At 34.2% G+C, this 128,199-nt stretch overlaps 13 protein-coding genes, 1 long non-coding RNA gene and 6 pseudogenes across 17 annotated transcripts; 10 read left to right on the plus strand and 10 right to left on the minus strand.

The window, feature by feature from the left end:
- Positions 1-335, minus strand: part of LOC120117664 — a 2,698-nt pseudogene extending 2,363 nt beyond the window's left edge.
- Positions 336-1,753: 1,418 nt separating this feature from the next.
- On the plus strand, positions 1,754-5,645 carry LOC120117663 (ATP-dependent zinc metalloprotease FTSH 4, mitochondrial-like). Its single transcript, XM_039137904.1, has 8 exons — positions 1,754-1,979; positions 2,492-2,555; positions 2,676-2,930; positions 3,144-3,380; positions 3,488-3,609; positions 3,690-4,166; positions 4,510-5,447; positions 5,480-5,645. Exons 1-7 carry the CDS (start codon positions 1,953-1,955, stop codon positions 5,437-5,439), a joined length of 2,112 nt encoding a protein of 703 aa, XP_038993835.1. The 5' UTR covers positions 1,754-1,952; the 3' UTR covers positions 5,440-5,447; positions 5,480-5,645.
- Positions 5,646-12,108: 6,463 nt separating this feature from the next.
- LOC120117665 lies at positions 12,109-13,837 on the plus strand. Of its 2 annotated transcripts, XR_005515688.1 has the most exons (5): positions 12,109-12,160; positions 12,605-12,743; positions 12,933-13,020; positions 13,422-13,615; positions 13,669-13,837. It is a non-coding gene; the product is annotated as an uncharacterized LOC120117665 (long non-coding RNA). The 2 variants fall into 2 exon arrangements; XR_005515687.1 differs by lacking the exon at positions 12,109-12,160 and having other exon boundaries at positions 12,535-12,743.
- Positions 13,838-24,366: 10,529 nt separating this feature from the next.
- LOC120117810 lies at positions 24,367-36,538 on the minus strand (annotated as a pseudogene).
- A 5,174-nt stretch (positions 36,539-41,712) lies between these two features.
- Positions 41,713-44,112, plus strand: LOC120117857 (annotated as a pseudogene).
- Positions 44,113-44,822: 710 nt separating this feature from the next.
- Positions 44,823-46,265, plus strand: LOC120117880 (protein JINGUBANG-like). Its single transcript, XM_039138058.1, has one exon. It carries the CDS (start codon positions 44,823-44,825, stop codon positions 46,185-46,187), a length of 1,365 nt encoding a protein of 454 aa, XP_038993989.1. The 3' UTR covers positions 46,188-46,265.
- A 924-nt stretch (positions 46,266-47,189) lies between these two features.
- Positions 47,190-52,684, plus strand: LOC120117863 (annotated as a pseudogene).
- Positions 52,685-52,706: 22 nt separating this feature from the next.
- LOC120117864 (helicase and polymerase-containing protein TEBICHI-like) lies at positions 52,707-53,696 on the minus strand. The gene is made up of 2 exons (XM_039138050.1): positions 53,059-53,696; positions 52,707-52,880 (listed from the first exon to the last, which is right to left on the minus strand). Exons 1-2 carry the CDS (start codon positions 53,307-53,309, stop codon positions 52,874-52,876), a joined length of 258 nt encoding a protein of 85 aa, XP_038993981.1. The 5' UTR covers positions 53,310-53,696; the 3' UTR covers positions 52,707-52,873.
- A 1,595-nt stretch (positions 53,697-55,291) lies between these two features.
- On the minus strand, positions 55,292-57,711 carry LOC120117666 (two-on-two hemoglobin-3-like). The gene is made up of 5 exons (XM_039137906.1): positions 57,297-57,711; positions 57,080-57,210; positions 55,902-56,046; positions 55,704-55,769; positions 55,292-55,497 (listed from the first exon to the last, which is right to left on the minus strand). The coding sequence occupies exons 1-5, from the start codon at positions 57,431-57,433 to the stop codon at positions 55,461-55,463; spliced, it is 516 nt and encodes a 171-aa protein (XP_038993837.1). The 5' UTR covers positions 57,434-57,711; the 3' UTR covers positions 55,292-55,460.
- A 3,194-nt stretch (positions 57,712-60,905) lies between these two features.
- Positions 60,906-70,469, plus strand: LOC120117667 (potassium channel KAT3). Its single transcript, XM_039137907.1, has 13 exons — positions 60,906-61,145; positions 64,792-65,007; positions 65,315-65,476; positions 65,637-65,694; positions 65,954-66,271; positions 66,815-67,054; positions 67,437-67,535; positions 67,615-67,647; positions 68,373-68,558; positions 68,840-68,917; positions 68,990-69,056; positions 69,499-69,639; positions 70,116-70,469. The coding sequence occupies exons 1-13, from the start codon at positions 60,961-60,963 to the stop codon at positions 70,217-70,219; spliced, it is 1,887 nt and encodes a 628-aa protein (XP_038993838.1). The 5' UTR covers positions 60,906-60,960; the 3' UTR covers positions 70,220-70,469.
- A 1,448-nt stretch (positions 70,470-71,917) lies between these two features.
- LOC120117668 lies at positions 71,918-76,440 on the plus strand (annotated as a pseudogene).
- Positions 76,441-77,468: 1,028 nt separating this feature from the next.
- On the minus strand, positions 77,469-82,114 carry LOC120117855 (ATPase 8, plasma membrane-type-like). The gene is made up of 12 exons (XM_039138046.1): positions 81,791-82,114; positions 81,001-81,357; positions 80,610-80,924; positions 80,190-80,516; positions 79,938-80,057; positions 79,720-79,842; positions 79,539-79,643; positions 79,138-79,447; positions 78,527-79,041; positions 78,110-78,283; positions 77,702-77,884; positions 77,469-77,605 (listed from the first exon to the last, which is right to left on the minus strand). Exons 1-12 carry the CDS (start codon positions 81,845-81,847, stop codon positions 77,489-77,491), a joined length of 2,703 nt encoding a protein of 900 aa, XP_038993977.1. The 5' UTR covers positions 81,848-82,114; the 3' UTR covers positions 77,469-77,488.
- A 4,637-nt stretch (positions 82,115-86,751) lies between these two features.
- On the minus strand, positions 86,752-87,480 carry LOC120117550 (60S ribosomal protein L39-like). The gene is made up of 3 exons (XM_039137812.1): positions 87,370-87,480; positions 87,067-87,170; positions 86,752-86,951 (listed from the first exon to the last, which is right to left on the minus strand). Exons 1-3 carry the CDS (start codon positions 87,430-87,432, stop codon positions 86,903-86,905), a joined length of 216 nt encoding a protein of 71 aa, XP_038993743.1. The 5' UTR covers positions 87,433-87,480; the 3' UTR covers positions 86,752-86,902.
- Positions 87,481-88,731: 1,251 nt separating this feature from the next.
- LOC120117811 lies at positions 88,732-90,210 on the plus strand (annotated as a pseudogene).
- A 784-nt stretch (positions 90,211-90,994) lies between these two features.
- Positions 90,995-91,843, minus strand: LOC120117672 (cysteine-rich receptor-like protein kinase 19). Its single transcript, XM_039137913.1, has 3 exons — positions 91,703-91,843; positions 91,452-91,602; positions 90,995-91,372 (listed from the first exon to the last, which is right to left on the minus strand). Exons 1-3 carry the CDS (start codon positions 91,789-91,791, stop codon positions 91,061-91,063), a joined length of 552 nt encoding a protein of 183 aa, XP_038993844.1. The 5' UTR covers positions 91,792-91,843; the 3' UTR covers positions 90,995-91,060.
- A 308-nt stretch (positions 91,844-92,151) lies between these two features.
- Positions 92,152-93,546, minus strand: LOC120117812 (class V chitinase-like). The gene is made up of 4 exons (XM_039138013.1): positions 92,910-93,546; positions 92,617-92,742; positions 92,355-92,497; positions 92,152-92,259 (listed from the first exon to the last, which is right to left on the minus strand). Exons 1-4 carry the CDS (start codon positions 93,544-93,546, stop codon positions 92,152-92,154), a joined length of 1,014 nt encoding a protein of 337 aa, XP_038993944.1.
- Positions 93,547-95,117: 1,571 nt separating this feature from the next.
- On the minus strand, positions 95,118-102,211 carry LOC120117669 (FIP1[V]-like protein). Of its 2 annotated transcripts, none has more exons than XM_039137908.1 (9): positions 101,318-102,211; positions 99,625-99,875; positions 99,243-99,369; positions 99,096-99,164; positions 98,833-98,970; positions 98,506-98,607; positions 98,074-98,405; positions 96,317-97,934; positions 95,118-95,895 (listed from the first exon to the last, which is right to left on the minus strand). In XM_039137908.1, the coding sequence occupies exons 1-9, from the start codon at positions 102,131-102,133 to the stop codon at positions 95,350-95,352; spliced, it is 3,999 nt and encodes a 1,332-aa protein (XP_038993839.1). In that variant the 5' UTR covers positions 102,134-102,211; the 3' UTR covers positions 95,118-95,349. The 2 variants fall into 2 exon arrangements, with proteins under 2 accessions (XP_038993839.1, XP_038993840.1); XM_039137909.1 differs by having other exon boundaries at positions 95,752-95,884.
- Positions 95,508-107,995, plus strand: LOC120117673 (40S ribosomal protein S12-2-like). 2 transcript variants are annotated; one of them, XM_039137915.1, is made up of 7 exons: positions 95,508-95,519; positions 97,663-97,671; positions 106,437-106,475; positions 107,054-107,345; positions 107,522-107,587; positions 107,771-107,839; positions 107,893-107,995. In XM_039137915.1, exons 3-6 carry the CDS (start codon positions 106,468-106,470, stop codon positions 107,822-107,824), a joined length of 420 nt encoding a protein of 139 aa, XP_038993846.1. In that variant the 5' UTR covers positions 95,508-95,519; positions 97,663-97,671; positions 106,437-106,467; the 3' UTR covers positions 107,825-107,839; positions 107,893-107,995. The 2 variants fall into 2 exon arrangements, with proteins under 2 accessions (XP_038993846.1, XP_038993845.1); XM_039137914.1 differs by lacking the exons at positions 95,508-95,519; positions 97,663-97,671 and adding an exon at positions 106,206-106,257 and having other exon boundaries at positions 106,434-106,475.
- Positions 103,366-104,745, plus strand: LOC120117671 (replication termination factor 2-like). The gene has a single exon (XM_039137912.1). It carries the CDS (start codon positions 103,476-103,478, stop codon positions 104,505-104,507), a length of 1,032 nt encoding a protein of 343 aa, XP_038993843.1. The 5' UTR covers positions 103,366-103,475; the 3' UTR covers positions 104,508-104,745.
- Positions 107,996-116,460: 8,465 nt separating the features above from the next.
- Positions 116,461-118,024, minus strand: LOC120117670 (CBL-interacting serine/threonine-protein kinase 6-like). The gene has a single exon (XM_039137910.1). The coding sequence runs from the start codon at positions 117,923-117,925 to the stop codon at positions 116,630-116,632; it is 1,296 nt and encodes a 431-aa protein (XP_038993841.1). The 5' UTR covers positions 117,926-118,024; the 3' UTR covers positions 116,461-116,629.
- Positions 118,025-128,199: the final 10,175 nt, after the last annotated feature.

Genomic DNA, 128,199 nt, shown 5'->3' on the forward strand with positions numbered 1-128,199 from the left:
TGAATCAATCGACACCAAAGAAACACAAAAACAAAATCATTACAGTCAAAGAATTGAATGTTTTGAATATGTAAGTTCCAAGAACAAGATCAGTACCGTTCAACCAGTTTTTAGGAGGCTGGAAGTGATAAGCTGTCCTGTAAGGCTGCTCTTCTGGTACTAAAGCCTGGAGCGATTGGAACCTCGTATTGTCTGTCTTTGTCAGATAATCACAGTCGTCCGCTTCAGCTCCATTGATTAGCAGAAAACAAGAAAACCCAACAAACAAAAGCAGAGATTTATCCATGTTTTGCCCCCCAAAGAAAGGCTGAGATGAACCCGATGACCTTGTCTGACGATCAAAATTTGTATAAAGAAAAGGCCATTTAAGGACAATAACAACCCGGGAATCTTCAAAGCGTATTCATATGATTGTTGAATTTGCAATTAGAAATAAAGAATAGTCAATTGGATCGAATGTTGAGGTGGACGAGGCATCTGATGGTTTTCCTTTTACATCATCAACTTCAGACAGGCTGAAATGAATTGCATGTGACAAATTCAACAACCATAAGTTTTGTCGATATATGATTTATTTATCATTTACCCAACAAGAGACACGCTGGCCAGCTCAGATGGAGAATTTAGTAAGCTTAAACCTGCCCAAAAGTCACGTTGTTTTTAACCGAAACATTTTTATAATCTTTACAAAGTCCAATCCAAAAGCCGAGTCTTTTTTTATCAATAAAAGCTGTGTCTTTGTTTTAAACAAATACTTTAAATCAATATATTTTATAATTAAATCTAAATTAATAGTTTTCAGTAACAGATGATAATTTGGGATGGTCTGAATTATCTTGATTGGAAGAAGGGTTCGGGTAGTTTATTATTAGATAAGTTTCCACAGACAGGCATTAAAACCCAAGTTATCATGTAATTTCTTTTAGTACACATGAAATACTTAAATTATTTATAAAGAAATATTTTTTATATTAAATCTGTATAAAATTTATATTTTGCAATCTGGATTATTTTAGTGTTATATTCTTATTTAGGGTTTATGATTTAAATGTTTAAATTTTAAAATTTTAAATTTAAGATTAAAATAGATAAAAGTATGGGAATTAAAATGTACAGAGAATATACGTATCAAATAATTTTCTATACCTATAACCCTTTAAAATACTTTTACAATAGGGTTATAGTCGAGTTGAGCCGGGTTTAAATATTGATCATTTCGAACTCAACATTCTAAAATTAATACTTAATTTGAACTCGATCAAACATTAAATTTAAAATTAGAATTCAGTTTTATATATAATTATTCTGATTGATTATCAATTTTCAAATTCAATTGCTCGAGTTTGATTGAACTCAAGCTCGATATTTAATATATAATTTTGTTTTTTGGCATATAATTTGTTTATATAACTAAATCCAGATAATTCTAAATATATAAAAATGAAAGGCTGCTCAAATAATTTGTTTGCAACTAGATTTTTTTTACATATAATTTGTTTACAACTCGAAAAAGAATTCGCAACACTGGATTTGCTATAGCTGCTTCTGTTGAAGCTGTTCTCTCCAGTTGCTTGCTTTCATTTGCCTTCTTTGAGTCCAATAAAACCAAAGAAAAACAACAAAAATGTAAAGAAAATGTTAAAGGGCCAAATCAAAACAACGAAAAACAGAAAGGGTAAATGTGACAATTCCCAGGGATGATCTTCTCCTATTGACCGACTGTCGTTGCAAGACACACATCGATCATCAAACCAAAAATCAAAGACAAAGGTTAAAAGCATTTTATCCTAAGTTATAAAATTAATCTTCAGATTTTTCTTCTTCCAATACTTTTTTCTGTCGAAACTTTTCCACCGTCCTTCATTTTCTCGCCAACCAGACAAACCAACGCACGGGAGAGAGATTGAAAGGATAGGAAGATCATAACTTTTCTTTGGTTTCTGTAAGAGGCGATGGCTTGGAGACGCATAATCTCCCAGGTTATTTTCCCTCTATTTTGAGTTTCGTTTTGCCTAGCTCTTCGTATCTTATTTTTTATTCTTTGATTGTTATTATGTATCGAGTTTCTATGATTATGAAGTTTCAAAAATCGGGGATTGAGGGAACCCTAATATTAAATAGAAAATAGGTGTTGCCTTTGACACTTGAATGCGAGCTAGGCATTAATAGAGTATGAAATTAAAGAGTAATGAGATTGAAATATGGAATCTCCGATTTTTAGTTGATTGGGACTTTTATTGGCTCAAAACTCGGTTTTCATTTTTTAAAATATTGCATTTTTCATTTCGTCAATATGCATATTTGTAAATGTCGTATTCCATAAGATATTGTTAAAAGTGGTATTTTTTTTGTGCATGATTAGGTTGGTGCGAAGCTTAGTTATCTTTTGTGGGTTATGTTTGCTTATTGTAGAGTAATTTGCATGTTCGATTTGTTTTTGAATGTTTATTGGTTTAGATAAATAACAAGCCTCATTTTCATCTTAAAGCAGGTATCAAGACAGCAATCAGAACTGGGACAAATTGGGAACTTGTTTTGTAAAACTCATCTTTCTGGTATTTCTGTTCGTTCATTATCATCATAGTTTTATTCTTTTTTGTCAACAAAATAGCTGGCTTTGCCTGTTCTCAACACAAAAACTTTGTTGCCTAAGCTGAAATCTTGTTGGAGTGCAGGGAATCGGCTTTTGACTGGCCAACAGAGGTTTAGATCAAGCTATGCATTCAATTTAGGTCGCAGAGTCCGAGATACTGATGAAGCTGCTAGTTTTAGGGAACTTTACCATAGAAATGATCCTGAGGCAGTGATACGATTATTTGAAAGTCAGCCATCATTACATTCTAATCCTTCTGCACTTTCGGAGTATGTTAAAGCATTAGTTAAAGTTGACAGGCTTGATGAAAGTGAGTTACTTAAGACATTACAAAAAGGTAAGTGGTCTTCCTATCTTGCATCTTTAATTCTTCTAAAATGTTAGTTTTGTGGTCTTCGGTTTCCCACTTTGCTGGAGAAGTCATTGAACCCAGTTTCTAATTTGATGATGCTATTCTCTGTTAAACTATTATTAAGCCATTTCTTCCTGAACAATTCCTGCTCTTTGCCTTTTTGTATCTCTGTTAACTAAGAGATTATGCAAATTACAGGTATCTCTAATTCAGCAGTTGAGGAAGTGAGTAAAAGTGGCATTTCAGTTTTTCAAAATGTGGGAAAATCAACAAAACATGGTCTCCTTGGAACTGCTAGTGCTCCTGTTCACATGGTGACGGCTGAAGCTGGGAATTTTAAAGATCAATTGTGGCGTACTGTTCGTAGTATTGCACTTGGCTTCTTGTTGATTTCCGGTGTTGGAGCACTTATTGAGGATAGAGGGATTAGTAAAGGTAGAACGTTTTGGTGACAAAACTTCGTCTAAATTGTCTATGCATATTTAAACTGATAGTCCCTTTTTTTCTTTCTGGATTCTGACTGACTGATAATCTTGTTTTAGGACTTGGTCTACAGGAAGAGGTACAGGTCGTGGAATCTAACACAAAATTTAATGATGTCAAAGGTGTTGATGAGGCGAAGGCAGAGTTAGAAGAAATTGTCCACTACCTTCGAGATCCTAAGGTGAATGCACTTTCTGATTTGGTAAATATCTCCCTCCCATTCTTCCTTTCTCTCTCTAATTACCTTTACCCTTGTTGTAGCGCTTCACACGTCTTGGTGGCAAGCTTCCAAAAGGAGTCTTGCTTGTTGGTCCACCTGGCAATGGGAAAACAATGTTAGCAAGAGCTATTGCTGGGGAGGCTGGGGTACCTTTCTTCTCCTGCAGTGGCAGTGAGTTCGAGGAGATGTTTGTTGGAGTTGGGGCTCGAAGAGTGAGAGATCTTTTTGCTGCTGCAAAGAAGCGATCACCATGTATTATATTCATCGATGAGATAGATGCCATAGGTGGAAGCCGTAATCCAAAGGACCAGCAGTACATGAGAATGACTTTGAATCAGTTGCTTGTTGAATTGGATGGATTTAAACAAAATGAGGGAATTATTCTAATTGCGGCTACTAATTTTCCAGAATCATTGGATAAGGCACTGGTTAGACCTGGACGATTTGACCGTCGCATTATTATTCCTTTTCCAGATGTTGAAGGTCGCAGACAGATTCTGGAATCCCACATGTCAAAGGTACTGTGTTGACTGTAAGTCCATGTGCTTTAGGAGTCTAAGCTTGAGTTGATTTTTGTCAGTGGCTGATTTATCAAGTTATAAGCTATACTTCATCTAGATGGTGCTTGGTGGGCTCCATTGGAGAATGTATCATAAAATTTGGCTTGATATTAGCTTTTCGAACATGCTTCTTAATGTCTTTGCTAATCTACCATTGGTTCAAGTACATCAACATTTGTTGTCTGACTCTCCATATTAGGCTTGTGTTGTTTAAATGTAATCATTGGTCTTCACAATATTTTCTGGTTGAATCATTGCATTCAGACATGCATGTCTAACTATTCGTTCTGATCTATTACAGGTGTTGAAGGGAGCTGATGTTGATTTAATGATCATTGCTAGAGGTACTCCTGGATTCTCCGGTGCTGATCTTGCAAATCTTGTCAACGTTGCTGCTGTGAATGCTGCAATGCATGGTGCTAAAGATGTGACAATGGCTGATCTGGAGTACGCAAAGGACAAGATCATATTGGGAAGTGAACGTAAGTCGGCTGTCATTTCTGAAGAGTCACGAAAATTGACAGCTTTCCACGAGGCTGGCCATGCCCTTGTTGCCATCCATACGGATGGGGCACTTCCTGTTCACAAAGCAACAATAGTCCCTCGAGGGATGGCTCTCGGCATGGTGTCCCAGTTGCCTGATGTGGATCAAACAAGCTTCTCCCGAAAACAGATGCTTGCGAGGCTTGATGTTGCCTTGGGTGGGTGGGTTGCAGAAGAGCTCATCTTTGGAGAAAATGAAGTTACTTCTGGTCCTCGCTCTGATCTTGAGAACGCAACAAAATTAGCCAGATCTATGGTTACAAAGTATGGTATGAGTAAAGAAGTGGGACTTGCTACGCATTCTTATAATGACGATGGTCGGAGCTTGAGCTCCGAGACTAGACATCTTATAGAGAAGGAAGTGAAGTACTTAATGGAAAGGGCTTATAGCAATGCAAAAACCATCCTCACTACCTACAGCAAAGAGCATCATGCACTTGCTAATGCATTGCTTGAGCATGAGACACTCACAGGAGCTCAGATTAAGGCTTTGCTTGCACAGGTCAACTCTCAGCAGCGGCATCAAGAACAAAGTGAAGAGATGATTGTATCACAGAATGAACCCCAGTCCAAACCAATGTCACCAAGTTCAAGTCCAGCAGCATCAGCCGCCGCTGCAGCTGCTGCCGCCGCCGCCGCCGCAACTGCTGCAGCTAAAGCCAAAGGCGTTGCTCCTGTTGGATCTTAGCATGCAAGGTCTGATAGGGCTCAATTGCTTGCTAGTTATTGATCGAATTGAATGTATACATACACATTCTCAAGCCTTATTGATTTACTAGCTTTGCACGATTTCTGCCACTGGGTTTATTTGTGTATAACCTTGTGTCTGATTTGACTGAAAGTTGTAGACAAGTAATTATCTGGCATCTGTATTGTTACGGTAAGTAGCATTAACTTGGATTGGTTCATAAAACCAGTAACCCAGTTGCCTTGGCTATCTTGAATGTCTCTTCCCGAAACCTTCAATGCGCCTCTCTTGATCCCAACTGCCATCAACATTCAGTTGCATAAATAAATAATTGATGATTTACAAAGAAGGGTTGTGATTCAAACTAAATATACACCCTCCAGCACACAGTCCCCGCCTCCGTACATTTCCCGCCAAAAAGAAAGAAACGGTTAGAAGGAGAAAATAACTTAGCTATCTGCTTTACTTTTTATATTGTTTATATATATATAACCAAAGAAACCTCTCGTTGTTCAAATCTATTTCAGAGAAAAAAAGATCATAACTGGTAATCAAGAAATCTCTCCTTTCCTCTTTGTTCCAACTGAATATGTACGTTATAAATGAAAATCTCTCCTTGCCTCTTTGTTCCAACTGAATCTCTCCTTGCCTCTTAGTTCCAACTGATATGTACATGATAAATGAAAATCTCTCCTTGCCTCTTTGTTCCAACTGAATATGTACGTTATAAATGAGAAATAACTTCACATGCCGTGTTTGCAGAAACCAACGTTAGATTTAGATTTCCCTCGACTTCTTCTTTCCATTTCCAATGGCGGCGCCTCCAAACACCGTTAGCTTTCCGTTGGATAAGGAAAGTCGTTTCTTCTTATGCGGTTCTTGCGTCAATCACATCCTCAATGCCGTAGGGAAAATCTTTTTTTTTTTCGAGTATCATCTATCTTTCTCTATATATATGTGTGAGTGTAAGTCTTCTTTGACTCAAATTTTCAGATCCAGTGTGCGGCGCCGGATGGAGTGGACGTGGATGGAATCCTCTGCAACGCCAACACACCGTAAGATATCTCCCGTAGAACAACTCGATCACGCTACATTTAATTACGTAATAAAGGACGCTAATTAGCTAAATTTTAATCTTCGTGCTTCATTGATATATAGTGTCAATCTGCGGTTTGGATCTATAGCGACTGTATTTACTTGCTATGATCGACCATTGGTGGATGCTTATTGCAATGACGATGATTTCTCCGCTGTCCTTGGCATGAAATTTGTAACTTCTTTGCCATTTTTTTTGCATGCAACTGCTTTGAGTTTATATATACTAAATAATTATAGTATATGATGTATCTTTCACTTACTGTTTCAGATTTCGGGTGGTCGAGTTCTGAATGAGCTTTCGGTTGAGGTTTACATAGGGGAAGGACAAGAAGCGGTTTTTCTTGACTTGTAAGTTTTATATTACTGAATCACATTCGAAATTAGAAAAGTGGGTTTTTAATGAAAATGACACCTGCTGCAGGAAAAAGGGCGATTTGCTGTATTGGAATGAGTCCAGGAAGTTTGCCCTGACGAGCAATTCGCTGACGATGACGACGAAATCTAGAGAGAAATTCAAGTCAAAGTTCACTATTAAATACAATTTCTACAAGGGAAACTACTGCTGTTGGTATTATTTTTCATTTGAGTTTTGTGCTTTGTAAGGATTTCCCGGCAAAGTCAACATTTTTGCAGATGGAATCTTTGATGTGCTTTAAACATGGTTTTACATTTTGTTTAGTATATAAATTCTTTTTCTACTGATATTTTTTTTGTGTTTTCTTATGCTATGCATGTAATTTGTTGCTCTATGTTGAGGGATCGTAACACTCAAAATATTTTATATTAAAATTGTGCTTCCAAAACACAAACTACGATAATAATATTATTCAACTCCGTATTATAATATAGAATTTATATCTTAAAACATCCTAAAATATATTTAAAAAGTTTAAAAGTTCATTAAATAATTCATAAAACAATGGGTACAATCAAACGTCGCACCATTAACGGTAAAAGATAAATATCATTAATATTAACATAAAATTACATATAAAAATGATGATGTTTTTGACAAATAACTACCGTAACTTAATCACAACCTATTTTTAAATGATTGCGAGTAATTATCAATAATATATAATAAATTTAACTGTCTAAAAATATAATAGATCAACACAATAATCAAATAAAGACAAAAAAATCAACAATAAATCTCACTATTAAATCAAATGTACTATAAAAATATATAAAAGCATTCAGAATCATCATTTATTTTCATATAATAAGAAAAAATGAACATATTAAATAAAACACTATAATTCATACTATAAAATATCTTACAAAATCCCTTAAATTATTTTGTAAGATCCATGACTGATGTACCCCTTTCAAAATCACATCCACTGATCACCAAGTTTAAAGAGCATCGATTTTAAACGAACTAAGTGGTTTTTAGGATGTTATTATTTACTAAATTATCTTTAAATAAATATTATTTTATATTTATCTCGAATTAATAAAAAAATTATCTCAATCTTGATCCCAGCTGTCATCAACATGTGGGCTACGCAAATAAATGAAGGGTTGTGATGGAAACAAAGTATAGACGCATCAGCACACAGTCCCCGCCAAAAAGAGAGAAACAGTTACAACGGGAAAAGAACTTAAGAAACCTCTCGTTGTTCAAATCCATTTCAGAAAAAGATCATAACTGGTAATCAAGAAATCTCTCCTTGCCTCTTCATTCCAACTGAATATGTATGTGAGAAATGAGAAATAACTTCTTTCCTATGCCCTGTTTGCAGAAACCGACGTTACAATTAGATTTCGCTCGACTTCTTCCTTCCATCCGAATGGCGGCGCCTACAAACACCGTTAGCTTTCCGGATGATGAGGATAATCGTTTCTTCTTATGCGGTTTTTGCGGCAACCACATCCTCAATGCAATTGGGAACAACTTTTTTTTCCGAGTATCAACTCTCTCTCTAATAGTCTATCTCTCTCTCTATATGTGTCTGTGTGATTCTTCTTTGAGGCAAATTTTCAGATCCAATGGACGGCTCCGGATGGAGTGGACGTAGATGGAATTCTCTGCAACGCCAACACACCGTAAGATATCTCCCGTGGAACAACTCGATCAACCGAACTACATTTCATTACGTAATAAAGGACATTAATTAATTAAACGTTAATCTTCGTGCTTCATTGATATATAGTGTCAATCTGCGGTTCGATACTATAGCGAATGTTCTTACTAACTATGCTCGACCAATGGTGTATGCCTATTGCAATGAAGATGATTGCTCCGAAATCCTTGGCGTGAAGTTTGTAAGTTATTTACTTTTTTTTTTTTGCTTTGTGTTTATATAAACTAAATAATTATATATGATATCTCTTTCACTTACTGTTTCAGATTTCGAGTGGTCGAGTTCTGGATAATCTTCCGGTGGAGATTTACATAGGGGAAGGACAAGAAGCGGTTTTTCTTGCCTTGTAAGTTTTATTCCCACACCAATTACTGAATCACATTCGAAAATCGAAATTAGAAAACTTTTTTTTGAATGAAAATGGCACTTGCAGCGGGGTGGAAAAGGACGATTTGCTGTATTGGAATGGAGTCCGGAGGTTTGCCCTGACGAGCAATTCGCTGACGATGACGACTGAATCCCCTGACAAACGAAATCTAGAGAGAGATTCAAGTCAAAGTCACAAGGGAAACTACTGCTGTGCTGTTGGTATTGTTTTTCATTTAGCTTTGAGTTTAGTGCTAAGGATTTTACAGGCAAAGCTTTTTTTTTTTTTGCAGAGAGAATCTTTGAACATTGTTTTACATTTTTTTAGTATCTAGATGCTCATTTCCACTGATTTTTTTGTTGTCTTTTCTTATGCCATGCATGAACTTTGCTTGCTGCATTTTAACCAAGAAATACAATTTCATACATGTAAATTCTCAAATCACATCAATATTTAGACCATTGAATGAATCTAAGTTAATCAAATTAATTTAAATTTCAAATATTAATTTATATACAACCACAAAGTGTAACTTAAAAAGCTAAAATATTAAGAATATTAATCAAAATGTAATGAAAAAAAGAGATTGAGATGGTCTATGCTCTCCTTTTTCTTCATAATATTAAAAGTTGGAAATAAGAATTTTTTTTATGAAGAAAAAGGAGAGCATAGACCATCTCAATCTCTTTTTTTCATTACATTTTGATTAATATTCTTAATATTTTAGCTTTTTAAGTTACACTTTGTGGTTGTATATAAATTAATATTTGAAATTTAAATTAATTTGATTAAACTAAATTAAACCAAATATCAAAATTTGGATTAATTATAAATATAAAAGAAAGAAAGAAATAAAACAACTTGTATAAAGTTCAAATCGATCTTATTTTAATATCAAAATTGGCTAGGAACCGTTCTTGGTAATCACATGTTCCAAGATTCTCCCCGGAGATTAACTGTATTTTCTATGTTGATTTTCGGGATAATTTAGACTAGCAACAGTGCTCATCCCCTAGCATGTTCTTTTCTCCTCATTCAGAAAAATAATATTATTTTGAAGTAAATTGTTATATTATCAACATTTATAATCTAAAGATTGATTGGTAAAGAAATAAAATAATTTAAAAACTAAACGATTAAATTTAAATTATTAAAATTAAAACGATGAAGATAAAAATAATGTCAGAGTGGAGCGATGAAAAAGAATAGTTTCCACTTATTAAATAAGTTTTTTACCAACGCGATGACTTTTCCCGTCCCTCTGCTCTCATACGATCTATTAGTTGAGAAATAAACGAGTAACAAATAATTTTTCTATAATCATATTAGTGAGAATGCGAAATAAAAGCGGAAAAATAATACCCGAAATTGATAACGGAGTTCAATCAATTGTGTTTACGTCTCCGGACTGATGTAGATTTTTTACTAAGAGAGAAAATTTACAGGTGTTTACAAAACATTTACTATTCACAAGAAATTCTCTAATATTGGGAGAAAGAAATGATTTGGGATGATTTTGAAGTTAAATGAGCTAGGATATTTATAGTTGAAGCTTAAGGACTTAATCTTGTAAATACCTTAAAGTCCAGTGATTAATTGTGAGATTTTACCCTTTCATTTTCCATAATCTCTGCATCGAAATTGACCATCCACCGAATTGCTCAATTTTACAGTTGTCAATTTGGACTTCAACAAGCTCCAATTTGGACTTTAACAAGCTGTCAATTTAGATTTCTTTTTAACAATCTCTCACTTGAGATTGATTTTAATCTGTCTTCACACCTTGATCAATGCAGTAACATTTCTGGTCTTGTTAGTCTAGCATGTCAACTGAAGCTGAAAACAACTTCAGTTTGTCCGTAGTCACCGTCTTTATTAACATGTCTGTCGGATTTTGAGCTCCGTCAATCTTTTCAAGTTTCAAAATCTCATCTTCCAGAAGAGACCGAATAAAATAATATCACAATTGTATGTGCTTCGTTCTGGAATGAAAAGACGGATTCTTTGCTAGATGGATAACACTTTGACTGTCGCAATACAATACATTGTTTTCTTGTTTCTTGCCTAACTCTTCCAAGAAACTTTGGAGCCAAATCATCTTTTTGCTGGCTTCCGTAACAGCGACATATTTTGTTTCAGTTGTGGAGAGAGCAATTATCTTCTGTAGTTGAGAAACCCAACTCACTGCAGTTCCTCCTAGAGTATAAACATATCCTGTAGTGCTTCTTCTGATGTCAACACTATTGTCTAAGCTTGGAATTGCAAAAACCACCGAATCGACTCGGAATCTCTGCAAGTCTACGCTATATTGGTTCCTCGCACTCGCCACTACCTTCACTGCGTATCGCAGGTATCAATCCTTTGCAATGTCTTGGTCTTGGTCTTCATCCTCGTCTTACCCTCCCAAAACCGATAAAGAATCTCTCCGCCGTCAACGAAATTATATTAATCAGAAGGTTGAAGTTGTGGTGAGCATCTGGCATCTTATTAATGACGTTAGCTCATTGCTGGCTATATCTTTACTTCGTTTAATGTCATATATGAACAGACTGGGACTACAACTGATGAGTACTTGAAGCAATTGGATAAAGCACTTGGGGAATAGATTTCTTTCAGCTGTCTTCAACGTGCTTCATTCTGCATTTTGCTTGATCTTTTTTTAATTATGATTTCCATATCTGCTTTATTTTATCCGATGACACTTATAGTTTGCCTGATGTGTTTACTTCACATCCATTTTATGTGTCATTTTACAAGTTCATTGATTTTAACTCTACATCATTACGTTTGTTTAATCATGATTTTTGAAATGCATTTAGTGCTTTTACTATGTCTCTGCCTCAGTTCTTTTATTTATTGTTGTTATAATGTGATATGCTTTCATATCTGATGCATTCTGGCATTATTTTATCAGCATGTTTTCCAACTTGCTTCATCTTTTGCTTTGCATTTTTTTCTCTATATTATTTCCCTCTTTCTTTTTATTTACTTGTTATCTTTTATTAATTTCATGTTATAAATACTGTTTTAAAATGTTCTTTTATGCTATTACCACATTGTAGTTATTAGTTGCAAATGCCAGGTAGCGAGGAGTAAATTTGCTCCCTAGTTGATTATATACAATGCTGGAACTGATATCCTTGATGGAGATCCACAGGGTGGATTAGAGGTATATATGTTCATAATTGGATCCATTTGCTTAATTTTGTTCTTATTCTTTTTGCCAGTACTTTTTCCTTTTCTATCAGAAGTAAAATTATATCTTCATTAGACTCGTGCTTTCCGTGAATCCATCATCTATGATTTATCAACTTAACTTTTGGTAGAGAATTGCCTTTCGGTGATAACCCTGGAGAGCAGACTAAATATCATAGAGAATTAACTGTTTTATCTCGTTTCATGTGCTAACATGGTCATGCTGCTTCATAAAGATTATGCGGTAATCTCCACTAAGCTGTGAAAGAAAGCCTTTGTTTGTAGTATATTTGGTTCAAAAACTAGTTTTGAATCAAAAAGGGCATTAGACAAGTAGCAATGAGGGTTGTTAGATTATCATATAAAACTTTATAGAGATATTTTTCTTAAATGTTGGTTTAACTCTAGAAACGTATAGGAAGCTTTTGGGGATCCTATTCTTGATGGGCTGATTGGAAGAATCCGGAGTATAAGTGCTTCCGGTGAATGGATAAAATGTCAAATAGGAGAAAGAAATAGAATGGTTAAGCAGTTTGAGACGACTACAACCAAGAAGGGTGCTTAAAAATTAAAATAGTTCACTTCCGTGCCTCTTTAATTTTTTTTTTTGGGGGGGGGGGGGTGTCCAGTAAAATACACCTAACATCTTTTGTTTTTAAAATGTATCTTTTTGTTGGATGGTGCGTCTCGGCATAATTAATATTTGCAAGTTCCCCTTATAGGTATTGGTCACTTCTAATTTTCAGGTCAGTCCCGATGGGGTGGTCCAAAGAGATGAGAAGGTCTTCAGGTTTGCTCCTGAGAGAAACATCCCTATTGTCATGGTTACGTCAGGTTTGGTATCTTCAAACCTTAATATTATGCTTGATGCAGACAACAATGACTTCTTTTCCCCCAAACGTGTATTAGGATTCCAACAAAGTTTGAACCCTCAACTCACTTTTCATTAATTAAGAAAATAATTTCCAGTTCACTTGCTGATTGATGTCGGTACTTCTATAGCACAGCCAAGATACAGTTCTAGCGTGGTCTTGTTTTAATGGAGAAGATGAATGGAATAGTTTTTTTTATTTGCTTTACATTATACATCAACAAAAATGTTGGAGCTAGACTTTAAATTAGCAGCATTGGATGAATCCTATACCTGAGATGAATATCTTATAAACATGGCCGATTCAGTTTTCACTAATCCTATTTCTAACAAATTTCCATTTCTCCCACTTTTGTTGTTTTAGGTGGCTATATGAAAACCAGTGCCAGAGTCAGAGCAAATTCCATAATAAACCTTTCAAAGGAAGGCTTGATAGATACAAATGTCCGCAGCTGAAGAAGATAAATGACACTATATGTCAATGAAGTACGAAGTTTAAATTCCATAATAAACCTCTCAAAGAAAGGCTTGATAGATAAAGGTCAGTTCCCCAGAGGAGTTTCAAGGCATGAATCCTGTCCAAGTTACTCGTGCGTTTGTATCCGGAAGAGATCCTTCCGATTGTAAGCAACCAAATAGGAGAAACGAGGAGATAGAAGTGTGAGTTTTATGTAGAAATAATACTCGTAGGAGCATGCGTGTGTTTCGAATTCTTCTTCTTCGAGTAGTTAACCTTGCAGTTTTGTATACCTAAATATAGTAAAAGGTTGCAATGTTGATAGTTTTGCGAAGAAGCAGCATCATAGGATTTAGCTTTGCCTGGTCTTCCTTGTTCACAAGGCATGGGCCGTGTGCCGTGTAGCTAGCTTGTCTCTTAGGTTATTGAATAACTGATAAATAATGAATCTTGTTAAATAAATAAATGTTTGTAAATGCTATTATGTAGTATGTTGCTCATTTCAACGTGGTGGTTCCGTTATATACAGGGAAGAACGGCTTCTGGAACTTTGGTCGTCTTTTACCAATTTTGTTATGAAAGTTGTTTTGGGTTAATAGAAACATAAATTAAAATGAATAATTTGCTATCGTTCAATTAAAAATTTAATTATTCCGTGAAATGGTGACCGACTTTAAATATATATAACTAATATTAGTCAATTTTTATTCCTTGGCTGGTCTTACTTGTCAAAAAGAAATGTTCGTTATTCTAATTAACCCTATAATTGTATTGATTTTTTTATTGAAAAATAGTTTGATATATGAATTATTGAGTAAAATATAAAAATTAAGGACTGGATAAGAAGAATAGAGATGAAAGTAATGGAAAAATTGAGGAATAAAGAAACATATGTAATCCGATTTTTACTCTCCAGGTGTTTATTCAATATGGTTGTGCAGTAATGAACTAAGACTTAAGCTTGATTTTGCATATTTAGCTGGTTCATTAGTTTGGTTTGTAGATATGCCGAGTCGAGGACATCACTGTTGACGGTCTTATCAAGGGATCTGTTGTTCTTTTCCATCGGGCAAGAACGATATCGGTGCAGTCTTCTGGAATAATCAATGCTTGGGGGATGGGTATGTTTCTATATTCTGGTTTAGGTTCTTATATTCTCCAACTTTCCCCTCTTCTATATATGCAACGGTTTATGTACATGCAACCATACATACCTACTCATACAAGCATATCCATGCACACAAATCACCTCCGTCTTTATGACGAGCTTGTGTGGCTTTTTAATCGTTTCTTATTTGCCTTGAAGAAAAGTAAAGAAAACCACAGGTGAGCTTGTTAAACATTTTATTCGGTTGATTTTCGAAATTCCAACACTTACGTAAATTTAAGAGTATTTGAATATATCAATGTTGAATATTGTTTTTCAATATTTTCTTCATGGGCGGCTAGCATTAATGGGCGGCTGGGGCTGCTAATTTTTTCCAAATTGGCAGCACACTTTGATTGAATTTGGTTAGGGATAATTACCAAAATTTTGTTCCTAGGCTTTAGGGTATTTATAAGATTAGTCCTTAAGCTTCAACTATAAATACCCTAGCTCATTTAGCTTCAAAATCATCCCAAAGTTTTCTAGCTTTCTTTCAATACTAGAGATAATTTAGAGAGTTTCTTGAGAATTATTTTCTCCTTTTTATCAAGAGAGAATTATCATTGTTTTCTCATTGGTCGATCGAGAGAAGTTGTAATTCCTATTTTCTCATAGTGAAATTCCTCTACCATTGCCCGTGGTTTTGACCCTATATTATTTAGGGGTTTTTCACGTAAATTTTGTGTCTTCTTTATCTTCAATTTTATTTTCTCAAATTATCAGATGCGATTTTTCTCTATTCGACAGCCGTCTTCCGCAACAATTGGTATCCGAGCCATATTTGAGTGTGTAATATCTGCTTATTGTCTTTGTGGTTGCCACCAAAAGGTGGATCCTTCAACATAAGAAAGTAAGAAGGTATTACCCATTCTTTGAAGGTTCCAGAGAACTATTCACGATAGTGAAATAGTGGGAGCTATCCGTAATAGAAGCTATGGCAACGAAATTTGATATTGAAAAATTCAATGGGAGAAATTTCGCATTGTGGAAATTGAAGATGAAGGTCATCCTGAGGAAAGACGAATGTCTAGCAGCTATCAGTGAAAGGCCGGTAGATTTCACAGATGACAACAAATAGATCGAAATGGACGGGAATGCTATGGTAAACTTTCATTTAGCATTAGCATATGAAGTATTGTCAAGCATCGAGGAGAAGAAGACAACTAAGGAGATATGGGATCATCTCACCAAATTGTACGAGGTCACATCGTTGCACAATAAAATTTTTCTTAAGAGGAAATTGTACACTCTCCGTATGTCATAATCTACTTCAGTGACGGAGCACTTAAACACACTGAACACGTTATTTTCTCAACTTACATCCTTAAGATGTACAATAGAAGAACAAGAACGTGCTGAACTTCTACTTCAAAGTCTACATGATTCGTATGATCAACTCATCATCAACTTGACAAACAGTAATGTCATCAATCTAGTCTTCGATGACGTTGCAGCTGCTGTTCTCCAAGAAGAAAATCGGCGTAAGAACAAGGAAGACATACAAGTAATCTGCAAAAAACAGAAGCGTTGACAACGATGAGAGGAAGATCAACAGAACGTGGCCAAAGCAGTAGTCACAAACATGATAGATCGAGGTCGAGAAACAAGAAGAATTTAAAGTGTTATAACTGTAGAAAGAAGGGTCACTTGAAGAAGGATTGTTGGAGTCTAAATAAAAACTCCAATCCACAAGGCAATACCGCAAACACTTCAGATGATGGAGATGCTCTATGCTGTGAAGCGTCAACCACCATGGAAGGTAGAAAGAGATATGCATATATATGGCTCATTGATTCGGGAGCAACATATCATATGACCTCAAGAAGAGAATGGTTCCATCATTATGAACATGTCTCAGGAGGATCTGTGTATAGTTGCAATGATCATGCCTTAGAGATCGTTGGTGTGTGAACCATCAAATTGAAGATGTATGATGGAACAATTAAAGTTGTTCGATATGTGCGGCACGTGAAAAGCCTGAAGAAAAATTTATTATCCTACGGATTGTTGGATAATAATGCAAGCAAGATTGAAACACAGAAAGGAATCATGAAGGAGTTACGTGGAGCGCTTGTGGTGCTGAAAGCCGAAAAGATAGCTGCAAACTTGTACATGCTGAAAGGATAGACTTTGCTAGAAGCAGAAGCCTCTTTTGCCTCATGTAGTTCAGATTCTGCAATGCTATGGCATCAGAAACTTGGACGCATGTCAGAACAAGAAATGAAATTCCTTGTGGAGCAAAAGCTACTTCCACGCTTAACAAATGTATCACTTACTTTGTGTGAGCATTGCATAACAAGTAAGCAACACTGGTTGAAATTCAATACATCAAATTCTAGAGGCAAAAGTGTGCTAGAATTGGTTCACTCTGACGTATGGCAAGCACCAATTACATCCCTAGGCGGAGCAAATTACTTTGTCTCATTTATTGATGACTACTCCAAGAGATGTTGGGTGTACTCTATTAAGAAGAAATCAGATGTGTTTTCCACTTTCAAAAAATTCAAAGCGCGGGTGGAACTTGATTCTGGAAATAAGATCAAGTGTTTCATAGCAGATAATGGAGGAGAATACACAAGTGAAGAATTTGATGACTTTTGTAGGAAAGAATGCATCAAAAGACAGTTCACAGTAGCGAACACTCCTCAACAAAATGAAGTGGCAGAGCGGATGAACAGAACCTTGTTAGAAAGAACAAGAGCAATGTTGAGGGATGCAGGCATAGAAAAATCATTCTGGGCAGAAGCAGTCAATACAACCTGTTATTTGGTGAATCGAGCTCCATCAACTGTAATAGAGCTGAAGACACCAATGGAGATGTGGACTGGTAAACCAGCCGATTATTCAAACCTCTAGTAAACCAGTTGATTATTCAAACCTCTATGTATTTGGAAGTATTGTGTATGTGATGTACAACTCCCAAGAAATTTCAAAACTGGATCCAAAATCCAGGAAATGCAAATTCTTGGGGTATGATGATGGTGTAAAGGGGTATCGCTTGTGGGATTCCACAGTCCGTAAAGTGATCATCAACAGGGATGTTATCTTTGTAGAATATAAACTACAAAGAAAATAAAACGATGATAGCGCTGAAAAGTCAGAGACTACTCAGATACATGTGGAAATTGAGTTTGAACAAGGAGATTCTTCTAAAGCAGAACCAGCACATGATGAATAAGAACCACAGAGTTTTGAAGCTGCTCTAACAACTCGTCAATCAGATCGTGTGAGAAGATGTCCCAATTGGCACTCAGATTATGTTATAGAAGGTAATATTACATACTGCCTTTTAACAGAGGACGATGAGCCATCAACATACAAGGAGGTAATAAACAGCTCAGATGTTTCACTGTGGATGATGACGATGCAAGAAGAAATTGAAGCCCTTCATAAAAATAATACATGGGACCTTGTACTACTACCACAAGGAAGGAAGCCAATTGGTAACAAACGGGTCTTCAAAATCAAGCGAAATGGTGACGATCAAGTTTAGAGGTATCGTGCAAGACTGGTGGTCAAGGGATATGCTCAAAAAGAATGTATTGATTTTAATGAAATATTTTCTCCTGTGGTTCGACTAGCTTTGGCAATGTGAGCTATATTGAACTTATATCTAGAACAGCTAGATGTTAAAACAGTTTTTCTTCATGGAAATTTTGAAGAAGAGATTTACATGCTCCAGCCTGAAGGTTTTGAAGAAAAAGAAAAGAAGAACTTGGTTTGTAGGTTGAACAAATCTCTATATGGTCTAAAGCAGGCGCCGAGGTGTTGGAATAAGAGATTTGATTCCTTCATTATGTGCCTTGGATACAACAGACTTAATGCAGACCATTGTGTTTATTTCAAGAGGTCTGGTGATAACGATTTTGTTATATTGCTGTTGTATGTAGATGACATGTTGGTTGCAGGACCCAACAAAGATCATATTGAAGAATTGAAGGCATAACTAGCTAGGGAATTTGAAATGAAGGACTTGAGATCAGCAAACAAGATTCTAGGGATGCAAATACACCGAGACAGAAGTAATAGGAAGATTTGGCTTTCACAAAAGAATTACTTGAAGAAGATCTTGTCACGATTCAACATGCAAGATTGTAAGCCAATTTCTACCCCTCTTTCTATTAACTTCAAATTATCCTCCAGTATGAGTCCTAACAGTGAAGATGAGAGGATAGAGATGTCTCGAGTGCCGTATGCATCAGCAGTGGGAAGTTTAATGTTTGTTATGATATGCACAAGACCAGACATTGCACAAGCAGTGGGAGTGGTTAGTCGATACATGACGAATCCAGGCAAAGAGCATTGAAATACAGTAAAGAGGATCCTGAGATACATCAAAGGGACCTCAAATATTGCATTATGTTACGGAGGATCAAACTTACTAATTAATGGGTATGTAGATTCTGACTATGCAGTTAAAAGCAAATCTACTACAGGATATGTGTTCAAAGTTGCTGGTGGAGCTGTAAGTTGGGTTTTAAAATTGCAGTCAGTTGTGGCTACGTCAACAAAAGAAGCAGAATATTTAGCAGCTACACAAGCCGGTAAATAAGCAATTTGGTTGAAGATGCTATTGGAGGAGCTTGGGCACAATCAAGAGTATGTCTCTCTGTTTTGTGACAGTCAAAGTGCCTTGTATCTAGCAAGGAATCCAGCATTTCATTCAAGGACAAAGCACATACGAGTTCAGTGCCACTTCATTCGTGAAAAGGTGGAAGAAGGGACGGTAGATATGCAAAAGATCCATACCAAAGACAACATAGCAGATTTCATGAAAAAGGCGATCAATGCTGATAAATTTACTTGGTGTCGATCCTCTTGTGGCCTGTCAGAGACATAAGCAACATGATGGTACAAGGTAGAAAGAATGGTGTGAAGATATGATTGTTCCAATCAAATCTTCAAGTGAGAGATTGTTGAATATTGTTTTTCAATGTTTTCTTCATGGGCAGCTAGCATTAATGGGCGGCTGGGGCTGCTAATTTTTTCCAAATTGGCAGCACACTTTGATTGAATTTGGTTAGGGATAATTACCAAATTTTTTCCCTAGACTTTAGGGTATTTATAAGATTTGTCCTTAAGCTTCAACTATAAATACCCTAGCTCATTTAGCTTCAAAACCATCCCAAATCATTCTAGTTTTCTTCCAATACTAGAGAGAATTTAGAGAGTTTCTTGAGAGTTGTTTTCTCATTTTTATCAAGAGAGAATTATCATTGTTTTTTCCTTGGTCAATCGAGAGAAGTTATAATTCACATTTTCTCATAGTGAAATTCTTCTACCGTGCCCGTGAATTTTACCCTATATTATTTAGGGGTTTTCCACGTAAATTTTGTGTCTTCTTTATCTTCAATTTTATTTTCTCAAATTATCAGATGCGATTTTTCTCTATCCGATAGCCTTCTTCCGCAACAATCAAATCATTTCAATAGTACAAGATAATATTATTTTTCTTTGAGATCTATGATTTAAATAATTATATCAGTATAATATATATGTTATCATTTAATCAAGAAAATTCTTAAAAGATATTATTTTGTAATTATCCTAAACTATTAAAATGAATAAATTTATTTATTTATTTACTCAATTTGAATAATCACTTAATTTATTTCCATTATATTTAAATAGTATATTATTATTTAATATATAAATGGTATTTATTTTTAATCCTGAACTTTATTTTTAAATAAAAAAATATAATTAAAATAGATAGAGTATAAAATAAAATTTACAATTTATGTACAATTTTTCCTTATATAAGTATTTAAATATTTACTGTACATTGTATTAATATTTATTATATATCTTAAATAATATGGAATATTTTTCTTAAACAATTTGTTAATTTTAAATGGTACATAAATATAGATTAATCTTAATTCCTATATGATTGATTTTATTGGCGTGATATTTGAATATATTAGAGAATTCTAATTTGAATATGCTTAACTTAAAAATTTATGTATCATATATTTTTGTTCTATATTTATGTATTATTAAATTCTTATTACAATAAAAAATTATGAAAATGATCATCCTAATTTAATTATTCCGTTCATAATGTTAAAACTTGAATATATATTTTCTTATGTCAGAAATAATATTATTAACTTTATTTTTCAAAAAATCTAACATATTATTTTATTAGAATAACTAATTGATTCGTTGTTATTTACTTTAACTTGTACCAATTACTTTTTTATTTTAAAAAAATGAAGTGAATTCTTGTTCAGAAAAAATGAAGTGGATTAAAGTCAACAATAATTTATAAATATCACACACGCTGTTTACACGGACTACGTAATGCATTTGAGTCTGTTTATTTTAACCAAATTGAGTCGGTGTTCATATACGCAAATAAATAAAGTATCATAAACTAGCAATGAACTTGGCTTTTTTTTTCTTCAAAAAAGAACATGGGACATGCATTGTCTTGTGCTGCTTCTTTTCTTCGTTGCCAACCAAACAACGATGACTATTTTTTATTAAATAATAATATAAAATAAAACTCAAATCATTCAACTGCGAACTCTACGACAAAGGTATTTTTAAAAAATATTATTAGTCTATCAATGATAAAACATATCTAACAGTTTAGACGAAATAGAAACTTAATACAATAATAATAATTTTAATTTTTTTATAAGTAAAAAACTTATTTTATTAAGATCAAAATAAGGGTACATCATTTTGAGAAGAACCTTATTAAAAAATCTCTCCGACCCTAAATTGAAAAATAAAAAAGAGTATTCTTGACAAGGCAAACCAAATCAAGAGACCAATATGGGATCTGCGCCAAACCAACGATGATATTCTAACTAAAACTTACCACTACAACTAGACAAACACACAACCCCAACTAAACAAACAAACAAACCCAACTAAACAAAATCACAAACCAGTTGAATAAAGAACATCCAGCCCCAATGCTAGACCTGTTGTAAAATCAAAGAGGGGAACTTGCCACACAACACAAAAAAATTAAGACGAGATTCAGAGCAAAGCTCGTTGTGTGCTATGAAAGCCAAACACTGAATCCTTACCATCAAACTTCTCCGCAAGCCTGCTGAAATAGCACAGAAACTAGCATCATCAGGCACTAGAACACTACCAAGCTGAACACACCCCAATCATATCAATCCCGCACACAGAAGCCAACCTCTTCAGTAGGGAGCAGTTAAGCTACACGCACAAAATCCACACTTCGATCAGTACCAGCTTTAGCCATAGCACACTTTTGGTATTTTCCTAACGAACCAATTTTTACTATGGATGACCTCAAACAGAGAAATGGCAAGCGAAACAAACGGCAACATCGATTTCACAGGATCTAATACCCAATCAACCACTTGACAACAATCAATTCAATAATAAGGCGAAAACAATTCACCCAGTTCGAGGAACCAAAGAGCTTAATAGCGTAATTAATTGCTAGCAATTCAGTAAGGGGAGCAGAACCATTACCTCCTGAAGTCGAGAATTCCAAAAGAATAGACCCATTACTATCTCTTAGGATGCCACCTAGACCACACTTCCCATTAAAACGATTACAGGCTCCATCAACACATAATGGCAGAAAACAAGACGGAGACGGCCTCCATTTGACCACTGCGATGTTCGAAGCTGGCGAGGCAATGGAATGAGTAAGGACATATCAGCCACAAGAATATCCAAAGGAACATGAAAGCTAGGGAATTTAGCTTTGAACCACCACACTAGCCGAGACTTAACGATAAAAAAGAGATGAACTAGATAAAAAACAACCGTTTTAAAAACAACTTCATTCCTCACAAGCCAAATCGACCAGATTACCACTGGGGAATAGGGTTCCAAACAGCTTCACAAGAAGGCGAAGGAGAAGATCCATTCCATCACAGTATGAACGATTGAAGAGAATTCGAGAAAACCAAAGAGAGTCCCCAAAAGGACGCAAGCTTTGACCATAACTACCAAGCACCAGAGCAAGTGAGGAAGAGGTGTTCAACTGACTTTTCAAATGCCTTACAAAAAGGGCAAAGCATGTCATTCTCAAGCAGCACACCCCTCTTTACCAATTCCTTTTTAACAGGAACTCGAACAAGGAGAACCAGCCACAAAAACGCCTCAACTTTAGGAGGCACAATACCAAACCAAACAGTGGATTTCTAGTTAATAATAAGACTATTCAAATTGCCAAGGAGCGGCTTAACAGATTGAACAGAAAATTGACCATCACTTGAGCCTTTCTACAGCACACAATCCTCATCCAAGTTAGAATCTCTAAAATTAGGGACCCCCCATGAATTCTTACCATTGAGCTTATTCCCAGTCGAATAGCCTGCGACGCAACTGAATGGACCACGACCATCCCTCGGGACCTCTTGAACCAAATTTAGAAATAGGCCCCGACTTCACTCTTGCCAACGAGAAAATTCTTGGAAACTTTGCGGACAACGGGATTTCACATATCCACAAGTCACCCCAAAAGGAGATATAGTCACCATTACCAACTTGAAGCACCAAATTATTTTGGAGGATAGCACCCAACTCATCAGATGCGGAGAAAGATTTTAGAGCGCTTTTCCAAAACCATGATGCCTTACTGTGTGGCTCAGCATGAGGGATGAGGGAATTTGCATCCATTTTATACTTGCAAGTAAGAGCTTTCCTCCAAAAACTGTCTTTTTCCGTCTTGAAAGTTGAAACTCCATATCCACTTCCCTAGAAGTGTCCGATTAGTTGACTCAAAATTGATGAGACCAAGGCCACCATCCTTAATCGGGAGGCAAAGAATGGACCATTTAACCCAATGTATCTTCTTCTTATATGGGGACCCACCCCAAATGAAAGTTGAGACAAGATTCACCATCCCAGAGAGAATGGAAGCTGAAATTCTAAAAATTGACATAAAGTATACAGGCAAACATGACAGCACGTGCCTAACCAAGGATAATCGACCTCCAAATGATAATAAATTGGACTTTCAGCCCTCAAGCCTTTGGGAAATTTTACTAATAAATGGATCCCAAAAAACAGTGGAGTTTCATTTTGCCCCAAGCGGAAGGCCAAGATAATCAGAGGGGAACGAACCTTGGGAACACCCAATAGAGTTAGCCCAACTCTCGACGATTTCATTCTCGATGTTAAACACAAAGAGTCGACTTTTCTTCAAGTTAATTTGTAGACTAGATGCGAGCTCGAACATTAATTTTAAAGTTAAATTTTATATATTTTATTAATTTAATTCTAATTTAAAATACTTTTATTAATATAATCCTAATTCGAAATAATTTTATTAATATAGTTCTGACTAAAAATAATTCAATAATTTGAATCTATGATTCTCTCCCGAAACTTTTAACTTGTCGGGATTTCATTTGATACAGTATCATAAAATTTTATTAATTTAATCTTAATTTGATACAGTATCATAAAAAATATTAAATTGATAAAATTTTAAATATAAATGATTAAATTAATTAAAGTCTCAAATTAAGATTAACTTAATACAAATATATAAATTTTAAGAACTAAAACTATTATTTATCGAGCCACATTAGGTGTCTGTTCTAATTTTTAGACGAGACATATTCGTAACATTTTTTAATCAAATAACTAAATTATATCTTTCAGGAGAAAATGACTTGTTTATTATCAAACAATTAATTGAATGACTTGAGCTGTATTTTACCCTAAACAATAGTGATGATATGAAAACAAATTCCTAACAAAATTCTTCAACAGATTCTATAGAGAAAAGAAAATCTCATCATCTTTTGCTATTCTACGTACACAATCTGAAGTTCATTTACCTGGATTTCATTTGGAAAACTCTATTGTACCAAACTGAGTGAAGAATCATATGAAATATGTCGTACTTCTCAGGCTTGGGATGCCAAAGAAAATGTTGCTGTATCTTTTTTATTGCATCTGCAGATACCGCTTTTCTGGGATCGATAACAGGATCTTCTTCAAGTTTGGAATATCCTTCTCTAAAACAAATACGGTGAATGATTCCCAGTTCAAAACCTCGAAAAACGGGGGCACAAAATTGTCGGATATGATCACTGGAACGCATTCATAGGAAATGGCCTCTACCACCCTTGGACTATTAACTTCGTATCCTCTCGGGCAAAGGCAGTACTTGCTGCTCTTCATGTGCCGGATGTAGTTCAGTTTCCCCTTAACATTAGGCATGTTAGGCATCTTGCCAAAGACTTTCATGTTGGGATCTTTGTTTCCCCAATGTTCTAACAGAATTGGCCTTAGATAACCATGCATGCTTCCTGCAAAGAAAGCCAGGATCTATCTCTTAGATGGAGGGCTGCCCCTGAGGTCTCTAAGAGGTTTCTTTGGATTCCGGACATAAGTCTCCGGAAGAGACACGTCCTTGCCGAAAACATAACCTTCTCTAACATCCGAATTGCAGAGGGCTTTTATGCAATTGGCTATGGGTTCCCTTGTTTCAGACGGTGCCTGAGAAAAGTAGTGTTTATTAGAAGATAGTTCCAATAAGAAGAAAAAACAGAGAATAATTGCATCATTGTATGAAAAATATCAAACTATTGGTCTCTAAAAGAAAAATGAAACAATGCAGCCATTGATTTGCAAGCATACAAAGGGTATACAGAGGTCGAGGTAAAAACAGGGAGACAAGAATTTATAGTGGAGAAAAATCAATCATTTGGCAATAACTTCTAATAAGTAAAATAGATGCCATGTACACTAAGGTATTTGAAATACTAGTGGTATGTAAAAATAGATGGACTATTTGAAATTTATGAACAATTCCGAACACCCAAATGTATTGAAAGCATGAAAAGCATTACCCAGTCATGGCAAGCAACCAGAAAATGATCAGCTCCTTCAGTTCTATTCCAGAAAGGATATTTTGCTGCAATCGTATCCACGTAGTTCTTTAAATACTGTATAAGGGGCTTATGACTGTGAGAATCAGCCACATCCAAGGTTTCCTCTAACATTCCGGAACTAAAACGCAAGTAAAACAAGTGGGCATATCTTGGGTTTTTAGTGACAAATTTTGTATTAGTTTCCAGCTGCTTCATGAACCATCCTTCAGAGGCATAAATACCCTTGAGAGGCCACGCATGTGCTATTGGTCTTTTTCCTTCCCTGTAGACATATACTTTGAGTATGTTTTCCATCAATTCATAGCTCCTGAAAATGATAATGTATACTGTTTATACCTTATGCACACCAGTAACTAGTTCTGTTTACCGCAAACTTACCATTCTCAATTCAACCAGCACTCTGCTTTTCCTTGTAATACATTTTGGTGGAGAGTTAAAATTGAAAGAGAAAAATGGAGTGGTAATCTACCTTTTGAACATAGAAACATTCCGATAAAGAGGTGCATAAAGTTGTGGATCGTTCTTTATAATGGGTGCATTCTCGATCAGCAATCTTGCTTCTGGTAGAACTTCGTCAGCTTCTGAAGGCCATCTTGGTGTCTACAAAAACAATGGATATAAAAAAGAAACATTGAAATATAGAACTAACATATCCCTTTGTAATAAGGGAAATCAAAATGTATGAGCATACCTTGGATTCATATGAAACACGGCTCTGATAAACCAAATTGTTCATGTCAGCTATTGTAGTTAGTGCAGGTAAGGTCTCAGGCTTTTCCTTCATCTTGGGAGCCTTGAGGGGAGCAGGATCATCAACTGATTTGGTGAAACTTTTTTGCATCTCTTTCGATTTTTCATTCTTTTCTAAACTTGGTGTTGCATGTTGCTGTACTGAAGATATACTGGAATTGGAAGAAACAATAGGAATGCTGACATTTGTCTCAACAACTTTTTCAAGGTAGGTACTGAGGCCCATATCTGAGGACAATGTGTTTATCAGTGATAAACCGATACTTTCATTCCCAATATTGTTGTTTGAAGTGCTGACATCAACGGTACCATTTTTTGAAGAAAAACTTTCATCGTTTTTGCCAACATCTTCGGCTGTACTTGAATTATTGGAACTTCCAGGGAAATTCACTGTGGAAGTTTTGTGTAGGTCCTCGGATTCTTCCCTGAAAGAAATGATATCCATATCTAATGTAGAAGACTTATTCAAGCCTACTTCTGCTAATGTGAAACCATCTTCTGAGGCCCCAACATCATTAGTTTTAGCTGTTTCATTAACAGCACCTGTTTTGTTCTGATGTAGAAGAAATGCTATCCCTTTGTCCACAGTTGCATTCGTATTTAACTCAACCAGTTCAGCAGTTGAAGTTTCCTTCCAATCTTTGGTACCCTCGTCAAAAGCAGAAGATTTATTCAAGCTCACATCTGCTTCTGATATAACATCATCATCCAAATATATGTCCTTCCCTTCAAAGATCTCAGCATCATGAGCTGTCTCATTAGCAGCATTTGTACCAATAAAGTTCAGACCAGATTCGGCAGATGGCAGACCGATATCCAAGAAGCGACTTTGTTCCTCAGCATCATGAGCTGTCTCGTTAGCAGCTTTTGTACCATTGAAGTTCAAACGAAACTTGGCAGATGACGGACCGGTATCTGAGAAGTTACTTTGTTCCTCAACTGAAACCTTACCGGAAGGAAATAATGACGAAAAAACATTCCCGTATGGAGGAAGTTCAAGATACTGGAAAGTTATAATCACAGCAAACGTTATCCCTATAAGCCATATCAATTTCCTGGTATCCACTTGAAGCAGAGATTTAAGTTCATGCCTCGTTGAGAAACCACTCGACCGATTGTCAACTGATTAAAACAGTAATATCATCCCCTGCATTGCGTTCCCCGGTCCCTGAATTAGTCAAAATGAAACTCCACTAATGCATGAATGAAAAACTCAGTAACTTGGAAAATTCCGAAACATAATCCAAGCAAAAGGAGCTTAGAGATGTACCAAACAAGCCAAATTGTTTCAAGAGATAAACTGTTGAATAATTGAAATTTCTATTGATTACTAAAGGGATATTAAGACCGATTCGTATTTTTCAATTATCGATCTAACGCTAGTTCTTTCGCTTGTTCATCTTTCCCTTAATTAGACATGCAAATCCAGAAAGATACAGAGGAAAGGCAAAACAACAAGAAACTCAAGATCAATGGTCAAATAAAACCGGAGAAAGATATACGTACGATTTTCGGTCATTGAACTCTTGTTCTTCAATCTTCTGTTTGGTTGACAAGAAAACAAGGACGAAAAAACGAAAATTCTCAGAAAGTAAGCTTGGAATCGTCTCCAAGAGGTGGGCACTGGACAGTGCCAAAACTGGAGACCGGGTTTTCCTCTTTTCTCTTCACTTTATTTGATTTTCTTTACCTTTCTATAAAGAAATCTATTTTATTAGCAGCCAAAAAATGAATTCCAGATTTGCATGGGGAGTTTGAAACTTCAACGGGAAATTCAAGGCTTCTTACAGCTTCTGTTTTACTGAAACTACGAGAATATCTAAAACGTGTAAACGGTGATTCCCGTGGTATTAATGATAGTAGCTTGAACTATATATTCTTTTAGACGACAAAGGACACCAATCTCAGTTGATATTACGTATTAACCACAGCCTTTTTGTCTTCTCACCCGACAGTCTTTAATGCACGATCGGCGCATTTAGCGCTCCCTCAATCTTCTCCTTAACGTAACGGACCCGTCCCCGCGTTTCACTCTTATCTTTTTCCTCTAAAATATCATATTTTTAAAAAAGTGCAAAAATTTAGTTTTCGATTTTGACTAATTTACCCAAATATCTCATTTTAAATATTAAATATAGAAATATCACAATGAATCTTATATTGCTTAAATATTATTTTTAAATAGTTAAATATAATCTTTTAATATATACTTATAAATAACTAAAGATAAAATGTAAACCTACGTAGTCGTTATTTGATTTCATTTGTGTATATACTAACACTTTTTTCAATATATGTTATGTAAATTTATTTTAAAAAAGTCTTTTATTTTTTATTTATTACTTTCTTTTCTTCATTTTAAAAATTCATGTATTGTTCAAAAATAAAAAAGAAACATGTTCTATCAACTGCATTTTCTAGAATCCTTTCATGTTATTAAAAATGCATTAGGTTATTCTTGTTTTTTCGTCGTTTAGATGACATATGCAACAAAGCAACTAATTATGCATAGCTTTTCAAAATTTTAATAAAAAAATATTATTTCGATAATTAATCGAATATGATTTCTATTTTGATATGTAATTCTAATAAATGATATATTTGAGGAAAGTAACCTTCTATTTTCAAATTAGGAAGTTTTGGTCTTTTTCAATCAGTAAGAAAAATCCTTATATTATTACGTAGAAACACGTTCTCGGCTGTAATTATGTTCTCTCATCCTTAAATATTATAATTATAATTTTAATAATTTTATAATAAAACAGAAGAAAATCATAAAAAAATATCGAATATCGGTGATTATATAAAAAACCATAAAGAGATAAGAACAAATATAAAAATCCATTGGACTTATAATATTATTAAAATAGTTATTATTATAGAATTTATATATGAATCAAGTAATATTTGTTCAATTCTTTAATTAATTGAAAACTCCTACATTCTATCACTAAATATACACAATAAAAACATATGTCTTTAAAAGCTAGCATTAATGTGCCATATAGGGATATATATTCTTCATCCAACTGGGATTATAATAATTCAGATCGATTTTAGAGAAAAAAAATTGCTGACTATTTAAGATTGGTATTTGTTTGAGTTGAGTTTAAAAATTGAATTCATGAATTTATAATTATTATTTAAATTTTATTTAATTTAATTTTTACATAAATAAATATATGAAATTCGAGTACAGTTTTTATTAATATGAGTAAGTACAAAATAGTATCTGTTTAAAAATAACTTTTCAACGATTTGATATTGAACCGCTCACATCAATGTCATTCATGGTGTTCGAATCTGAGACCTCAAAAAATAAAAATAATTCTTGTACTATTAAAATCGCTTAATTTGTGCAATCTAGTTAAATTTACTCATTTGAAATTTAATTAAACTTAAATATAATTATTTATAATATTAATTAATTATAATTTAAATATGGATATAACGGTTCCCGTCATGTTAGAGGCCGTGGAATTCACTACCCATGAACGAAATGTGAGGGACTTATGCTATCGTTGTCTTAGTTGCCAAGAATGATGTCGACTCTCAACAGTACATCAATTAATATTATTATTATTTTGAACAAATTATTATTACTATTAGAAATGTAGCAAATATTGTTTGATTCCCTCATGTACTTTTTGTTATCACGTAACAAATGATGGGGCTTCGCCTTATTATTATAACATTTATTATGAACGAATGTGGTTCAAAAAAGTTTATATGTGTAAGAATCGTCTTTCGATTGGGTTCGGAATTGGATTCCGGCTTAGAAAAATGAATTAGGAGACGTCACTGATAATTTATTTTATTAAAAATAGGTTGATCGAATACCTTATTTCTTACCTGATTTACGTCTTTCCAGTGATATGTCAGATTCGAGAGTCGGTTACAGTCAAGGAATGGCTAGCACCCTTTAACTGCCCTTTCGGTACTACGTAATTTTCAGTGGTCATTAAGTAAGAAAATTGTAAGTTTAACTTAAAAAGTAAAATAACGATCCAAAATTAATTATCTCAGATCGATTTGAAAATATCCTTAAAAAATCAAAAGATGTGTCAGATAAAAAATGAAAATAATAAAGAAAGTAATAAACGAATGACATAAAGAAAATAATAAAGAATAAAAAAATAAATGAATAAAAAAATAAAGATAAAAATGAATAAAATAAATGAAAAATAAAGAAGAAAAAATAATGAAAAAAATATAACAACTAAATAAAAAAATAAGAAGATAATATAAATAAAGAAATGAATAAAACATATATAAGGGAGATAAGAAAATAAAAGTAAAGAATAAATAAAAAAACAAATAAAAATAAATAAATAAATAAAATGTAAAAATAGTAGAAATATGTAGGAAAAAAGTAACCATAGAATAATAATAATAATAATAATAATAATAATAATAATAATAATAATAATAATAACAATAAACAAAGTAGTAATGTAATATAAATAAATAGAAATCTAAGAATAAAGGAATATAGAAAATAATATATATATATATATATATATATATATATATATATATATGTATATGTAATAATGATAATAATAAAATATAAATAATAATAAAACGTGATATGCATAAAAAATAAGAAAAATAAATAAATAAATTTATATTTAAAATATGAATTGAATCAGGGGCTAAATCAAAAGAAAGTCAAAATTAGAGACCAATTCAAAAACAAATCCGGGATCAAAGTAAGCATATAGGGAGTGCGAGGGGCAAACTGAGATTTTTCCATTTTTTGCGTGAAAACACGCAGATCTACCGTGTACGGTCGGGTCGAACGAGACTCATGCGGGTCGATATAAAGCCAAAACACATGTTTTAATTCTCATTTCTTTCTCATTTCGAAACCAGAATCACTCACCCCCTTGTTCTTTGTTCTCTGGGTGTTCTTGTGTTCTTGAAGAACACATGAACACCGTCGCATGTTCCAGATTCCGGCTGGCTAATATTTTAAAAAAAATTATTTTCTGAAAGCTTTTCGGATTCTCCCTTTAAAAATCCAAACTATTTTTCAAAAATCGCTTTAGAAATGTGTAGATCTGCAAAAAGAGTTTCGAGAACAAGGGCCTCACCTTGTTCATCGGCCAAAAAGGCTTTTTTTTGGGTGTTATTCGAAACAAAACGACGAAGTAAATGCACATGCAAGATAAAACGAAAAAGGTATGATTTTTTTACCCTTTATTTTGATTCGAAACAGTTACAAAATGTGGATATCTGAGGTTGTTTTGCTCGTATTTTACTAACGAATACTCATAAGATTTGTGTGTATTTGCTTCTGTAAAATCCTCCATGATTCGTGTGTTGTTAACCTTCATTTATAATACAAAAAAAGGTTTTTTCTAGTGGTTGAATTCGAGTAAAACTCGGTGTGTTTGTTGAAGTCCTATTCGAAATAACAATCTGCTCTGTTTGTTGTGGTGGCCGAGGAAAACGACGATGATTGCGGGTTGTTAGAGGGTCGTAACGTGCAGTTGTGGAGGTCTTGGTCATGGGTGATACAGCACCGCTTGGAATGCTAGGGTTCTGGAAACCCTAGCTCGTTGTCTGCGTGTGTGTTTGGGGTCTGGGTTGGACCGGGGTATTCTGCTGGGCCATGCATGTGAACTTGTATTTGGGGCACTAATTGGGCCTGAAAAAAAGAAAATAGAATGTAAATAAATAATAATTAATTTATAATATAATAACATTTTAAGGACGAAATTAAGTGTCTTCAGCTGCCCCTCTTTGCTCATTATTGTGTAACGAAAATAAAGAAAAGATTAAAAGACATAAATTTCGGCCATATCGAATATCCTCTGTCGTAGAGTTGAAATCGGATGTTGAAACTTGTTTGTCAATTTGAATTGAATCCTGAAATGACTCCCTCTTCATGAGGTTGTGTTGTGAATGGCTCCTTAGTTGCTAAGTCGGGTCCATCTGTTGGGGTATGATACCCTCCACTGGGAAGTTGGAATCGTATATGAAATCAGAAAATGGCTTTTTGTTTTCCATTCTTGACATGGGTCTTCTTCTTGACTTAAAGACCTCAGTGTGAAAAATTTAACCGGAAAGTAGTTATTTGCTGTTATCATGTGGTTGATGGCATCGAGCTGAATGGAATCGAACTCGTCAGTTTTGATATATAGCCTTTCTTGCCTTGAGCTATGCTGTAAATTTACTATGCCTATGAGCTGAGTGAAATCGAACTCGAAGGTTTTGTATTTCAAGAGAAACATTTCAAAGGTTTTTTTCTCAAGAGAAACTGTCTCAAGGGAGACAAAATTTTGTTTCATGTGAAAACATATTCAAAGATTGGTGTTTCAAAAGAAACTATCTCGAGAGAGACGAAATTTGTTTAAAGGAAAACAGATTCAAAGATTTTGTTTCAAGGGAAACTGTCTCAAGAGAGACAAAATTTGATTCAAGGGAAATTGTCTCAAGAGATACAAGATTTATTAAGAGAAACTGTCTAAAGAGAGACAAAACTTAGTTCCAAAAGAAACTGTCTCAAGGGAGACGGTATTTGTTTCAAGGAAAACAGAGTCAAAGATTTTGTTTCAAGGGAAACTGTCTCAAGAGAGACAAAATTTGTTTTAAGAGAAAATGTCTCAAGAGAGACAAAATTTGTTTTAAGGGAAACTGTCTCAAGAGAGACAAATTTTTTTAAGAGAAATTGTCTTAAGAGAGACCAAACTTTGTTTTGAGTAAATTAGTCTTGAGCGAGGCAACCCCTTTTTTCGAGAGGAACAATCTCAAAGGTGATCGATAATCTGCTTGTTCATGCATGTTAAAGAAATCCTTTCAGAAGCTTTAATCGTTGACTTAAGGAAGTCAAATCTGTGGATGACATGTTTGTTGTGACACTAAATCACTTCATCGGACACGATATCCTTCTTCGTGAAGTTGAAATCGTGGATGACTCATTCCCTGTGAAATTGAGCTTTTAATTGGATGTTCTTCGTTGTGAAGTTCAGATCCACACTTGTAAATTGCACTTCTTTTTTAGTTCAATATCTTTCGTTGTGAAGTTGAAATTGACTCTAGTATGAATCTGAAAAATTATGCACATATGCGATGCTATGGATGTGATGCTCCTATGTATACCTAAAATGTATATGTGAAACATGTTATTTTAGGGTTTAGAGAGAAATCTCAATCTTTGTTTGTCAGTCTCGACGATTCTTGATGCTGGACTCTTGAATTTCTGATTCTTGATATTGGATTCTTCAATATGCTTAAATCCAATGTACAGAATGTTGATATGTGAAGGGAATAATTGCATGAGCAGTCTTCATTCTATCTCTGACTCAGTTCAGGATGTACTCTTGCAAACCTCAACCTAAGACAATTTATTTTCCTTGCTCCAACAAATTTTGCCCAAAAAAATTGGCTTCTCTTGCCCCATCTTCAATCCTGAGCTTCGGAGAGATATTCGTTGATTTCCAAGACATGCTTCCAGAGAACTTATCTTGTTTGAAAATGCTTTTCTTCTTTTGAATTTTCAAAATTTTGAAAAATATCAAAAGAAGTTTTGAAAAATATTGCCTTCTTCTAGGTTTCACAATTGAAGCAAATCATAAAACATGAGTTCATTGGATATCAAAAGAATCAAATGCTCTTTTTAATCTTTGATAACTGCAAACCTTTAACAAATATCAAGATCGAAAAGTTGGTTTAGAGGTGAGTTATTTAAATTAAGGTTTATTTCATCGACTCGATCATCGTGAAGATTATGGCATGCCCTTCTTTCTTGATTTGGCATTTTGATCGGAGGCGAACAAAATGAAACAACTAGCAAAATCAATGGCTAGACCTTTTCAGAACACTTCTGTTTCAGTTCTCTGAAATCTTTCATTTGTTCAAGCTTCGTAGGCTCTTTTAACAAAGGCAGTGCATAAATATCGGTCTAAAAATGAAATTCTTGAGTGCTCATGTGAAATTGACTATAACAGGTGTTCCTTAACTCCCTTAGTCCATTTTTACTGAAACTCCTTATTTAAATTTGCCATTGTCTGGCTAGCTGAATCCATAAAGTCGGGGCGTTTAACCAATTGCTCTAGAGAGACAACTCAAGTTTTATTGTATATTATAATCACCTTTATCAGGTTAGCTGAATCTTTTCCATAAAGCCGGTGCGTTTAACTAATTGCTTTAGAGGGACAACTCAAGCTTTATTGTATATATATAATATTATAATGTGGGTATACGGGTCCAATTTCTTAAGTTTGTTAAGAAAAACCTGTTATAGTCTAGGTGTTTTTGAAAGTCATAAAATCTCATCGTTAGAGTTCAATTCCCAAGAAACTGACATAAACTAGATTCACCTACTTGATCATTCCATCTGAGAAGATCCTGATCATCATTGAACGTCATTAACAGAAGTATAAACCAATTAGCTTTACAATTGCAGGTACTAGATGCCCCATTTTATCCGCTCCTAATATATACCTGAATAACAAACCTTTGATGGACTCTTCATGAGAAGAAAAAACCAGCTCGGTCCCTGTAAGAGAAGAGCATGTAGTCTGATGTATCTTTTAAATTAGGACCAAGGGGTCTTTGTTTTACAGGGTTCAATCTTGTCATTTGTCAAAGATTTACAACCTCAATTATTAAAAATCTTTAATTATGGTGATATTCAAGGAATTTAAAATTTTCTCATTTCCTCATAAGGAGGCATTTATTAAAAATGTTTGAACGTCAAGTGACTTAAAAAAATTAACACATAAGAAGTACAAAAGGAAGAAAACAAATTCAAACAAGATGATATGCTTGAAAATGCAACAAAATTCCTGATGGATGCCCCATCCGACTCTCGATCAGAATGCCCCATTACACATTGAAAGTCAATGCCCCTGAATCAATCAGATCTTGAACCTTACGTTTCAATGCCCCATAGTTCTCAGTGGTGTGCCCTGAGCTCCCAATATGATAGTTGTATATGGCGTTAATATCATGGCCTTCAGGATATGGAGCCTCTCTAGGTTTGGATTGAACCGAAGTCACAAGATTTTTCTCAACTAGCGTTGGGAGCAACTCTTCATATATAATTGGGATTGGACTGATGCGAGTCTTTTTATAGAAGACATTATATGGTTTAATCCCCAGATTAGTCAGGTAAGATTCCCTTTCATTCCTTGGTTCTCTCTAAGTTCGTTTAGAAGTACCGGATGGTACAGCTACAGTGGTTGAGATCGTAACACCTTTGTTAGCGTTGTAGGTGTTGACATTGTTGATCTTTTGCTCTTTGCTCTTCATTGGAGGCTTCTCACTGGGGTCATTTCCCTTAATTTTTCTTTGTTTTATAGCTAGCTCGATCATCTCACCAGCCATAACTAGATCTGAGAAACTTCCCGATATGATTGCCACTAGGTGCCCGAAGTAAGGTGCCTTCAGGGTTTGTACAAACAGCTTCATGGTTTCCTTTTCGTCCAAAGGTGGATGAACTTGCACAACCAAATCCCTTCATCGCTATGCGTATTGTTGGAAACTTTCGTTGTGTTTTTTCTCCAAGCTTTGTAGCATAACCCGGTCCGGTCTCATATCGTTAATATGCTTGTATTGCCCCAAGAAAGACTTGGTTAAGCATTTCAATATCTTAATATAAGTTCGGCTGAGCTGGTTGTACTACTGGATAGCTGAACCGGACATGTTCTCCTGGAAGCAGTGGATCAGGAGTTGGTCATTTCCCCCATATCATGTCATCTTCCGATAGAACATAGTGATGTGGGCTGAGGGATAGTTGTTCCCATCTCAGGGACCTTAAACTTTAGTGGAAGCACCAAATCTGGAACCAGGCTCAGCTCCATTGCGTCCACTCCATAATAGTCATGGTCCCCTTGGACCATTTTCATCTGATATTCTAACATCCTGATCTCCTCTTCCATCTTCTTTGCCTTATCCTCCTCGTCAAAATCCGAGATATGATAGTCTTCCGGATGATTGTCAGTGTTGGTTGCGGAAGGTTGTATATTTTCACCAGATATGGCTTTCCCCTTGATAGTAGATGAGTCTCCTTGTAATCCGGGTAAGATCCTGGGTGAGACAACCACTTGTGGGGTTGGTGGTATGTTGACTCTTTCAGATGAACCTGCTCCCGGTATACTGACTTGTTGGAGACCCAATAACTTGGCCATAATTTGATCGACCAAGGACTCCTGGTTCTTCCTGATGGACTCCAGGGTACTTTGACTGTTCCGAGTCATCTTATCCTCTAGTTCTTTCTGCAGTTTTGCCATATTCTCTTCGATTTGAATGATTCTGGCCTCCATTCGCCTCTTTTTCAAGTGGGTGTTATGTGGATGGGGTGTGTCCAATGCTTGAGGTGGTGTATCCAGTATGTGTTCATTTTGATGAGACATGTTTCTTGTTAGTTAATGCGAATGTTAGGAAAAATAAAAAATGCAAAATATGTCTAAATGCATGATGCATGAAATGTTCGAGACATTAATCCAAAAACATGCATGTTATTATAAATAATCCTTATTGGGGACAAAAGTGTTTTATCTTTTAAGAGACAAAAATATCCTGACAGGTTATGACATGTTAACTAGTCTTCTGCCTTCGTTTGTCACCGGCCGAATAACCTGTTGAACTGCTCCGGCTTCTCTGGATGAACCGTGCAAATGTTGAGTTGTTTTTTGTGCTGGTCCAACAAGTCTCGAATGACTACATCTCTGGCATTTATCTATTGTTGAACATGTTCCCAACGAATACATCATTGGAGCCCTCAATTGATAGGAACTACGTGGAGTTCATTTGTCTATTTCTTGAATTCGTCATCAATGGTCTCCAATTTCAACTATCGTTTTGCCATTGTTGTCTTTGAAGGGACTCCCAATATCAGTAACCTTCATCTTGCCCATGCAGCCTCTGCTAGTCAGTTCTTCAAAGATAGACTTTTATTGCGTTTGATATAGACCCGGTTCATTCTGAGTCCTTTATAATGCAACAGAGTGATATACTTTTCAATTGTGGACACCACGTCTTCTGGATTGAATGTGACACATAGTCGCCTTGTAGACTGTCCTTTGTATTTTTATCTCTTGTATTATAACCCCTTTGTCCATTAATGCAAATTATTTATGTTTAACGAACACGTTTTTGGTGGATCAACACCTTTTTTGAATGAAGCAAATGATGAAAACTAAAATGCAAGAAAAAAATGAAAAGAGTTAGTGAGGTAAATCAAAATAATAATGAAAATGAAAAGTCCTACCCCACATGATATCTACCTTACCCGGACATGATCTCTATCCCGCATGTTAATTTCAAACAAATTCTTATCGCATATTTGTCTAATTTGCATACTTTGAATAGAAAGTAAAGCAGGAAATGATTCAGGTAGCCTAGGGTTTGAAATGAGGTTTCAGGGTGGGCTCTAATTCTCCATCGTCTCTCGGGTTATGTTCTAAAAAACGATACCCGAGTTCTCCTTGTCGGTGCCCCCTTGGGCTTGCCAGACCCTTAGTCCTAAACCCATCACAGGCTTGTGTGGACTAAGTTAAACTCGAGATGACACATTCCCTTATGTCTGCAAGGTGAATAAATTCACACGAAGACATAAGGTATTAAGGTATATGAATCCCGAAGGCTACTTGCTAGGCCCGCACAGTGAATAAATTCACACGAAGACGTCGCTTTCACCCCTACTTAAAACAAGGTTCAGAGCTCGGGTATAGAGCCTTAGAGGAAAAAATGAGTTTAGAAGGCTGAAATCATTAGAAAATGATTAGTACAACTATACTTGAAAATATAATCAGAAGTAAGTAATAAGGATAGAAAAATTACCTTAAAATTTAAACTTATCATTTTCATTAAAAAGACAACTGGAAATTACCTTAGCCTGACTCACTTACCTGTCCCCAGCAGAGTCGCCAAGCTGTCGGAACCATCTTTCGGTTGGGCCCGGAATTGGGCTTCGACTTAGAAAAATGAATTAGGAGTCACCACCGATCATTTATTTTATTAAAAATGGGTTGATCGAATACCTTATTTCTTACCTGATCTGCGTCTTTCCAGTGATATGTCGGATTCAGGAGTCGGTTACAGTCAAGGAATGGTTAGCACCCTTGAACTGCCCTTTCGGTACTATGTAATTTCCAGTGGTCATTAAATAAGGAAATTGTAAGTTTAACTTAAAAAGTAAAATAACGATCCAAAATTACTTGTCTCAGATCGATTTGAAAATATCCTTAAAAAGTCAAAAGATGTGTCAGATAAAAAATGAAAATAATAAAGAAAGTAATAAACGAAAGACATAAAGGAAATAATAAAGAATAAAAAAATAAATGAATAAAAAAAGTAAAGATAAAAATGAATAAAATAAATGAAAAATGAAGAAAAAAATAATGAAAATAATATAACAACTAAATAAAAAAAATAAGAAGATAATATAAATAAAGAAATGAATAAAACGTATATAAGGAAAATAAGAAAATAAAAGTAAAGAATAAATAAAAAGAAAACAAATAAAAATAAATAAATAAATAAAATGTAAAAATAGTAGAAATATGTAGGAAAAAAGTAACCATAGAAAAATAATAATAATAATAATAACAATAAAAAAGTAGTAATGTAATATAAATAAATAGAAAACTAAGAATAAAGGAATATAGAAAATAAAAAAATAATTATATATATATGTATATGTAATAATGATAATAATAAAATATAAATAATAGTAAAACGTGATATGCATAAAAAATAATAAAAATAAATAAATAAAAATTAAAATTTAAAACATGAATTGAATCAGGGGCTAAATCAAAAGAAAATCAAAATTAGAGACCAATTCAAAAACAAATTCGAGATCAAAATAAGCATATAGGGAGTGTGAGGGGCAAACTGCAATTTTCCCATTTTTTGCGTGAAAACACGCGGATCTACCGTGTAGGGTCGGGTTGGACGAGGCTCATACGGGTCGATATAAAGCCAAAACACATGTTTTAATTCTCATTTCGAAACCAAAATCACTCACCCCCTTGTTCTTTGTTCTCTGGGTGTTCTTGTGTTCTTGAAGAATACATGAACACCGCCGCATGTTCTAGATTCCGGCCACCGTTGCCGCCTCGCCGGCCGACGATCATCAGCGGTGAATATTTAAAAAAAAAAGTTCAAAGCTTTTCGGATTCTCTCTTTAAAAATCCAAACTATTTTTCAAAAATCGCTTTAGAAAGGCGTAGATCTGCAAAAAGAGTTTCGAGAACAAGGGTCTCACCTCGTTCATCGGCCAAAAACGCTTCTTTTGGGTGTTATTCGAAACAAAACGACAAAGTAAATGCACATGCAAGATAAAACGAAGAAGGTATGATTTTTTTACCCTTTATTTTGATTCGAAATGGTTACAAAATGTTGATATCCGAGATTTCTTTGCTCGTATTTTACTAAGGAATACTCGTAATTTTTCTGTGTATTTGCTTCTGGAAAATCCTCCATGATTCATGTGTTGCTAACCTTCATTTATAGTACAAAAAAGGTTGTTTATAGTGGTTGAATCCGAGTAAAACTCGGTATGTTTGTTGAAGTCCTATTCGAACTAACAATCTGCTCTGTTTGTTGTGGTGGCCGAGGAAAATGGCAGTGATTGCGGGTTGTTGGAGGGTCGTAACGTGCGGCTGTGGAGGTCTTGGTCATGGGTGGTGCGACGCCGCTTGGAATGCTAGGGTTCTGAAAACCCTAGCTCGTTGTCTGCGTGTGTGTTTGGGGTCTGGGTTGGATCGGGGTATTCTGCCGGGCCACGCATGTGAACTTGTATTTGGGGCACCATTTGGGCCTGAAAAAAAAATAAATTGTAAATAAATAATAATTAATTTATAATATAATAACATTTGAAGGACGAAATTAAGTATCTTCAATATGTAATATGTTTCATATTACATTTATCTTAGTTATATATGATTAAATATGTTTGAAAATAAAAAATAGATTCACGTTAATCTAATTTTTCATTAGCATATAAAAATTGTTATTTACAAATTATATTGAAAATTTTTATTACAAATTCATGTTAATTCAAAGTTGGTTTAACGAGCGTAAAAAATAAGTGTATAAATTATATTTTCCGTTAATTTTATATACCTATTTTTTTGGGTTAAAGTAGATATCTATGTTTAAAATGTTATCTTTTTAGATGCATGATTCATTACAATATTTAACAAAATTATTATTTGACAAGTGCAATATATTTAAATTTTTATTTGAAAAAAAATTAAATTTATATTTAAAAGAATCCCAATTTGTCGAGAATTAAAAGATCTTAAAATTCCTATTTTTTTCATCACCAACGTTGTAGTCTGACCAAAAATTAAACGCTCACCAATTGTGTGAAACCCAACATCATGTGTGAAATCTATGTCGCATAAACAAGCACATACAGAGGATTCAATCCCCGAGTTTGTTTTATGCCAACGCTTCAAGCACTAATGCAACCACCATCGCATGTATGATTAGGGTTTATGGATTAAATATTTAAGATTTTAAGGAATTAAGTTTAAAGACTGAGAATTTAAGGGTTGAGGTGATGACAAGAGTAATGGTCGATCAATGGGTGGGTGACTGTTCGACATCAAAGGTAATGATTGGAGATGGTCGACGACAATAATAAGGGAGATTAAAATTAGAGATTTTTTTATTTTTTATTGATATTTTAGAGTAATTTTAGATTTTTTGAAAATAATAATATTTTAAGTTTTTTTTTTAATTTTTTAAATGTCATGAATACAACACATGTTAGATAATATTTTTTTTAACGGCCGTTATAACGTAGACACCTAAAATAGAAATGTTGAACATGTTAAACACTTATTTTGAATAAATAAGTTAAACCCCTAAAATTAACGAAATGTATAATTTATATACTTATTTTTAATTAAGCTAAATAATGGAAGATGAAGTATATTAATATTCTACGTTTGTTTAAATATATAAAAGGTTTAAATTAATTATAATTTTAAAATATTTTAAAATAACTTATTTTTAGCTATCAAAACTTAATATTTGAAATAGTGTTTTTCTTGTTAAAATTTATTTTCAAGTTATTATAATTAATATTAATTAAAAGTTGATGTCAAGTTCGATAAAATTAAAATTTTAATAATAATATTTAATCACATTAAAATTAAATGATAAATTTATTTGTATTGTTAAAATATAATACTAAATATCAATCAATATAAATATATAATAAAAAATTAATATTGACATGGTTTAGTATCAAATTTGCACTTTAAATCAGTTATAAATTATAAATTAATTTTCTATTTATTACGATGTACAAATTAATTATATACATAATTGAAAATATTTATATTTACAGGAATAATAATTATGAATTAAAATAAAATATAATATTTTTATTATAGTAAAAAAGTTAATTGATACTCTATATTTTTGACCCGGTTTATTATTCTGACAGCCCGACCCATTGGCATCGTTGACTTTGCCGCTACAATGAAAAACGCCATATTTGAAAAACCCTAACCCAAAACCCTTTTCCACAAGCAACAATTTTTTCTCTTGCAGTTGAACCTAATTAATTGAAGGAAATTTAGAGATAAACAAGCTTGCTTATTGAGCGCGAGGGAGAGCAATGAAGGTAGATAGGGAAGACGGACGCTCGCAGAACCAGTTGAGACCTCTCTCCTGCTCTCGTAATATTCTCCATCGAGCTCATGGCTCTGCCAGTTGGTCACAAGGTACTTCATTTAGGGAAAAAAGGGGTAAACTGTTGGGAAATTGTAGTATTTTGATTACATATATGATTATTTTTTAATTTAGGAGATACGAAAGTCCTTGCTGCTGTTTATGGGCCGAAAGGTGGAACTAAAAAGAATGAGAACCCTGAAAAAGCTTGCATTGAAGTTATTTGGAAACCTAAAACAGGACAAATAGGTGCTTTCTTTAAAATCCTTTTTAATTATTCTTGCATTTGAAGTTTGTTAAGCTGGGGTAATTTTTGAAAAATGTACGTTGGTGTTTAGGGAAACTAGAAAAAGAATATGAAATGATATTGAAGAGAACCCTGCAGAGTATTTGTATGTTGACTGTTAATCCAAATACATCAGTTATAATCCAGGTAGGTTATTTGTTAACTACCTGTGAAAAGTATCTCTTGTTTATGGCTGAGTTGTTCATAGATCAAGTTTATGTTTTGTCTGGCAGGTTGTGAATGATGATGGTGCTGTATTCTTTATGCATTTCCCATAATATTGTTTTACAGTTTCATTTCTTTGTTCCATAGGTTTCAGTTTTCCAAAGCTTAGGCTTCCAGTGTTTATATTCTAATGCTTGTGCTTGTTAGAGATATGTAACCAGAATCTACATTGGGAAAACTATAATTTGAGAGACAATGATGTTGCTGCATGGAGTGTTAATGCTAGAGATTTCATTTGAGTACCTTTTGCTTAAATTATGATTCAATGATTGTATGTCCACAGTCCGCACCCATCCCCACAAAACGATTTAATTAGTATGTAGATATATTATGCATCTTCTTGACGATACGTCGATATCATTGTAATCCTTGATATTATCTATATAGCTTCTCCCAGGTGTCATTAATGCAGCATGCATGGCCCTTGTAGATGCAGGGATTCCTATGGGGCATCTTGCTGGTGAGCAATGAAGACGTGCTCATATCTCGTTTCATCAATACCGAGTACCTAACTTCTTGCTGATCTTATGCTGGATTTTGCAGTCTCAATATGTTGTTGTGTGGCGAGGAGTGGGCTTGGTGTATTGGACCCAACCAAGCTAGAAGAGCAGGTTATCACAAAATTCCTTAATTAATTAATTATAATTTTCTTCTGTAAGTAGAATTTACCTCATGTGTGAGACTTCTAGCCTCCAAAAGGGGGGAATATCCAATTATGTTCGAATAGTCTGCACTGTAAGCTATACTTTGACACCATTAGCTTTCGTTGTTTAAATCCTATTTCCTGACATTCACGTCATTCATGATAACAGAATATGAAGGCATTTGTATATTTAATCTTCCCAAACTCGGTCCATTCAGTCCATCCGGAAGGATCACTAAGTGTGCAAGGTGAACCCATTGAAAATGGGATTATTACATCTGTTACTCACGGTATAATGTCAGGTATTCATTGCTGTCTATAAGCTTATCCTTTTTGAATTAATTTTACTTAGTGGCCGTGTAATCACATGTAATTGTGAATAATGTCATGTTTTTGGAGATTAAAGGCTGCTGTCAAATAAATTGAATGCATCACTGTTATTGGTATTCATTCGGGATCAAGAACTTGGGAATTGCAAATACCAATTTCATTGAAATAGAACCGCTTGCCTTTGAAGTCTTTCTTGCATTGATTTAGGTTGTCGTAACTATGATATTTATTTTTGGCCTCTTGAAGTATTAGTTGGGCTTAAGTCATCTGTGATGTTATATTTGATTCTAGTATATTTCTTATTCAAACCTGTGCTCCAGTGGATGATTATTTTTACTGCCTAGAACGGTGCGTGCTGCAAGCACCAAATTGTCTGGTTTTTTCAGGAGGAACTTGCAACAGCAGTCAATTGATTCATCTAAAGCTGGGTGACATTATATCACTTTCAGTCGCATAATCTCAACATTGGGGAATCCCTGGTTTGTTGAATTTCATGTTTCACCGGACTTCGGCATCAGCTATTGTTGTTTTGGTTGAGCTCTCATTTCCATACACTTTCACAACCTTTCTGACCAAATTGTATTAGAAGTTTGATGTAAAGATATCCTTATTGTTTCTAAGTTTTGATCTTGTTATTACAATTGTTTGATGAAAGAGAAATTTTCCTTTCTGACCAATCGGTTTTTATTGGTCTTTTAATGATAGTTACGTATTCGGACAGACTACTTGTTCTTAATTCAATTGGCTGGTTTGATTTTTTCACCTCCCCTCAGTTTTTTAGGTGCATGGTAAAAAGCAGAAATGCTTGCCGTACCGCAATTTTAAATGCAGTAAACTACTACAACAACTATTATTTAACCTATTTACCACAATGCAAAAACAAGTCATTCTTTAAGAAATTATTACAATATAATACTCTAATTCCAGCAATTCGCCGATGTAAAAGGGTAATTGCATAGTGTTTTCCTTTACCTGTTTTGGCCAGGCAAGTTATTATTGACCAGTATAGTTAAAGAACAGCAAGTAGATGGTTACCTAACATTTTTAACAGCGATAAAATGGTCTGTAACCACTCATGCTTTTACAATTTACTGGGTATGGAGTGGATGGTCGGAAGTTCTTAGCTAACACATTCACTGCAATTAGTGTCTTTTGGAAAGGAAAATTGCCTGAAAAAAGAAATGAACCTCGAAACAAAGCTAGTCTTGAACCACATAATATCTCATCAATATCACTGAATTTATTTATGTATCTCATTTCTTCCTTCCCGTATCTTCTCTTCTTAAATGTTGTCATTGAGACCATACCAATTAACCCCAACTCACCAAATTAAATTCGTAACTACACCGCCAATGCATCCCTTTGTATATCTCTACCTAGCTCTTGCAGGCTTTCAGTTCAATCCACCAATATCCCATTCTTTTCTCTCATGGAATTCTATGGCAGGAAAACTGGTCATTGTATTATGGATAACGAAAGCAATCCAACTCAATCGCCTCCTAGGCTTTCGATTCGAACTCACCTAAATATGTATGACCAAGACCTCCAGTCCAGCCCCGGAAGACCTTCGAGTCCCCAAATGAGTGCTGCTGCTATGGATTCATTGTTGCCACCTGGTAGCCCTGAAACATCATGGACACTCTCTCCTCTTCAAACTCCATCGCCTTCTCTCCTCTACCACTGCATCGCTTCTCTTCATCGAGAGGACGGTAATATCCATTCTATCGCAATCTCAAAAGGATTGGTTTTCACCGGTTCTGACAGCAAACGTATTCGTGTATGGAGGCAGTCTGACTGCACCGAGCGGGGTTGTATCAAGACAAGTTCCGGTGAAATCCGAGCTATTTTGGCTTTTGGTAACAAGCTTTTCACCGCACATAGAGACTGCAAGATCAGGATATGGAATTACACGGTTTCAGATAATTTCGGGTTCAAAAAGATCACAACACTCCCTAAGAGAAGCTCATTTCTTTTGTTCCCAACGACAAGCAGCCAACAACATAAAGACTGTGTTTCTTGCATGGCTTATTACCATGCCGAAGGGCTGTTGTACACTGGCTCATATGATAGAACAGTTAAGGCATGGCGGCTCCAAGATAACAAATGTGTGGACACATTCGTGGTTCATGAAAGCAAGGTCAATGCCATAGTGGTTAACCAAGATGATGGGTGCGTTTTCACTTGTTCCTCTGATGGATCTGTGAAGATATGGAGGAGGTTATATAGAGAAAACTCCCACACTCTAACCATGACACTGAGATTTCAACAATCACCGGTAAACGCCATGGCAATAAGCTCGACATCTAACAACTGTTTTCTCTATTCGGGTTCGTCCGATGGCACCGTAAACTTCTGGGAGAAAGAAAGAATGTCCGGTAGGTTCAACCACGGCGGGTTCTTACAGGGTCATCGGTTTTCGGTTCTTTGCTTAGTGGCTATCGAGAAGTTGATATTTAGCGGATCAGAGGATACAACGATTAGGGTGTGGAGAAGAGAGGAAGGGAGCTGTTTCCATGAATGTTTGGCAGTGCTTGATGGTCATAGAGGGCCTGTTAGATGCTTAACTGCTTGTTTACAAATGGAGAAAATTGTGATGGGATTTTTGGTTTACAGCGCTAGCTTGGATCAAACATTCAAGGTATGGAGGGTCAAGGTCATGCCCGAAGAGAAAACCTGTTTCGATTTAGCAGATCGAAACAATTTGAAGAAGAAGACAACGGCGGAATACGACATGAGCCCCGTGTTGTCTCCTTCGTGGGTTGAGAAGAAGCTTCAAGCTAATCATTTCCAGTAAAATTTAAGACAATGTTTATGTTGGTAGTTCAGTTATGTTTTTCTTATATTAGTTCCATTTGGTAGTTCTTATTCTGAACCAAGCTTGTCGAAACAAAAGGCTAGCCAAAAAAGAAAACCTCGTTATTTTATTAAGGAATAGCCATTAATGAAGGTCTGGAATTGAATCCCTGATGTTCGAAGGAAAACCCTGTATATGAGCAAACATTGAGCGCGTGTGTCGGACTCGGACGCGGATAGTCCAAGAAAAAGGCTTTCAGTTCTACTCTAAAGAACAGCTAAAGCAGAACCAAAATGAGAACTAAAAGCAATATATACTTATTTTCATTTTCATTTTACCATTGAAGGCGAACCCCGACGTTTCAACATGGAACCTTCGGACTCTCCGACTTATTCTGTTTAGATGCCAACCAATGACTTGAGTTCCAATACAAACAGGGCCCTCCATTACAGCTCTACTTTTGTCCCATGTTTGCTTGGCCAGAGTGAAATAAACCGCAATAGTGGTGAGCACATGTATACATGTGAATGAGATACCTGATATGCCTCATTTTCTGAAAGAGAATTTTCCCCCTACTATTTTATACATTTTTAGTTGGAGTATTAAATTATAAAAATATTTAATTTCTAAATTTATTTCAAATACTATCAAAGAAAATTTTTAACTTTTATTCCATTTAAATACATTTTAAATATTTTGAATTTTGAATTTAATCATATATTACTTTTATGATAAATGTATTGATTTATTTATAACTAAATCACAAATTCAGAAATTAAGTTGTTTTTTTCAAAAAATCAAGTACCAAATTGATAAAATCAACATCTTTTCTACCAAAATGAAATTAGCCCTTATTTTATTGAATAGTAAAATGGAGTTCAGGTTCCAGCCCCAGGCCCAGGCCCATGAGTCGGAGTCGTCAGTCGATGGTCCTCCGAGTTACCTAGACCTGTCTGTCTTTCCTTTTCGACAAATAGAGCTAATTCCTTCATCGCCATGGCTATGGCGATTCGGTCTTTTATTATTCCTTTTCTTCTGTTCTGTTTATCTTTATTAAATCCGATACTTTCACTTTACGAAGATCAAGTAGGCCTTATGGATTGGTAAGTTCAACTTCTTGATTCAAATTCACATTTAACAATTCTTGCTATCTTTTAGTTACTTCATTGATTACGTTTCAAGCTTAGCTTTAATTCTTCATGTTTTTTTTCTAATTAATTTTTTAATCTTAGGCATCAACAATATATCGGGAAAGTGAAGCAAGCTGTGTTCCACACTCAAAAAACTGGTCGGAAACGAGTCGTAGTGAAGAGAACGTTGTAGCTTCACTTGATATCCGCCATGGAGAGATTTGTAAGTCTAATTCAAGTGAATTAGTTTATTTATAATTTTCTTTGGTTTTTGTTTCAATTCCTATTGTATTCATGTTTGGTTTATGGCTGGTTGTTTAATTCTTTTATGTAGTTTGGAGACATGTGCTTGGGTCTAATGATGTTATTGATGGAATTGATATTGCTCTCGGGAAGTGTACGTATGCTCATATCCGATTTACTTTTACAGAAGATGAAAAAAAAAATACTTGTGTGCCTTTAGTTTTTTATTGTTCTTACTTCTTTATTACTTGATCCTGTTTCTATTGCGTGCCTTTAGTTCTTGTATTACTTGGTCTGGTTTCTAACTTGTTTTGTTGAACACTGATTGGATATTTTGTTGGTTTCTCCTTCTGGTGTCAGCAATTGGAAGGTGTGACCTCTTGCTTTTATAGCCGACTATGTTTTGAATAAATTTCATTCTTGTAGATGTCATTACCCTTTCATCAGGAGGGAGTACTTTGAGAGCATGGAATCATCCTGATGGGCAGATGGTTTGGGAATCTCCCCTTCGGGGACCAAAGCACTCAAAATCATTGTTATTAGTGCCGGTTAGCATCAGAATTTTCATTTTCCATAATCTTTCCAACTAACATAATTTTTTCTTTGTATTCTCTGCTAGAGAGTCTGTTTGCAGTGGATCATGGTTTCTGAAATTTCTTCCTTTCTGCGCTCTGTTAGATGTTCTGTTATACAATCAAGATTATTCTAGTTAAACTTTAATCTAAAAGATTTTTAGTTGTTGTAGCACATCCTGTAGAACAAGGCAAATACATATATGGAAGTGTGCTTTGTTGAGTATTTCTTATTTCCATAAATTTTATCTATCTATTATTTTTTGTATCGTTTTTCTTCCAATAGAATTTTATATCTTGCATTTTTACCAGCCACTTTTTTTTTTTTTGATAGAAATGGGAGACCTCATTAAAACCCCCCTTCATAACCTATGAAATATACGCTATTTCACAGGACATTGGAAGGAGGAAAAGAGTGTCTCAAAATTTTATTGAATATAACCATATTACATTAGAGTTTACATCATACACCATACTACTACCACTAACAAACATACACAAAAACCACCCATAACCAACCTCTCTTTCCTACACACAAACCCCACTCAACCAATTCCCTCTTTAGCATGTTTGTCTGCCTCCCAATTGAACCCTCTGGAAATATGCCTAACAATCACATCTCTATCCCTAACTAAAATTACAATCTCCTTCAAAATAAGACTCAACGAATCAGAACAGCCACCCTGGTTTTTGATCCAATTCACCACTGAGAGGCAATCACATTCTAATATTAGCCTCCCTTTATTACACCATATAGATTCTATAAAAAACATCAAACCCCTTTTAACTGCCAACAATTCAGCTACTGCAGGAGGACCCTGACCAACAGCCTCCGAGAAGGACCCCAACAGTAAACCCCCTGAGTCTTTAAGAATCCCGCCAATGCCCCCTTTTAGCCAATCACCACTGACTGCACCATCAACATTCAATTTAAAGAATCCCACAGGAGGCGGAACCCAAATAGACCGAGATAAATCCAATCTCTTATGGCTCCCACAATGGTCAGCAACAGATGGGTCACCAATCAAACAATCAAAGGAAGAGGAAAAATGATGATTTTTACCAGCCACTTGAAATTGTATTTGGTGGTGTGCGGTGAAATTATATAATTCATTCTGTAATTCTAGAAGCATCTATTATTAATTGACTTCATACTAAATCAATTTTTTGCAGACAAATTTGAAAATTGAAAAGGATAACGTAGTTATCATTTTTAGCAATGGTCGACTCAATGCTGTTTCTTGCATAGATGGGGAGGTTCTTTGGAGGAAGGATTTTGAAGAAGAAAGGTTAGTCCAATTACAATATACTATGTTTCAATAGCTTCCTCCCCTGTCTGCTACCTTTTCAAAATGAAGGTATCATTGATGTACATCTACATGCTACTTGCAGTCTCAATGTTCAGCAGGTAATTCAGCCTCCAGGAAGTAATTTGGTATACGTTGTAGGATTGGCTGCTTCATCTCAGTTTGATATGTATCAAATCAATGCCATGAATGGAGAGGTTTCAGTTGAAGCATGAAACTGCTTCCTTTTCTGATGGGTTTTTGGGAGAAGTTTCACTAGTTTCCAGTGAGCCAGTTGTGGCCCTTGATTCCAAAGGGTCAACTCTGCTAACAATAAGTTTTCGAAATGGAAAGATTAGTTTTCAACAGACACCCCTTTCTAATCTTGTCAAAGATTCCTTGGGACCTGCAGAAATAATACCTTCATCAGTTTCAGGAATATTTGCAATTAAAATGAATTCAATCACCATATTTATCAGCGTGATAGATGAGCACAGGCTAGAAGTGGAAAAAACAAATTATGAAACAGCTGCTAGTGATGCTCTCTCAGTCTCAGAGGGCTAACAAGCATTTGGACTGGTTCAACATGCAGGCCACGAGATTCATCTCTCAGTAAAGCTTGCGCACAATTGGGTTGATAATTTGCTCAAAGAAAGCCTTAAAATAGACCGGCAACGGGGGCTGGTCCACAAAATTCTCGTCAATAGTTATATCAGAACTGATAGGTCTTATGGATTTCGGGCCTTGGTTGTGATGGAAGATCATTCATTACTGTTATTGCAACAAGGTGAGATTGTCTGGAGTAGGGAAGATGGGCTGGCATCAGTAATTGATATAACAACTTCAGTACTCCCTGTGGAAAGGGATGGTGTATCAGTTGCAAAAGTGGAGCACAACCAATTTGAATGGCTTAAGGTATGAAATACGAATCTTATAAGATGATTTCAAGAATGTTACTATGTAATTAGTGAAAAACATGTTTGTTCTTCACATCTTAACTGAAGGTGTCAGTTGACTGCATGATAACTCTTTCATTTCTCTTAACAGGTGAATAGATAATTAAATATTGATTTTGTTTCTCATACATGTTGAGTTATCATATGTGTGTGTGTTTGAGCTTACTTCCTACAAATGCTCAAAGCTTCTATAACTCTATTCATTATTTCAAATGGACTCGCAGACACATTTCTTTTATTCTTAAACCCTCTTTGAAAATTTGGTTTTGACAAGATGCTCTTATTCTTAAGGGACATATGCTGAGGCTCAAGGGAACTCTAATGTTTGCAAGCCCCGAGGATATAGCAGCCATTCAAAGTATGAGGTTAAAAAGTTCTGAGAAGAGCAAAATGACTCGAGATCACAATGGCTTCCGGAAGCTGCTCATAATACTAACAAGGCCAGGGAAGATTTATTCATTGCATACCGGAGATGGACGCATTGTCTGGTCTCACTTGTTACAGTTTACAAAAATCAGAGGTGTGTCAACATCCTATAGGACTAAACTTGTACCATTGGCAAGTTCCTCATCATCATGCTATGGATGAAAATCCATCCGTGCTTGTAGTTGGAAAGTGTGGTCCAAGTTCAAATGCACCAGGTGTTCTTTCCTTTGTTGACACTTACACAGGAAAGGAACTTAGTTCTTTAAGTCATGTTCATTCTGTTGCACAAGTTATTCCACTGCCATATACAGATTCAACAGAACAGCGACTCCACCTGCTAATTGATGCTGATAAGCATGCACATTTATACCCCAAATCTCCTGAGGCTATTAGTATTTTCAAACGTGAGTTTCAAACATATACTGGTACACTGTTGAGGATGATAATGGCATAATCAAGGGTCATGCATTGAAGAGCATGGGCTCTGGCGAAGTGGCTGATGATTTCTGCTTTGACACTAGGGAATTGTGGTCGGTTGTGTTTCCCTCTGAATCAGAAAAGATCATTGCCACAGTCACTAGAAAATTGAATGAGGTAAAGCTCTCCCCCTCTACCCCAATCCCAACCCCGATGTTTTTTCTCAATGTTTTTTGCTTATTTGTCAACCAGCATGGTGCCCTTGGGAGGAATTTGTGGACTTAGTTGCATTGTACTGCATTACTGCATGAATTGACTGCTCTCATGAGTAAAGCTTTTTGTTATGCACTTCTCAACCCTAGGTTTTTAACCATAGTATGAGACTCACATTGACTTCTAATTTTCTTAAAAATGGTTTCTATATGATTTTCCCGTGCTTTAACGTCGTGTGGTTAATGGGGTTATGAAGGACAGCTAAATGTGGTTCGTTCCCAATTGTGCATGTTCTTTTGTCTGTTTGAGTGTTTATTGGTGCCTTGTGTATAGTGCATGTATAAACCATATTTATTGTCTTTTGGTTTGAGTTTTCTAGGTGGTACTTACTCAAACAAAGGTTATAGCAGACCAGGATGTCATATATAAATATATATCAAGAAATGCACTTTTTGTGGCTACTATCGCGCCCAAAGGCAGCGGTGAAATTGGATCTGTTACACCAGAACAAGCATGGTTGGTTGCATATCTTATTGACACTGTAACGGGTCGAATATTGCACTGAGTGACCCATCATGGTTCACAGGGCCCTGTTCATGCTGTAAGTTTTCATTTATTGTCTCATTTTGGTGTCATAAGCAGCAATGAAAGGAATACTATTGATATTGCTTTTCCTTATTGTAGGTTTTTAGTGAGAACTGGGTTGTCTACCACTACTTCAATCTTCGAGCGCACAGATATGAGATTTCAGTCATTGAAATATATGACCAATCTCGGGCTGTAAGTGGATGAACTTGTATCATTTGTGTTGAATTGTCTGTATCGTTAATTCAGTTAAATTTATCCCTTTCCAACTTAAATACACTCACAGATCAACAAAGACATTTGGAAGCTTGTTCTTGGAAAGCACAACCTTACTTCACCGATTTCTCTATACTCTCGGCCAGAGGTTATAACAAAATCACAGTCCTAATTTTTCAGCCATTCTGTGAAAGCCATGGCAGTGACCTCAACTGCGAAGGGTATAACTTCAAAGCAGCTTCTCATTGGTACAATCGGTGATTAGGTATGATAACATTTTCAGAAAGAACTTCAAAGCTTCTTCATTATGAGTTACTCTTCTTAAAGAGTTCGAAGACATTTGGATTCAACCATGGTTTCTTCTTAAAGAGTTACCTACCACCAAAGAATTGACACCAAACCTAGATCTAATATGTCTCTCAAAGATTGAAAAATGTATAGCAGAGTTTACCAATGGCGTTTCAATATATGTAAACACTTCAATAAGTTTTTCAGAGACGAGTAGTTTCCAAAGAGCAGAACATAGGGCACGTGTTTGAGCAACTCTACGGCAGCAACCATTATGTGCAGCCCTCCGCATTTGATTCTTCCACCTGCCACTCTGATTAGCAGCTGCAGCAGCCTCATTGGGTAGCCTTTTCTTTACTTCCTAATAGATCACAATAACTTATTAAAACCTTACTTGAAGAATAAGTGTCTTAACAATTTCAAGGTCTACTTATACGTTGGGCTAGCCCAAATTAAAATGGAAATTTAAAACTAACATTAAGAACTATGTAAATCTATAACCCAAATTTGTTAATTTCTGTTACGGGCATAGTGAATACCTTATCAAGGTTGGGACTAGAGCTTGTCTCCTCATCGGCCAAAGAATCCACGCTGCAATGCACATGTCAATTCCATCATTAAGCAGAACTGGTGGTAATAACAAGCATGAGTTGTCAATAATTTCTAGACCCCTATCTTCCCCTCCAAGATGCATGCCAGCAAATCTCTGAATAGAAATTGCCGGACTTTTAAGAACTTGAATTTGCACTTTCAAGTTCCATGTAACTTTGCGGACACCACTTTTTCCCATTATATCACCAATTCTCTTTCCATCTCAGTTTAGCCATCTCCAACAGATGCTCAGGGGGTAGGTTGTTACGTTTATCACTAGATGCACTTGTTGATAAGAAATTGTTTTTTCTATTGTACAACCAAAGTAAATCCTTGGGAAAATTTATATAGTACACAGAAGAATTTTCCCAACAGATTGCAATGCCATGTATCTCAAAGGGAGCAACATAATTTGTTTCTGATCTTCTGTTGAAGTGAATGTCAAAATAGAATTGCACTGCAGTCTCCCACAGCTCCAGGAAAGAATCAAATCCACCTGGAGTATTAACCGCATTTAGAGGACCTTTCCCACAAGCACCATCTGCGGTGCCAACACAAAGATCTTCATTAAGCCTATCCTGCATTCCATGATACGGATATTCACCAACAGTTGCCATTTTTGTACTTCTACATTGTTCAACTGCAGCATTGCCTGTGTCACCAGTTACAGCTGTAGGATTTTCCAAAACTATGTTGGATTGCAAGATAGTATCTAAGTTTACGTCTTCCAAAACCACTAAGTTATCATCTGAGGATTTTGTCAGCATTAGTCCTTCATTAGGTGAAGAAAATTGTGAGGAGAGTCATCCCTAAGACTGCTACTTGCAGCTTCTTGTCCTCCTGGACTTCCATTCAATATCAAAGGTCGAGAAAATTGTGGGATGCTATATCCAAGTGATTTAAAAGCTGAGAAGGCAGCGGCCCTGGCCTCTTCAGCTTTATCTAGAACAATTTTGCGTGCACCATTCTTGATCTTCTTTGCCTCACCAAATTTTGAATAGTATTATCTTGTTTTTAACCACAGAATTCAATTTTTGAATAGTATTATGTAGTCGCACGAACCAAGTGACCTTAATACTTAATGAATTGTTGTTATCTTTTGAGATTTCAGGTTTGAGTATAACATTTGTAAGGGCGTGTGAGGTTATGAGCATTTATTTTTAAATTGTTGAAAGTCTTTCGAATATATACTACATTATATTCACTTCAAACTAATCGGGGGGAAAATTGACTAGTTGATATTTGGAAAATACACGATGAAAATGGTCTTTACATATTTGTTGCTATTCATTTTGCAATTTTTTATATTGGAAGGAATTAAATAAAAAAATACAAAATGTATGGATTACTCGGTACCAAATAAAATAACTTAAAGTTTAGAATTGTATTTAATGGTTTTGTGAGATAATTGTGCTTGATTTGTATTTTGAGATTATATATTGCTATTCTTTTAGTCAACGTGACAATATAATACGAGGAAAATTGGAAGGTCCCGTAGTATTTGTACATGTTTAACACCTAACTCGTGTATGTTAGCTTAATATTTTTATGACTAAATTTATATATTTCTAAGAAATTGTTATGAAGTTTTTAAACAATATTTAAATGATTTATATTGTTTTATAATTTACAAATTTATTTTTTAATTTCACTTTTTATTAAATATATATTTGTATTTTAAAATTAATATTATTGATCCAATTTTTAAATGATTTTAAATTAATATTTTTTGTTAAAAATAAATACAATAATTATTTGATTTGTATCTATATTTAATAATTATTGGTATCTTGATCAACGAATATTGTAAAAATCTTTTAGGGAATGATCCTCTTAAATCAGTTTGTTCCATTTCAATCATGCATATTATTCGACCCTCCTATCCCTGTACTCTATATGGCTTCTAATGAAACGTCGTACAAGGTATTCACAATTTGATAAGCTTGGGACTCATCTAAAGCAATACATCCAAGCATCCAACAACTTATTATAGTTGAATCTCGTTATAGCTTGAAAGAGAAAATCTCGTTTACTCCACAAGCGCACTCCCAATCCAAGCACTCCCTACGGAGATATTCACGTGCGAGAGAAGTATTAACATTCGCCTTTCGTGGCTATTCAGACAATGTCGGACTATTCTCGTACCTACTCTGATGTTTATGAAGTTGGGGGCAAATCATCCAGATCAAATATGATACCAATAACATTTTCATCAATATCTTAAGTAAATTCTGCAAAAAGTTCGGGATTTTATTCATACAACGCTATCATACTGAGGAGTTTCATAGATGGTAATATCCATGGTTTCTCCCAACAGAGGAATGGGGGAATTCCTGTTACTAAGTTAAGTTTACGGTGCAGCTGATTTGCAGCCCCCATGTTTGCATTTACATGAAGGTTCTTGTTTTATTCTTCAACTCATCTCCATAAGTAAATTCTGCAAAAAGTTCGGGATTTTATTCATACAACGCTATCATACTGAGGAGTTTCATAGATGGTAATATCCATGGTTTCTCCCAACAGAGGAATGGGGGAATTCCTGTTACTAAGTTAAGTTTACGGTGCAGCTGATTTGCAGCCCCCATGTTTGCATTTACATGAAGGTTCTTGTTTTTTATTCTTCAACTCATCTCCAGCCACAAGAAAATAAGCAGTATGCCTGAAAAGCAAAAAGAAGAGACAATATAATGTCATCATGAATTTGAACAACAATAAGATGACAAGCATTCACTGTCACGCACATATGCAAAGGAAGCACGAGAATTAAAGAAGAGCTAATATGTTACGTTACCTGAAAAAATTCATCATTTTGACTTTTGAATCAGCATCAATGTCTGGGGTGCTCTCCAGTGCCTTTTCCATATGATGTAACCATCTCTCTGCAGCTTGATGAGTGACTGGAAATGGTCTATGACGTCCTATTAATGCAGGATGGCCTGCCAAGAAGTGTAAGACGAACTCAACAAATTGTTAAGAAAAAGACAGGAAAACTATGTTATCCAGACTCTTTATTTTCTTTGAAGTATCTATGTTCAACACATATCCATATGCGTGTGCGCAAGCGAGGGAGTATGATCCTCAAAAACTTAAATTGTTAATAGTACCCAAAACTTACCTTGATTCCAATAACAATGAGAACTCTTTCTAGTAGCCTGAAACAATATTCTCCTTGATTTATGGGCATAAAGGAGTTTTTAATAAGGATAATTTATCCTTCTATCACTTGCATAAAGGAAGACTAAACATATAGCTATTAAAGAGTGTAATATTAAAGAATCCCTTCTCCTATTCCTATCAAGTACACATAATTGTCCAGAACTTGACACTAAAATTAAGGGAATGATCCAAGTCCCAACGATAGATGGTCATCCCTTCTCTTTGTTTACCCTAATGTATCAAAATCAAGAACACTATGTAACTGCCAAAATATTTTAGGTTACAATTTGCATGGAGGTTGATTTGTAAGTCAGTTAAGCATTATATCAATCCAAGTATTCTATCCAACTTTCGTGTCGAACTCATATCCTAGCATGAGCATGAATATGGGAAATATTCCTGCAAGTACATGAAAAGTTTAGAACATATTGAACATGCTCACGACAAACGTATGGCCAGATTCGTACTCACACTCAATTCCAACCGAATAGCATAAGTTAAGCATACATTTCGTTAAAGACGATCTCCTGAAAAGGCCAAACCAGGGTATGATTGAATTTATGTTGACTCGCTCTGGTCCTCGTCAATCAAGAAAGGATTCAACTTCTTCTACTGTTGAATAATTGAAATTCCCTATTCCAATACTTACCCAAAGCTCTTTCCTTTCAATTATTTATTCTTGAATTCTTATGTTAATAAAACAAGCTCCAAATCAACCAGGAAGATTTGAAAATATAAGCAAACACACAGACATACACGCAAAAAAGGATAATAAAATTGATACAAAAGAAATGTAAACATGGAAATTCTAACCTCTCCTCTGGGAATAAAGAGGAGGCCCTCCCATTCGTTGCACAAAGAACTCATATTGGTTCTGAATGGCCTCTTCTTTCTTGGAATTAGCAAATATTGATCGAAACCACTCCTCTTCATCATCATACACCCTAATTTCCAACGCAGACGATCAATAAAATCACCAAAAAGACCCATTAAAAGAAAAGGAAGAAAACGAAGAAGAAGATGAAGATGCCTAGTGTAAAAATGGGTAGAGAGGTTGATGAAAGTCTGGAGTCCCAATTTCTGGAACAAATTAGTTTCGTCGATGGCAAAGGCATCGGCAGCATCAACGCCGCTCCAAGCCGAAGCCTTTTCCTGCAATGACTGCATTTCACTGTGGTCTGATCTTGGAAACGCAACTGAGTAATGGAGTTAAATCTGAGTTGTTGTTGAGCTCAGCTGACTATATAAAAAAGCAGCTCGTGCCTGGTGGAGGTCGCGTGGAGGGAACGCTTTGGGTTGAAAGAATGAGTAATCTCCGGACCAATGTTTGGGATTCGGGTGATGAATTGGAGGGATGGATTGGGTATTTGGGTATTGTATTTATGAAGCCCATGCATAGTTAGCTCATAATGTCGACAGCACAAGGGAATGAGAGATCAGAGATGGACCAATGGATTAACGATGCGAGTTTCTTTATATATCGAATCGAATCTTTAAAACGTTCTGTTAAATTGATTGATTGATGATGATTTTATTATGTAATTATAATTTTTATTATTAAAAATAATATATAATCAAAATATAATTACATTTTATTAGTCAAATTGTATAATAAATTAAATTTTAATATTACATGAGCGTATAATTATTAAAGAACATTTTTGACACAAATAAAATATAAAATTTTAAACTTTAAAATTTTATATTTGGTTGTTTAACTCTTATATGCTATTTTAAATTTTAGGATTTAAATCTTATAGTGTAGAATGTTTAGAATTTAATATTTAATATTTTAAGTTTTAAGATTTATAATTAATAAAATTTAAACTTTACTATATGTAATGAATATTTTTTATTATTAAATTATTATATTTATCTTATCTTAGGTTTTTTAATAGCTTAGTTAGATATATAATATTAAAAGGAAATTATGTTTGTAAAATAATGGCCTGAAAATTAACACATGGTCTAAATCCAACAACACAGTTGGTTTGATTTGAGTTATTTATAGTTTGTCTTTATTATTATTTTAATTAATCACTATATCTGATTATAGTTTATTTTTATTTTTTTTGTTGAGCAAAGAGAATGGACTTCGGCGTTCAACTATCTCATGTTTCTTCTTTCTGGATCAGATTAGCCACCTCCGGTGGTGAGTTGATTAACCAGTGTACGTCTAGGTCTGTTGGCTTCGCATGTTTGGCTAGCAGGTCGGCCACTCAGTTACTGTTCGGAAGAGCGTGTACTCCAGTCCTTTTTTTTCCTCTTTGATATACAGTACGATACTCCACGTTCGTTGTTGTATTCTCTTATTCTGCAATATGCGAACATCATCGAGGCTGTCCAGTTCCAACTCTAGGTGGGTTATCTTCTTATTTAGTTATTTATTTGTATTTAAATATTTTTTTTAATGTATGATTTTGAAGTTAACCCAAGTCTAATAAACTTGTAAGACATAATAACAAGATGAATTGAGAAGTGTTGGTGAATGTAATTCCAGTCTCTTAAAATTTTAAATTTTCATTTAGTTTAGATATTATTTTGAATTTTTTATTTTTTATTTAAATTTTTATCTTTTAAAATTTTATAAGTTTGCACCTCTATATCTTTAATATAATTTCTTAAGTTCACACTCTTTGATATAAAATCGTGTGTCATTCTTGAAGAATAATACTTTTTTATCTAATTTTTAATTAAATTGATTTAACAGATAAAAATATATAAAAAATAATTTCAGTAAATTTTATAGTTTATGTAGATATAATCAGGGATGAAGCTATTCCTCGTCCCAGGGGGTCATTGCCCTTTATTTTTTTATAATTTAAAAAAATATATGTGTAAATATCAAATTATATCTTTTAATTTTTAATGGTAAATTATACTTTATCATTTTATTTTTTATGATTAATTATATTTATTTGAACTAATATCTTAACTCTGTCCCTCGATATAATTAAATTAATTTATAATTAATTATTTGATTTAGATTTAATATGAAATTATAAATGTATTTCATAAATTTAATTGATGTAACTAATATAATTTATTTTCAAAATAAAACATATATGTCACATTTTTAATCATATCAACTAGAGGCAGTTGTTGTTTATTGTTCACCGAAATGTCACCTCACTTTACCCACATTAGAGAGCCAAAAAGTCAATATTCCTCACACGTCGAAGCTCACGTAGGCACCAACTTTTAAGTTGCGGCCTCCGGTGGCCTTTATCCAATTAAAACTCGACATGTTGCAACCTTCAATTTTGTACAAAAATACTCGTTCTAACGTTTTGTTGCATGCGAGCACTAACGCGACGTGTGATTGATATAACTGTACCAGTATTTTTATTATCATCATCATCAACTTATCATATTCAACTTTATTAAAAAAATTATAAACAATAAATAAGTCAAAATAATAAAAAAATTACATCAAATAAAATCAAAATTATGAAATAAGTAAATTTTAAAAACGAATACTTACGATTAATCAAGTATATAATATAAAACAAATAATATTATTTTAATTTTGATCGACATTAAATTAGTTTTAGTAGTATGAAAGTGATTACCATATAATATTTGTTTTTCTTAACTATCGGCAACGCGTACATACTTTACTGTCACATAGCTGTTTGAATCCAATACCTCTAAAGAAAATAACAAACATTAACCGTTGAAATCATTTGATGAGTTTGATGTACATTAAATTTTAATTTCAAATAATTATCTATGTATTCAATTCCAAAAATATATTTGTGCACCAAACATTTGTATATTATAAAATTAAAAAATCATTAATTAAATTTTCCTACAATTAGACTCGTGTAAAATTACCAGTTATTGCATTTGGCATTAAATCTTGCTAAGAAGTATTTAAATACAATCTTTAGAATTATCGTTAATATATATATAATGATATTTGTAATCTGATGTATTGATTTTTTTAAATCAACTTGACTTATGTAAAACATAAAAGGGTAAAATACATTAGAGATCCTTAAACTATGATCAAATGCTTATATTAATCATTAAACTTAATTACTGTGACATTATAAAATGATCATTAAAATGATGAAATTATTACAATGAAATTATTCAGTTTATCAAATATTATTATAAAAATAATATAATGGTAATTTTATAATAATTTAATACCTTTAATTACTATTTTATAATTTTTAAAGACTCAATGGCTAAAACAACCACTTGTTCGTAAACTTTGAGACCTCTAACATGTTGTACCCAATAGAAAAATTCGAAATGTAACCGACCCAGGCCCGCGAAGATGTCTACGTTTCAATAAAGGAATTGCTTAAATTATATTTTATTACAAATTACAACAAGTAGAGAGTAGAGAGGCTGCAAAATTCAATGAACAACAGAGTCATCAATTGGTTTTAAATTGTAAGATTTCCAACTCCGAGAGCTTAAATTTGCCATTTGTATCGAATTTTCAAATTCCAAAATCGAACTAAATTATTTTATTAATCAAACCCATTAATTAAAATATGAATCTCAAAGTCAGAAAGCTCATTGTCACCTTTCCATAATATTGTAATGATCTTAATCCAAGACATTTTCTCCCTCCTCACATTTCTAATTATTTAAGCCCCAAGACTTATCGCTTAAATAAACAAATCAACAAGCAGCTAGGGAAGCCTTGTTTTGATCTCTCCAGACTCTCAAAGGTCATGGCGACAATGACGGATGTAGGATCATCGCCGTTACCGTTACTTTTCCGGCGACGGTCAAGCGGCGAGATGCAGAATTTGGCCACCGTTTCGAGTAGTCTCTTGCCAGCGTTTGGAACTGTCGTCGACGACGGATACTTGAACCTCAAGAAATACGTTATCGTTCCTTACGATCATAGATACCGGTAAGTTAATTTATTCTTGATTTATTGCCATATATGTTCTCACTGCCGTTACTCTTCAAGCTTTCATCTTTTTCTTGCCTTTCAAGAATACTTGGACAGCTTGCATATGTGGCGCCATTAGAGTAGTTTGAATCAAATTAATTTAATATGAATATCCTCGTGGTAAAGATGACATCAATCCTTGTGTATTAGTGAAGTTTGGAATTTAGTCCTGCTTAAACAATTAAAAACTCTCTTTTTTTTTTACAAAATTTATAATTTAATAGTTAACACTATTATTTTTTTGCCAAAAAAAATCAACAAGGTATGTTTATTTTTCGTCAAATCTAATTAGCCAGTTAATTTGACGAATGAAGGGCTAGTTATGAGTTAGTGCATGATAGTTCTGGTAATGGAGCAAATATAAGTAAATTTATTCGTCCAACTGAAATGGTAAAGTGCATCCACAGCTTGTTAGAGAACTAGATTACACTCGGTTTTTTTCTCCTTTAATTCCAGAGTTAGTCGAATAAAGAGGGTTTTTAATTAATTATTTAAAATAAATCAATTTTATTTGAATTCCATTTTATTATGAATATTTATTCTTGATGATAAATTCACATGTCAAGTTTCTATTATTTTTATTATATACATATTTTGAGTGAACGGTGTTAAATAACATAATTAAGGGTCAGTTTGGTATATTTTTTTAAAAGTGATTTTTAAAAGTGCTATAGTAATAAACTTTTAAAAGTGTTGTATAAAAATGTAGTTTAAATTTTAACTATTCGAAATTGCTGTTAAAAAGTGAGTTTGAAGAGAAAATATCTATTATAGATACTATGTTGTAAATTAAAAATATATTTTATAATAATTCTCTATTAATATTTTAATATATAAACCATGAATTTTATTGCTTTTAATTAATTAAAATAAATTATTAAATAATAAATTAGATTTTTAAGGATGTTAGTATGAAATTATAAGTTAAATACATAATTGAGTGGAATTTATACATTAGTAAGAGTACAATTATAATTTGTTTCCAAACGTAAAGTTGAAAATGAAAAAACTATAAATCTTAGGTTTTACGATTGCTTTGAAATAATCGTTTCCACCTTAATTTTTTTCTTTCATTTTTTATTCATTTGACATTGATTTTACGGTCAAAATGAGTTTTTTAAGTGAAAAAAACTTTTAAAAAGTATTATTAAACAGACCCAAAATTAACTTACATAATACAATAACAAGGACTAATATGGTTAAAGAACTTAAGAATCAATGTAAAAATCCATTCAAATTCAGAAAAATTGACAAATCATAAAACCTTAAACTACATTTTAACCGAAACTAAACAATAGAATTGAAGTTTAGGTTAGTTGATTCACATCTTATCTTCGAAAATTAAGGAAAAGAAGGGAGGGGCGGGAGGCAAAGAGATTAGAGATGCTTTATGCCCTCAATAAAAGCTAAAGTTTCTTAAATTGCGGATCTCGTAATTAGGCACCGGAATCTAGGCTAGAGATTGATCGAGTATAGGGCAGATAGAGATGTCAGTATTGTCTAAAAATTTTAGATTATTATATAATTTAAATATTTTTTTATTAATAATTTATTTTTACTCTCTTTAAAATTTTATAAATTTATTACATTCTAAAATTTTAAAAATCCTTCTCTTATCATTAAATTCTAGTTGTCTCTGATGTAGGCTACAAGAAAATGTTTATATGCCCCCAACCGCTATCATTAATAGAATAGGTTATAGCTTATATGGTAGATATATGTATTTCTAATGAAATATGGTTAGAGAAATGGCTAGATAGGGTTATATGGTTTCTGCACATACTATTTATACGATAAAAGGGTAAATTGCATGTTCCTCACTGAATTATATTTTCTCTTTTATTTTCATCATTCAACTTTTAGTTTTTCTAATTTGCTCACTGAACTTTACAAATTGAATCAATTTGGTCACTTGACCTTTATCTCTCTAACATTTTGATGACGTGTCATTTTTTTTTTATTTTTTTAATACAAAATAATTGAGAAAATAAAAAAAAATTGAAGGTGGTCGGATGCCACTGTCGGCCACCGTCGATCGTCATAGATGGTGATCGTTCGGTCGAAAAATTTAGTTGAAGAGTAATAATACGGTAAACATGAGAAAGAAAGGGGCTGCCATTAGTTAGCTGCAAGGGAGGAACGTTAGAAGCATGTTTTATAGATAGATGATCGATAGATAAGTATTCTTGTGTCATATTAACTCTTTTTGGAAAGCTCCTGCCTTAGAGCTCTCGTACTTAGTGACAAAAATTGAGATGAAAAGTGAGGAAGACGAAATGTTTTAGTCTAGATTCACGGATTTTGAGACATTTTCTGATGAAACAACCACCGAATTTGGACTTAAGGGGTCGAGATGAATCGACCAATGAAATTTGGGATCAAACAACCACCATCATTTGAGTTTTTCAAAACGACATCATTTTGATGCTTATGCTATTCATTGTGTAATGTCATAACACTATTAAATAGTTAACAACAGAGTGAGCAAATTGATTCAATTCTTAAATTTCAGTGAACAAATTAAAAAAATTGAAAGTTGAGTGAGAAAAATACGAGAGTATAGTTCAGCAAGAAGCAATATAATTTACCCTTCTTAAAAATGATTATGAAGTTTTCATTTTTGAGATTTGTAGTCTGAAATACAAATAACGTGTATTATAGATTTTTCACCTATATTCAAATGATTATTTTGATTAGAGTGTGTTTTAATATAAAATAATATCAAAAAGTTTTTTTTGGTATATTCACTAATTTTCGATTTATTAATCAACTAATCTAAATCGGATATTACAGAAGTAAGGACGACCCTCCCAACCCAATTTGCTACATTCACAAATGTCAGGATTTGAACATTGCTTAAAGGTTCTAGTACCTCATCCCACTAGATCAACTGGTTGTTGATAATATTAAAAACTTTAAACAATTATAAAATATATATTACGTTATTTTGTAATTATAAAAAATCAATAAATTTAATAATATTTAATGATATTTTATAATCGTTTGATAATTTTAATAATTATTCTATATTAATTGATAATTAAAAAATCATTTAAACATGATTTATTATCTCTTATGCACTTGAAATATGATGGGAGTTTCTTTGGCTATTGGGACTTGGGAACTTTCCCGTATGCTGCCCTGCCGTTAATCTTCCTTTTTGCCTGTTTTAGTTTTGATTTGACTTACATTAGGTGTTCAAAATGGGTCATAATTTAGGAATATGAACTGATGGTGAGTAATTATCTTCGTTGTTTATTATTTTAAAATATAAATCGATAAAATCAATTAGATCGGTAGATTTGTAAATATTTTTTTATCATTTTATTTAAATATTTGCTTATTTTTTAAAATTATACAGTAGTTATAATGTGAAATAAATTTATGATCTAGTATAAATTAATTAAATCTAAATATGATAAAAATATTAAAATAAATTCTTATGAAAAGAGAAGATGAACTAGGTATGCGTACGACGATTTTTATAATTCAAATCTAATTCAATCTTTATTATCTTGAAAATTAGATTGTTTTATATTTAAATTCGATTTAATATCTTAAAATTAAAGTGTGAGATCAACTTGTTAAAATGATATTGGTGCAGATGGTGGCAAACTTTTTTGGTAGCGCTAGTGCTATACTCAGCATGGGCGTCGGTTTTTGAGTTAGCTTTCAAAAGAGCAGCAAGAGGGGGACTACTGGTCATTGATTTGGTGGTAGATCTATTCTTTGCCATTGATATCGTCCTCACATTCTTCGTTGCTTATTTAGACAAGGCCACTTATCTCCTCGTTGACGATCACAAGAAAATTGCTTTACGGTATTCTTCAATCTTCATTTACTATTAATTTAATGTTATAAATTTGTTTACCTAACTAATACTATTTAATTCTTAACATGAAATTTTTACGATATTTCTAAAATCCATATAAATTAATATAGTCTTACACAAACTAACAGGTCCTCACGTATGTGGTCTAAGGTATAAATTATGAAGTACAAAACTATTTAATCTCTCTTAGATTAAATAATTACAAGTTCGAAAGTTTAATGACAGTAAAATTATATATATATATATATATTTGTCTTGTAATATTTAAATAATATTTTATGGTTTCATCATTCAGATATGTGACGAGAGCCTGGTTCTTTATGGATGTAGCATCTACTATGCCATTTCAACTCGTATTCAGAATCTTTACCGGAAGATGGCACAACGGTGAAGTCTTTGGTTTTCTTAACTTGCTTCGTCTATGGCGTCTTTGGCGTGTCAGTGAACTTTTCAAAAGGTAAAATTCTGTCCAACTTAACAACACTATATATCCTAAATGCAATGTTTTAAACTAATTTTCTGTACTTTATTTATTTATTTTTTCATAATTACCACTTATGACACTTAGAATATTTGTATCAATATAAATTTAAATTTGAAATAAATTTTTTAATTAGGCTGGAGAAAGACACACGATTTAGCTATTTCTGGACGAGACTCCTTAAACTAGTATGCGTACGTATTATTAACTCTCCTTTTCTTGTTTTACTTAAATTTTTATACATTTAATATTGGTGCAAGCTAAATCTTAATATAAAATTTTGTAAATTCTAAAACGAATATATGATAGATTTGATGAGTCGTCGTCAATATTATTAGTTTACACCAATATTATTCGATTTTATAACATATGAACTTTGATTATGGTTCCCTAGTTACTTTAATCCCATCTAACCAAAATTTCCAAGTGAAATTCAATATACTAAAATGGCAGGTCACGGTATTTGCCGTTCACACAGCTGCTTGCGTTTATTACTTTCTAGCAGTGCACCACAAACACCCAGTTAACACATGGCTCGGAAGTGTGGTTGAAGATTTTAAGCACAGAAGTGTGTGGTTAGGCTACACTTATTCCATGTACTGGTCAATCGTCACTCTCACCACAGTTGGTTATGGAGATTTGCATGCGGTGAACACAGGAGAAAAGATATTTAACATGCTTTATATGCTTTTCAACATTGGTCTCACTGCCTACATAATCGGTAACATGACAAACCTTGTCGTCCATGCTGCTGTCAGAACCTTTGCAATGGTATTTTTCTCTCCCCGGCTTTCCTTGCATTTACAGAGAATGGGTACGAGTATATGAATATGGGTATGGTTAGGATTTTCAAAAAATGTTTCGCTTATTTGGAGGATCCTTAGGGGGTGATATACACTTATCCATGTGTAGAACACGAGTGTCAGACACAAATATTTCAACAAAACATAGCAATTAGATTAGCAGCATGAAAGCAAGTTAATTCAGTTCACAACACATGATCGATATGAACTTGAAGTTTCCATTGAAACCCTTTAGTGTTATAATGGCTTGCTTTTCATTCTTTCATTATAGGGGACCTCTAAGAGATGTTTGTTATAGTCTTATCTATTTCTATTTCTATATAGATCTCTGAGAGTTGAAAACACATCATGTAGTAATCCAGAAATAGCTAAGAAAAAATAGGCTAAAGATGATTTTATCAGGGAATCTGATAACCCAACGGATTGGACTTCATTACTATAACTCTTGCTTTGCCTATCGTATGAACAATCTCTCGTATATCGCCAATGCTGTCATTTTTTACACAAACAGAGAGATGCCATCAATGAGTTATTGCGTTATGCAAGCAAAAATAGACTTCCAGAAGGGTTGAGAGAACAAATGCTGGCACACATGCAACTCAAGTTCAAGACAGCAGAGTTACAACAAGAGGAAGTGCTGCAGGACCTGCCTAAGGCAATAAGATCTAGCATTGCCCAACACCTCTTCCGTCGTACAGTCGAGAAAAGTTACCTATTCAATGGAGTCTCTGAAGACCTTGTTTCTCAACTGGTACCAATATTTCCGTTTCTTTTATATATCGTCACAAGGAGGATCCAAATTTAGAGCATCCCATTTTATCTGTGGTGCAGGTTTAGGGATGGGGTCGGGGTGAGACGATTTTTGTTCTCCTATCCTTGTATCCAAATACTTCACCCAATATCCTACCCGATCTCAAACTTAAGTTCTAGTTAACCTGGCTCCAAAATTTGGGTTTAATATCTAGACAATGCTTTGTTGACCTAAAATGAAACTTTCACCCTAACAATATTACATTCCAATGTTTCAGTGTCTGACAGTCATGAAATGGTGATCAAAATCTGTCCACATTACTATAGAAAAAAATATGATATGATATCACAAAGCTAGTTTTCATAGTATTTTCTTCTTACAGGTGTCAGAGATGAAAGCAGAATTCTTTCCTCCAAAGGTTGAAATTATTTTACAAAACGAAATACCAACCGATTTCTACCTTCTAGTCTCAGGAGCAGTGGTATATCATCATTCTTTTAAAAATGTTTATGCCTACTCTTTAACCTGAGATGCAAAACCTAAGCTTTCTGAAACTGCAGGATTTGCTGACATACAAGAACGGAACAGAGCAGGTATGTCTTTTGCTAAGTGTATAATTTCCTAATGATTGCATTTACAGACTTAGAGCATACTATTCCCTGTGTTGGTATGAGTTTCAAATACAAGAATGTATCTAATACGAGTATGTTCAACTTTTTACATGCATTTTGAACGTCATTGTAGGTCAAATTCCCTTATCCTGTCTAAATATGCATCAAGCACGAGAGTAGAACATGAAGTCAGAAAAATAAATAATGTTCCCATTTGACTTAGAAAAATGGGAAGGGAGCAACAATTACAGATTTTCTTTTAGCTTTTGGTTTTCCTAATGTTTTTGGAGGCTGGAGGTAGGCTCTATTAGAGTACTACAATTTTCACCTTGTAACAGAGATATTGATTAAAGATGAACACAGTTAGGATGCCTTGTTTTAATATCAAACTGAAAGTAGATAGTAGATACAAGCAAGTCAATTATTGACATCTTTTTCTTCTAGCCTAAAAAATGCACATGAAAAATTGCTGCGTATACCATAGATGAGAAAAGACAACATATGATCATGAAGAGACCTTCTGATAGTTGATCAAGAGACCCAAATGCTTATTAATAATATAAGAGTTACTTACTTGAGATTATAACAGTGAAAAAGGCATAACACATGCCACACCTGCTATGTTAAAGTAAACCACCTCTCTCTCTCTCTTTCTTTCTTTCCATATCTTGTCTTATACCAAGTTCCCGCCTTTCCTTTTCTTCCAGTTTTTGTCAAAACTTGGAGCTGCAGATATGGCAGGAGAAATTGGGGTAATTTTCAATATTCCCCAACCTTTCATAGTGAGAACTAAGAGGCTCTCCCAGGTTATAAGGATAAGTCATCACCATTTCAAACAAATGGTTCAACCACAGAGTGAAGATGGAAAGATTATTATTGCTAACTTCATGAAGGTTTGTAAACTTCATAATCTCCATATGGATGCAGTTTATAGTCGATTCTAGACTCTTAGGGGAAAAGAATTTCAAAAGGGATGCAATCTACCAATGAAAGGAAATTTTCAGGGATAATGTTTTAGCCAAGAACGTTTAATAGCTATTTAAATTAGAATAACAGTTCAATGATTGGTTTGGGATAAAAGTAAGCAATGAAATCTCACAATCAATTCAAGGACAATACATAATTTTGTCCATAAATTCAAGGCACCTCTTTAATCCGACTCCTCTATTCACAGTACTTGAAAGGTTTAAAAGAAGACATCCTACAGGAGATTCCTTTCCTAACAGAATTGCTCGAAGAACAGAATCAACAGGTATGTTTTCATCGTAAAGTTGAACCAATTATAGAAATGTAAGCAGGTTAATTTTATCATGTTCCTTTGCAGCCTCTGGAACAAAATGAGGATCAACAAAACAGAGAAACATTGGATTCCACAGATGCAAATCCAGAAGGTAAATAAAAGCTCCATTGCTAAGGATATAAAATAGAGAAATTTCAAGCACAAACCATCCAGATCATATGATAAGCCCACCCAAAATGTGGATGCAAAGCCAAAAAACCATATTTTAAACCAATAATTCATAAAACCTAATAACACATTCACTCTTGACTAACATAACTGAGAATATGAACCAATCTGGTATTTTGAGGGGAAAAAAGTGAGTCTATCATATGCCTCGGATGATAGAAATTCCATATCCAGAAATGATTTTCTTAAGGTGCCGATGACATTAGTTTTCAACATCTAGTCAACCTATAAGTTCAATATCATGAATTGCACAGCATGCTATACGCCTATACCAATACAAAACAATGTGTCAAATAAACCCCAATATAAGTTCTTTTCATTATAACTGTAGGTATTTGCAACTTAATGAATTTACCGGTTTGCAGGAAAAACAGACACTTCCAATGGTGCAACCACCATCCGGGTGATAATTCATGGGCATTATCCGAGCGAAGGAACGTCTAATGACAGGTTGGGAAAGCTCGTATATTTGCCTGATTCACTTGAAGACCTCTTCAGTCTAGCAGGTATCACCAAACAACAATCTTCTTAAAAAGTGAATATTCGTTTACTAACTTCCACTTGACATGCTAAAAGACTTATATGAATGGAAAAAAAATGAAAACAACGGAACAAATAGAAAGATATATAACACACCTAAAACTCATTCCTAAGAGAAATAATCAAGTACATGAAAAAATGCTGAAAGATTTGATCTTGACGCATCAAACATGAAGTTAAGCCTATTAAACCAATACAAGAGACTTCCACTTCAAGTCACAACAACACAGATTAAACCACTAAGCATACAATATATCAAATTCTAGAAAAGTTATTTTCATTGATTCATATGATTGGAAAGTTAACAACCATCAAGAGAAAACATGTTAGTGGATACACTAATATGATGAAAAAAGAGGGTAGGGTGGGGTGGGGTGTTGGGGGGGGGGGGGAAGCGGGCACTGGTGCAAGGACTGAATTTGTTTATATTTGGTTAATACAGAGAAGAAATTTGGAAAAAGAGGGAGCACTATTCTTGTGGCTGACGGCTCAGAAGTTGAAGAACTGAATGCTCTGAGAGAGAATGATCACTTATTCATTTTTTAAATGTTTAAGAATTGATCTGTTTTCCAAGCATTTATCTGTTTTAAGTGATGTTTCTAAATGTGTCAGAAGTAATGCTTCAATACTAATGGTAGTGTAGTGTCTATTTACACCCAATATTGACCCATCTTCAGTTATTAAGTTCTCCATAAAAATAATGGGAAGATGGTAGTGTAAATTATAGAGCTTACAATTTTAAGTATCTCTTATTCGATATGTTAAAAACAGTGTATGCAGCTTTCTGATAACTGTTCCTTCTATTCCTCCTAGCTTTTCTTAAAGAACTCTTCAACTATTCCTCCAGAGTTTTGATCAAATTCACTGCAGAACTTTTATTAAAAGGTAAACATGATGTAATTTATGAGAAGCAAAGTGTTTGCAACAAGCTAATGTTAAATTAATCTACCAGAACCTAACGAAAAGAGTGAAGACAAAAAAAGTACCGGTAGAGCGATATAGAAAAACATGATTGTGGATATACAATAATACACTATCTATTTCCTGGTGTAATCTTCAGAAGAAGGCTGAAGTTTAGATAAAGTAGGAATAATAATCAACAAATTTTCAAAAATAAGTTTCATATCTCGTTATTCACCAGATGAAAGTTACATAGAAGATTTACTCACCTTATCATTTAAATCATATTCCCCCCTTGTCATTTGAAGGTGCAGTGACATATCAGCACTGTTTAAATGAAAATTATTGTAAGTTAAATGACTAATTGCATATGGAAAATTACAAGATCTGAGAAAATAACATTGTAAAATAAGTTAATAAGAATGCATTAATTGGAAAGAAATTTGTAATTCTCGAAAGTATCCAAAAGTCACTAATAATTACGAGGATGACAAGCGATCTCAGGAAATTAACTATAGAATATACGACTAAATAATGATTTAAACGAAAATCCTCACATTTCACAACGTTTTTTTTAGACAATTTGAATTATGCAGGTAATAATAACTAAATGCTTTTCTTCAACCTGAATTTTTAAATATGCGATGACTTCAAATAAGAATCAATCACATAATAACAGGAAGTATTCAACGTGGTTTGAAATTAGAAACGAAATGGAAGTAACGAGCGGATTGAATGATATAAAGAAATTGAGGAAGAGAATGGACCATGAACTTCGGAGGCTGGCGGAGTAGGAGACTCTGCATCGGCCTGAGATGACGAAGTTTATCAACTAGCTTTCGCTAATTTTTGAATTCGAGAGCAAAATGAGAGAGATGAGTAGGTTTTTATCCGTTTTATAGGAGCAATTTTAATATACTTAAAATTCTTTGGCAGTTGGCGGCAATTAATGCTTTGCTTTTACCTCCCTTATTTGTTCCCGTATTTCACAATTTCCCATGTGTTTTTTACCTCTTATATTATGTAGTACTTGAGGCGGTAAATGGATCAACGACATAGTGCTATCTGTTTGACGTATAATATTATAGACGTGTAATATTAGAGAATGGTGATTGTAAACTTGTTTAACGTATGTATGATATGATTTTTGTGTTGGGTCTCGAGGATTGGGGGAATAGATGACAAGCTAAGCCCATTAGAGTCACTTAACATGACAATCTCCAATATAGCATGTCCCAAGCACGTGCGAGGCCATTTCCCGCAAAAAACAAAATAACCTTCCCGCCAAGGAGTACCCTTGTGGTAATTAACAAAGACGGAAGTTGGCTCTGAGAGAATGATATTGTCTTCTTCATTTTCAACGAGAGTGAGAGACGGTAATCAAAGCTGAAAAGCAAAGAAGGAAATGTCGGGATGGGACGAAGGAGCGGTTTACTACAGCAATCAGGCTCAATTCATGGAAGCCTCCGGGGAAGCGGAAGCGGCCGCCGCATCCTCCACGACGAGCCGCCACTCTGTTCTCAAATTCAAGGAGTTCATCAGTAACTTTAAAAAGAAGAAGAACGTTTTCCCGTACAGAGAAAGCCTCGTTAATAATCCTAAATTCCTACTGGTCCATCTCGAGGACCTTCTCTCATTCGATTCCGATCTCCCTTCCCTAATTCGCTCCGCTCCGCCCGATTACCTGCCTTTAGTAAAATATTCTGACGAACTTCTCTTAGCAATTTTATCAAAATTTGTTCTTTTAGCTTAAGGTTGCTTCTTCTTAATAATTGGTGCAGTTTGAGAAGGCGGCTGCGGAGGTTTTAGGGGGTTTGAAGATGAAACTAGCGGGAGATTCAGGGGAAATGGTGGAGCCACAGACGGGTGAGGTTCAAATTTTGCTTACGTCAAAGGAGGATACCGTTTCTTTGCGCTCACTTGAGGTAATTGGTTGGGATTTGTTTGATCTATTGGTATGAAGGGAATGGATTATTTTCAGTTTCCGACTCTTTTTTTCTGTTATTTTATTTTATTTTATTAGGCTCAATATATATCAAAACTGGTTAAGATATCCGGAATTACAATTGCTGCTTCAAGGATTAAGGCCAAGGCTACTTATGTGCATTTAATCTGTAAGAACTGTAAAAATACCAGGGCGATTCCCTGCCGTCCAGGTCTTGGTGGGGCAATTGTTCCGCGGTCATGTGACCATATTCCACAGGTTTATTCCTTATAAAAGGTTGAGTTGTTAATATTACTTGTTTAGTATGAGAGGTTTGGTTGCAGTTATGGAATATTTGTAGCCTGGAGAAGAAGCTTGCCCTACTGATCCGTGGCTGATAGGAGCAAGTATGTTGATCAACAAACCTTGAAACTGCAAGAGAACCCGGAGGTAACGATTTTGTTTTCAAGAGCAATAATGTATAAAACAAATTATAGAATTGATTGGAATATGCATTCACGTTAAATTTGAAGGATGTACCCACTGGTGAGCTTCCGAGAAATATGTTGCTTTCAGTGGACTGACATCTGGTTCAAACAATTGTACCTGGTTCGAGATTGACAATAATGGGAATTTATAGCATCTTTCAAGCTGTCAATTTATCCACAAAGTAAGACATAATGTCTTTGTATCAGGGTAGTGGGAATATGTTGCTTTCAGTGGACTGACATCTGATTCAAACAATTGTACCCTATAGTTAGCCTCTTATTTCTCTTCTAACTATTTTGATCTGATTTATGCAGCCATAAAGGTGCAGTTGCAGTTAGACAGCCTTATATCAGGGTAGTGGGAATGGAAGAGACAAGTGAAGCAAGCTCCCGAGGACCTGCTACTTTCACACAAGAAGAGGTAAATATCTGAGTGATCATGATTATTGTTTACGTAAGAAGTCACATCTCCACTTTATTGCATCATTTCTGATTGGTTCATATTTTTTTTTTTGAATTTGCATCGACTATATTGCTTGATAGTGTCATTGATATGTTACTATGCTTGCAACTTATTTTTGAACTGAGTTGATTAATTCAATTTGTATCAACTGGATTTTTCTTCCCAATGTCTAAACTGAATTTACGATGGATTCCCTTTGTCATCATCATTGTTATCTACATATTACTTGCAGGTAGAAGAATTCAAAAAATTTGCTTCAAATCAGATACATATAAAGTCATATGCTCCAAGATTGCTCCAAGATTGCTCCCTCTATATTTGGTCACGATGATGTCAAGAAGGCTGACGCTTGTCTTCTATTTGGAGGAGCCAGGAAAGTAAGTTTCACATCCTTAACTTCCATCCTTCAATATTCCTAGTATTTACTGTTACCGTAACTTGCTTCATTAATGTGTAGAATTTGCCTGATGGGGTGAAGTAAAGAGGTGATATTAATGTGTTGCTTCTTGGCAATCCATCTACTGCCAAGTCACAGGTTAGTTACATGTATCTTTGACAGTTGATGTTGCTGAAATGAACTGTTATTGCTTTGCCATCACCTTTTGCTCTGTTCTACATTCCATTTTAGAGTATTTATCAAGAATTTTTTAATTGGAGCTATTTCATACTATAGCTTCTAGTGCCTTCTCGCACAATTTGGTGCTTATTTAATGGTTACCTTGTACAGTTTCTCAAGTTTGTTGAGAAGACATCTCCAATAGCTGTTTACACTTCTGGAAAGGGCTCATCAGCTGCTGGTCTTACAGCTTCTGTTATTCGAGATAGTAGTTCTGTAAGTTCTTGGTGTGCTTTGGAATCTAGTGGAGATAATTTTGCTTTACTAGTTGCTTTATCATGAGAAAAGTTCCCTTTACTGTGCCCTTTTAAAAGCAAAAAAAAAGTTTCTCACACTGTTCATGTATCTATGAAATGTCAGCGAGAGTTTTACCTTGAAGGAGGAGCCATGGTTTTGGCAGATGGAGGTGTTGTATGTATTGAAGAGTTTGATAAGATGAGACCAGAGGATAGGTAAGTTGAATTAATCTTAAAACCTGTTAGGCCTTCCTATGTATGATGTTTATGAGGTTTTTTCTCTGTATTGCCTAGGGTTGCTATTCATGAAGCTATGGAGCAGCAGACAATATCCATTGCCAAAGCTGGAATTACAACTGTTCTCAATTCCAGAACTTCAGTTCTTGCCTCTGCTAATCCTCCTTCAGGTCGTTATGACGATCTTAAGGTCTGTATCTGCACACTTTTCCATTTTTTTCAATTTCCCGAATTTATGCTTGGTATTCCTTTGAAGCAACTGACAAATATAATTACATTGAAGACTGCACAGGATAATATTGATTTGCAGACTACAATTCTGTCAAGATTTGACTTGATCTTCATTGTAAAGGACATCAGAATGTATGACCAAGACAAGGTAGTCTGGTTATTTTGCTCACCTTAGATTTCATCGGTCAATGACAGTTAAAAAATTGCTTGTCAGAAAAGTTATTTCTTGATTTCTAAACAGTAATTCTTCTGTTTTAGTGCTCCAAGGATAAAACAAAAGGACCCATAATGTTAACATGACTTCTAAGTGCTTCTACCAAGGGCTTTGAATTCAATTATCCTTTTACAGGTTATAGCTTTTACAGGTTATAGCAAGTCATGTCATAAAAGTTCATGCATCAGCTCAGACAGCATCCAATGACAGTAGAACTCCTAAAGAAGATAATTGGCTGAAAAGGTATATGTAAAAAAAATTGGCTTCTTATTTTTTATAATTAAAGTGAAGGTATTTGAACATATCCAACATGTATGCTACATTGTATTTGCTGCTAAATTGAATTAAGTTTTATAGGTATATACAATATTGTCGAACAGAATGCCATCCTCGCCTTTCAGAAGCTGCATGTGCTAAACTCCAGAGTGATTATGTTGATATCAGAAGGGTATTCTCAAGCTTTAGCCATAAATGCTTTTTTTAAGTTCTATTCTAAATTTAACTAGCAAGGGAGCCCTTAACACCCATTAGCATGAGAACTTCTCTGAAGTTAATTTGCAAATGATCTCAAGTTTTATGCTTACTAACATTAGTAATCAACATGGGTTACTGTTGTAGGGAATGAGGCAGCAAGCAAATGAGACCGGAGAGAGTGCAGCAATTCCCATCACTGTGAGGCAGCTGGAGGCCATCATAAGGTTAAGCGAGGCTCTTGCAAAAATGAAATTGTAAGCGTCAGATCTAGCAAAAGCATGTTAGATGGTGAATGCTTGAATTAAACTCAAATAGAAGTTAACCTACTTCAGTAATTTGATAAAAAATATCTACGTGCCTATTTTGATATAAATAGAATAAATTGCCCCTTTTAACAGTTGAAATATATTTCAGGTCACATGTTGCCACTGAAGGTGATGTAGCTGAAGCATTGAGCCTTTTCAAAGTTTCCACCATGGATGCAGCACGTTCTGGAATAAACCAACATATTAATATCTCGCCTGATATGGCCAATGAGATAAAGGTTTGCAGACATTTTTTTCTGAACTTGTTCTTGTACTCTTGTGATCTTTCTCATGTTAATAATTTTTGGTGTATATATAGCAAGCGGAGAACCAGATAAAGAGAAGACTGGGAAACGGAAATCGCATATCAGAAAGAAGGCTGATTGATGATCTTACTAGAATGGGGATGAATGAGTCAATTGTAAGTAGTTGTCTTAAAAACAGTCATTGTTAGAATTTAGTTTTAGTATTCTTAGTGAAGAGTGAAAACTAGTTAAAAAATATACCAATTTTCGGGTTGTATGTATATTTGTTGAACATCTGATTCAATATGGTTTATTTTATTTGGCAGGTAAGAAGAGCCATTCTAATTATGCACCAGAGAGGTGACGTTGAATATCAACGAGAAAGGCATATTATTGTTCGTAAAGCATGAGCTTTCTGTTGTAGAAAATTATCACTGGAGCAGTCCTTGAGCGTCAGATTTTTACTGCAAGAGGATCTAAATTCCATTGTACTCGTGGTCTTGATCTGGAATGACCTGACTGGCAAAAAGTTATGTATTATTAGTATATTGTACTGCAACTTATTATGATCTTACATTTTAATGGATGGATGGTTGGTCTAGAGACTATTTAACCACCAGTTATTAAATCCCAAGAACTACCTGCATCCGGCACTGTTCTCAGCTTGTCAAAATTTAGTGAAAAACTAAGTTTGCACTCAGCTAAAAGAGTATGGATGGGGTCGGGGAAGAAAGGGTATTGGAGAAAATGTTGTGAATTGTGATAATATGCCATGGTGCCAAAGCAGACAGGGAGGCTCCCTCTGAGGACATGCCGAGGTGTTTATTTTGCACTTGCAAAATGCCCGGTAATATAGAGTAAGACTTATCTTCCACTACAAACTTGAGGGCTTTTAATTCAGACAATAGTTCCAGATACGAAATGTGGCTTTAGCGTCGTCATATGAAACTGTAGTTCCAATTATAATCAATGCATCAAAATGCTTTGCTAAGCTTGAGTTCATGTTATAGAGGATCTCAACATGGCACACCAAATGACAACTCGAGCTTACTTTTTTACCAATTTAAATCATAAAATTCTAATATCTATTTAGCGTTTTTATTTTTAAATTTTTTAATTGTATTTAAAGATAAACAAAAGAAGTATATGAGTCGAAAATCAATATATTATTAAATATTTTTTTGGAATTGAATATTGGGGTGAAACCCCTTTTTATTAGTTTTTTTTGTTTATATTTATTTGTAAGATTTTTTGTTTTTATTGTTCAATCACAATTTTTTTAATTATTATTATCGAAATATATTTTTGAGTATTTGTTTAATGTAACAAATCGACCCGGGCAGAGATACTTTCAACCGAAAAATAAACACGAATGCAAAAGCAATTTTGAAACTACAAATAAAATTGAGTTGAACTAACAAAAAGTTACAAATCTGCAGTTCAATTTCAGTTTGTTTTCGGCACTAACTGGAGTCTGCTGTGTTAAACCATTTGCGCAATCTTGTCATTGGAATATGTCTCAGGGGATGCTGAAACGCCTTGATGTGCATGTTGATTTGGTGCCACTAGTAGTGTCTCGCTTTCTCCCCTGAATGCGGTCTGAATTGGTAGTAAACATAAACAGAGGGAATTTAATCGGAGACAATACTATAAAAATAGTTTTTTTTTTTTAAAAAAAGTGTTTATTTGTTTGACCTTGCTCTGAACTACGTTTCCCCAGGCATCGCCGGTCAACGCGTAGCGGGTGATGAACTTGAGAATATCAAGAGGAATGTACGTGACTACAGTGAACACCCAGATTGCTCCCGCCCATTCCCATCCAATGCCTTGCATTCTGGCGAATTCCCAGGTAGCGTACACGGTAATCAAAGTCGCCACCTTGTTTAACAATCCACAAAAGTTATATAATTCTGTGCAAAATACTCTAGCACAATTTGTTTTTACTAGTTTAGTTTGTATTAGATTTGAATTTGATCATCATGTTATTTCGGGTTTTGGTATTATAATTTAGATAAAATGAGAAAATTTAAGTTCAAATCAATCTTATTAGTTTTATAATTCGATTCAGAAAGATCTTTATATATATATATATTATGGATTTACCAATTGCGCTAAGATGAAGGCAATGATAAGCAAGAGACAAGGGCACTCGACGAAAGACCAGCTCCTGGACCGTGTGACGAAGATGAGTGCTTGACTGACGGAACTGACTTGAAGGTAGAGAGCTGAAGTAAGTGCGGCCTGACTATCCTTGATTGGCTTCACACCAAAAGTTTTCTGCAAAATTTAAAAACCCAATATTAAGTATATATATTTTTTGTTTTTTTTTTTGGGGGGGGGGGTTGGCAGAGGGCTTCATAATCATAAAGAATTATGAATTTGAGTGTCACCAAAAGTTTTCTGCAAAATTTAAAAACCCAATATTAAGTATATATATTTTTTGTTTTTTTTTGGGGGGGTGGGGTTGGCAGAGGGCTTCATAATCATAAAGAATTATGAATTTGAGTGTGATGCACTGACGGTGAAAAAATCGGTGTCATGAACAAGCCAGAAAAAGAAGACGGTCACAATAGCCATGTATGTTCCAAGGACAATCCCGGTGGCAAATATTTCGTCCAGCTTCCACGAGTCGGGCTTTGGAGATGGCTTCACCCTATCCTTTGAGATGGTCATGATGGTTCCATCATTGAGGATTGCAATGATCAACACCATGAATGGTGAGAAATCAAACTTCCAAATGAGTGCCACCAGCATGAATCCCAACACGATACGTATCGTGATGGAAACGGCATAGATGGTGTAGTTCTTCATCCTTTGGAAGATGGATCTGCTCGTCAACACCGCGCTCACTATCACACTCAACCCTGGCTCAGTCAACACTATGTCTGACGCACTCCTGGCTGCATCGGTTGAATCAGCCACTGCAATACCGATATCCGCCTTCTTAAGTGCCGGGGCATCATTGACACCGTCTCCAGTCATACCACATATGTGGTTCCTTTCTTGGAGTTTTTTAACGATCTCGTACTTGTGCTCTGCATACAAAAAATTTCATGTAATTTAAGCAATAGATGAAATGGTTGAGATCATTTCATGCCAAATTTAAGAGCTTGGGATGATTATGCAATTACCAGGGAAGACTCCTGCAAATCCATCAGCTTTCTCAATGAGATCATCAATAGGAATGTTAGCAAGAGACTCATCCTGACACTGGCCAACTAGTGCAGAAGCAGGATACATATTAGTCCCCATTCCAAGTCTCCGGCCAGTCTCTTTTCCAATAGCGAGCTGGTCACCGGTGATCATCTTGACACTGACGCCAAGTTCAAGTGCCCGTTTAATGGTCTCGGCACTATCATGCCTCGGAGGATCAAAGAGAGGCAATAGTCCCACAAACTCCCAAGGTCCTCCGGGGCTTTCCTTTGTTTTCTCTGGAATTGTCTGTGAAAAATAAACAATAAATTCTTTAGCCAAATGGGATTTTTCATATGGGATCAAATATATGTGTACTAGCATTGTAGTCATCTTATACCTGTCTACCAACTCCCAAGGACCGAAGGCCACGGTTGGCATAGCTGTCGATGACATTGAGCGCCCTTTTCCTCGAGCCGCCTGTGAGCCCGCAAAGGTCAATAATCTGCAACGAACCAAGATTAGAAACCGGTGATTAATTAGAAATCGAAGTCAATCATGGCTGTTTTGTTGTATCTTACCTGCTCCGGAGCGCCCTTGCTGGCACGATGCCACTCACCATTGCTGTCAATGTAGGTAATGGCAGTGCGCTTATCAACAGGGTTGAAGGACAAGAAGTGTACCTCAGTGATTCCAGCCCTTGCCTATTGATTCACAACAGCAAAATTAGAAATCTGGGCATTGATATTTCAAGCAAAATGAAGGATAAAAGCAGGTAAATGTGGGGAGTATTAGATACCTGTTTGGGGTCGATCAACATCCCTACAATACAAGCATCGATGGCGTCCTGGTTTTCAACCCTCGAAGCCCTAGCAGCAGTCAGCATAAGGGTGTCGACGTCCACTCCGCTAGCGAACACCTGCGGACGGGAAAATGCAAGATTTTATATTCAGGAGCTAACTTATATCATGTGGATATAGATCTAACGATAGATGAAACATTGAGTTTATGCCTAGAAAAAAACATAATAAAAAAGGCGACCAAAACCAACCTCGACAAGGCTCGTGTCTACTGTTAGCTTGTTGAGGGTTAGAGTCCCGGTCTTATCACTGCACAATATATCCATCCCTGCCATTTCTTCAATGGCAGTCATCCTCTTAGTAATGGCTCCTTGTTCCGACAACCGGTGGGAACCAATAGCCATTGTCACAGACAAAACTGTAGGCATAGCTATTGGGATCCCTCCAATGAGAAGCACCAACAGGTTGTCGATACCTTCTCTATACTTCCTATGCTGAATCGGGTACATCACTATGATCTCAATCACCATTCCGATACCAATAGAGATGATGCAAAAGTTACCAATGGCTGTCAACACCTGCAACATTGAAACAACAAGAAGCAAAGGTTTATTACTTATTAATATTACACAGTGTAAAACATGTTCCATTTTTGCACCATTCATAAGTACCTGTTGAAAGTGACCGACGTTGTTGGTGTTGTCAACAAGGTGAGCAGCCTTGCCAAAGAAAGTATGGAGACCGGTGGCGATAACAACAGCGTCGATCTCACCTTGTTTGCAGGTGGAACCAGAGAAGACATGATCACCGGGATTCTTTGTAACGGGTAGGGATTCACCGGTGAGAGCTGCCTGATCGATTTTGAGAATATCACCCTCCAAGAGACGAGCATCCGCCGGGATAATGTCTCCTAGTTTAACACTAATTATATCTCCAGGTACCAAAATTGATGCCTCTTGTTCGCTCCATTTCCCGTCTCGCAACACCTACAGAGTGAACCATGGTGTTGATGAAATCTCCAATTGCAAACGAACAAATAAGTAAATAAATATATAGATATACCTTTGATTTGGGTGCTAGACCTGCCATCAAAGCAGCAGCGGCATTGCCGGCGCTGTTTTCCTCTATAAAACTAATGGTTGAATTGATTAAAAGCAAAGTAACTATACCAACGAAATCTGGCCAGTCAGGAGGCTTGCCTCCGCCATTGGCCAAAACAATGGCCATGATGGCGGCAGCCTCCATCACCCACGACAGCGGATTCCACATAAACCGTAAGAACTTTAGGAATTTGCTCTCTTTTTTCTCTTCAAGCTTGTTAGGACCGAAAATGCTTAGCCTCTTCTCTCCTTCTTCTGTTGTCAAACCTTCTCTCGTGCATTTCAACACTTTAAAAACCTCTTCCACAGGGATTTTCTCCTATACATACAAAAAGAAGAAGAAAAACACAGAACCCCACCAGTTTAGTTTTCTTTGGGGTGGGGGAGGGGACAATAGGGAACGAAAGCTAACATGCATGCAAAAAGGAAAAAGGGTTTCAACATTCAAATAAAAACAAATTAAGAACCCAAGCAACTCGGTTTTTGATAGCAACACAACATCTGAAAATAACGGATTTTAAGATCCTCGTAATACTACAATCGCATATCTAATTTAGAAACATTATAATTTTTTTAAAAAACGAATTATATTGGTGACAACCGTTATATGTGACGTAACATTCACAACGTTTTCAACGTCCACAACTACGACACCCAAACCACAAATTTGTACTTTGATCCCCCTCAAACATAGTAGAAACCAATGCAAATGAAAGCTAACATGCAAAAGGAAAGAGGTGTCAAAGGCTTACAAGATCAACAGTCTCCTTTTTTATTTGCTCCAATGAGATATCATCATTGGAAGCCATCGGATACAGACGATGAAAAACAAGGAGCCAATTAATTACAGGAAGAGGTCTTCGTTTACAAGAGAAGAAAGAAGAAAACTCTTGAACCAAAAGCTTTTTTCCCTTTGTTCTTTTCTTTTTTCTGAGTTTCTTCTTTCTTTATAAGGTCTAACGTCAGTCTTCCCTGTCCTCCTCCATAAGACAGGGATGAATATAATGAATGAGAAGAGGAGGTCGGTTTTCTTCGCTCTGTCAAAGGGACTGAAATGTTTTTGCCTTGAGATTTATTTATTTTCTTTTATACCCAACTTGGAGACAAATAATATGAAAGGAAGACAAAAATATCGTTGAAATGAAGGTGGTCTATGTCCAAGTTAGAGATTATGTGGTTTGCCGGGAGTTGCGCGGTTTTAGTTTCGCCGGTTTGTTGTTTCGTTAAGAGTATCGTACAACGTTTTCCATTGTTATGAAACCAAAACAATCTTTTAATAGTCTATGTAAAGAGCGGGTGTCAACTCCCCAACGCTTTTCTTCCATCGTTATAAAGGGATGGAAGAAATAAGGTTTTTTTATTTACAAAATTTCATTAGCGGCTTAAAAGAAATAAGGCTTAAATGTGTACACTGTCCTCTAAATTATACTGTTTGTATTGAGTTGTTTCTTAAAATTATTTTTGACTGTTTCCTTAAGTTTAACCTCATTTGCTCTAAATCCTTAACTCCGACAAAAAACATGCGGATAAATTACATATTTAGTCACTCAACTATTTATGCGGTTGTGTTTGAGTTATCCAATTTTTTCTTTAAAATCGTCACTAAGTTTTTGTTATGTTTTGGTCACTCAATTTAATTCAATTTTTTTTATTTTTTTTAAAGTATAAGAATTCACTTATATTATATTTTTTTACTCGACACATAAATTTATTTTCAATAATAAGTAATTTTATACAATGAATAATAAATAATATATTAATTTATATCTAACGTAAATAATATCTAACATAAATAATAAATAATAAATTGAAAACAACAAAAAAATGAAACAAAGCCAAAATTTAAACATAAAAAAAGCTATTAAAATTGCATCCAAATTTTAAAGAAATCTACCTCCAAAAAAGCTGGAATTGAGGCTTTTGCAAGTGTTTTCCCATAGCAAGATCTAGGTTTTCAAACAATTAAAATGAAAAGAAAAAATATTTGAAAAAAAAGAAACAACTAAACCAATAAAATTTAAAACACGTCCAAAGAAGAATTTTTTTAAAAAAAGCTTAAAAACGTCGGTCGATGGCGATGTAGACAGTACAAGAGGCAGTGAAGATCGGGGAAATCTAAGGAAGGAATAAAAAGAAATAAATAAGAGGAAAACAATGAGTTTGATTTCGTTTGGTTTCATAAAAACACTGGAAAATATGTCAATTTAAATTTTTTAAAATATAATTAATACATTTTTAATTCTAAAATCAAACCTCATAACTTTAAAAAAATTTGATTTTTATATTTTATACACTTAAATTTTTATAGTGTTGTTGACGATGTATGTGAGATCGGCAAGAAAATAGTTTGGGTGCATGGGTTTGGGGTGATCAGTGTTTCTTCATACATTGTGCAATTTTTGTTTATGATATTTTAATTAAATAATTAATATTTCATTTAATAGAATTTTAGTTACATACAATTTAATATGTTGCTTGTTATTTAACTTATAATATTACTTATTTTAAATTTATGTGTCGAGTAAAAAAATTATAATATAAATGAATTCTTATACATTAAAAATTTTTAAAAAAAATAAGTTAAATCAAATTGGGTGACCAAAACGTAACAAAAACTTAATTTTAGTGATGATTTTGAAGAAAAAAAGGTTGGGTAACTCAAACATGATCATATAAATAGTTGAGTGACTAAATATGTAATTTACCCACATATTTTTTAAAGGAGTTAATGATTTTAGACAAATGAGATAATAATTTAAACTTTAACGGCCAAAACGTATCGAAAAATATTTAAAAACTCAGCACAAACTATATAATTTAGAGAGCAATTGTGCTTTTAAGCCCACAAATAACAAAAGTAAAACTAGTACAATGGCAGCTTTATGCAAAATATCCATTTATTTGATAAAATCAAAGATAAATTATGTGAATAGTTCTTTTTATTTTTTATCTGACAAACTTTAATCACTAATTTAAAAATTAAGAATAAATAATCCCTAACGTTATCATCATTTGTTAGTTTATTTTCTTCCCGTCTGTATTTTGTTTTTCATTGCTTTAGAGACATTTAATCAAAGGCAAACCTTAAACCATAAGTTACATATAATGAACGAGATTAGTCTCTTTGAATTTATATGCTCACAAACTCCAAGCTTTTCACAGATTTTTCTGAAGTTGAACACTTTCCAGTGTTGATGGAAGGCCTTGGGAAGTCTCTAAGTTGTTTGCGGGGAAGTCATGTTAACAAATCAATATCCCACATTACACCTATTATTGAAATTTTCAGTTATATGAATAAATATGTGTAATTCAACGAAAAAGAAAAAGGAATGAAAGCAAATTACTTAAAATCAATGGGGAGGTAGATGAAATCGTAAGAAGATAAAGGCTAATCGTCGTCGGTGTTAACAATTTACTCGTTGCAGTGAATGATTGTCGAGCATGTTCAACAACATTTTTTCATAGCAAAATGCCAAAAACTCAAACCCACGTAAATATATCAAAACAAATGCAATCATGTTAAGAGTGACAAACCTATTATATCGAAACAAATGCAATCATGTTAAGAGTGACAAACCTATTGGCTATGTTCTTAACCATGCCAGTGGTCCTTGAATCTTTTCAATTATATTACGACATGGCTTCTTCGCTTATTATGAAACGAGGATCGAATTTTTTTTTCTTTTGTTTACCTTTTCCCAGCCTTCCCCTACACTTCTGCTTAATCTCATTGCTATTCTTTTGTGTCAACGGTTGTTTTGATTCTTCGCAGTCTTCTTAGCAGCAGCAGCATCGGCCACCAGCGTACCAACTGAGCTACTGCTTTTTTTTATTCTTGTTAGGATTTTCCTTGCTAGAATTAGTTGCTTTCTTGGTAGGTGATTGGCTTCGATAAAGAAAAGAACGAGGAATGTTGGAAGCATATCTATGAGCTAATAACGACAACTGCGGAGGGGGAGGAAGAGAAGACGGGTTATTATATATTATGAGTGCAAGCATTAAATAACTTTTTGTTATAACTTTCGAGTCGACTGAATTTAATTACAACTTGTTTTCCATTGATTTTTTTTTTCATTCGTTTCCCGTAAAGCTTTAGTTGCATCTCTTACATTGTAAAACTCGACGAACTTTTGGTGTTTTTTTCATCGCCGCCAAAACTAGAAGCTGCAAAAAAGACAATGAAGGCCGTTGAAGCTTACAATTCTATTGCTTCAGTTTTTTTTCTAACCTGGAACGCTGCAAAGAAGAAGAAGAAGAAAATTAAGATGATTTTTTTCAAGAACCACGTAAGACTTCTATTAATGGGTTAACAAATATTAACGGTGGAGAGACTAAAATCGAATGGATCGATAATGTTAGAGACTATATAACCTTAATTTTTAAATTGGTGACTAAAGTCGACCAGACCGAAAACAAAGGGGACTATACTCACAATTTACCCTAAAATCAATGAAATAGTTTTTCAATTTAATTATGTTTATTCCACCATTTAAAATTTAAAACCAAATCGATTCAAGTTTCATGATATTAAACGATTAATGAGATTTTGACTGTGTTGGTAAAACCGTAAAAGCTAAAATTTTTGGATTTTGAAAATTTAAGTTATATTTTTATAATGTTTAAATTTAAATATTCACTAATTTTAGTTCTAATTTAATTCAGTTATAGATGACTTTTACCGTCCGTCTATTTATTTATAATTAATTTTAATCATAATTGTATATATTAATTATAATTATAATCAAATATATAATAATAATTATATAATAAACACGATGATTATAATTAAAAATCTGTTTGTAAGTTAACCATGTAATATATGGAAACTTTTTTAAAAATATTTAATTAAACGGAATAAATTGTAAAGAAAGCGGGAAAACACCAGAAAAGAAATGTGTAAAATTTTTAATTTTAATGTTATAATTTGTATTTGATATATAAATATACAGCTTTTTTCTGAAAATTGGATCATTTTAGAAATTTATTTTCCACGACAGAGTTTTGGGAAATACCGGAGAAATTGTATCTGATGCATTGAGACACGATCACTAAAAACATCAAAATAGAATCGAACATAACCATGTATCCCTTACTCAACATTCCAGCGTAATGCTGACTCCAAGTAAAATAGTAACATAGTTCAGCTGTCAAACTCACTGGCCAAATGCTACCTTCAAAACTCAAGAGTACATTACACTTCGATCTACTACATACTCTCTCTGTCTAGAAACACAAAGCATGTGCACTTTCAAACAAAATTCATGTCATCTTAATTAGAAATGACAGTCTCTAAACCATCAAAGTTCTCTTACTATTGTATACCAAATCTCCACCATTTCTGTTGGCTCCAATGGCTCTTTTTAATGCAATAAGGCAAAAGAAATCAGGATCTAGCCACAGCGGCAACATGGATGTGAGTGACACCCCTAAATTATGAAACTTAATCTAAAATTTCTGACTCCGCCACTGAATCAGGTGCCAAATATTTTTTGTTATCACTATTACCTAATAATTTCAAGTTCTTCGATATTTTCAGATTCAGATAATCTTATGAAGGCCACTCTCAAGCACGTAAGATCATACAAGTGATAACAGCTTAACATAACAAACGATGAACCTCACATCCAAAAGTGAAATTCATTATCATCAAGCATCCAAATGAAGATAATGATAGCAAGAAACTAAAAGCAGAATATAAAATGCTTGAAATATTGCTAAAAATCACATCAAAATATTTAATTCAAGAACCCCTCACCCTCGGCAGTTCCATACATTAAACATCACATCACAAATTCACAATGTCCGCAAATAAACTTGAAAGAAAAGAAAAACCAAAAAACTTTAACCAAATAGGCTCATGGGGCTTAGAACCCTAGCTTGGTGCGGCGCCAATGCCTACGCTTAGCATTGTACCTGCATTTCAAGAAACAAAAAAAAATCAAAAGAACCCATCAATAAATTATCTGAAAATAGCAGAACGGTGAAGCTAAAACAAAATTTAAGAGAAAAATGAAGAAAATATATTGACCTGATGGTGTTATCAGTGCGCATACGGATCCAGTAAGGGATGGGCCTATTCTGCCTCATCTTCTTGGCCAACTTCTTCTTGATCCTGAAAGTCTTGTGTGAAGGCTGCCATGTCAACAAAAAAAAATCCAAATTATCAGAGTGTTACTTTCAAAACTCAACTTTGGTTACAATAAAGAGAGATAAGAAAGTATTTTCGCACAAAGAAAATGAAAACAAACAAACAAACCAAAAAATAGAGCAATTCAAGCTTGAAACGAATGAATCGATTGCAGGAAGATGGAGAAAGGGCAGAGGAGATTACCATGTTTTCCGGTTGGGAATTTGGAGAGATTGCGTCGCTAAGGAGAATGAAAGTTGTTAACATAATAAATTTGTGCTTCAATTGGTATTTTAGGGTTTACTTGGTTGAGCGTTTCATGGAATGTTGATGATTTTCAGCCCAAATGTAACTGGATTTATTCTATTCATTGTTTGGGCCTTCTCCAATAGGATTTCTTGATCCGAAAGTTCTATGTTTCTGAAATTACCCCAAAATCGAAAACAATATAAATCAATACAAACTATAACTATCAAAATTAAATGGAAATAAAGTTGAACTTTAGTAGTCTTAATGATAAAAAATTATTTCATAATTAAATATATTTAAATAAAAAATATGAAATAAGATTTCTTTTAATAATTAATTATTTGATTTTATTAGATTTAATGAAAGATAATTATTAGAGAGATTCAAACGGATTTGAGACATTAATTATGTGATACTTAATAAAACTTTTTGATAAAATTAATTTATACATATCGAGTTTGTGAAATGTTCTTGGATTTTTACATACATATAGAATTTATTGTATTTTTCTTAAGCAAATTTCATCTGACCTTCACGTATATGAATTATTTTTTTCATATGAGAATATAATTAAATTACATTAAATTTTATTTTTTTATGTATAATTGATTTTGTGTTGTTTTTATTTTTATATAATTTTATTTATAAATGGATTAGGATCTATTTATATTATGCACAATTCTTTTTAAAAAAATTTACACATATTAGAACCATTAGGTGACTATTGTGTTTTTCCCCCGGAAAATATTTTCTTATTTTTTATTGTTAATTTTAATTTTCTATTTCTAATCATCCGACAGTCCTAAATTTATGTAAAACTAAATTATTTTTAGACCATGTAATTGAATCTTATCCCTTTATAAATTTTAACAAAAATGAAAATGCGAGTAGATTTTGGAGCTTTAGTATATGTCATTGCATGGAGCAATGTTTTTTTTTTCCCTTCTAAATAACGCACGGAGCAATGTTAAGACCATTGGAAGGGTCGCTTTTGTTTCTTTCTTATGATTACTGGACTGTTGGAAGTTTTGTATTTATATGAATGGATTTATTGATTCATCCATGAGAAAGACATTTGAATTTCTTATAAACTTCTACCTCTGTTGAGAAGTTAATGTAACATGAAAAAGAAGGAAACAAGCTTAGTATCACCTAAATTTAATTAATAATATCTTAAAAGAAAAGAATTTTTGGTTAATATTCAAAATTTGATTTAATTGAGTTATATCATAATCTCTTCTAAAAAAAAGTAACATTCAATGGTTTTGAGTACTGGCTTTTATCAATAATCGTACCACAATTCAATGTTTTTCAAATATGTATAAACTTGACGAATCCTCCGAGAAAATTAACAAGAAAGCTGGCAAACAGCAAGCCTAGGAAGCAACATGTATCATCACAATTCCAAAAGGAAAATCCAAAAAACAAGAAGAAATAACAAGTAAATCGATAGAATCGTTGCCTTGGTTTTGAGATTTCTCTTGTTCTATATAAACAGCATATGCTCTCCATTGGTTCTACAAACTGAAGAAACAATCATTTAAATTCCGAATAGCAACATCTTTCTCGGCCATTGCTGTCATTGTTCTTGCTGCAGATGTCTCCTTCTCTACTGCTTCATTTCCTTCCCTTTTAACTCCTAAGTCTATATCGACGTTGAGTACACCACGACCGAAGCCTGTGTGTACATCACCATCTCGGTCGCAGCCACTGGCTCCTAGTCCTTCACCTTATCCCCATGATGTGATTAAAGGTGGCTATTGGTCTTCATGGCTAGCTTATAGTCTCCCTCCATCCTCAATCCCTACCTCGTACTTCATACATGTGTTTTATGCCTTTGTTGGCATTGATGCTACTTCTGACAGTCTGTCAATCACCCAACCTGATGATCAATGGATGGGAAACTTTACAGCCACCCTTCATGCGAAAAAGCCTCCTGCACAAGCCATGTTATCGATAGGAGGAGCGAATTCCGGCCCCGGTACTTTCTCCAACATGGTTAGTAATGGTAATAATCGTGCTGCCTTCATCAATTCGACCATTACAACAGCAAGAAAATATGGTTTCGATGGCCTTGACTTTGATTGGGAGTTTCCTAGTAACCCGAGTGACATGTCGAACCTCTCGATTCTTTTCAAAGAATGTCGTAAGGCCGTCGAGAGTGAGGCTGCAGACTCTGGCAAGCCTCCCCTTCTTTTAAGTGCTGCTGTTTTCTTTGCTTCATGGTTCTTCATTGATACGCCGAGAGCATACCCTGCTGAAGCCATTGCAAAATACCGTGATTTTGTGAATCCTATGTGCTTTGATTATCATGGAAGTTGGGACACTTCAGTCACCGGTGAACATGCTCTACTTTACGACAAAACTAGCAATATAAGCACAATCTCTGGTATATCATCTTGGATTGATGCTGGTGTCCCTCCGAGGAAGCTGGTTATGGGGGATGCCACTTTATGGAAAATCATGGGAACTGAAGGACCCAAAAAGCCATGGTATCGGAGCGCCTGCTGATGGAGTTGGGCCAGGAAACAATGGCATATTGTTGTACAGTGATATTGTAGCATACAACGATGAACACCATGCCTCTGTAGTGTATGATGGGGATACTGTATCCGAATATTCATACTCGGGAACCGATTGGATCGGTTACGATGGACCAACATCGGTGGAAAAGAAGGTCGAGTATGCTAAGACTAATGATCTTGGTGGTTACTTCTTTTGGGCCTTAGGATATGACATGAATTGGACACTTTTAGCAATTGGTAGGTTCTTACCTCTGTAGTTTCCATTTGAATACTAAGACTTCAAGTACTTCTCTAATCTGTATATATGTGCATATACTGCTTGACTAATTCTCCTATGTTTTTATGTGTTTGGCAGCATCAAATACATGGGAAGGAATGCACTACTAGAAGCCACCTGAAGTCGGAAGTCAAGTCAAATCAGGAGCCCTACGAAACTGTTTATTTTTCTTTAATGCTATTCTTCTTGTGTTGCAAATAAACTTGATTTGTCAATTATGCATGTCAGCTATCATTACAGACATGTAAGTTTTGAGTTAAAAGTATTCAATAGGATTTACTTTACTGATTACACAGACAAAAGGCCGAGCTTGAGCTTTATTATGTCATTGCATGGAGTAATGCTAATACCATTGGAAGGATCGCTTTTGTTTTTCATATGATTACTAAGCTGTTGGCAATTGGTTTTTCAAGTTCTGTTTTTCACCCAGTTTTGTACATATATGAATGGATTTTTGGATTCTTCAAAGAGTAAAATCCTTAAGAATGAATAATGGAAAGAGGAAATTTAATTTCTTATGAACTTATTCCTCTCTTGAGAAACTAATGTCATACGAAAAAGAAGGAAACAAGTTTAATGCCAGCTAAATGGCCAATTAAAGAATATCAACATCGTTCTTGGCCATTACTATCTTTATTCTTTCTGCAAGCGTCTCCGTCTCCTATGCTTCATTTCCCACCATTTGAGCTCGTAAGCCTAGACCAACATGGAAGAGACCAGGCCTAAGTCTGCATGTACGTCACCATCTCTGTCACCCGCAACAGGCTCCTAGTCCTTCACCTTAAGCGTTAGAATAAAAACATGATTCTTTTACAAAAAGTTTACTAAATGCATAAACTTTCAGTCACCGAGGTATCACTTGGGTTATCGATGCATCATTGACAGAAAAAACTTTCTTCCCCTCGATGCCCGTACTTTCCTTGTTCTCATCTCTTGTAATTGAATATGCTGGGCTCTTAGGTGTAGAGATTGCAACACTACTTTCGTTCTTTAGAATCGTATAAACTTCCACCATTGAAGGTCTATCCGCTGCATTTTCCTGCACACATAGCAGTGCCACTTGCATACATCTAATGAGCTTACACGACGAAGACAAATCATCGAGTGAAGAATCGAAAAACTCTGCTCCTCGACCTTGTTTTCTCAATTCATAAGCCTGGACATCATTTCAACATTATACATTTTCTGGTATTTGTACCACACAAAAGAAAAAAGGTTGTCTCAAAGCTACTTACATATTCAAGAAGATTCAAGTTTTCATGGCATCCACGGTGACTGAAATTCCTCTTGCCACTTATAATTTGCAGAAGTAAAATTCCGAAACTATACACATCGTACTTGGTAGAGTATATTCCTTTCGTAACGTATTCCGGTGGAACGTAGCCACTGCATTGAATCAATGAATTACTAACAATAAATAGATGCAATGCAAAAGATCAGAAAACGATCTGATATGTATTATAGGAGACCATCTGGTTTCACTTACTATGTCCCAACAGTTCTGCCAGTGTTTGCTTCATGTTCATCCTTCTCAAAAAACTTGGCCATACCGAAATCCGATATTTTCGGGTTCATTTCAGAATCTAATAAAAATGTTGTTGGCCTTTATATCACGATGAATTATCGTTTATTTCGAGTATTCTTGGAGATATAGAAGCCCTTGAGTAACGCCTTCAATTATCAAAACTAGTCTTCTCCAATCTAACAACTGCTTTTTAATTGGATCTGCTCGATTAAATGTATAAACAATATATGTCATTTTGGTTTAAGAAGTATAGGGTTAAGTTATTGAAACCTCTAACAAGGAATAACTTGTCATAAAAATGTACTTAAAGATACCATAGAGGTGCAAATCCAAGCTTTTGTTCGGCATGAATTCGTAAACCAGCATTTTTTCTTCGTTCTCTGTACAAATTCCCAGAACTCGAGCTAGATTCACATGCTGAAGCCTAGATGTAAGAGTGACCTCATTTCCTCAACCCCTTGATTTGAGCTTTTCGAGAGCCTCTTCACTGCTATTTCCTGCCTCTTTGGTAACTTCCCCTGCAGATAAGCAACAAATGTATGGTTATTTGAATGCATCATGGAAGATTGGCACAACGCCCTCAGCAATGGCTAGTAGAGTAACAGTATATTACCTTATAAACATGTCCATATCCACCCTCTCCAAGCTTATTCTCATTTGAAAAGTTATTTGTAGCTGATTTAATGCTAGAGAAACTGAAAACTTGGGAATTAGAATCACCGTTTTCATGCTTTTTTTTCAGCTGATAGTCTGATTCTTATCCAAGATACCGATATTTTCAACGCACCCAAAAGCCCTGCAGTCGAAACCTGGTCAAATCAATGTACGATTATCGTCTCAAATCATTGACAATTCTTACATGTTCAATAAGGTACCTTGTGATTTGCATATCTTCTTTCGCAGGTAATAGATGATAGCTACCATCAAGATAACTACTAAAGCAATTGTGACCGGAACAATCACGAGAAGTCTGTTTGTCTGACTGGTGCCTGTTTCGTAAGCTGTGGAACATTAGAAAGTTGCAGAAGTTAAAATGTGCAAGAAATGATGCTAGTTGACATGTTCTTTTTCCAGTCAAAGTTTGAAAATTCAGTATTTTCTAGGAAAATTGATATGTTCTAAGCAATAGACGAGAGTCTGTAAAACTAAGGGGTGATAACCACCTTACCAGCTTGTGAAAGCACCCAATTATCGTCATTGGAGAGTTCAAAGGCATCGTAACCTAGTAGGCTATTCACCTTGGCATAAGAAACCTTAGCTTTAATGGCTTCTACATCATCAAAATTAATCCAATTCGATCCGATTTTACAAAGATTCACCACGTAAGTAGAATTATACACAGATTCGACACCCTGACCATAATTTTGAAGGAATAATATGGTATACATATACCACAGGTTACTGTTAAGCGAGACAGCTGGCCCGGAAGCTGTTGAACCAATGCCATTGTCAATCGAGTTAACAAGGTTCCATGCGTAAGACAAACCCAAAACCAGCTTTTCAGAAGGAAATCCTTTGTTTAACCATTCCCTAATACCAGCATCAGTGTTGGCCCTTCCTGATGGGTCATATAAAGCTGCATGAAAACCAGTAACACTGTCTAGTGTTGGCACATAGTAGTCATATGCCATTATATTTACCCAATCCAGGTTTCTTTTTGCAGAATCAATAGGATAACTCACTGAGTCGACAATTGGCAAGCGGTAGGCCGACATAGTTAATAGCAACTGTGGATTACCTGAGTTTCTCGACTCAGAAGCTACCTCAGCTCGCCAATCATCCAAGAAGGTACCCAAGCTGGTCATATTGGTGCCAGTTCTAAGCTTAACCTCATAAAGGTCTAAACCATGGAAACCATAAAGTCTGGCTGTTTCAATTGAAGATTCTATGAAAGCTTTTCAGTGGGAAGTTTGATTAATCATCAAAGAAAAGGTGATCCACTCACTTCCTCCAACCCAAATGGACAAAAGTGTAGTAATCGATGGATTCTTTAGCTTTACAACATTTTTGAAGTTGGAGAAAGATAGTTCATTTGAGAAATTTATAAAATGCTGATAGGAGGATGAGTTTACATGAGCAAAAATACAAAAAAGAAGAGTAAAAAGAGCAGAATTTATTTCAGAAACGAGAAGGGGGCCGCTTGAATCCCAGTAACCAGATTTGACCCATTGTGAGCTTAGGCTTTGTTTAGATGAGAGAAACAGCAAGAGGAGGAAGAGGAAGAAGAAGGGTTTAGAAGCCATTGAAGAAGTAATCTATGGCACAGAATGTACACATGAAAGTTTTATAATTTGTAATTCAAGACCTACACGTCTAGATTACATGTCGATTACATAAGAAAATTCATTTCAACTATTCCTGGACGATAATAAACACATGCACATTTTGTTTGAAAGTTCTTTCTTTTTCGGGTAAGATCATGGCAGAAAACCAGAAGACGTGTTGTCATGCTGTTGAAGAATAATCAAAGTCGTTGAATACCGTAACAAGTGAAGAAACTATCCAGCGTTCTGATTATTACCAAGTTGAATTTTAAGAGAGAAAGAAAATCCAGAATTTAAAGGTGGTCATTTGAAGACTTGCCAATATCTGGTTGAATATTGGCTAATGAAGCTCTCCATTCCATGTCCACACCGAGCACCATTCCTTTGTTTCCTTGCCCAAACCAGGGATGGACCGAGAGGGGCAGACGGAAATGATCACCCCTTAAAATTTTTATATAATTTAAATATTTTCTTTGTACTTTTTATTGATAATATGTTTTCATCCTTTAAATTTTCATAAATTCACCCCTAAAATTTTATAAATTCGCTTTTAATATAAAATTATGTGTTCGTCTCTGACCTAGACCATCTTCTGTTTGTGCATTTTTAATAGTCGTTTAATGGAACTTCGGCATCATCTAATTGTGCTAGGTGTTCTTTTGCGAGCACATGAATGGAAATAGAAAGAACGTGTTTTACGTTTCTGTTTTGCACTTTTCCTGTCATTTTTCTGACAACAGAACATGAAACAGTAGCAGTTTAAGAAACAAAGAGCACATTTTAAGAAATGTAAGAAAAACAATGAACGGTGAGAAATTTAATATAATTTAGTTAAGCTGGTAATACTAATACAAATAAATGTACCAACCTTTCATCCATGCCAAAACCTTCATGTATCTTCTCCAGCCACTGCAAATGCAAAGTCTCTTCTTTCTCCTCAATGGTTAGCACCAGGCTTTTTATTCAAACTTCAAAGCTATCAGAATTAAAAGTTATGAGCATCAGAACAAGTTGCTCATTCATGATGCTGCCAACTTTATACAGTCGAATACTTCCTCAGGTGTGACCCTCATCACACCGTAGATAATCCAGATGAACAGCACACATCTCAATTCGACTCTAAATAGAATATGTGGCACCATTTTCGACTAGTTTAATGTTACATTCTCTGGTGTATGTATACACACTTTTGGAAAGATTAAAAAAAAGTACTTGGCAGCAGCATTGTTACAATAGCATACAAAGTATGAAAGTAACTGTGTTAAATCCTCATCCTGGGAACCATATAGTGGCCACTTCAAAGTATACCGCACGTAGCAAAAATGTAGGTTGCTTATTCCACTATCAGTTGCTGACCCACCTTCGTTTTCGAGCAGGTCTCTCATGTTTAATCTCTGAATCTACAGGGGTTCCACCATTCTTGACTGAAGGTTGTATCTCGCTCTCCATCTTTATTTCCGCAGCATCTTTTTCCTTGGGCATTGAAAGTTTGAACCTCTCACTTCGCTTCTTCAGTTTCTCGACAGTCACAAGGTGTTGATCCTCCAATGGTCTTGTATCAGCATCCTTGATCTCTGGCTCACTAACATTTTTTTTGTCAGACAGAGAAGGATAGTGGTTCTCAGCAAGCTGAACCGACTTACTAGGTTCCTCTGCAATTTTGTTAGATTCAGAAGATACCACATTATTAATCTTCTCAATCTCCTTGAGATTCAAGGAAGCTGATGACTTGCTGTTGATACTATAATCCCTCTCAGTATGGCTTGTCCAACGTTCCAATTTGGAACGCCCTCGTTTTGACTCTTTCTGTTCATCATCTGAGGAAGCATCTTCTCTACGTTTTCTCAAAGAGTTATGCTGTATTGGGTTCTTCTCATCACTTTTCAAGCCCTAGGCAAGGCAAAGAGTAATAATAATACCAATAATAACAATTTTTATCGATGAACTAATCATTTTCTTTCAGAAGTACAACCTTTGCATGTTAATATGAAAGTAGAAATACGAGTATTTTTGTCTATAGACTTAAAGATTTACTGAGGAATAAAATTACTCTCAATCTAACAGAAATAACTGGGACATGAAAATTGTGCTGGTACCGAGACACAGTCCAAATTCTTAACAGATATTGATTAAAAGATGTTTCAAAAACAACAATGATAAGAGTAATTAAATCCAGAATCTCTATGAAGAAACTGCACCATCTTTCGACAGAAGATTTATCCTTATATATATGCACATTTCCTGAAAATGCCGTAGAGTTTTTCTTCCTACTACTAAAGAAACATTATGTCCTCGAGTCTACAAAACATACCGTTTCATTGTTGTGACCACTTAAATCTTTTTGGCTTTTCCTGGAAGAACTCAAAGTGATTGGATTCTCCTTTTGGCTATTCCTCCTAGTGTTTTCTTTATGTTTCTTCTCATACCCCTTTTGGCTATCTGAAGCATTGGCAGCATGGTCACTCTGAGTGCTTGACCTTTCCTGCCTGGATTTTCTCTCATAATTACTAAATTGGTGTCCACGAGCATACAAATCTTCACGCCCTCTTTGGCTTTTTTCATCATCATTCCAATCCCTTCTCTTTACTTGTTCACTGTGCTGTACTGTCTCTTTGAGTTGGTATTCTTTTTCAGAAACTTTATATTGATCCTTTCCCTTGGTATGGCCAACCCAAGCTTTGTCTTCCAAACCACGGCCACTCCTCACAGTACCTCGTACTTCTTCTCTCTCCCGTTTTGATAAACTTCCATCATGGGATTGCTTTAGCCTATGCGATTCATCCCTCTCCCGCTGCCTCTCAACCCTTTCTCTGTACAACCAAACCTCATCCTTGTGCCGAGCTGACTGATGTTCATCAAAATTATCTCTTATTCTTAGTTGCTCATCTATCTCACGCGGATCTAAGGTTTCATCCCTTTCTCGTTTCCTGCGACTGCTGCTGGATTCTCTACGTCCATGCAGGATGTCCTCTTTGTCTGCATGGTCCCTCTTCAGATATTCTTCATCTTTCCTTCTTTTGCTGTGGTAATCATCAGCTGCTTCATGCCTACTCTTCAAATTATCATCTCTTTCCCTATGTCTTGCACTGACATCCTTATAACTGCCATTGTCCAATTGTTTTCTAGGTGGATAATCATCTTTGTCACTCCTCTCACTTTCTCGAGCCTTAGCCCTGTTCCTATAACCCATTTCAATATCACGATCTCTCTTCCTTAAGTCCTCAGTTCTATTTGTCCTGCCATTCAAATCATCTTCTCTCCACCGACAAGTACCATCAGGGTTGTCACTCTCCCTTCGCCTAATGGAACCTTCTGTTTTAACATGCATATTCCGTGACAAGCTAGCGTCAAAGTCTCTGAGAGGATAAGAATCCTCTCCTGGTTTACCTTCCATGCGATTTATTTCAACCTCGTGTCCCCCGTCACATTCTTTTCTCCGAATTTGATCATGTCCATCAAGATGCTTCTTGACAATCCCAATGCGAGAAGAATGTTCACCTTGAACAACTTCCTCAGAACCATCTTGCCACTTCTGATAATCTCTGCTGCTGCCGGATCTTGCTTTGCTGTTTTCACTACTTCTTGCAGCCCTAGTATCCTCATCATTGTCAAGTTCTCGAAGCTTCCGATGCTCTACTTCAGATCTTATTTTTTCAGTTTTCATGGGTTTAAGTGAACTCTCATCTTTATGGGTGCCATTTATTAGCTCATCCTTTTCTGTACCAGGGCTTCCATCAGCTGGCTCAAGTTCTTCATCAACATCATTCTTTGCCTCCACCCTTAACTCCCTGGGATCTCTAACTACAAGAGGAGATTTATCATCCATGCTTTCAATAGATTCTTCCTCATCGGCATCATGGACATGATCCCATCTACCATGAATAGGTGTCATGCATGGAGACTTCTTATGTGCTCTTCCCTGTCGACTCCTGTGTTAAGGAGAGGATTAATAACATTAGAACAATTAAATCAGAAATGAAAAGAAAGCAACAATATTGATGTTAAATAATATTAAAAACCTTATCCAAAAGAAATGGCAATAAATTAATTAAAGTTTCATTTTCATACCTCTCGTCATGCAGGCTGCCTGAGTTTTCACTAGGATCCATAGGACCCTGACCCCTGGATCCAGGACCATATGGACGTGATGCGTCCACAGGGAAAGGGAAAGCCTCATTGTCTTCACGCACATTATGAACAAAATTCACAGTCCTTCCAACTAGCTCCTTTCGATTTTTACTAGCATCTGGAAAACCATTAAAATATTCAGTATCTTTGCGTACAATCTCAGCTTCAGACGCAACATCTCCTCTAAGATCCTCTACTGGCAGATCATTTTCTGTCCGGTCTTCAACACCATTGCCAGTGGAGGAATCGTCTAGAGAATCCTGACAGACAATCTGTTTACACAATTGAGAGTAAAATAATTTTGCATAAGCAGCATATATATACTAAATAAGACTTGGCTAAGTGCAATTGACACAAGGTTTGACAGCTAACCTCAATGATTGCATCTGAATCACGGATACGAGGTGGCCGAGTATCAAAGGAAGGGAGGCGTTCCCCAGAACCTCCCTCCACTTGTATCGGTCTTCCAGTTGGCTGGCACAGTTAAAAAAAAGGTATTGAATAGATATAAAGAAATTGTGCAACATGTCTAGAATGCATCAAATTATTCATTACACACGATAAATACTTGGTTGATATTGGACACCTAATCATGGTAAACGGGAAAATATAAGTATGATTAAAGTATCTACAACATCTAAAAGGATTGCTTTTATAATTTATAATGCGTGCAATGTAAAACCAAAAAATGAAGCTTACTAGTGGTGGCCGCATTTGAGCAGCTACTTTTGTCATGTCATTTTGTCCCCCATTTGAGTTTACAATATTAGAAGCACCAGCTGGAACCACTTGCCCAGTTGCTGCTGCCAATTCTGGAGGCAAATCTGGATCATAATCCTAGAAGAAACCAAGAAAGTAATGCCCTCAATAGCAATAGCAGAGCTGCAGAAGTCAAGCCTCCAATCCAAATATTTTACTATTAAAAGGAAACATTTTCCAGATATAAATAAACACCAAATTACCTGCTCTGTTCTCCCGCTTTCATAAACTCGAATTTTGCTTTGCATGGTTGTCTCCAGGCGGCGTTGTTCCTAAAATATATTACAGTCCAACCACTTAGACCTTAGTTCCCTCAGTAATGAAAGGAGTCATCAAAAATGAATAATTACCAGTTGTTTGCAATAATCTTTCCAGCTGTCCTCGTTTAGACCAAAGTTGAAGAAGTCGGAGAGATCAACACCAGGATATTTCCATGGCTTTTCCTCAAAACTGTCAATGTCGACTTCGAATATAGTCCTGAAACCACATAGGATCAGTAAAAAAATCAGTTGGGCAGAAAAACAGTGAAACTAAGAGATTTGAACATGATATTAGAAAAAACATATATATAACAAGCATTACAGAAGCCAAAGGCACTTTAGAACAAGTAAATTTTCTCTGCACTATAAGCTTCTAAAAGCCAAAATAAAATCATTTATTATAATAAGATCAAAATTAACACCATCAACTACCATTGAATAATAACATAAATATAGAAAATTAAGCAATTACTTGTGAGAAGGAAGCGTGAAATCCAGCCCGCCACCAAAACCTCGTCCCACCATGTTGTTACCCCAGCCAGATGCTCCAAAATTAGGATGGAAACCTTTTGGCATAGGAAGACCAGCTTTCATTCCAGATGGTCTCCAATCACCTCTACCACGACCAGCCATGGCACCCATCATTGGAGAAACCTGACCTGGGGCTCCTCCAGAACCGCCTGCAGTGGCTCCAGGCATTGGTGCTGCACCAGGTCTTACATACTGCCATGTAGCAGAAAATAGATCACAGCATTAATCAGAAACCAAAGTGAACAAGCGGCCATAAGACCGGAATAAAAGAAATGGGATGATCATCCAGCAATGAATTTTTTTCCTCTATAAAAGTTTACAGCAGACAGTCAATCAGAACCTCGACAACACATTCAAGATTAAGGTTCATTCTAAGTTAATGAAACAGCCAAATCAAAATTTCTTTAGCCAAACAAGAAATGCACTTTATAGTATACACATCAAGAAACAAGGATATCAAACGACACACTGATTGTAACATAAAGCTAACGATATAATAAGCCAAAACAAGGAATAAATGGCACATGAACAGCTTATAATATAATTAACAAGGTTGCAGCAGAATTTAAGAGCAACCAAGATGGCGATTACAATAACAAATCTCAAGCTGGAACTGGAAGTAACTTAAACTCTATAACAAAATGTCAAGGTTTGGGTTAAATCAAATCCACTGCTGTTTGAAAATGGTTTCAAACAGGTAAGACAAGTGTAGTTTCAGCAAAATTGAGCAGTTGACTTGAACTTGCATTTCAAGAAACAGAAAACATTTTGCGTTCAATTTGCTGAGAACAATGTTACCGGCTAAAGGTTCATCTCTTTCATTGGTAGGCTGTTTGCAGTTTTTCTTTGCATAAATATCTGGAGTTGCTCTTGAACACAGATTACTTGACACAGATAAATAAAAAATTCTGAACATAAATTTTCATCTTCAAAAGCTCCTATAGATGTAGGAGACAGTAATCTTCACACATTATATCTGAAAATGCATTAACTGTGGTTGTATTTGTGTACCTCGTCTACAAAGGTTTTACTATTGAGACCATTAAATAATGTGCTCCATAAAATTCAGAGATTAAAACTTATGACGGAAATTTCTTCTTCTTTTTTCTGTTTTTTTAAGGAGTTGTTTAATTCAAGCTTAGGATCAGAAGGAAGATTAATTAAAGAGCCCTTTCTTACAACTTACAACTTAGTACTGCATCAGCCGACAATACATGAAAAATGTTTGAATCCCTTTGAAGTAAGCGAGATTCGGAGTGAAGCAGAAACGTTCTCCTATTAATATCAGTGGAAGTGCTTCTGAGCCTGCCACGAGCAAAGCCAAAGGCTAGCCAAACAGACTGGATGGTAGATATCATTGATAAGCATAATGGTTTCTGATTGAACATTACAATCTCCATTATTAATATATGATATTGAAACATAAAAAGTCACAATGTAATCAACAGTCAAATCTTCTGACTATTATTTATCATTTCAATCTGTACAACTTTACAAACCAATAACTATACTAAATTAATCCTAATGTTTCATCAAACAGTCGGGGCATATGACAAACAAAAACCCCTTTCCTTTACTAATTGTTTCCAATTTGTTTAACAAGAACACCAGCATCAACATGTTAACACACTGACCTTAAACGGATGGTACCCATGACTGCTGTAACCAATTTTCGGTGCAAGGACAATTCCTCCACTCCCGCCGGTAGCCTTCCCTGCTTCTCCGCCTTCTTTCTTCTCCACATCCGCCGCCTGCCCTCCTTCTCCCCATTCTTGCTCCCCAGCCCCTTGGTTTGCATCTCCATCAGCCAGTATCACAAGCGGGTCCCCATCTTCTTCGTCGTCTTCATCTTCGCCCATCATTCCTACTGTTTCCATAGCCATCGGTCCGTGGTGGTTGTCGTTTAATACTATCTGTAGATCATCTTCGCTGTCACTATCCCAATCATCCCTTTCTCCATCGGCCTCCGCCTGGCTGCCTTGAATTCCTTTATCGTAGTCTTCCTGGCAAATCACTTCGGTTAAACCCGGGATTAACGGATCATTTGAGCCGATATCCCCAATTCCATTACTAGCCCCCTCTTCAAAATCAAATTCAACCTCTTTTTCATGTGCCAGTTCTTTTTTAGAATCCATAACCATCGGTTCGGGAGCTGACTCTGTGGAAGCGATCGAATCCGGAGCTGCAGCATCAGGGGCAGCTGGAGGAGGAATTGATTTAAATGGGTGTAGGGTTTGGCCGGAGTGGATTACAGGTGAAGCTCCGAAGAGGGTATTACAGTCGTCTTGAGATTGAAGGTTAAGATCAATCGTACGGTGGAGATGTGTGGCTGCGGGAGAAGGCTGTTGTGGCTGAGGAGCAACGGATGCGGACGACGTTGCTTCGGTTGTTGATGAGAATGGCCTGAGAACGTCCGTGTAAAGATCTCCAAACTCATCGTCCTCTTCCATCGGAATTCCTTTAACAAACAAAGATAGAAAGGCAAACGAGAGACTCTATGGAAAGAGTTTCGATTGATAATGTTGGCGTGATTTCTTCCTTCTGCTTTATTCAATGGCATAAAGCCATTTATAGTACATATTTCCATGAGTTCTTTTTTTTTTTACTATTTCTCTAAATTCCAGTGTTGGCTTTTTCATAAAGGTTATCAAGTCTAGGTTTAGAATTTTAAAATAAATAATAATTTAACATTTTTAAAAGAGTTATTGTTTCATTCATCTCTTTTGATCCATTTGTCAGTATTATTTAAATATACATATTTATTAAATATTTTTTCAAATATAATACATGATATCTTATTTCATATGCTTCCTTTTGTAATAGAAGTAAGTATTGTAATTTTTTTTAAAAATAGTAGATGATAATTATAAGAAAATATTTATGTAAAATATTCTTTTAATTAAATTCATCAAGTTACCTTTATGGTTAAAGAAAATTTTATTCTCTCTAGAAATATTAGATTTGAACAATCACGTCTGAAGGGCGTTGTATTGTCACTAGTTAAAAATAATTATGAACAGGTGTTACTCAAACTCGCTACCTCTAAACAAAGCAACACTTTATTTTATCATTGCAGTCGTTTGGTAACACACATTACTAATTTGATAAATGTATAATGAAATTTGAGATGATGAATATTTTTGATAAAATATATCGAAGTCATCACATTATTATAATCTTATGAATACTCGTTAAATTTAAAAAATATAAATAGATTATTCAATTAATTGATTATTATAATAAGTCATTACATTATTAAATATATAATATATGCTATATTTCAGTTATATTTAAAGGATTTGATTATAATGATCAAAACATGGTAACATAACTGTTATATTCAATAATTAAATAATTTTATAATAATTAAAACTTTAATCATTGTTTTATTTTTAACATGAGAGTGATTTATTCGTTATAAACGATTAATTGAATAATATGTATATAACTTAAAATTAAACTATCTATTTATGATCTTATTAATAATTAAGTGACTTATGATGTATTTTACCTTTTTTTAAATATTTGTTGGGGTTAATCTTAGGCCTTGGCCATGTTTTTCAATATTGGGCCTAAAGCTGGGTTAATTCCTCTTTCAAGCATCCTTCTATCATCTATATGTCCTTTTTATTTCTTTAATTAATTCCTACTGTGAAAATCACAAAACACTGATCCACCGCCGTTTTCGCCACCGCCATCATAGCTATAAGCCTATAATTCCAAGTTCCTGATAAATTTCACTAATCGATCCCTGTTCCCCCCCCTCCCCCCAAAAAAAAAATTCCCCTAAAAATGCAGCTACAGATTTTTGTCCGATCCCCGACTCACCGAACCCTAACTGTAAACCTAGAATCCACACAAACCCTGACCCTTCGCCACCTCAAATCCTCTCTCCTTCCGAATCCGCAATCCATCTCCTCCTTCTACTTTGCCCTCAATGGAAAACCCCTCTCGGATTCCACCCTTCTCCCGAATCCTGAAATTACCCATCTTTCCACCCTTTCTCTTCTCCCCCGCATCTCTGGAGGCGGAGGCGATGGCGGCGCCACTGGAGCCGAGTCCCGCGACTGTTATCTTAAGATGTACGCGGAAAAGAAGCCCGATAAAATCGATCTTAATGAGAAAAGGCTTGGTAAGTGGCTCAATTGTGCCTTATCTTATGAACCTTTGAGAGAACCTTGCGTGATTGATAAATTAGGGAATATTTTCAATAAGGAAGCACTTGTTGAAGCGATGTTGGGTAAGAAATTGCCCAAAGAGTTTAGGCATATAAAGGGTTTGAAAGATATGATTAATATTAAGTTGTCGATGATTCCCGGGGAGAAATCAGATGCAGTTGATGGTGCCAAGTTTCAGTGCCCGATAACAGGGCTTGAATTCAATGGGAAGTATAAGTTTTTTGCGTTGAAGAATTGTGGTCATATTGTTAGTGCTAAGGCTTTGAAGGAGGTTAAGTCATCAGCTTGTTTGGTTTGTCACGAGGAGTTTGTGGAGTCTGATAAGATGGTGATTAATGGAAGTGAGGAGGAGGTGGTGGCATTGAGGGAGAGGATGGAGGAAGAGAAAGCTAAAACCACCATGGAGAAGAAGAAGAAAAGGGGTATTGATGTTGTGGATGGGAAGGATTGTGGTAAATTGGAAGGGAATGGAAAACTTGACAATGGAAAGAAATTGAGTAATGGTGGGGTGAAGAAGTTTAGAGCCTTGGATGTGGCACCGGCAAATGCTACCAAGGAAGTTTATGCTTCCATATTTACTTCTTCGAAGAAGACAGATTTTAAGGAAACTTATATGTGTAGATCACTCCCACTCGGTCGAAATTGATGAGATGAGATTGATTCATCGCAAGGTGTGATGTGGGTAAGAAGAAAAACAACAGTAATCAAAAGAAATAAGGCTAAACAACTTGTGGCCCACATTACATCATCACTTCTTTACTGAATCAGATTTGAATTGCACTTTCCTTATTTTCTGAAGCAGAATTGAGTTGTACTTGTTTAAACCTAGAAATCTGGTAAATATGTAATTTCAATAGTGAATGACTATTAATATGCTTTATTAATTTGTTGTGGTGGATTTTCAAACAATGTTATCTTTAAATTATGCTGTTTGCAAATTTGAGTCATGTTCCTATAAATAATATCTGCTAGTAGAGTCATGAAGTTGGATGAATCCTGCTTTGCATCTTGGTTAGTATATCAAGTTGGATGAATCCTCTGATGGAATATTCGAGTTCAAAGATCAATTGATGGTGCTGTAGTTGGATGAATGATTCTGTTACGTTGTTTATCATGTCAGTTTGCAATCAATCTTCTCCATTTATGTTCATTGATGCTATAGCTTTCGTCGCATGTTAATTGCTATGTTACTCGTATTCAAGGTGGTAGATGCATCTGGCGCTTACATGTTCTATTATTTTAAAGCTTTCTCGTGCATCCCCGTGCATATGTCCGGATATTTCTCGGACAAGTACTAAGAAAAAATGAAGAGTTGGTGCAATTTGTATGTATGATACAGTGGTATAGGGTATGTACACGTAGAATCATTGGCAGCATGGTTTTTGTTTTCATTTCTCACCTTCTCATGAGGGAACGAAGTGCTGTATTTTGTTGTACTTGCAAAGTCTGTATATTTTGATTTGTCACCCCTATACATCCTCTCTTATTTCAATAATAATTAGTAAAATTGGGTGCAGTAAGCTTTGCTCAACAAAGTCTGTCACTGAAAGGGGTTAGCCCGATTCTTTCCCATAGTCACGACCTACAATATTGGGTTTATTTTCTTTGTTTTTTATTCCGTTTTGGCTTAGATTATACGACCCAAATGCCGAAATATCACTTAGCTTATACGATTGCAAAGTAATCCTTTACCAATTCCTGTAATTTTCTGATTCTTAAACGAAGTTAAAGCTTACGATATTAAGGAAACAGAAGAAATATCCATAACATATGTTTTTAGATGACTGAAGCTATTTTTAATCTCTATAAGGCAAACTTGAATTTACCATGTAAATCATACCTTGAAAAAATAAGGTTTAATCCACGTTTCTCTCGTGAATTATACTTTTTTCCCCTTCGAAACTTGTTTTACTCACTTTACTATCTCAGTTCACTTAAGTTTATCCAACAGCTATTTAGAATTTTCGAGACGATAAAATTGTAAAGGTTCAATAAGAATAAAATACTTGATATTATTTATAATATAAAAAATGTATAATATCATGATGTGTTATTATAAATTAATATTATTTTAATTAAATTAGGTTAAAATTATAATTTAATTATCAAAATGATAAAAGAAATACCAAATTATTAAAATGGATATAATTTAGGAGGTTAAATTGTGAATAAAACTTAAAAATAAAGTAATGAATTGGTCGTGGCTGACAAAAACAACAAAAGGCTACTCCTGTCCAAAGAGGAGCGATGAGAAAATCAGCCCACGGCCCATCATAGATTTAGAAAATAGGGTTGCGTTATAAATTTCTCGACTTCAGTAGAACCCTCGATATTCCTCCTCCACCCAGCCGAAGAAGAATAGATATCGCCGCTCTTCATTTTTATCGCTCTTAAGGTTAGCATCTTCTCTCGGGTATTAATCCTCTTCATACCAATTTATTCTATTGTTTTTCTTCCGTTGATTTAATGTTTCTGATGAACGAAACATTTGTTTTGTAGTTTTCAGCGTTATATTAGCTAAATAGGCCTTCGAAGTTGCATTTCTTTCGGTTCTGTTTTTCCTTTTACCGGAAAGCTAAAGCTTCGATCCCAATTTCAGCCCAAAAATGTCCGGGTATGTGTCATCTTCTTCATATATAAATGTTCAGGACCATGTTAATTGAATATTAGATTTATTTCTCTAAATGAATATTATATTCGTTTCGTTTAGATTTACGTCTGGGTTTGCTTTAACGCCTCCATACATCGTATCACTTCAAGCTTCTTGCATTTTCGCTATATATACGTTGGGTTTAATTTGCTTTAGTGTGGAATAATGTGCTTATGGTATCTTTGTGTGTTGAAAGGATTGCATTGTGTTTTATTTTTCGATGATTTGCCTACTTGTTAAGCTGTATGAATTGTTGTTTGTTTTCTTCCAGATTTGTTGGAAAATAAGAAGCTTAGTTAATGTTTTATTTTAGATCAGGCGGATCATTTATTTGTTCATGGTGTAGTTGTAAAAATTATTTCCTGTGTCCAGTTTGAGGTCATGTCTAATTAAGGCATGATTTTGGCAACAAAATTTCTAAACCTATTATTTCCCCCCGTCTGATGTCTTTATATGTTCCTTTTGAGAGATCTCATCATTATTAGATTTTGGTTTTATTATTTCAAATATTTATGATGTACTCTTGGCTGATGAATTTGCAGAGAGGAAGTTGCAGTCGCTGCTCCATCTGAGGTTGCAGCTGCCATTGGTGAGCCAATGGACATCAACTCAGCCTTGCCCCTTGTGATTAGGAAGTCGCAAGCACATGGTGGTCTTGCACGTGGTTTACACGAAGCTGCCAAGGCAATTGAAAAGCACAATGCACATCTTTGTGTTTTGGCCGAGGACTGTGACCAGCCAGATTATGTTAAACTGGTCAAGGCACTCTGTGCTGACCATAATGTTAAAGTGCTACGTGCACCTAGTTCAAAAACTCTGGGAGAGTGGGCTGGTGTAAGTAAAATATCCTTGCCTATTTTATTTCAACATAAGATAATTCTATCCTTCATCTTTTACTTGCTCAACAAGACCACTTTGGTCATTGGTGAATATTACTACAAACTATTCTGCCAAATTGAATGAGATTACTTCTGTTCCGAATGCTAATTGCGCTTCATATCTGGATGCAGTTGTGCAAGATAGATTCCGAGGGCAAGGCAAGGAAGGTAGTTGGATGCTCTTGCGTAGTTGTCAAGGTATGGACGTATATACATGGAAATACATTCTGTTTTATTCGCACAATATTGTTTGGTCAAACCATTTTTTTCTGTTTGTCATATTTTCACCTTAGATAAGTTATATTGTCTGGCAATATTGTCAACAGTTAAGCCATGTATAGGTATTTATAATAGTCCTGGTTTATCATCTCTTTCATGCAGGATTATGGTGAGCAACACGAGGCTGTTGAAGTTGTTCAGCAGCACAAGGATTAAGCGATTAGAGGATGGTTTACTTCTACTTTGGTAGATGTCTGCTGAGTTCTTTTTGTCATTTTATGATATTTAATAGTAAACAACAAAAAGTTTTATCTTTTCTCTAAATGCTCTGAACTGCTTGGTGTTTCTGAAGTATGTTACTTTTTCTTTTCAATTGATATGCTTTTACGTTTTGGGAAAAAACCCATTTTTTGTTCAGATGCTTACGTGGATTATACAAAATGCTGAAGTGGCTTAAAGTATCTCATTTAAATCGATATGTTTATAAGTATTTATTTATTAGAAATTTTAGTTTTTATTTCATTAGCAATCAATGCATCAAATAGTACAAAAAAGGAAGCTTTAAACATTGCTATGCTCAATCACACTATATGTATATGGGTAAAGCAATATTAATTTCTTTCCATATATTCATTTCCAAAAAGAAAGGTAGTAAAATTGAAAGAAATATACAATTGCATCCTTCCAATACTTCTCTTGCATTGCTATGATTTTCCTGGCAACAATCTCCTTCAAATGGCTGCAATAGCGGTCGTGTCTTGATAAAGTCAACTTGCATGGTATTGCCTTTGGTTTCTGTTTCAGTTACCACCGTTCAAATCCAGGAGGACCAAGACCCCCTTGGCAAAATGCCCAACATTCTTCAACAATTGACAAAATAATTATAATTCATGCGCTTAATATGTAATTTTAAAAAGTTTATATATCTTAGTAGTTGAAAGGAAATATTGTTCTCTCTTGAGGTTTTAAATTCATTGTATTTATGAGGTGTGCGAGCATTGCCAATAGTTAAAAGAAAATATTATATAAGTAATATCTTGCAATCACTTTAAACTATGTAAAAAAAGTATTCAAATTATACCGTTTTCTTAAAGTTGTGTCTAAATATTTTTACTGTCAATTTAGGTGTCTAACGTTACAAATGTTATCACTTTAGGTGCCCAACCATGACAGTCGTTAAAAAACTACGTTAAGTGACTCATGTCATGTTCCAGTAGTTTTAAGATTTTTATCTTTTTCAAAAATTAAAAATTATTATTTTATTGGTAAAAACTCAAAAAAATCAAATATTAAAAAATCCAAACTTTGAAAACTTTAATTTCAATCCTTATATCCACGTCAGTCGTCAGCCGAACCTATCCTCAATCACGCCTCAAACCAACAACTAGTCACCCGACAAACAACCACCAAAGAACCCCAATCGTGATTTAAATTCACAGACATGATAGAAAAAATCGTGACATTTCGCGACCCGAACAAGACTTGATGACACGAGAAACAATATTGGTGATGACGATTATAAAGGGAGAAGGCAATGACGGTATCGTCGTCGATGGTCGTGGCCAGAAATGTATATGGTAAAATTGAGTTAAGGTTTAAGGGTTGATTTTAGGAATTTTTAGGGATTTGGATTTTTTTGTAATTTAAAAAAAATAGATTTTTTTAATAATAATATGTTTAAGGTTTTTTTAAATAACATTTTCAAAATTATCAGAATATGATATATGTCACTTAATGAAGATTTTTAATGATCGTTAAGGTCGAGATACCTAAAATAATAATGTTTATAATATTAAACATCTAAATTGGCCGTAAAAAAATTTAAACACCACTTTAAACAATTATTTTTTATTAAGCATCATTTTATTGTCAATTATTTGGACAAAATAGAGATCATAGTATTTTTTTTCTCTCAAATAGAAATGATTATTTTTAAAATTAACATTATTTTTTATTAATTTTTAAAAATGAAGATATGATGCATGACAAAAAAAAATAAAGTAGACAGCGAGATCATTTTGATTACGTGTCGAGTAATGATTGGACATATGATTTAGTGGATAAAGTTCATTGGGAACCTTGACGGTTTTCAAATCAAAATTGTACTACCACTGTATTATTCTCTGTCTGTGTACTTTACATCTCTCTTTTTGGCGTGTAGAGGCGCAATGAAATACAAAAGTGAGTAGTATTGCTATATACAGCGGGTGGGGAAAATCTAAAGAGAAAGTGAAGACTTAAAGTGAAATTATGAAGAAAAAGAAATAAGGTTTTGAATGGAATACATGATATAATTAAGACTTTTTGGTTCTTGTGGGAGTGATTCATTGGATTATACGGAAAACCCCAACTCTTTCTTCCCCTTTTATCTCATCCTAAAACGGGCAAATGAGATATGGTTTCAGTCTCAGATCTCCATATAATGTATTCAAGAAGGAGCTATCTGAAAAAGTTATTTTAATATACTTTTCTCTCTTTTTTCCCAGGTTTTGAGAGTTGGTTTCAAAAGAATCTTTAGCAATTTGTCCGAAGGCAATCTAGCGAATGAGGGTAAGAAATGGATGATCACTTCTGAAGAAGAAGAAGAGGGACATGCAGTAACAAAGAAAGACTGACAGAAGAGAGAGAGCAATCGCAGGCAATAGTATGCGAAAGGCATTCCTTTTCCTGTGGTTGCTCACTTCTCTTTTGTCAGCTACCTCATCTCTTTGCTCTGTGTTCCCCTCATCAGCTCTTCATCTTCTTCTGCATGTCATCACAAATCATATAAGCATTTTACTTCTTTGAAGCCCTTTCGTTTGTTTGACCAGCTAGACATTCAAATCCCCAATTTTTTTTTAACATGGTGAGCTGTTGGAAAAGAGATAAAAGCTCAGAAAGGAAGTGATCGGTATATACATGTTTTGTTGGCGTTATGTATATATCAACAGTACTGTTTTTTTACTACTCTTGTTTTATTGGGAATATTTCAATGATTAAAATAACCAGAATTCTTTGACGGAAGCGTTGAAAGAAAGCGAGACTTTTGATGGTCCTTTTTCTCTTAGAAGAGAGAACGAAATACTTCTTAGAAGATAGTACGCCTGGTTACTGTTCCTATCTGAGAGGAAATCCGTCTCGGTTTCTTCAAATTTTCCACTTTATTTAAAACCCTCTACATATTCATGGACACCATGCACGGTAAAGACGGGGCAAATTTTTTTTTGATAATATTCTGAAAAAAAATTAATTCACGAGATAAAATACTCTCAAGATTAATTGTTCAAATAAGGTAAAATTCACATTGTTGGCCGTAGGTCGTCATGCATTCCGGGCGACCTACTAGGTCGCACACGCTGGGCATCCGAGGCCATCCGACTGAGGCCATCCGACCGAGGTCATCTGAGAGCATCCGAGGTCATCCGACCGAGGTCATCCGAACGAGCTATGCGAGGGCATCCGAGGGCAACCGAACGAGCTATGCGAGGGAAACCGAGGGAAGCCGAGCGAGGGTAGGTCGTCCGGAGGGCATGGCGATCTACAAAGTTGCCCGAAGGACATGGCGACCTATGTGTTGGGACGTGCATGTGCCATGCAACACGTTCATTCTCACGTTCATTCTCTCTGTTTGAATAATGGTAGGTCGTCCGGAGTGCATGGCGACCTACAAGGTCGCCTGGAGTGCATAGCGACCTACGGCCAACACTGTAGATTTCACCCTATTTGAGCAATTAATCTTAGGAGTGCATTAGCTCGTGAATTAATTTCTTTCAGAACATTATCTCAAAAGTTTTTCCGTAAAGACGGTATCTGCTGTTGTTTGCTTGAATTTTGACCTCGCATGTGAATCCAAGAAAACAAGTAAAAGATGATAATTTCTGGGTTTTTCTTTTTTAAAATTCTGATAATTGTTTCTATTTTTTATTTTATTGTCTTAGCTGCTGAACCTTTTTAACTATACTTGGGATTGCAAAAAGCCATAGGAGTGTCATATTTCTTCTTATTTTTCTGCAAATCTTCACTGTTCTTCATTCATCGTTGAACGTATGGCAGCAGGAAATTTCCAGATGCAATTTAGGGTTTCATTCATTAATTGAATTTTGCTTTAATTTCATACTTCCCCATCTTTTCAGGAAGAGCTTCTCTATAAAATCCGGTCCTTTAACATATTTGTAGTAAATATGTCTTTCAATTCTTCGCATATTAACTACTTTGTTTGCTATTGTGATTTGTGAAGCAACGAACTGTCTCAATTATACACTTGTTACATCATCCAGGTAACCATTTTTAATTTCCTTTCAGCTTGTTTTTGTTTGACGCACACACATATATGATGTTTAAATTTAATGTGATTGCTTGAGAGTTTGGTCTTCAATGTAGACAAAGAGGTCATCCCATATGTCTGAATCGAGGATTTAAGCCTATTTCTTGGTTTAATCTTTCTTCAATTAGCGCATAAATGGTAAACAACCCATAACAGTTAAGCTTACATTCATGAATCGCATGTATAGTATCGAGTAACATCTTTGAATTTGAAATGACTGCATACTTCTAACAAAAAAGCAAAGGACTCTAGTGATTCCAACTAAGGGAATCTATGACCATACAATGTGACTTTGGCTTGAACTTGAGATATCCCCCTTTATACTGGAGCAGATCTTGAGCGTTTGATTCGGCCATTCATGAATATCTTAAAGATTATATTTTAAAACAAGAGGCTTATGTGTTCAAGTAATTGAAAATGTCTTGTAAAAGATTTAGATTCTTTGATTCGAGGTTATTTTGGTGCTAGTATATCTTAGTTTCAGCATGCATGGAGGCTAGAGTGAGATGAAAGTTATTCTCTAAACAACAATCACTAATGATTTGAATCAACCACATAAATTATTGACTAAGATGTAAAGGATTATGAAAAGTTCCGTTTAGAGTATAACTACCAGTGATAGAATCCCTCACTATACCATCTAAGTCAATAGTTTATATGTTTGATTCAAATCATTAGGTATTGTCGTTTATTAGTCTCTTGTACATGTTGAACTATATTTAAATGTATGAAAAAAAGGGGCTAATACGGATAGAGATTTAGACAACCATTGTCAGATGATTAGATTCTAATCTTGAATAAATGGACTCGAAAATCAGTTGGTTAATACTAGAAGTAAAAAGCGGGATTCGGAATCCTTTATGTTAGAGGAAGGTTAAGAATGGGATACATGGTAGAAATTGATAGAAATTTTGGGTGAATTCAAAATATTCCTATGGACACTTATCGTCGTTTTAGATCTTTACAAGTTAACAATTGCATTAGCATTGAGAACATTTTGCCCTAATTCATATTATTTCATATGTACAAATGTGGTAGGTGTTAATCACTTTCATCCTCCTTTTCTGACTGTATAACCATGCAAACAAGAGGTAAAGCTGAAAATTGGAAGTCTATGTTATTATTTGGAGGCCACATATATTTGCATAAGACTTAGGATGATGAACAATTATTTCTTTTTCTTTTCTCTTTGAATAAATAAATAAATTTTGAGAAACATATATACATGACCATTGATCATGGTGTAACTTTTTAACTCACATTCAATTTTTCTTGTTTAGTTTTAGACTTATAGTTCCTTTGATGCTCCGGAAGAACAGGCATTCCCCACATCTGGCTAAAGACATGTTGCACCAGAAACACCTATAATTGCCATATTATAAATGCCCGATTACGAAAAAAGCGTGAATTAATCACCTTGATAATTTGATCTGATTTACGTTTCAAAGCTGTGGACATGCATTTGAACAACATGGCTAAATATTCCATGAAATTTTCTTAGTTAAATCAAAGTTACAGTGTAGCCAGATACTGTTCCATCAACTATATTTCTCAAAGTTACACTAATTCAGGTTATATATATCTGTATATGAATGAGCCTCGTATGATGACAAATATTTTTCTTTTAGGGTTTTGCTAGGGCATTTATATATATAATGGAATTATTTTTTATGATTTTCTTGTTGCAGAAGTTATCTCTGATTTTATAGACAATGCTCCCATTTAGTTTGATGGTGCGTTGGCTTATGTTTTATTTGTAATCATAATGCTGTGTTCCCCACAATCCTTGATGGAGAAAGAAACGTTCGATATGAATTCGAGTAGCTTGCTATCCTCATGGAAGCGTCTCAGTAATTCATCCTCGGAATGTGAAGGTGATACCGGATTTTTGCATGGAGTAACATCACTACTGAAAACCAAAAGCTACTTTTCCCTTATGGCTGAATTTTTCATAATGACAGGGTAGAACAAAACCAAACCCAATGTCGGTAATGCAGTACATTGTGTCGCGTTCTGGGAGTCGGAACAAGAATGTTTATATTCATTTTTGGATTAAGTTAGTGACAGCAGTTGGAATAGCAATCGGAATTATGACATGAAGAAGTTGAAGGTAGAATCAGTGTTAATGGAAGAGATATATCTACTATGCATGTATGATTCATACGTAGTTTTGAAGTGTGAATTAACACATGTTTGGTTGAGGGGAATGGAATAGCCATTTTCCCCTTACAACCTGAGCCAACAGTATTGCAATTGTTTGGTTATTTTTTTTTATAATAATGTTTATACTATCCAGATTCCTATTACTAAAGGTTATTGAATACTTGAACATATTACTAAGTTAAACTCAGTCGAGTTGTTTGGTGTAACTTTTTCTGGTATGATTATAACTGAAAAGAATTATTATTTAATATATAAGTTATGTTAATATTTTACATAATTTTATTTTAATATCAAAAATTTAAAGCTCTAAATCCTAACTATAAACTTTCAATTTTAAGATATAAAACCTTAAACTTAAATTATATCTGAAACCTATTTAGACAATAGATTAGACCCGTGGCATGAAATTGAACAGACTTGTCTGTATATAAGATAATTTCGTGGCAGGAATCATAGGTTTCAAATTCGTTGGAATATTCTCCTTTTTTTTTAAATAAATCCTTTCCAATTCCGTTTAGATAAGATTAAATTTAAATTTAAAATTTATAAAAAAATAATTCTGTGTCATGAAAAGAAAAAGAATAGACTAATTTCGCGGCATTCCTAGGTAGTTTAAGTTAATGTTCGAAATTCTCATAAAAAGAATTGTTTAAAAAAAGAAAAAAATTCCGTAGCATGAAAATGAATAGACTTGCCTGTATATAAGATAATTTCGTAATTTAAGTTATTGTGTTTATTAACAATCCGATTAATTGCGTAGTTTTATTTAATTACAAAGATCAAATTCTGATAAATTAAAATAATAACAATATTTTCTTAATTTGTGTAAAAAATAAAATTTATAATTAAAAAATAAATATAAAAAAGAGACATTTAATCGTTTTTAACCCAACTTGTGAAGTTAAAAAAGTTAACATGAATAGTTAGAATCTTATACATAGAAGATCGTCTTTGAGAAATGTCACGAGATCTCCTTCATTTTACATTTAATCCTTTCCGGTCTTAACTCTCCACTTCTTGCACTATATATATATATATATATTAGTTTGATTTAATCATTAAATAATATTTATTTAAAAGATTTTTAATTAGTTGACAACGAACGTTCAAATCTTTGATGTTATACTTGAATTCAAAATTTTTAAAAATAACCATCATTTTTTTATCTACTAAAGATATTTGATTCGTACTCGCTTTATATATTATGAATAGCGTTAACGAGTAGGAGAGATGAACGGCGTTGAAACCCATAGATGTATTGGTATGAAAAGTGGAACTTTACCGGTTGAACCAACCTCTCTTGGTTGGAATATATATATGCAGGAAAGAGCCACAATATACGACAAGTGGGTCACGAGCTTAACTGACAGAATCCAGGATTGCTGAATCGTTCTACAAACTAACCGTTCCAGTTAAGAAGTCGATCTATCTGTTCCAGATTCAGACCGGCAAACCCAACAGTTGAGGACCACATAAACAGCTCTGACTCACGCTGAGTTTTATTGTTCGGCAGTGGTGAGAATCAAGTTGCTTGTGTATGGGTCATCTAGGACTGTCGATTTGAATCCATTCATATTTGACAGTACTCAAAACCGGAGAAATTGCACAGATGGTCCTTGTACTATATGCTTTTTTCGCATATTTTCCAAGATGACGATGGCTAGTCTCTCTCTACCAAACACCTGTATGCTTTCAAGGGACCCATAGTATTAGATTGAAGATTCTTAGCAAATAGATGACGAAACAAAAGATGGGGACTTTTAATTAAGGCGGCCAAAAGACAAATCTTCGGTGGAATAATTGTAGCCGTAGGAACAATAATAATTGAGACACCGTCGTAATCGATGCCGTGAAACAAAATGGAATGAAATTTTTCATGTTTTAGTCTACAATTTTATTTAGACTTTGCAAATAAAGTTAATTGTGGGGTGAAAGTCGCCAGAGTGGACATATTAAGAACAAGGTAAGTGTTTTCGACTTTGATTAGCTTTAGAAAAGTTGTAAATTTGGATACGGCAATGCAAAAGAGCTTATATGGATAGTGATGTGATAAGAAACCATTGATTATATCACTCTAATTCAAAGAGATGAATTGGAACTAATCTAGTAGGCTGAAATTTAGGACTTTATTTTATATAATTTAATTATTTATTTTTATAATATTATTAATAAATTTAAATTGATAATATTATTTTTTATTAAGCTAAAAATAATTATAAAATAATATCTATTTTAAATAATCTCAATCAATTTATAGTAAACACGCAATTACTCTTACAATCATTAATACTCGAATTTATAATCTTTAAGAACAACAATTCTTTTAATAACGAGGTAAATTGACACATTTAAATTGAAAATATGATTAACGCCAAACATGAAAAGATTAGCATAATAAGATGGGTAGAAACAATAAACTTAGTCAAATGATTCTTTACATAATTCCTAGCACAAACAACCAAGACCTACGAATACATGATGAAAAATGATAAAAGATCTGATTAAAGAACATGACGTCCTCTTTTTTAAAAAAAAAAAAATCCCATGAAGATAAATCAAGCGGGTGTCGGGTTATCGGGCGGCGACGTCCAGACGATGTCCTTAAGAGCCGGTCGGAGCTCTTTACTGCAAAACTGGTTGTACTCAAGTGTATCGCCGTTTTCTTTTTTAACTTCCACCACCAAAAACGATGGCGTCACGGCGAATATGTCAGCGGCAATCGCTAATTTCCCTTTCCTTCCACACTCTTGACCCTGCAATCTCACCCTTGACTCGCTTTTCTTCACGTTGAACTTCACCGATTTGGCCACCTCTTCTAGTCTCGATATAACGCTGCTCGCCGGCCTAGTCGTAGCGAATCTTAGCTCCTCGTTCTCTTCCCTTTTCCTCTCTTCGAACAACGGCGACAAATCGAATCCCTGAGACAAAGAAATGATGTGAAAGGCGTTCAAAGTCTCGGGCTTTGATGATTTGTCGCCATTGAAAGCTTCGAATTCAAGCTCTTCCTTGGTTCTAACAGATCTAGGGATGGATTTTTTGAACCAAGATGAGTCCATGATCCTTGATATAGTGATTCGTGAACTTGGATTGGGATCTAAAAGCTTAGTGATTAACCTGCGAGCTTCAGAGGAAAACCACGGCGGACACTTGAAATCGCCTCTGTAAATCTTTCTATACATTGCCACCAAGTTATCGTCTTGAAATGGTAAAAACCCAGCGAGAAGAACATAAAGAATCACCCCACAAGACCAAATATCCGCTTTAGATCCGTCGTATCCTTTCTTAGAGATGACTTCAGGGGCAACATAAGCAGGTGTTCCACACGTTGTGTACAATAACCCATCTAGTTTCAAGTGTTCCGAGAAAGCACTGAGTCCAAAATCAGTGACTTTCAGGTTGCCATCTTCATCTAAGAGCAGATTCTCCGGCTTCAAATCACGGTGGTAAACCCCGCGGCTATGGCAGAAATCGACGGCGGAAATGAGTTGTTGGAAATAAACTCTGGCAGTTTCTTCCTTGAGTCTGCCTTTGACTATCTTAGAGAAGAGTTCGCCGCCTCGGACGAGTTCCATGGCGAAGTAAATCTTAGATTTACTCGCCATTACTTCATGCAAATCGACTATGTTGGGATGTTTCACCATCTTCATGACGGAAATCTCCCGCTGAATCTGCTCCATCATCCCGACTCTAATCACCTTCTCTTTGCCGACAACTTTCATGGCAACGCTCTTCCCCGTCGGAAGATGCCGGGCATGGTAGACTTTCGCGAAGGTTCCGTGACCAAGCATTCGACCAAGCTCGTATTTTCCATGGAGAAAAGCCGGTTGATCGGTTTTAGTTTTCTCCGCCATTTTTTATAAGGTAGATCTATAGAAATTACTTGAAAGATATAATTTAAAATAAACAGACGATTATAAACAGAGAATGAGATTAAGGTCTTTCTTCTTCCTTTTATGCGTATGAGAAACGAATGGATCACCCGTCTTCAACGTGTTTCCGGTGACAATTCCGGCCACCGATGGACCGTTTTGAAAGACCACAAAACTCAGACGTTCTCAACGATGCTCCTCTCATCTCTCCGCATTCCCCACAGAGATTTTTTTCTCTCTCTTTTTTTGGAAAAATAAATAAAGAAAAACACGAAAGCTTTGCTCTATCTCTAATGTCAGGATATAGAAGCTTTTGCCTTTTTTTTTCTGGACGTGGATGAATGCATAAACGTTATCATTTATACAGCGCTGGGACACCCATTTTAACCCTAGATTGATCCAACGGTTAAGTTTAGAAGCCCGCTTGACATGAAGTCTTATGAGGTTTGGCGGCGATTGAGGCAATAGGATTATTACACGTGCAAAGATTTTTCACGATTTTCAGTCCCAATCCACACTGAACTCTTGCCAGAAGAGTAAAATGTGATTATTGGGTTGATAGCCTTTTGCGCTATTGGGTTAATCATACGACGAGCTGACCGTAAAAAGTTTTTTTTAGTTATAAATACTAAATTTTATCATTCCATATGTAAACATATATCTATTTAAATGGTAATACATTAAATAGTAAAAACATTATATATATAATTATTAATTTCAAGTTCAATTTCTAAATATATGTTTTAATTCTTATACCTAAATATTATAAAAAAATATGATACATAATTATAATAAAAATAAAAATATTTTACAATTTTATTTTAAATAATTTTCAACTACTTGATATTTAAAGTCGATTTCTTTGTTAAAAATATATTTCAAAATATATATTTTGTAAAGTGAATTATATTTTTGAGAAAATAACTTTTCTATTTATTTTTTTGTGTTTGAAAGATTTTGTGTAAATTAATTTTTATTATTTGATTAATTTTTCAAAAATTATACATTATATATACTAAATATAATACATAATATTATTTAATATACAAAATTTAATGCTATTGTTTTTACAATATTATAATAATTTAATTAGTATTGTTTGCAGTACAAATACTATTAATTTATTTATATCAGTATAAATTAGTTATTTTTTTCTTTAAGCTTTCATGTTTGATATGTCACATATTTGAAAGAAAAAAAATTATTAGTTTATTTATACCGGTGTGAGTTAATTTTTTTTTTCAAATTTATTTATATCAGCGTAAATTAATTAGAGAAAATAATAAACGTGTAGAGAAAATATCTTACTAAAAAAATATAGTTAGTTGTTTTACAAAGATTAACATATTTCTCGTTGACTTGTACTTAGTTTTATATTTGATTAATTTATTTTACTTGAATCAAATATCGACTAATAAGAAAAATATTTTCTGAAAATTTATTTACTGTGATATAAAGAGATCTTTAATTAATTTATACTATAAATTCGTTTTAGAAAATATATAGTTAAAGTATTTGGAATAAAATATTTTTCAAAATGAAATGATTAAAACTTGATAAGGACTGTTGAATTAATTAAAAACAATTAAACAATTAATATCATATATTCCATTACTTCCACATGATAATTTGGCATATATTTATCATAAATACGAAGAAGACGACACCCAAGCTGCAGTTGTAAAGTCCACTGCTGTCTGTAGATTCAAATATCAATTTTTTATTTGTTAATTTATGGTACTTAGTTAATCAAATTTATATTTATCTTCAATATTATAAAGACTCTCAACACTTATCAAGTCATCCATTACTAGATAGAAACAACGTACCTAACTTTAATTTTTATATAAGTTCGTTTATTGTTAAATGATTAAGAATTTCTAAATACACATTGTCTTATATACATTTTAAATTTATCGAAAAAGAAATTATACATAATTCCTTTAAAATATTTTTCAACATAATTATAATTATTTTTAAAACAAATAATCCAAACATTAAATAAATTTAGGGATATTCATTGATTAATTAAAATTGAATTAATCGATTCAATTAAAATTTAATTTCATTAATTGATCAAACACTGAAATGTTTAATTAATGAACAATTAAATAATGATAATAATGTTTGTTAAAAGTTATTTCAATTCGAAATTGATTAATGAATTGATTTAATTTTAAGCTCAAATCTCACCTATGACTTATGACAATTAAAAGGTATAATGATAAAAAAATCTCTTAATGTTTAACTAAATAGTTTTTTAATTAAAAAAATTATAATTTTTATCCTAATGTTTATTTAAGATAAAAGTGTCAATTCATTTGACGGATGATAATAATGTTTGTTAAAAGTTATTTCAATTCGAAATTGATTAATGAATTGATTTAATTTTAAGCTCAAATCTCACCTATGACTTATGACAATTAAAAGGTATAATGATAAAAAAATATCTTTAATGTTTAACTAAATAGTTAATTTAATTAAAAAAAAATTATAATTTTTATCCTAATGTTTATTTTAAGATAAAAGTGTCAATTCATTTGACGGAAACGATTAACCAACAAACCTTCAATGCTATAAAATATGGTTCTTTTCACTAAAATAAATATTTTAAGTTAAAATACTTTAAAAAATGAGCATGGATAAAAAATTATTTAATGGGACGTTAGAGATATTTTATACCTATTTAAACCTTAATATTTATATTTTAATCTCCAAAAAGAAAACAAATAAAGATTAAAAGTAAAATATATCTAACAAAATAAACTTGTTTTAAATTTATCAATACTTAAGTTATTATTTTTGAATAAAACTTAAAAAAATAAAATTTTGATTAACATGAAAATCGATTAAATTAATACGATTTTACTTTGATTTAATCAATGTTTTTTAAAATATTGAAAATTCAGGAGTTAATTTTATTTTTTGTTATTTTGTTTGGCATTTTTCTTATGGTTGGTAGTTAAAGGTTGGCGTGGCCGCCAAAAAGGAAATAAAGTGCTGACTTCATTGATATCACGCACCGCTTACAGTGGCCAATGCGCAATGGTTGCACCACTCAAGTCTACAGCCGTCCATAATCAGTTCCTAGCACCTTCCCAGGGAATCTTCATCTAATTTCTTTTCCTCCTATTTAATTGGCGTGCATCAATTAAGGCTAAACTACAACATTGACCATTTTCATTTAAATTTTGTATATCTTTTATCATTAAATTTAAAAAACATAAATATTTAATCACTTTTATTTTTATTTAATTAAGATGTTATCTGTAAAGGTTAATTGTCGTTATACTCTTAACAAATTGTTGACTTGACACATTTAATATATAAATTAAAAAGGGTAAATTACACAAATAGTAACTAATTATCCCCGACTATTAAAAGTTATAAAATGATAATTTGATTATAAGATAATATCTTGTTGAGTCCCACGGCTATTAAAAGTTACAAAATGATCACCCAATTATTCATTTGTTCCAAAAAAATCTTTTTCTGTATAAAAACTTGTGCTCGTCTAAGTTGACTAAGATATAGTAAAATCATATTTTAATGATGTCTACTGATATTGTCCTTGTTTTCAAGCATTTGCTCGACAACATGATGTTTCAAGCACATGCTCAGTGCTATAATGTAAATGGACATTCGATCTATAAAATACAACTAAAACAATTTTGAGATCAGATTTTATCATATATCAATCAATAAGTTAACCTCCGTCTCAGACGGTCGCCAATTTTTTAACGGAAAAGTAAGAGTGTGGAACATATGAATAATCAAGTGAACATTTTATAACTTTTAATAATTGAAGGAATCGATAAAACAATGCCCTATAGTTGAGGGACTATTTTATAATTTTTAATAGATAGGAGACTCAACAAAGCAATATCGTATAATCGAGAGACCATTTATGTATTTTACCTTATAAAATTTTGTTTAACAAATTTAGCTCATATTTATATTATTATTTGCATTTTTATATGATATATTTCAGTATCCAATAATTATATTAATTTTTTATTATATAGAAATATAAAATTCTTTTAATATTATTTTTTATATTCATAATATTAAACTGCAATTTTAATTTAATAATTTTCACTAATCTAACAAATGATTTTTAAATATACTTTTACTGACCGTTAACAGATATGAAATAATATTAATATGCTGCAATGACAATAATTCAAGTGATTTAATCAGAATTATCATATGATGAACTTAAAATAAATCCAAATTTTACTATTTTCATCAGTTCCAAATCACTTAGTTTTATAAGTCAAATTGAGTCGGCGGTCACGTTCACAAATTTCCACTTATTTTATCTTTTTTTTCCCCAACTCAAGTTGTAAAAAGTAGATCTTTCGGTTTTCTACTAAAACTTTTATTTTTTCTGGCACAAATGTTATCAAAAAAGATAATCGAATATCGTTGAATATTATTAACGATAAATATCGTTGAATACTATTAATTTTATTTATAAAATTTTAAATGACTGAATATATAATTATAAATTAGTTAAAATTTTATAACTAAACTATTTAAAATAAAATATTAAATATATTATTTTCTAATATTTTAACAATAATTGAATCAAATACTAACCCTTAAATAAAAAAAATCCTAAACATTTTTTCTTTGCATTGAAGTCGTTGGTGCCGTTAGTCTTTTCTACGGGCGAGATAGTCGCCCCCGTTCCTCTTTCCCTGTGCTTTGTCGTTCTAGCCCTGCTGCCATTCGTGCAGTCAATTCAGTATTGATACTCGATTACACACATACCAATGCAAGGATGGAGAAACGGTGATGATTGTCTCACCAACAAAGAGGCTAATGGCGGCGACGACTTTAATTACAAAAAAAAAATATTTAGGATTTTTTAATTAATAGGTTGATATTTGATCTAATTATTGTTAAATTTTTATGAAAAATAATGTAATTAATATTTTATTTAAAAAAAATTTACATTTAGATTTTTAACTAATTTATAATTATATGTTGAGTATTTTAGAATTTTAAATTTTTATAAATTAAATTTATGATGCTCAACGGTACTTATTGTTAGTGGTACTTAATGGTGCTCATCATTGGTGTTGCTTAGCGGTGCTCGTGGAACGTTTTAAAATTTTCCTATAAAATATCAATATTGAATTTAAAATTTAATTATATAAATATAAAAATATTCAATATACAAATTATACAAATTTATTTATTTTAATAATATATATTCTATCCAATATTTATAGACTTGATTTTCAAAGTTTGAAATTTAAGATTTGAAATAAATAATGTTATGAAAAATTTAATTTATACGATATTTATAAAATTTTATTTAATTATTATTATTTTAATTAATATAAAATGATTATAAAATAATATTTATTTAAAATATTTTTAATTATTTAACAATAAGCAATCAAACATTCTTATAACTATTATATTCAAACTCTAATTCTTTTAGAAATAACAACTATTATTTTAATCACTTTAATTATTTAATTTGTGTTAAATAAAATTATTATAAAATATAGAAATCATGTAAAATTCTTTTAATTGTGGCAGAGACAACCTGAAGGAAAGATTGGAAATCTGAAATATTTGATGTGATGGCGATAACATATCCATGCGAGTGAGTCCATCCACAAGTTTTTTTTAACCCCACCGTAGTCTTTTTTGTTTTCTTCTTCCCTCGTCTTCGAGAATCCACACTTATCTACATTGTCCAGCAGTATGTACTGTTGCTGAATCGGAAGATCTTTTCCAGTTTAAATCTAATACAACAATGAAATCATAATAATTTTGAGTAAGTTTCAATAAAAAAATATAAGAAATTCTAGATATATTTTAATTAAATTATAAAGTATTAATAATTATATTGGAATTATATTTTTAATATACATGTGTTTTATTATTATAATGTTTATTTTAAAAGTGTTTATGATTTATGATTTTTAAGTACACGTCTTGATCAAAAAAGGTCGATTGTCTTGTATTGCTAAATCTCTTTTTACAAATCAATGTATTCAAAAACATTCACGAAATAATATGTCGGATAAATTATTTCTTTCTCCACACCTGCATTAATAGTGCATATATTTTTGAATATAAATGAAAAGATTATTGATAGTTAATTCTTTTAGAAGATGAAACATATATTGAATGTTCAAAGATAATTCTAATATTAAATGTTCATATCCTAATATTTATGAAATTTGAAACCTCAAAAAATAATAATAATTTTAAATTAGTTTATACACTTTTAAGTTAGCTAGGAGAAAACATAGGATGGCGTAGCTTATACACTTTTAAGTTGGCTAGGAGCCAATATCTGCCGAATGTATTGACTGAAATTGGTTAAAGATAGAGCTAAATATCTAATAATGCAACATCAAAAGCTTATTTTTTGTACCATTTCCCTTAATTAATATGATCAATGATCAGTGGGATTTAACTTTTCAAGCTTTCTTCTTAATTTGTTTCCTGTTATTCGTTAGGTACGTCAATTTCTAATTGCCCAATTAATAAAGTGACTAGCTTGACTTAATTTAAGCTCGGACTTGAATTGAATTTAAAATTTTATAATTTTATTTTAATTTATTTTTCTAAAAATTATAAATATAAATACAATCTCAATAGTAAACAATACCGCATAAATAATTATCAGAAGTACATGATTATAAAGTATGGTTAGATTATTATTCAAAATATATCTCATGTTATCACATATGACAAAAATTGAATTTGAAATGTCAAAATTCTTAAAAAGCTTTGTCAACTATCTCAGGTCCTTATACCTTCGAAGCTAGATAATCAAATATTTTTCTTAATTTTTTAATCTAATTACTTTTAGGTCCTTTTACTTTTAAAACTATGTGAATTATATCCTAGTCTCCTGTTTTTTTTTAAGTACATTTTTTAAGTCTCATCTAGTTTTGAAACTAGGCAAATGAAGCCTTTACCTATCAGTTTTAAATTGAAATAATTTTTTAGATCACATTCAATTTTAAAATTAAACAAATTAAATCTTAATCTCTTTATTTTTAATTTTTAATTGATAACTTAATTATTAGACTGTGACCATCATTTTATTCTTATTTATATTTATCTCCTAAATTTCATTATAGTTTTACCCCTAGAAAAATATATTATCATCAAAATTCGAGCTCCAAACACTAAAAATATTAATATAAAACTTTAATTACTTGTTGATTAAGATTTTTGTCTCCACAAATTAGGTTATAGATATTTGAAAATTCCTATGTTATGTATGCTTTCTCCATTACACCCCAAGTCCCAACCGGTGTATGATGTAAATAAGCGAATGTGTAATATCGAACACGAAGTACTTACTGTATTGTGGAGAGCCCGGCCGTTTATATTTGCATATAAAAAGCCCATTTCCGGAGGAGATAAACTTATCGCATGAGATCGACATATGGACTGAGTTTTGGATATAGTTAACCATCTCTCGTTAATTCTCACTGCTTCCTCTTGCTAATAAAAATCTAAAAACACAATCATCTCAATAATAAAAGAAAGTGTTGTTATCTTTGGAGATTCCAAGTATAAACAATAATGAAGGTGTATTATTACGAATCTAAAAAAAATGTAAACAACTACTATTTTCAATTATTTTCACAGCTTGAAATGTTTCTCTTGGCAAACACCAAATCCTTCACTGTTATTGTCTGTTTAAACTGGATTCTTCACGTTTTCTTCAATGGAATCCTAATCCAAATCTTCATTTTCCTCGGATTTAGATGGAATCGAGTTTCCTTCATTACCAGAGGTCTTAACTTGAGTCTGTTTTTGCGGTCATTTTATGAACCTCAGATCTTTGCTTCTTCGTATGAACTGGCCTTCTCTCATTTCCATCAACACACTTACCAGTTCCTTTCTTGACCTGAAATGGAGTCTTATTAATCCCATTATCAACAGACAAGCTCAAATCTTTGCAATGTTCCATGGATGATCTTCCTTTAGATACCCGAACTGGGTTCTCCTTAATTCCATCAACAGATTCTTTAGCAATTCGAATTGTTGGATTCTTCTAAAACCCACCAAAGCTTTCATTTTTCCATGTCTTCCTTTTGCTACCAACACCAACAGTTCGGCCTTTCTTCAAGCTCAATCTTTTGCCACCAATTTCTTCACCATTGGTGTTGCTGTCTTCATCTCCATTGAAAACCTGAATTCCACCTTTGAATTCATCATTCTAGTTTCCTACACCGACCCAGAAACAACAACACTGCTCTTAGCTCCATCTAGTCTTCTGTAACTCAAATCCTTTTTTTTTTCCTCCTACATTTATCTTTTCAGTAATTGAGTGCTAGTGCGACATGAATGTTAGCTATTGGATCAGAGGCTTCGAGTTGAAGAATTGAAGGTTTGGTCTCATAGTATGTATGTATGCATGCATGTATGTTTGAGTCTCGCTAAAATCAAAATCCAAACAAAGTTTCATTTTTTTATAAGAATAATAGGCCTCATTAAAAAACACCCTTCATGATTTAGGGAACTTAAAAAATAATTCCTTAATCAGCGGAATGAGGAAAAGAGTGCTCTAGGATTTAATTAACAACAATATCAACATAGGAATACATCACCTAACTCCCTTAAGGAGAAAATAAAACCCAAAATGAAACATCCTTTTAAAAATAACATGAAGATTAACCAATACCAGCCTTAGCTAAGGCATCTGCCTCTAGGTTGGCAGTCCTAGTAACCCATCTAATAACGCCTTCACAATCTCTGAGTTTTTGAATAATATCTTTAACAATATGAACATAAACATCAGGACATAGAACAACGTCCTTAACCCAGTCGACAACCACCCTACTATCACTCTCGATAATCAAACGTTCCTTATATCTCTGTCGAATAGATTCATAGAAAACCATACCCTTTAGGATAGCTTTCAATTCCAACAATGTAGGAGGCCCTGGACCAGCAGACTCATTAAAAGATACTAGGATCGAACCAGATACGCCTTTAAGAACACCACCTAAACCACTCCTCTTCCAATCACTAGTAGTAGCCACATCCACATTAAGTTTAATAAAGCCCTTGGGAGGAGAGGACCACGAAATATAACACACCAACCCGTATCCGACCCGGATACGAGTCTGAGATGTCACATTAACTTTTATAAACGATATTCTTATAAAATAACAAAACATTTGAACTCATTTTAAGAAAATACGATCATATATTATTGAATTGTGTTTGTTATAAAATTTTGAGACAAAATATATATTTATAAACAGTAAAATACGATATGAACAGTATGAACATTAATGAACAGTACCATGAACAGTGCATCGATGAACAGTAAAAATTTCGAATATAAATCATGCATCGATGCACTGCTACAGTACTGTTATAGTAACTTCGTAAAATACGTATAAATTCATAAAATCCAAGGTTTCATCCATATAAAATTTTCATTTTACATATACACATTTAAAACATTACAAAATTCAATCATATGATTTTACAAAACCGATTAAAACATATCGGATTCAAATCTTTTATATTATTACATGCCAACTAAATTCTTTCTAACAAAATACATGTAATTCAATTTACATTTCTGATATGATCTTAGATAAGGAGAACTGACCTGTCTTGTTCCTCTTTACTTCTCTTTTCGCTTTCCAAACTTATGTGTGAAACCAACACACGATAAGTCAATGACTTAGTGAGGCATATAAAACATATAGTATAACCAATGCACACATATACATTTATCATGAACATATTTATCAGTAATCATCTTATCATCACTAATTCTTTTTTTTATCATATAAGCATATGTTGAACCTTTCCATATACATCATGGACCACATATATCATTTCATAACAAAACATACATAATATCGTATAATTCATATAATGCATTTCGTATCATAAAAACAAACATATACTTTATTTATATATTGTATTTGATATTATCTCTTTATTAGCCCATGGTACACTGGTGAGAATGGAAGGTATGTGAGTACATTGAGGTTATGCACTAATGCTGTCACCACAGCTCGTATAAGTCCCACTGAGTGGCATATGAAATTTGTCCCGAAGAACCACTGTATTGTCCTGAAGGACCACTATATTGTCCCGAAGGACCTATGAAACCCTCGACTCTTGGTATGCTAACTATAACTATAGCTCTCGTATCATATAACATGGGCATTGTTATTTATCATTTCACATATTCATATAAGCTCATAACTTTGTTCACATGCATGTAATCATGTAATTCA

Source organism: Hibiscus syriacus, unplaced genomic scaffold (genome assembly GCF_006381635.1).
Source record: "Hibiscus syriacus cultivar Baekdansim isolate YM2019G1 unplaced genomic scaffold, ASM638163v2 tig00110321_pilon, whole genome shotgun sequence".
Taxonomy (NCBI): domain Eukaryota; kingdom Viridiplantae; phylum Streptophyta; class Magnoliopsida; order Malvales; family Malvaceae; genus Hibiscus; species Hibiscus syriacus.

Excerpts from the sequence above, each read along its gene's own strand:
- LOC120117864 (XM_039138050.1), bottom strand. The coding sequence starts at position 53,309 with ATGGGAAAAAGTGGTGTCCGCAAAGTTACATGGAACTTGAAAGTGCAA.
- LOC120117670 (XM_039137910.1), bottom strand. The coding sequence starts at position 117,925 with ATGGCGGAGAAAACTAAAACCGATCAACCGGCTTTTCTCCATGGAAAA.
- LOC120117667 (XM_039137907.1), top strand. The coding sequence starts at position 60,961 with ATGGCGACAATGACGGATGTAGGATCATCGCCGTTACCGTTACTTTTC. Across the intron at positions 61,146-64,791 it reads CCTTACGATCATAGATACCG|ATGGTGGCAAACTTTTTTGG; the intron begins GTAAGTTAATTT and ends ATATTGGTGCAG. Across the intron at positions 65,008-65,314 it reads CACAAGAAAATTGCTTTACG|ATATGTGACGAGAGCCTGGT; the intron begins GTATTCTTCAAT and ends TTCATCATTCAG.
- LOC120117669 (XM_039137908.1), bottom strand. The coding sequence starts at position 102,133 with ATGGAAGAGGACGATGAGTTTGGAGATCTTTACACGGACGTTCTCAGG. Across the intron at positions 98,608-98,832 it reads CTCAAATGCGGCCACCACTA|CCAACTGGAAGACCGATACA; the intron begins GTAAGCTTCATT and ends TAACTGTGCCAG. Across the intron at positions 97,935-98,073 it reads GGCAGCCTGCATGACGAGAG|GAGTCGACAGGGAAGAGCAC; the intron begins GTATGAAAATGA and ends TCCTTAACACAG.
- LOC120117671 (XM_039137912.1), top strand. The coding sequence starts at position 103,476 with ATGCAGCTACAGATTTTTGTCCGATCCCCGACTCACCGAACCCTAACT.
- LOC120117550 (XM_039137812.1), bottom strand. The coding sequence starts at position 87,432 with ATGTTAACAACTTTCATTCTCCTTAGCGACGCAATCTCTCCAAATTCC. Across the intron at positions 87,171-87,369 it reads ATTCCCAACCGGAAAACATG|CCTTCACACAAGACTTTCAG; the intron begins GTAATCTCCTCT and ends TTGACATGGCAG. Across the intron at positions 86,952-87,066 it reads CGCACTGATAACACCATCAG|GTACAATGCTAAGCGTAGGC; the intron begins GTCAATATATTT and ends CTTGAAATGCAG.
- LOC120117666 (XM_039137906.1), bottom strand. The coding sequence starts at position 57,433 with ATGCAGTCATTGCAGGAAAAGGCTTCGGCTTGGAGCGGCGTTGATGCT. Across the intron at positions 56,047-57,079 it reads TCTTTATTCCCAGAGGAGAG|GCCATCCTGCATTAATAGGA; the intron begins GTTAGAATTTCC and ends ACTTCTTGGCAG. Across the intron at positions 55,498-55,703 it reads AAACAAGAACCTTCATGTAA|ATGCAAACATGGGGGCTGCA; the intron begins ATGCAAACATGG and ends ACCTTCATGTAA.
- LOC120117812 (XM_039138013.1), bottom strand. The coding sequence starts at position 93,546 with ATGACCAGCTTGGGTACCTTCTTGGATGATTGGCGAGCTGAGGTAGCT. Across the intron at positions 92,743-92,909 it reads TTGGGTGCTTTCACAAGCTG|CTTACGAAACAGGCACCAGT; the intron begins GTAAGGTGGTTA and ends AATGTTCCACAG. Across the intron at positions 92,498-92,616 it reads GAAGATATGCAAATCACAAG|AATCAGACTATCAGCTGAAA; the intron begins GTACCTTATTGA and ends ATCTTGGATAAG.
- LOC120117673 (XM_039137915.1), top strand. Across the intron at positions 107,346-107,521 it reads CTCTGGGAGAGTGGGCTGGT|TTGTGCAAGATAGATTCCGA; the intron begins GTAAGTAAAATA and ends ATCTGGATGCAG. Across the intron at positions 107,588-107,770 it reads GCTCTTGCGTAGTTGTCAAG|GATTATGGTGAGCAACACGA; the intron begins GTATGGACGTAT and ends TCTTTCATGCAG.
- LOC120117880 (XM_039138058.1), top strand. The coding sequence starts at position 44,823 with ATGGAATTCTATGGCAGGAAAACTGGTCATTGTATTATGGATAACGAA.
- LOC120117663 (XM_039137904.1), top strand. The coding sequence starts at position 1,953 with ATGGCTTGGAGACGCATAATCTCCCAG. Across the intron at positions 1,980-2,491 it reads GGAGACGCATAATCTCCCAG|GTATCAAGACAGCAATCAGA; the intron begins GTTATTTTCCCT and ends ATCTTAAAGCAG. Across the intron at positions 4,167-4,509 it reads TGGAATCCCACATGTCAAAG|GTGTTGAAGGGAGCTGATGT; the intron begins GTACTGTGTTGA and ends GATCTATTACAG.
- LOC120117672 (XM_039137913.1), bottom strand. The coding sequence starts at position 91,791 with ATGAACCCGAAAATATCGGATTTCGGTATGGCCAAGTTTTTTGAGAAG. Across the intron at positions 91,603-91,702 it reads GGCAGAACTGTTGGGACATA|TGGCTACGTTCCACCGGAAT; the intron begins GTAAGTGAAACC and ends GATTCAATGCAG. Across the intron at positions 91,373-91,451 it reads ACTTGAATCTTCTTGAATAT|GCTTATGAATTGAGAAAACA; the intron begins GTAAGTAGCTTT and ends AATGATGTCCAG.
- LOC120117855 (XM_039138046.1), bottom strand. The coding sequence starts at position 81,847 with ATGGCTTCCAATGATGATATCTCATTGGAGCAAATAAAAAAGGAGACT. Across the intron at positions 81,358-81,790 it reads AAAAGGAGACTGTTGATCTT|GAGAAAATCCCTGTGGAAGA; the intron begins GTAAGCCTTTGA and ends TTGTATGTATAG. Across the intron at positions 79,644-79,719 it reads GCAAGGGCGCTCCGGAGCAG|ATTATTGACCTTTGCGGGCT; the intron begins GTAAGATACAAC and ends GGTTCGTTGCAG.